Genomic DNA, 109,188 nt, shown 5'->3' with positions numbered 1-109,188 from the left:
TAGCTACGGAAAATTCACACCCTGAGTGCCGTGGTTAAGCTAACCTCACCCCGGGGTAGCCATGGCTAGGTTGACGGAGGAATGCTCCTGTTGACCCAGCTACTGTGGCTTGGGGAGGTGGCATTCCTACCGTGATGGGAAAACCCCTTCTGTTGCTGTAGGAGGCATCTACGCGGTGGGATTACAGCGGCAGATCTGCAGCAACACCGTTGTAAACCCCATAGGGCAGACAAGCCCTTAGGGCGTGCTCCTGTCCCCGCTGAAGTCTTGGAGTCTGTTAGAGCCAAATGATCATTTTTGGTTGAATTAGTCTTAATATCAGCCCTACAGACATTGTACTAATATCTAATTATCTGCAAGATGCACTTCCCAGGTTGTCTCTACCCTCCTCTGCCCTGCAGCTCTCTTTTTTTATATGGGTCTGCTTTGCCCTGATTGGCTGCTCCCTTCAGCCCTTCTCTGATTGGCGGCCTCTCTGCAGCCACCGTAGGGCTTTATTAACCCCTTAGAGCCCAGTGTGGGGCAGGCACCCCATCACAGAGCATTTTTAAACATGTTTGATTTTTTAAGAATAAAATTAAAGGAAATTTTGAAATTAAAAGTAATTTAAAAAAAATTGAAACATTTTGATTTTTTGGCCTTTTTTTTAAACCAAAAAGAATCAGTGAAACTGGCACAAATTCACAATGTATTTTGGTATTTTTTGCCAAAAAAAAAGTTTCACCTGAAAAATGTCTCCCAGCTCTGTGCTCAAAATAACAGTGTAAGGGAGGCTAGCTGGGTCCGGGCATTAATACGGGGATTTGTAGCCTTTTGCTTCTGGTTCACCCAATCAAACCCAGTGTGGGGCTGTCGAGACCCAAAGTTGTTGCCATCTGACGGGCTGTTTGGTGGCCTATGTGAAATGAGACCATAAGCTTCAAGGTGTAAGGAAGTCACATGGTCCATTCACGGACATTGCCATTGCTAGCCAAATGGCTCACGTGCAGCATGGGAGACAAAACTTAGGACCTTTGCTCCAAAAACACAGGGTGAAGCCATTTGACCAAAACCAAATCACAGTTAGCTGCCTAGGATTTTTAGCCTCAGCAGGCTGCGGCCTCTAGATGGCCAACACACACAATCTATTGAGCAGGTCAGACGTGCTGTCCTGCAAAGGGCCACACCGACATATACAATTGGCCAACACTTGAGGCTAGCATGGCCGCTGCCCATGCTGCTCTAATGACCCATCCACTCCCAGTCTTTATTCAGGCCTAATTTGATGGTGTCCCGTTTGCATATTAATTCCAGTTCTGCGGTTTCTTGTTGGAGTCTGTTTTTGAAGGTTTTTTGTTGACGAATTGCCACTTTTAAGTCTGTTGTTGAGAGTCCAGGGAGATTGAAGTGTTCTCCTACTGGTTTTTGAATGTTATAATTCCTGATGTCAGATTTGCAGGTAAACAAAGTGTTCCTGCAGGTGGGTAAGGAATGCAACTCCCTGCATGGTGGTAGCTGCTAAGAGAGATTATCATTGTTACAGGAGACATGAGGAGCCTCCATCTTGGCAGGCGAAAAGCCCTTTACCTTCCAAAAAGCCCTGCCCTCGATACTCCCCTAGTGTGGTGCTCAGGTCTAGTGGGTTGGCACTGATTGGATCCGCTGCCCATTCCCTGCCACTCCTCCAACCCACCAGCAGCTTTCTGTGTACACATGGCCATACGTAGACACATACCATGGATCAGTGCTCCACAGAGCAGGGGAGTACAGAGTCCTGACGTGACCTCTCTGCAATGCAGACCCCATGCATTGGGGAAAGGTATCATTTCCATTGCATTCAGGCCTCTCTTACCCAGAGCTTCCTAGGGTCAGTCAGCATTTGGCACTAGGGGCCTGCTCCAGTTGACCTCAATGGTAAAAAGCTCCCATTGACTTCAAGGGTTCAGAATCAGGGCTTGTGTGAACAAAGAGATTCTTGACTATTTGAGCAGGAGTCACAAACAGGCCAGCTCCTCAGTGGGTGTACATGGAAAAGCTCAATAATGGAGCTATGCCAGTCTAGGATCGGTGAAAATCTCACCTCTGCCTAAAGCCCCAGGGGAAAAAATCATCAAGAGGATGAAAAATGACCTTTTCTGGAGAGACCTGAAGGTGAGCGCTGTGGAGCTGGAAAGCTCATCTCTTTCACCAACAGAAGTAGGTCCAATAAAAGATATTACCTGGCCCACCTTGTCTTCTAGGGAGAGAGAGACAGAGTGTAGAGAAGTGTTACCAACTCTCACAATTTTAACATGAGTCTCGCAATCGTTGCTGCTTTTTCTTAAAGCTCCAGCTCCTGGAGTCATGGGAATATGTGAGAATCTTGGCTTTTTTTTTTTAGTAAGTGTCAGCCCTCATGGGTGCTGAGAAAAGCATGAAAATGTGAAGCCACTGCAACGTAAAGGCTCAGCAACCAGAAGGCAAATAAAAAGAGCCCCATTTTTTTAGATAATCTCATGATTATTAAACCAATCCCATCATTTTTTTGAGTATTTGGGGTTGGCAACACTGAGACTGACTTCTCTGCATGGGCCTGCTCTGTCTTTGTTTAACCCAGCCACTTGGCTGCTCCAGCCTTGTTTCCTCTGTTCATTCTTTACAACAACCATGTAAAATAGACCATCAGAAAACCAGGGGACATATCCATGATGGGTGCTGCTTCACTGTGCAACGCAAGGAGAGGGGTTGGGAGCAGGCTGCGGAGGTACATGGCTAGTGGATCCGCAGTGTCTCAGATCAATTGACCATTGGTTAGTCTCTAAGGTGCCACAAGTACTCCTTTTCTTTCTGCATAGAAGCTGTTAGTTCATGTTAAGGAACAGTGTCTTGATTTCCCTTGATTCTGTACAAAACTCTCTATTGTCCACGTGTTCGTACGTTTCATAAGATGCCCTGTGTTTGCATGTAAATCGCCAGCATGCCTGGAGATAATGTCCTTGGCACTTAGAGTTCAGCAGTTGTACGTGTAAAATATTGGCTGGCCAACCAGCTCTCTGACCCCTGACAGATGCAGCATCTCAGGGGCAGGAGAGCTGGCCAGCTTTGAAATCTAGTGCAAAGGTGACTGACTGTGGCTCTGAGTGTCTTTTCGGGGGGAAGGTGATCCGGGTGGGTAAAACAAATGACAAATTTAGAACATCTCTGCTTAAACTTTCATGAATTTGCAGCCACTCGAATCCAGGTCTGTCATTAATAGTTGATGCTGGCAGCAAGCTGCAGGATCGTTGGGGGAGTTGTGCATAGAAAAGGTGGAACAGGGAAGTGCAACAACCAGTGTGAGCATACACACCACCCCCCATACACACTTTACATTCATTCACACACCACACTCCCGCCTGTATCACCCTCCCACACACTATGCGTTCACACACCACACATACACTCCTTGTGTATAACCCACCCACATATCTACACCCTGTCTCTCTCTCCCGACAAGACAAGGTGAGCAGAGCGAGGTAATATCAAAAGCCAAGATTCTCCCTGTTGTCTCAATGGGGATCAATTCCCCGCAATGCAAAGGGGAAATAAGGCGAAGACTGGTGTCCTCCTAGCAGAGGGCGCCACATACAGGGCCCTGAGCGCTCCGGCACACCCACCAATTAATGCATCTCCGACAGGGAGAGGGCAAAGTGGAGGCAGACTCCAGTCACTGGGGATCTGGAACTGGAGGCCGCATGCTGCAAAGCAAACAAGTATCCTCGTAGTGATTTTGCCTGGCTGAAAAGCAAGCCCGGTTTCGGCTTGTCTGCCCAAGGAGGCTTGGTTGGGCCTCCCCTGCCACTGAATTCACAAGAGAGCAGCCCTCCTGATTTGCAATAAGAGCGACGCAGCGCGCACGAAGGCTGGGGAAGATTTGAGTGTCTGATTTCAAGTTAGTCGCGCTCCGATATGAAATGTGCTCCTTTGCTTTCCTTATGAAACCTGAGCCAGGGGCACGGGCGGCTGCGTCTTAGAAAGGGCCTTGGGGCCTGAAATTCCTGGGGAAGGGATAGAAAAACCACAGCAGTGCCCAGTCCTATTAAGCCGTTTGCTACTGGCCACAGAAAACATGCCGCTGGGCTTGCCGTGGAGTGATATTAATATCACGGGGAGCTGGCAGCGACTGAGGGTTCAGAAATCATCCGCAGCATTATACCATCCAGCAGAAAGCTGGCCAGGCTTTCGGGCTGCCCTTAGGGCCTGCCTTATGCCAGAGGAGATACCTGCGTCCTCCAGAACGCTGCATGTGCTGGTGGCTGGATCTCTGTATACTTTCCACCCTGCTTGGGAAGGAAATTTAAAACACATGGAGATTATCCCCATTGTCCTGCAGGGGGCGACGGGCAAACTGTGGGGTGGAAAACGTGGCTCGGCCGCAATTTTCCCCTTCCACAGTTGCCGACCCTGTGCACGCCCCGCCCGTGCAAACACACAAGTCGCGTGTGGGCACACCACACATACCCCTGCCCTTTCGTAGACAACCTTGTGCACACGACAAGCAAACGTGCACCTGCAGATTCCTGCATCTCCCTGCTAACCGCCTGCAAAAGCCACTGGCGAGTGTGTGTTCTGGGGCCCCCTTCATGCCTGATCCACAGAGGCTATGAGCTGTTACAGCCCTGCCCCTGCCAGACAGGTTTAGTGCAAGCACAACTGTAGCAGCTCATGCTTTTGGCCGGTGTGTAGGCTGCGGGCAGCTGTCACGTCAGTGCAGGCTGTCTGGGATGTGAACTGCTGTGGGGCTCAGGCTGTCGGCAGGAAGCTGTGTGTATGTGCATAGCGGCTTATGATCATTCCAATCCTCCCGTCCTTTTCTCCGTTGTTTATTGACTTTGGAGCGCACCTGAATTCCCCGGAGTGGTATTGCCTTAGGCCTGCTTGCTCCGATGTCCCCTGAGGCAGTTTGGGAAGGCTGGAGATCCAGTGTCACTAACGCTGTGGAATTCAGGCTCCCCGATGGAAGGTACTGCCCTCTATAAACCAGGATGTCCCGTCCTGCCCTTTTCATTGGCTCCCTTGAAAACCCACATGCTTATTAGTTACTCTTGAGGGTTAATTTCACCACTGCTGTCAGATTTGCCAGGTTAAAAAAAAATCGCAGGGTGACGGTCTCTCACCCAGGCAGCCCTACTGGAGTCAGCGAGTGCGTGGCTGTGAGAGCAGAATTTGGCTCTGAAGGGCTTGAGCTTTCTTAGCATGAGCGAGTCACTGACGTCTCATGGGAAAGGTCCTATTTGAAGACTGTGCCTTTGTGTTCTCCCCTTGTCAATGGCTAAGATGATGGATGAGAACAAGGTCTTCAGGCTAGATTTCACCCATCCCTGCTGCTTATTCCTGAACCGAGGTCGTGCTCTCAGCTACGTTGGAGCAACCCCAGCAACTGTCCTGAGTGTAGATGAAAGTTGAATCTGGCCCACCCTCTGTATCAGGATCATTGTCTCCTAATTTTGACCATGTAAATGTAGCCTCCTGGCCGGGGGAGAAAGAGGCAGTTAAGCTCCTGACATTATTCCCACTAGGAACACAAATGTGTCTGCCAGTGACTCCTGATTTACTCCTCATTTACGGCACTGTGAGCAAGAGGAGAATCAGAGCCCCTGTTTTAATGTGGATATCGCTGGTGGGGATCAATACTGGAGGAAGAAAACCAATAGAAGACCTATGCTGTTTGGGAGAAAATTCACCCTTAGGCAGAGAGACTACGCACCACTTTATCTGATTGAAGCTCTTTGGGTGACGTGAGGCATAGGCTGCTAGTGGTGAATGTGAATTTCACCCTCTAAGAAGGATGCTTTCCACTCTTTGCCTTCACCCAGATTTATCTTCCAATTGGTGTGGCCAGTGCGTTTGGAGCGCTGGCCAGAGGCCATTTCTGAGTTCTCTTCCTTTGCTTCTTCTGTCTCCTTTGGAAGAGTCTCTGAGTGGAAGCAGGGCAGCCCACTTGCATTATTCATACGGCCAGGAGCCAAGGAGATACAGTTACAGTCTAGCAGAACACTCGCAATAACTTGAGTTCTTAACTCCCCGCGCCTGGCAGAAAGGCGCATCGCAAGATGGGATAAGACATTTTGACTGAGGAGTCGTTATGGAGTGTTAAGAGCCAGGACCAGGGACTTCCCAGCGGAAGGATGAAGCAGGACCTCCCAGAGGATGCAGCTGCAGGTATCAGGGGATGTTCTCATCACAGGTGGGACTCTGCATTCACATTCTAAAGTGCAGTAGGGGGGACTAAGAAGGAGCAATTAAGCCTAGGCAGGGAAGGATGGAGAACTGCTCTGTCTCACTGAAACCCTGCAAAGGAAAATAAAACCAAGACCTGTATACGAGCACTAGCTCCTGGCACTGCATGCCGCTCTTTCGGAGCAATGCAGAAAAGCTTTCCTTCTGCTGCGGGGAAGACATTGCAACTGGCTCACGAATGTGCATGGGCAGCATGAAGGTTTGGCTTTGAAGACTTGCTTCTGCCTGGTTTTGGGGGATTGACTGGCCGGGGAACACTGTTATAACCCACACCTCTACGTAGGGTCGTGAGTGACGCATGGCAGTGCCACGCCTGGAGGCTAGAGTATGAGCCTGAAACACGAGCATGGGTGGCAAAAAAGGTGAGACCAAAAGGACCGCCGAGAAGGATGGCAGTGCCAAGAAGGGCAAGGACAAGGGCAAAGGGGGGAAGAGCAATGACAAAGGGCGGAAGGGGAAGGAAGTGGCAAAGGGGAAAGGGAAGGATGAGAAGAAGGGGAAGGATGCCAAGAAGGGGAAGAAGGAAGTCCTCAGGGAGTCAGAGGAGGCCTCGGACTCTGAGCTAACGAAGAGCAATGCCGAGGAAGACAGTGATGAGGAGAGTGAGATGGGGGAGGAGGAGGAGGAGGATGAAGATGAGGACAGTGAGGAAGACCCTAAGAAAAAGAAAGGGAAGGACAAAAAGGAGGCCTCCAAAGCCATGGCTGGTAAGAAGCAGGGGAAAGGGAAAAAGGTGCTTTCAGAAGAGGAGGAGGAAGAGGAGGAGGAGGAAGATTATTCTGCAAAGAAAAAGAAGAAGGACCTGCACCTCAAAGGTGCCTCCCACCTGGTGATGGGGCTGGCGGGCGATGATGCCAAGAAGAAGAAGGGGGCAAAGAAGGAGCACGCCAAGGCTCAGCTGAAAGGGGCTACCAAGGCTATGGCTGGTCTAGCTAGGAAGGAAGTGGCACCGCCCAAGTCCAAAACGAAGAAGAGCCTGAAGAGTGCATCCAAGCTCTTCATGGGCTTCAAGAGGCTAGGCCTGAAGCGCTCCAAGAAGGGCCAGTTCAAGAACACCTCCCGGTTTTTCTGGGGGCTGAATAAATACAGCTCAAAGAAGAAGATAAAGAAGAAGAACAAGGCAGTGCTGAAATCCACCTCCAACCTCATGATGCGCTTCAAGAGTATAGGGAAGAAGAAGAAAGAGGTCAGTGGCAACCCAAAAAAGCCCTCTTTCCTGCTGATACGGCTGGGACTGGGAGGCGAGAAACCTAAGGAGGAGGGTGGGTTCTTCAGCAGCCTCTTCCGCTGGAGGAGAACGAAAGAGAAATTCAAACCCCGGGCTCAGATCCTGAGCAAAGCTTCTGCTGCCACCAGCTGGCTGACAAGAAAGTTCCTGTCCAAACGGGCCAGGCTTACCTACAATGAGAGGTCCATGAATGAGGCCTGGCTGTCTAGGATTGGAGCTAAGAAACTCCCCTTCCCATCAGAGGACGAGATTCTGAGGCACCGAGCCAACATGAAAAGGTTCTCTGGAGCCAGGAGGCTCTATGGCCAAGGGGAAGAGGAATATGGCTACCAGCCAAATTTTGAACATGGTGGCCTTGTGAGGCAGCCCTCTGGGAGGTTCTCACAGCCTGGGCCAAGCGGGTATGAGGGCCCTGCAGTCCCACTGGACTATTACAACTGTTACCAGGATGACAGCAGCTTTTACGACCCGCAGGCCCCAGCTCAGTATGGCTACCCTGAGGAGGAAAGCTACCTCCAGGCACCGACTGACTATGCAGACGGACATGACTTTCATAACAGAAGGGTATCTGATTACGAGGACTACCCTGGATATGATATGGAAGAAGAATACGGGCTTTATGAAGAGCCCATGGACTACTACGATGATCCGCTGCAAAACCAGTCTGACTACTATGACTATAAAGACCAGGATTATGAGTTACCTTCTGGCTATTCACCATATGAATCCTATGACCAATATAGGAGCGATGTGGATTACTATGAAAAGCAAACAGGGCCATACGGCTCTTCTGAAGACAAATATGGTCCTTCTGGAGGGCCCTACAACCTGTGGGTAGATGAAATGGGCTATCTGTATGATTATTCCCCTCAGCATGAAATCAGTTACAGTGAATACGAATGGGGCCCTCCCGCTCAGTTTTCCTATAACCCTTATGCGTATCCCTTGGATGATATAACGGAGATGGATGAGCCAGAGGAGTTGGCAGATGAGAATGGAGATTACCCCTTTATGCTCCCTAATTCTTCCTTCTTTGAGCAGCAGGGGATCGAGGAAATGTTGCCTTCTAAACTGTCGTTAAACAGGAAGTTCAGGCTCTTCCCCAGGCCTCAGGTGAAGCTGTTTGGCAGAGACAAACTTGATGTTCCCCTCCCTCCTTCTCCGCATATTTCCCTTGCTGGCATGGATCAAGATGAGGATGACTACGATGAATACGAGCCGCTGGCGTCTCCCTTCGCCCAGTTCAGCAATGGGGATCCCCAACCTTCAGTGACATACTGCCGTGTTGGCCAGGCTCATGGGAGCTGGCTTCCAAAACCTCACTCTCCAAAGTCGATGGGAAACAGCTTTGACCCTGGTGACCAGCAAGGCAATGTCCAGGGGGCGCATTTGCAAAGCTTCTCTCCGCGAGGATGTGGGAGCCCCCTAGGACAATTCTTACAGAAATCCCTCATGCAACCAAAACCCATTTTAAAACACCGTGGAAGCGAGGTGAAGGGCAGGCCCCCCACACCCTCTCCAGTAAGGAGGGCAACATCTTTGTCATTTGGTGAGAGCGGGCCTCTGAGGTCACCTTCCCCTCAGCCATCAATTAGACACGGCGACATGCCAAGTTCCACCTCTTCCCCGAAACTTAGCAGGCAGCGTAGAAGTCCAGAGAGACAGAGCTTTCATCACCCTTCTCCACAGCCCTCTGTAAGATGTTTTGACATCCCCCAGGAGAAAGCACATGACCGGCATCCATTTATTGAGCCTTCCTATAAAAAGTTTGGCCACAAATTAGCAGGGTTGGAGACCTTAGACTGGGCACCTCTCTTGCCTATGAGGAAATTTGATTACACAGCCAGGAACAACAACAACTCCCAAAGGCCTCCTTCCCCTCAGCCTTCCCGGAGGAGCATCTCCTCCTCTCCACATCCTTTAAGGAGAGTAGGAAGCAGAAGCAGCCTGGAGCCCCTCAGGCCACCATCTCATTCTTCTGTGTGGCAGAGACCCCCTTCTCCAAAACCCAGTGTGAAAAGGCCCAACTTTAACCAGCCACAGCTGGATTTTCAAAAGCCAGAGACGAACATACCCTTTCTGCAGCGGTTCGGTAGCCACATGACTGGGAAGTCTCCACAGCTGCCCTCTTACCAGCCACCGATGAGATCCAGAAGTCCCCCTCCCTCACCACGATCCTCTCTGAGGATGAAGAGCCCACCTGCTGCTCCCCCTCCCTCTTTGAGGAGACCACAGTCTCCAGTGGCAAGAGAAAATGTCTCCTCTCCCCCTCTGTCATGGAGACAAATCTCCTCCACAGCTGGGAGCACAGCACCTATAGATTCCACCTTTCAGCCCATGTCATCTCCTAGGCCAACAGCTCATAACCCAGCCGTGAGTCAGAGGAGTTGGTCTCCACAGCCTGTGTTAAAGCATGTCAATAGCACAAGGGGTGAGCCACCTTCCAGCCTGTTGTCCCCACAGCCCACGCTCAAATCCAGCTCATCGAGGCTTCAGATGTTTGGCTCAAACCCCCAAGGCACCACCCCAGCTACGCTGCCTGGGAGCTTAGTCCCTCCAGGGCTCCATAATCCTGCCCCTGGGGAGCTGAAAGCACCCCCTTCACCTCACCCATCCCTGAGGCAGTTTGGGTCTCCTCCTGAGGCAAGGTCCCCACGCTTTTCAGCCAGGGGTGCTGGGAGCAGACGGCCATCTTCCCCTCAGCTATCAAGAAGACTGAGTTGCTCGCCCGTGGAAATGCACAGGTGGCTACCCCAGGCTTGGAACAGGCAGCCCGAGCCCCCAACTAAAGCAGTGAAGCCTTTAATGAGGAACTCATTTCTGAAGCAGTTGGGCCGTCCAGCGGGAGCTCAGTCTCCCATCCCACCATCCCCAGTGCCATCCATCAGAGGTGGGCCGCCTCCCCAGGGATTGGCGAGAACACCCTCCCCTCAGATGCTGACACACCAAGGAAGCCATCGTGTTACCATCAAAGACTCTCCTAACATTCTACCTGGCAGGTCCTCATTCCCTGTGGATGCTAATGGGCCGGGAGGGCAGCTGCCTGCACGGCTGCATTTGGACGGGGCTTCTGGGAACGAAATGCCAGGTCAGCGAACTCCGTCACCCAAGATGGCGGGAGGCGGAAGCGTGAGGAGCATTTCAAAGCTGCCTCCACCTCCCAGCCCTGCTCCTGGGATCCCTAAGGCGTTTATCAAACGCATCGGTCAGCCTCTGGCTGGGATGACCCAGACCCCTTCCGCCAGGAGGCCTTCTCCTGCAGAAACCAGCAGCATGCTTGCAGACAAAGCAGGAGGTGGGAATGCATTCCTGAAACGGTTTGGACAGCCGGTGGCAGGTCAGATATCAGGACCCACGGCTCTCAAATTCTCAGTGAGAGAGGGCAGACATGTAGCCCAGGGACAATGCCCACCATCACCGACAGATCCTAGACACCCCCTTGGTAGGAGCCCTTCTCAGAAGCTGGCCTCCCCCGCTCCATCCCTAAAACATGCTATGATGCCAATGGGAGAAGTAAATAGGTCACGGTCACCTACCCCAAACTGGGGGCATAAGGTTCCGGGTGGGAACTTGTCTTATCCTGCCACCTGCAGCCCCCACGCTGTGCTGAAAGGCAAAGCAAATCCGGGCCCTCAAGCACAAAGAACTGTGGCCTTCAAAGGCCCCCATTCTGTGACGGGAGCTGGCCCCTCCTTTGCCGGGTCCCCATCCTTGCAGGAAGCGTGTAGCAGACCAGCAAAACTCCCCGCTGAGCTCTTTGAGAACGAGGACATGTCAGGAGAGGACAGTGCAGGGAGGTACGCCGTCGTCATGCCGCAGGTCCAGAGGCTGGGCTCCTTCAGAAGCATGTCCAACATGCACAAGCAGCACTGGTCTAAGCAGCAGATAGTGAACGTCCGTGCGTCACCCAGCGGGTGGTCTTCTGAGAAACTGCTTCATAATCCTCCCACTGCGAGCCTGAACAGGTGCTCGGGCCGGCGAGGAGACAGCACTGCTGAGTACCTGACCCACAGATCCTCAGTGCAGAACCAGGGCGATGGGAGCCACTGGGAGCATGGGAACATGGGCAAGAAACTGCCCTGGCACCACCAGGTAATTCCAGGGATTTGGGCCATTTAGAGCAGACTCCAGACCTGGGGCCAGTTTACATTGTGGTAAACCCACAGGGGTTAATCTGAATGGAGGACCGGATCCAAAGGTCCGGATCCGAATGATGTCAGGGAGCGTTGCATCAGGCCCTTACCCTGAAGAGGGAGCAACATTTGGCCCCTGGGGTAAGCAGGTACAGCTCTCTTAAAACTCTGGGCCAAATCTGCAGTGAGATGGGGGGTGTTGGAGAAACAAATTGGCCTAGTGTTATGGAAAACACCCGGGTTTGAAGGGTTAAAACCAGACCTCGTCTATTAGTAGAGTTAATAGTGTAGCCCGTGGTTGTGCCCCTTCCCCACCCTCCTCACAGCACAGAATGAGCATCAGGTGCTTCCAGCCAGCCAGCCGGCAGAACCCAGGAGTCCTGACTGCCAGCCGCCTGCTTTAACCACTAGAGCTGGCTCCCTTCTCTTGCACAAGGACTGGCCTCAGATGTGAAAATAAAAAAATGTTTTCTCCTCCATGCCAGCCGGTCCTGGCTCTGATGCTCCTCTCACTTGCTCTGGGGTAAGGATGCCCAGTGGTGTCAGCAAGATGAGACTCACGCTGTTACATTCAGATCATATCAGTGGGAGCTTGGCTCTACCCACATGGCAGTTCTGAGCAGGAGAGAAGCTAAGGCGGCCAGCCTGTGTGCTCCCATGCAAACATCCCCTGCTTGGACTGACTTACCCACTGACAGCCAACACCCCCCCACACCTCAGGGGAGACCACAGCTGGTGCCCCGAAGTTGGCTTTGGCTGGTTAAAAAACCTGGCCTGTTTGAAAGAGGTTCCCAAACAGTGGGATGCAGGAACCAGGTTGTGCCAGCTTAGGGAACTGGCACGTATGCTGGAAAGGGGAAACCAGCCCAGGCCAGACTGAGGTTTAATAAAGGCACCGAGCTATCCCTGGGCCCTGTCATTGTAAAGCTATGAGCCCCCCTTCTCCCCCCCCCCCCCCCGGACTGGCACCGCAGCCAGGGTGACAGCTGTTACTTTTGGAGCTGTTTGACCTTTGTCATAGCAATGGAACAAAAGAGGTATATGTAAATGCAGAGACTTGATCTGTGGCAGGTAGCTGCATTGGAACAGAAGGAGCGTTTTAATTAGACAGGCCTCTCTTGGCACGCGCTGGCCGACAGAGCTCAACTGAGACCTACCCCAGTACATGACTGGCTTACCCTGGATGACGATTTGCTTACCTGCTTGCTGCCTACCCTGGCCTGAGCCCGCGAGGGGCTGGATGCTCTCCAGGTTAGGAGCTACAGTGATGATTGAAAAGCTCCAGGGTTTATTGTCTGCTCTTCCAAGCTGGTGACTCTTAGTTACCTGGGTTTTTTGTGAAGTAACAGACGCTCTGTGGCTCTTCTGTGCCTTCAGCTGACGCGGCGCGAGGCATTTAAAATCATGTTAGATGAAGCACAGGGAACGAGGTGATAGGGACCAATCCTGCCCTGGCTGGGGGGAGGCGAACCGGGGACGCAGTGGGTATCTCCCACCTCTGAATGTCGCCCAGGGATTGTAGCAGTCCCTCAGCTACCCTTTGCATTGTTCTTGAAAGCTAAATAGGTGCCAGTGTGACAATATAGGGGCTTGTGTATGTTGCCCAGCAGTTCAGAGTGTGCTCTGTAGTGGAATGTGGAGGGACAATACACTGGGGGAGCTGCTTTAGCACACTGAGGGACAGTGTGGTCTAGTGAGAAGGGCACTGCATGGATTCCCCATCCACATTGTCTGTTTAGATTGTGATCCTTTTATGTCAGAGACTGTTTCAAGCCCTGCTCTCGTCTCAGACCTATAGGTGCTACTGTAATGCAAATAATTAATGGTCATTTTCATTTTCTCTCTCTGTCTACATGGGAACACTCAGGAAAATAAATTCACACCTTGTGTTAATTCGGATTAAAAGTGGATTAGTCAAAGCACATTGAACCCATGCATGGAGACTCTCATTCAGAATTAAAGTGGCCTTAATTTGGTTTAGCTTAATTCACAAGAGTGTCCACAAAGGGACTAATTGTGGTTTAATGAATTTGCTTTAAAAATTAATTTGAATTAGCTTTCCTGAATGTCCCCATGTAGACAAGTCCTCAGTCTAATATTCTGTGTGTGCGTGCAAGGGGGTGAAGCTTGTAGAATAAATGAATCTTTGGGAGGGGGGTTGGTGGGCTGGTCCCACATAGGGCCCAGCATGAAAGCCTGGGTGAAGAGGGGAAAGACAAGGCTGGTATCATCAGTGGAACCAAAGGGAGGGGCAGGGAATGTGGTTAGAGATGCAGACCAGGGCAGAGCTGTGCAGCGTTTGGAAAGCAAGGCTGAGAGGTGTGAGCTGGACGTGGTAAGTGAGGGGGAGCCAGGGGAGTGATGCAGAGGGGAGCGGCATGGTCTGATCTCCAGACATCTCTCTGCTGAAGCCCCCGCCTCTAGACAGCCTCCTGCCCGAAGGGGTCGCTCCATAGCAGCTGTACCCCTGAACTGGGCCTGTTCTGTTCTCCTTTATTGGAAAGCCACGTCCATCGGGCAGCTGATTTTAGTCAGTGCCTCCATAGTTACACTGGAACCCCCTGGTTAGTGTGTGATGCATGCCCCAGTTTGCAGAGATATGGCCCCGTGGCAGGCCCTGGCTCCAAGGGCTGGCTCTTTAGCTCAAGCTGTAGCTGCTCATGCTTTTTAGCTCTGGAGGTGCCTGGTTCAATTCCAGTCATGCTGGCCAAAATGCCGGCCATCACACACCCACACCCCAAAAGGGGTGAGGCGATAGGAACTGCTCCAGGGCCTGGTGTCCCAACCCCCACACGGTCATGGCCTTATCGGTGGCTGTACCAGGTGATGCCACCTGGTGGCTGCTGCAATGAAGGGACTTGGCAGCAAAGGATCGGGGTCAAACCACCCCCTTTGCAAAGTCCCTTCTGTAACCACCGGCTCCACTTGCACAATCCTCGTTGCTCCCTAGGGTTTCCTCTTCCTGATGAGAGAGGGTTGAGCCAGCAGCAGTCACTATAGAGCAGTGGGGATCTTGTCCCCAGCACTGGCAGACGGACACGCCAGTTGAATCAGTTTGGGAGCCATAGCTTGGCTTGGGGTCCGACCCCGACTCTCTGTCTCAGGAGGCCCCTGAGCTGGCCGGAGTAGTTCTCTGAGTAACGCTGCCCAGCTGCACCCTGCAATAACTGCCTGATCTGCATGTCTTAATTCCTGAGTGTAGATGCACTCCATCCGCAACCTGCCGTGCAGGAGCCCCCGAGAAGAGCCGAAGGCAGATGGCATGGAGGACATGACCCAGCTGCAGTAAGTGACTGACTGGCATGCTCTGGTTGATGTAAAAGGAAAGCTAATCACCATGGGCTGGCTGGTGTCACTCAGCAGAGCACCATTGTGGGCTAGGGGTCTGGGAATCAGGAATCTGGGGTATAGGCCCAGTTCTGCCACCGACCTGCTGTGTGACCTTGGGTGAGTCCCGTCATCTCGGTGTCCCCTCCTACCCTCTGTCTTAGGTGTTTGGGGCAGGGGCCATGTCTCACCTTGGTTATGTAGAGCGACTAGCACAATGTGCTCCCCAGGCCCTAGCATGGACCATGCCCACTGCTGTGAACAGCTCCTGCAGGTGCCCTCCTCCGACCCACTTTAAGATCTCACCAGCCTCGGCAATGGATTCCCGTAGTCTGACTCCAGCCTCGCTTTTTGGAGCTTTGACTGCGTGTGCCTGGGAAGGGTGCCTTTGCTTTGCACGTTGGTGGCACTGAGCTGGCTGGGATTTCATTTGTGGAGATGACAGGAGTGGATCTGTCGGCCATCAGCCTCATCCTCTTTATGAAAGTGCTATGCCTTGATCCCTGTTCTGTGCTGTGTGTTCCAGGGACCTCCAGGAGGGGGCAGTGCTGCACAACATCAAGACGAGGTTTGACCGCGAGTTAATCTACGTAAGTTCCTGGCAGCTGAAGTTGCACTCAGAGCTCATGGCAGGCCTCAGGGTCTCCTCGGCATTACCAGTGGAGGGTCCGGCCTGACACCGATATGCAGAGTGTGCAGAGTGTGTGTCTGGTGGGTCACTCACGGCACAGCGTGTCAGGACGCCTGGGTTCTAGTCTGCTTCAACCGCATCTCGCTTTGTGATTTTTGAGCAAGTGATAAACCAATCTGTGCCACTGTTTCCCAGAGATGGACCTTCCCACACTTTTGTAAAGTGCTTTGAGATCCTTTGGTCAATGGCATTAGGAATTACTGTCACTCAGCTTAGATACCTGCTGCTCATCTTCTGCCGAGCAGCGTAAAAACATAAGCAGCTCTTCCTCTGTGTGTCTCTTGCTGTTGCAGACCTATATAGGCAGCATCTTAGTGTCCGTGAACCCCTACAAAATGTACAACATCTATGGGACGGAGCAGGTGCTGCAGTATGAAGGAAGGGCGCTGGGAGAAAATCCCCCGTAAGTACCTCCCCCGCACGGAGCGCAGTGTGCTGTCTGTCTCCTCCTGGCATGTTACAGTCCCCTTCCGGCTGGTGTCTTAGCTGCACAGCCCGGCTGCTCGGGGTCCTTGCGCTCTCCTTGAGCTCAGATTGTCGTGGCCGGGGACCCGAGCCTGCAGAGCTTACTCCAGGGAGTAATCCTCTCTCACCCCAGTAGCCCCACTGCAATCCACCACCACTTGGGGCAGGGCTGAGCAGCTTAGGGGAGGTGCTGCAGAGGGTGCTCAGGCCCAGACGGTCAGTCTGATGATAAAGCAGCTGTCTTCTCTCTCAAGTGGAGATCCCAGCGCAGGTAACAGATCTTCCCTGCCCATGGATAGCAAGCCTGAGGTTCGATCCTGCTGGGTGTCTTCAGACTTCCTTTGTGCCCGTGGGTGACCTAAGGCAAGGGAGCTGGCGCAGCTCAGAGCAAAAGAAGCCTCTCCCGGCTACCAGCCAGGGTATTCGGCTGGTGGGAACTCCTCCTCTGCAGGGACTGTTTTACCCTTAACGCTCTGTGCATCTGGCTCTTTTGCAGACACCTTTTTGCTATTGCAAACATCGCCTATACCAAAATGATGGATGCCAAACACAACCAGTGTATTATCATCAGGTGAGAGCTTGTGGCCTGGCTGCGGAAAGGGAGCTCCCCTTTTGTTCCAAGAGGTGGCCCCTCTAGCCCCGGGTTGAGCCCGCTCATGGCAGCTTGCCCAGTCACTGCCCATGCCACACCTGGCCTGCAGGTAGATCTGAGACGTCCTTCTGCAGGGCTGCGAAGCTGGCATCTTTATCGTCATCGTCCTGGCAAATTCCAAAGGGATGTACATTGAGCGCTTCCCGGATCGATCTCTAGCTGGCATCTTTAACCAGCACCACAGTAGTACAATCAATATAATGGTAAAACCGCCAAGCCTGGTCCAGCCCCTGCTGAAGCCAGTCGGAATTTGGCCGTTGATTTCAAAGGGAGCAGGGCCGAGCACAGCACCCACAGCACGTGTAGCTGCCACTCGGTTCGGTAACCTCTCGGCTGGCTTCGGGTGATTGCGCGCCCAGCGACCCGCCTTACGTTCGCGTCTTCTCTTTCTAGTGGCGAAAGTGGTTCAGGCAAAACGGAAGCCACCAAGCTGGTCCTGCGTTACCTGGCAGCGGTCAATCAGAAACGCAATGTGATGCAGCAGGTATGGTTGCCTTTCCAGGCGCCACGAGTTATGGTGCCGCTTGCTCCTGGAGGGCTGCAGCTGCCGTGTGTGCTGCCATGAGCCACCAATGTGCCCTGAGAGCCGGTAGAATGGCGGGAGGTACCGGAGGTGAGTGGCAGCCTGGCAGGTGCATTTGACCAGGATGTACTGGCCTGCTCCGCCGCACGGCAGGTGCGTCCTCTCAGATGTCTCAGCCTGGCTGGCAGCTTGGCATATGTGTCCCCATGGACAGAATCAGCACATTTTGCAACCCAGCAGGTGCAAGCATTCCCTCAGGAGGTACCTGGGGCATTCAGCATGAGTCAGTTAAAACTGAAGGCTGTTTGGAGCCTCTTCCCATGATGGCTTTCAGGGCCTTATTCCCTGGAGCCATTCGCAGGCACTCATTTTTCCTTGGGACCCACTTGGGGTCTCTCGGCTCCCTCCAAAACCCTCCCTGCCTTGCTCTCCATGGCTAAACTCAGGGATCTCTTGGGACACCAAGCTGTGCTCCTCCTGTCGGAGTAGGGGCCTTCCTCCCCAAATCGCAGCACAGAAGTTCATTCTGCCTGGCAAAGAGAGCATCAGACGGACCCTGTGTGAAAGCCAGAGAAGGGTCTGTCTTCTAGGAAGCCTCATACAGCCCCTCTGCAACAGCAGGAAGGGCAGATGTCGGTCCCATTCTAGGGAGGTAGGTCCCCTTCCCCAGAGGAATCCTGGGTAAACGTACAGTTCTTTGCAGTAGAGTGTGGCTTATTATCCCTCTTCTCACGGCCGTTGTGTTGGTGACCCTAACCTGTTGTTGTTCCTATGCGTCCCTGCTGCACTACCATAGATAGAGGTACAGGGTGTGTGTGTGGGATGCAAAATTTCCACTTACCTAACAGACTGATGCCAAAGTGGCCTGCTGTGTTATCTCTGCTGAGGCTAAATCCTGCGGCTCAGAACTCCCCTAGGAGTCACTGGGGGTTTTTTTGCCTGCAACCTTTAGCCCTGTGTGTGTGTGCGTGGTTTTGCAGTGACTATCTTTCCCTTCGCTCTCCTACTCCCCTTCTCCCCTCCTGTCCTCCTTCAGCCATCAGCAAGGGGGGAGTTACAGCTCCCCTGGCACTCAGCAGACAGGCTAGAAAACCTAAGAAAACCCTCTCGCATTAAAACCATCCCTTGCCCCCAGCCTCGTGTGGGAGCTGTTGCAGAGCAGACAATGACTGTTGCATTTGTGGGCAGGTCACTGTATTCCACTCCTTAAACAGAAAAGGAACTAAAGGAAGCCAAACCCTGGTCTCTCTTCATTGTTCAGCCAAATGTTTAATTTGGAAGCACTATTTTCCTAAGAACACTTCTGGAGGAGAACAGAGGTTTTGCTGTATTTGCCAGTTCTCAGGCCCTGAATGCCAGGGATGGCTCGTGTCAGTCACAACTACTGATGGTGAAAAACATTTCCGAGCAGTGCTGGGTCCACCAATGGGCCAGAGGTGCCAATGCCCAAGGCATCATTTTTCTTTTTTAAAAAATGTAATTATTAATTTAAAATTATTCCCATGGCATCTAAGAGCCCCATTGTGCCTGGTGCTGTAAACAACAAAAAGATTTGTTGGGGGAAAAGTCAACATGGTTTTTGTAAAGGGAAATCACGCCTCACCAATCTACTAGAATTCTTTGAGGGGGTCCAGTGGGTATAGTGTACTTAAGTTTTCAGAAAGCCTTTGACAAGGTCTCTCACCAAAGACTCTTAAGCAAAGTAAGCTGTCATGGGATGAGAATGAAGGTCTTCTCATAGATTGGTAACTGGTTAAAAGATAGGAAACAAAGGATAGGAATAAATGGTCAGTTTTCAGAATGGAGAGAGGTAAATAGTGGTGTCTCCCAAGGGTCTGTACTGGGACCAGTCCTATTCAACATATTCATAAATGATCTGGAAAAAGGGGTAAACAGTGAGGTGGCAAAATTTGCAGATGATACAAAACTACTCAAGATAGTTAAGTCCCAAGCAGACTGCAAAGAGGTACAAAAGGATCTCACAAAACTGGGTGACTGGGCAACAAAATGGCAGATGAAATTTAATGTTGATAAATGCAAAGTAATGCACATTGGAAAACACAATCCCAACTATCCATATAAAATGATGGGGTCTAAATTATCTGTTACCACTCAAGAAAGAGCTCTTGGAGTCATTGTGATAGTTCTCTGAAAACATCCACTCAATGTGCAGCGGTTCAAAAAAGTGAACAGAGTGTTAGGAACCATTAGGAAAGGGATAGATAATAAGACAGAAAATATCATATTGCCTCTATATAAACCCATGGTACGCCCACATCTTGAATACTGCGTGCAGATGTGATCTCCTCATCTCAAAAAAGATATATTGGAATTGGAAAAGGTTCAGGGAAGAGCAACAAAAATGATTAGGGGTATGGAACGGCTGCCATATGAGGAGAGATTAATAAGACTGGGACTTTTCAGCTTGGAAAAGAGACAACTAAGGGGGGTTATGAGAGAGGTCTATAAAATCATGACTGGTGTGGAGAAAGGGAAAAAGGAAGTGTTATTAACCCCTTCACATAAAACAAGAACCAGACGGTCACACAAGGAAATAATAGGCGTCCAGTTTAAAAAGACAAAAGGAAGTACTTCACACGATGCACATTTGTCAGCTGTGAAACTCATTGCCAGGGGATGCTGTGAAGGCCAAAAGTATAAATGGGTTCAAAAAAGAATTAGATAATCTCATGGAGGATGGTTCCATCAATGGCTATTAGCCAAGATGGTCAGAGACACAACCCCATGCTCTGGGTGTCCCTAAACTTCTGGGAGCTGGGACTGGCCAACAGGAGATGGATCACTCGACCGTTGCCCTGTTCTGTTCATTCCTTCTGGAGCACCTGGCACTGGCCACTGTCGGCAGACAGGATATTGGGCTAGCTGGACCACTGGTCTGACCCAGTGTGGCCCGTCTTATGTTCTTATACAAAGGATGGGGAAGGCTTTTATTTCCTGTCCCCAAGAGGAGCAGGCTGCAAGTGGAGGCACCATTTTTATCCTTGGCCCAGGGCAGCCAGGAGGGTTAATCCAACGTGTCTAGCAAGCCTTTCGTTTCTGCTCTATGCCCATCACTGCGGCATCGTGGCGCCCCTGGTTGGACTGTCTCACCCTGACAGGCTCTTGGTGTTTTTTTGTCTGGCTGGGGCAGATCCTCGAAGCGACCCCCCTGCTGGAATCGTTCGGAAATGCCAAAACAGTGAGGAACGACAACTCCAGCAGGTTTGGGAAATTTGTGGAAATCTTTCTGGAGGAGTAAGTAACGATGAGCGTCTGAGTGTCCCTCTAACACCCCACTCTGTGTGTCTGAAAGTGACCCCCAGCCCGAGGGAATTCCGCCCCATGGTCCTGCCTCTGGGCTGCTGACTTGAGAGGCCAATCCAACCCCTGGGAGGTGTTAGATCCTTGTGCTCCTCAACTGTGATTTAATGGTTCCATGCAAAGCACGGGAACCATTCAGCTCCTCGGGCTGGGCGGTTGGCCATTCCAGCCGCAGGCAACTCTTTGGGAAAGGAGAAAGGAGTCTCCCCTGACAGATTGTATTCTTGTCCCTCTTGCGTGTGGGGAGGGGTTGTTTGATTTTAAGGGTCTGCTTTTAAAAAAATCAGGTGTGTGCCATTGCACACCTAATTTGCACCGCCAGTTGTGTGACTGTGAGCACTGCCTAATAGATGTGTAACCGGCTGCACGCACATCCAATTGCTAGAGCTGCATATGCAGTTGCGGTAACTGTGTGCACAACTCAGGCCTCCGCTTCAAATATCAGGCCCTACAAATATTCCCCCTGTTGAGCTCCCCCAGTCCCAACTGACATGGCCTTGTAGCAGGGCTGCCATTCCTCCAGTCTCTGGATACATCTCAGTCTCTCATCCAGATATGTGAATCCGGGGGGGGGGGTGAAGGGCTTCCATGGGGGCTTGGATATAGGACATGGGAGCACCAGCTCCCCAGCAGAAGGCCGGGGCTTCCTCAGTTCATGGCACACACAGAGAAACTAGATAAAAATTTAACTGCTCTTGCTGGAAGGTTGCAACGCAACATGAGTTTATTTCTTAGAATTCAGAACGATAACACACTGTAACCAAAACCAGAGAGTGACAAAGCAGGCTGCTCCCTAAAACAAAGAAGCACAAGTCACCCCACCTTGCTCTTAGGCTGGGTGCTTGCAGATTGCCTGCTGCTCCCAGCCACTTCACAACACAGCCCTCCAGCATGCAAGCAGGACCAGGCACTGCTTTCCCCCTTCCACTCCCCTTCCCACTCTTAAAGTGATAGCTTGCAGTTCCAACCCTGGTCCTCAATACACCACACTCAGCAACTCAAATCCTCCACCCTTCTCGTTGGTCCTCTTGCTTAGCCTGGGAATTGGGCAGCTATCGTGGTTTTCTGACTGCCCATCCATCCACACGGACTTCAGTCATGTTGCTTAATGCACAGCTGGAAGGCACTCAGATACTGTGGTGATGAGGGCAGTGTAAAAACCTTTGCAGAATAGACTAGAGTCCATCTCTCCCCACTGGCAATAAGGAGGAGGTTCTCTTCTAGTTGTCTCTTCTGCATTGGCTTTTAGTGCAGGAGGTTTAATTGCCACCTGTCTGACTCAGTCTGCCAGGCTGCAACAGCCGATCTGTTGTCTCTGATGGCTGCACGTGGTTGGCCCTTTGTTTACCATAGGCGGCAGCAGGCAGGTGGCATTCTCGTGGCTTTCCCCTCGCTCAGCTGTGCTGGGGGTTGCATCATGAGCACCTGGGTAGCAGGATACCCACAGGGCTGAGCTCTGAGGCAGATTCAGCTCAGATTCAAGGAAAAACAAGGGGCAATGATGAGTCCTTGGACCCAGTGGTACTTCAGGGAAGAGATGGGATGAGATGCTGGGCTGGCAGCCCTCGGGGATGGAGTTGAACCGTATTGGAGTAGGCCGTTTCCCACTGAGCAGACAGGCTGGGACCTTGGGCGACATTCACGTTCCTCTGGAGTGCTGAGCAGGAGCCATTGGTTGGCATCGGTTGGGCACCTCCCACACAGCCAGTGTCCTGCGGGCGCAGAGGGCTGGGTGTGGATAGATCCTCGGTCCTTCCTTCGCTCTCTTATGTCTGACGAGATGCCATGCTAAGATTCGCAGCCCCCAGGCGCTAACCTTTGTCTCTCCCAGAGGCTTGATCTGTGGTGCCATAACCTCACAGTACCTTCTTGAGAAATCAAGGATCGTGTTTCAGGTGAGTCCCAGCATTTATTGTGCCACCCCCCGCTGCCATCACCATGTCATGATGTTTCCTTAGTCTCGTCCCTCTTGTTTCATAGGCCAACGACGAAAGGAACTATCACATATTCTATGAGATGCTGGCTGGCCTTCCCGCTCAGCAGAAGCAGCAATTCTGCCTTCAAGATGCAGAAACCTACTATTACCTGAACCAGGTATGGGGCCCACATCCGCCCATGAGCTCAGCAATCAGGCCCACTTAATTTATTATTTCTACTGGTGCAGCACCCAAAAGCCCCACTCAGGATCTGGGACCCATTGTCCAAGGCCCTGTACAAACAGGCAGACGCAGCCCCGCCTCAAACAGCTGACAACCTGCAATTCCAATTCTTTCTGCAGCTGTGACAGCGCCCAGGTCCTTGTGACATTCAGGTTGCTTCGCTCCCCAGATTGGTAAATCCCCACTCCCCGTAAATTTGCGTCCCCTGTCGTGGCTAATTCCTGGGCCTCAGATTGCATGTTCCACAGATATGCTCTGATTGGGACCTTTGCAGGGAGGTAACTGCGAGATTCCTGGCAAGAGTGATGCTGAGGATTTCCGGAGGTTGCTCAGCACCATGGAGATCCTGAACTTCAGCACCGAGGACCAGAACAGCATCTTCCGAATTCTGTCTTCCATCCTCCACCTGGGGAACGTCTACTTTGAAAAATACGAGGTAATCGGCTCCCAGGGGGGAGATGGGAAGGGGACCCAGGGCGCAAAGAGATACTGGTAGCAAGGACTTTAGACGCATGCTGCAAACTAGGGCTTTGATCCCATGTCTGTTGGAGCTAATGCAAAGACTCTGGTTTGGCTTCTATGGAATCTGGACCAGACCCTAAGCCCCTGTGCAGGGAGGAAGCTCTCAAAAGAAAATTGAACCCAAGATTTTAGCTTCTCTCCGTTTTGTGGAATCTGCATCCAGAAAAAATCCCTGGCCCACAGGGGATCCTGGCACCATGGGGCACCCGAACTACAATGCCCAGGAAGGCCTACAGCAGCTTTGGCAGTTCCACGTCGAACCAGCAGACACAAAACGTTTTGATGTTTCAAATCAACACTTCTCTGAACTTGCCATTCTTCAAAGCCAATTGAGATTTCAACATTTTGGATCCATCTGGGACAAAAACCAACGTCAGAATATCAGCCTTTCCCACAGGAGGGACATTCTGATTCTTCCTCCAGCGCTACACAATAATGTTGACAATGGGCCAGATCCTCCGCTAGAGTAAATCAGCGTAGCCCAAGTGAAGTCAGTGCTTCTATGAACACCAGGTCAATGGAACTACACTGATTTACTCCAGCTCAGTATCAGGGCCTATATTCATAATCAGAGATGGACAAGGCCTTCAGTATGAGGTCCCCTAGGTTGTCCCTGGGTACCAGCTGTGCTGGACGCTGGGAAGTTGCCTGCCAATGGGTTGTCTTTGCCTTTCGCAGACAGACTGCCAGGAGGTCGCGTCAGTGGTGAGCGCGAGAGAGATCCGTGCAGTAGCCGAGCTGCTCCAGATCTCGCCAGAGGGGCTGCAGAAGGCCATCACGTTCAAAGTGACGGTAAGGCCCGCGGATTCGAGACGGCTGGTTGGACGGGCAGGTGCTGTGGCTAGAGGGATGAATGGGGGAGGTAGACGGCAGTGAAGACAGTCTCTGCTCTGAGACCCTGCTCACTTCATTGCCCCGCAGGGGACCGGTGTATTTTCAGTATCTGATCTGCCAGCTGGGAACCGCTGCTTTGCTTTTCATGTTTGTGGAACATCCCTGTGGAGTCCTCTGCCCCCCTCATCTCTCTCTCCATTTATACAACATCTAGGTGTGTCTTGGCGTCTCCCACCAATGGACAGTGGCCAGACCTTTGTCCCATCCATTTCTGAAGGACTCAAGAGATGCTCCCTGTGGACAACTGTCCCGCCCTCTAATAGGCCTCACTGACTGTGAAGCTTTCTCTGAATTTTCCTTCGCCGGGTTTCATCTCATCCCTCTTCTCCTGCTCTCCATCTGCCCAGTTCAGAATGGAGCAGTGCATGCTGGGGCTTGTAGTCTCCCGTGGGCTGCACATCTGCATTAAGAGGGGATGGTGGCCCCGTGTTGGCCACACTGTCTTTAAAGGGGATTTCACCTGTTTGTTTGTTTGTTTTTGCCCTTCTCAACAGGAAACGCTGAGGGAGAAGATTTTCACCCCCCTCACTGTAGAAAGTGCCGTTGATGCCAGGTAAAGGGATTCTTTGTTAGGAGATGCCGGGATCTGTCTCTGGCTTGTTAGCATGCCACACATGGGGACTGAGGGATTCAAAATGAGGAAAGGCTGGCAGGCAGTGGCATCTTATCAAAACATGTAATAAACACAGCCAGATGCTGTGGACAGGGTGGCAGGCAAGTCCAGCTGTCCTGCTTTAGGTGGGATTCAGCAGACCAATCTACTTTGTCCCTTCCCTATCTACTTATACCCCCCTCCCCCGCCACAGTAGCTGAGCACTTAGCAATCTTTACCTGTCAGGTAGGGCATGGCTATAGTCCCCATTTAATAGATGGGACATGGAGCCACAGAGAGACTAAGTGACTTGCTCAAGGTTGTACAGGGCACCCGTGGCAGAGCAGGGAATTGAACCCAGGTGTCCCAAGTTCAGGCTAGCGCCCTTACCACTAGGTTTTCCTTCCTCTCTATCCGTTGTTATCCTTCCTTTCCCTTCCCTGTTGTAAGACATGTCAAAAGTCCTACTTCTTCCCATGCCATCCGACCCCGTGGCTAACCGGTGCAAAGGCAGGAAACCTTCCCCCTTGTGACTGACAAAAACCCGGAGAATGCTGAGATCGTGTTTTCAACGTGTGTCTCAGAACTGAGGGCATTTTGAGGCTCTTTGTTCTGCCCAGGACCCACTCTTCTGTTAGAAACTCCCCAGAGCACAACCTGGTTTTACCTGTGCTATATTTTTTCAGCCTTGCAAAATTGCCCTGGAGATTTACCAGCCCAGGCAGACAATTGACGTGCCCTCTTTTTTCTAGGACGATGGGAAAAATGGATCGTGTGTTACCCACTCATCAGGGAGGGCCAGATCCTCAGCTTGTGTAAATCAGGGTCGCTCTCTTGGCTTCAGTGAAGCTGTGGCCATTCACACCCACTGAGGATCTGGCCTGAAGAATTTTACAGTGCCTCCAGGTGGAAATAGACATCCTATGGTTTTGGGTCTGGCCATCTGGTCACTTTCCACTATGCACTGACTATTTTGATCATTTTATTGATGCACGTAACTCAAAATGCTACTGAGAGGCTGGCAGATTTTAGTTGGGTCATGCCCAGGGCAGACTGGGACAGAGGGACTGGGGTGGTGGTGGGAGGGAGCGCTACCAGTCTCCCAAAGCAACTGGGTCTCTGTCTGGCAGCCCTTTCCACATGTTCCTCTGTATCCCAACAGCTGTGCTTGTCTCATCCTTTTCTCAGAGATGCTATTGCCAAGATCCTGTACTCCCTGCTCTTCAGCTGGCTCACGGACAGGGTTAACAAGCTGGTCTACCCTAAAAAGGAGGCTCTTTCCATAGCTATTCTGGATATCTATGGGTTCGAGGTGAGCAAGGCAGAGGCTGCATGTGAGATGTTGGCCCATCCCTGATGTCCCTATAGCATATCAGGAGAATAATAACGTGGGACTAAGTGTAGCCTTAGTGTGTGTATGGGCATCTCCCGCTGAAGGCAACGCGGGTCTCAGGCCAGGCCTGAATCCAGCTCCTCGTGAGCTCAGCAGATGACACCGAAAGCCCTGGTGGGACAAATGTGTTACCATCTCATACTGGCACCAGTGTGACCTACTAGGAAACACAGCGTGACTTACTGGGACCGTGGGACAGAAACAAAAGACATTGTGATTGGAAATGATCACACCATACATTAAATTCTCCTGCCTCCAACTCCCCGCGAGGATTCACAGGAATCCCATCCGGGACCTGAGATTCACCCTCCTGCTTTCTGATGCTGCTGCAAACCCTCCCACTTTCAGTCCCCATGGGCTAGCGACCAGGGCGTTTCACTCACCAATTTTCTAATAACATCTGTGGAGAGAGTTATCAATGGCCTGGGCTCCCCCTTCCCCCTCTATGGAGCCTGGCCAGCATTTCCCTGCATGCTTTGCACTTTGCAGCCGTGCACTCAAAATAGTCCCAACTCAGGGCCAGATCCGCAACTGGTGTAAATCATTGCTGCTCTGTTGGGTCAACAGAGCGACGCTAACATACACCAGCCAAGGATCTGGCCTGTCAGTCATCTTACTGTGAAACGGTGGATGTGTTTAACATGCGTCTGGTTCCGTCCTCATGGGTTGTAATCCAGTACGGGCCTGGGTGACATATGCCTCGTTGTCCTGTAAACATGCCAGCGGCAGAGAATCCGGGAATGGTTTGGAGACTTGGATGGTTTTGCCACCTGGGGCAGGATGTTCACTAAGGTCCAGGGCCAAAGTGCCACTTTCAGTTTTTTCCCTTCCTCAGCAGAGCAAATCCCCCTGAACGGTTTGTCAGGCCCCAGGCACTGGTGTCTCCAGAATCGGGGGTGTTTGTGTGTGTTCCAGTCTTGACCTCACCGCCCAAGCTCTGCTGATCCTCACCCACCACCCCAGCCCACCCTGATCTCTAGATCTGTCTGTTCCTGAGCCCCTGTTCCCGTCCCCCAACAACTCCTCCTCCACCCCCCGCCCCGAACTTCCTATGCATAAGAACACAGGAGGTGCCAGGCGGGATCAGACTATCTAGGTCCGTATCCCCTACCTGTGCAATCCAATTCTTTCCTATGCCAGCCGTGGGCCATCTCACAGCTCTGCCAATGTGGCTTAGTCTCGCTGTGTATCATTATCTGCTGTTCCAGTCCGGCTGTACCAGTGCATCTCAGTCCTGATCCCCCTCTCTCCCCCTCATGGGGCCTCCACCGCTGCTCGTCCCACAGCCCCTCAAACCCTGACCTGCAGCACCCCTTGCTATTCCAGTCCTGAGCCTCTCCTCGAGAGATGCAGCCAGTTGTGACCAATGTTGCCATTTTACATGGTCCTTCTGTGATGAGCACCGATGGGAGCGAGGCTGCGGCCCAGCAAATGCATTTGCAGTTTGGAGAAAAGCCAGGATTAAACTTCTAAGTACAGGGGTAAAAGTCTGCTGTGCTCACTCACTATCCCTTAGCCCTGCTGCGCCTGCTTCCAGGCATGCTTTACATGGGTGTGTATTTTCCACAGGACCTCAGCTTTAACAGCTTCGAGCAGCTATGTATCAATTATGCAAACGAATATCTGCAATTCTTCTTCAACAAGATCGTCTTTAAGGAGGAGCAGGTGAGCTGGGGAAGCTGGGTGGAATCGAGGCAGCGCCTGGCCTGTTCCTGCTACCTGCCAAACCTGCAAGTGAGAGAACAGTCCGGCCCCCCTTTATAACACCTCGGGGAAAGCTACACTGGGTGCTACCATTCCTAGTCCCCAGAGCTTACTTCAAAGCCTGCAGGGCAGGCTCCAGGATTATTTGAAACCCCTCATTCTTTGAAGGCCTTTGGTTGATCCCCGTGCCCCCTGGATAATGGGTGTTCTTCTGGAAAAGGTCGGCCTAGTAAGAACTATGTCAAGGCCAAATAATCGTAATAAAGACCTATAAGCCGGCTGACTAAGCCTGAATCACTGCGGCCTTTTGCTACCCCGTGACCTACTTGCATGCGCTTCCTGCAGGAGGAGTACGTCCGGGAACAGATAGAGTGGAAAGAAATCACCTTCAGCGACAATCAGCCCTGCATCGATCTCATTGCTCAAAAGCCACACGGGATTCTGAGGATCCTGGATGACCAGAGCTCCTTCCCACAGGTAGTGGCGCTGCAGAGGGCTTAGCACTGCCCGCGGCTTATTGGAAAAATGCGGTTCATTTTTAAAAGTGATCACGGCGAGCTAACCAGAGAGGCGAGTGCCATTAGCTCCTGCAGATGCCGTGGTAATGGGGCTGATCCGCCAGTCCCTGGGTTCATTCCCATGCCTTGATCTCTGTAAAGGCAGACAGCCTTATTTATATACTCTGATCCTTGTGTACGTAAGCTTTAGATAGGGATCCTGGAGGCATCCTATGGTCACGCTAAAGACATTGGTTCAAATTCAGAGCTGCTGCTTGCAAAGGTGCAATCCCACTGTCCCCCCACCAGGGATGGAGGTGGCCAACCAGGGCAAATAAACTGGAGCAAGGGCAGGATTGGAGCAAAACTGCCATGAAACAGGAATTCTTTCCTCACCGTGGGTGGATGTGGGCACACCAGGGCCCCCTACTGGATGGAATCAGAGTTGCACAACTGTGTGTCACAGGCCCTATGCTGCTGGATGAGATTCTCCTTTAGCTCGCGTGTTAGGAGGGCCTGGCTTTCAGGCTGTGTCCATACTGAAGCTGGAGATGTAATCTCCCACTCCGGCAGCCATACCTGCGCTAGCTCTGACAGAGCTGGCATGCTAAAAATAGCTGCGGCCACATGGGGGGTGGGACAGGTTAACCTTCCCGAGTACACTCCTGTCTGAAATGCTAGGAATGTACCCGGAGCAGCTAGTCTCTCCCATCGCCCATCCAGCTGTGGCTACACTGTGAATGGTATATCTACTCAAGAAATCACACTCTAGCTCCAATGTGGACATACCCTTTGAGCAGGAAGGTCCACAGTTCAGCGGCTGTGTTGCTGTGGAGTTGTGAGTGGTCGTGGGGACACCTGTGCAGCATGGAGAGGTTCAGGAAGTTCCAGGTGGCCGTAGATTGTCTACAGTGGCTTCTAGCCAGGGATCTCAAAGAGCATTTACAGATGTTAATAAACGACGCCTCCCAAGCCCCCTAAGAAGGAGGGGACACTGAGACGTGTAGCAGTGAGGTGACTTGCCTGAGGTTACACAGTGAGTCAGTGGCAGACCTGGGAACAGATCCCCCAAACACGACTGTCTGACTCAGAGTTCTGTGCTCTAGCCATTCGTCAGTGCTCCTTCCAGCTTGTTGCCCCAAATCCAGGTGAGTTTTACCTGCTTTCAGGTTTCATTCCAAATGTTTGGCCAGCTCTGCCAAGTGCTCCCTGTGATGTAATACTCCCCACATATAGGCCAATGCTGAACATGGTGATGGTGAGGGGAGATATCAGAAGTTCCTTTCTGACCCTTCAGGTTATCAGTTTACATGCCCTGAAGCATGAAAATTTTTTCCACTCCTAAGTTCATATGAATGGCTCCCAGTGTTACCAATGCTCATGTAATCACCCAGCCCTCGATCTGGCTGACTGCTGATGCAGAGCAGTCCACAGGGGCTGGTTAAATAGTGATAAAGGCTGGCTAGAACAGTGAGGCTGCATGCTTGTGGCTGTAGCCTGCAGGCAGTCAGGTTGCCTACTTAACCCCATGCACCCCTATTCCTACTTCCAGGCCACAGACCATACTTTCCTCCAGAAGTGTCATTACCACCATGGCTCCAACGCATTATACTCCAAACCAAAGATGCCTCTCCCAGAGTTCACCATCAAACACTATGCTGGCAAAGTAACCTACCAGGTGAGTGGCTGGAGAATTGGGATTCAGAGTAGGAGCAGTGCTCTGTAGCTGCCAGTCTGGCTCTCTTTCCCACAGCTGTGCCGCGAGTGCTAGATCCTCAGCTGGTGTAAATCACAACTCCAGAGGTGCTCTGCTGGCATACCCCAGCAGAGAATCTGGCCCTTAATTTCTAGATCTTCCATGTCATACCCAATGGGTTTGAGTAACTGGGGAGGGATCTGTTTATTTTTCCAGGTGCACAAGTTCCTGGATAAAAACTATGATCAAGTTCGCCAGGACGTGCTGGACCTTTTTGTCAACAGCAAAACCAAAGTAAGGGCTCACGCTGGCCTCTGACTCTTTGCTGCCATTGCTGGCGGCGCTGGCAGGGAGAGTGGCAGGGAGGGCGCTGGTGATGGATCTGGGGGTTGCCTGATGGTATGGTACAGCAGGATTGCATTTTCTATAAGAGGCAGTGTTGCCTATTAGACAGAGCGGTGGACTGGAGTCAGGAGACCAGGATTCTAGTCCCAGCTCTATCTCTGGCTTATTGGGAATAGACTTCTCTCTGGACCTCAGCGTCCCCAGATGATACTGACCTCCTCTGTAAAGTGCGTCGAGGTCTACAGATGATCAGAGCTAGGTGTGATTGTTACATGTGCTGCCACTCGTGAGACTCCCTTTCCCACTCAGAGCAGTGGCCACAGTGAACATAATTAGCTCCTCCAGTGTTCACAGGGCTGCCATGTGATTTCCCCCCTTGGAACGCTGTCATGCCTCTGGGCAGTATCTGTTATTTGCCTCTAAAGAGCAGCCCGTCTGCTTGCTCTCTGCCGAACAATGTGAATCCTGGCTACCGTGGCAGAATCATGGAAATCGGAACTAGAGAAGGCCTCTGATGTCACCTCCTTCTTCCCCGGGGCTTGGGGCAGGATCGGTCCCTCTCATAGGTTTCCCAGGGATTTGTCCAGCCGCTGAAGTCCATTCAAGAAGCTTCTTGGATGTGAGTGGAATTGGAACTAGAGAGGTCTGTGGGTAACCCAGAACACGGAGACACCTGCCAACCTTACGGGCTCTTGTTAATCCACCTGGCAAGTTGGCCAGCGTGGTTTGTAAATGTACCGCCTTCCCCCAAGAAGGCGCTCCTGGGCGGGGTGTAACAGACAAGGCCACTCCAGGATTTTGGAGAATACTCACATGCAGATGCTAGAGGCAAGCACTTTGACAGCCACTGAACTCCACTCATTCCCGATTTACTTGCCCTGTCTCACTCCAGCTAACTCGGCCGATAGCACTTTGCTCTTCCCTAGCGCCTTTGGTCTGAGTATCTCAGACAGATCGCGTGACAAAAACCAGATAAGCTTCCCAGCATTCCATGAGGACACAGTACGGGTGATCCCATTTTGTAGGTGGGGAAATGGAGGCACAGAGCAGGGAGGTGACTTTCCCAGGATCACACAGTAAGTCAGTGACAGGGCTGGGAAAAGAACCCAAGAGTCCTGACTCCCATTCCTGTGCTTTAAGTTTTGAACCCTCTGAGGATACACTGTGCACATAACGAACAATAATAATCCCTAACTCTTATCATCGGTAAATCTCAAAGAGCTTCACAGAGGAGGTCAGTATCATTACGCCCATTGTACAGATGAGGAAACTGAGGCCCAGAATGGGGCAGTGACTTGCCTGGGGTCACCCAGCAGGCATTGGCAGAGCTGGGAATAGAACCAGGTCTCCTGAATCCCAATCTAGTGCTTTATCCACTAGGCAACACTACAGAAGACATCTCAACAGAGCCTTATTCCTTCCTGCTTTTTAACTGTGCCCCTCCCTTCCAAGGTGGTGGCCAACCTCTTCTTCGGCCATGCCCAGTTGGTGGCCCAGCAGAGGACCATGATGGGGAAGAACAGCACCGTCACCCGGCGGTATAAAGCACCTACGGTGGCAGCTAAGTTCCAGCAGTCACTCCTGGACCTGGTGGAGAAGATGGAGAGGTGAGTGAGCAGAGAGCTTAAAGAAACAGGGATTCAGAAAAGTGCCTATTCAGAGTGGGGAGGAAATGGGCTGGTGGGAAAGATCTGGCAGCTCCTCATCATTCCACATTCCGGAGTGGGGTATAGACCGGCCCAGAGAGTCGTCCCGCAGAGTCCTGGTCTGGAACATGGAGGGAAGGGATCTTTCCAGGACATTGTAACAACATAGTTGCAATACACTGGTCTCCAGAGCCAGAAGCTAGGACTCTCATGGGGCCCAGGGGAGTTAGGTGCCTTGGAAAGTCCCTGCCGGCGTGGCTGACGTGCCTGGAATGCTCTGTGGTGAAGACAGCTGGTCAGTACTCGGCTTGGTTTCACGGTCACCGTGTGCAGCAGAGACCTCCCAGCACTCCCTGGGAAGCCCTGTGGCCTACAAGCTTGTGGGTTCCTTGGTCTCGGCTCCCCCAGCGGATAATCCTGTCTCTCTCTCCGATTCAGGTGCAACCCGTTCTTCGTCCGCTGCCTCAAACCCAACAACAAGAAGGTAAGAACACGCCATGCGGCTGGTGGGGTGGTGGTGGGGAGGCCGGATGCAGGGTTAGCAGTGCCAAGGGTATGTCTCATTGACATAACCCCGGAGGGGAGTTCCCCCTTCTCTCCCTGTTTCTATTAGTCCTGGGCACAATGGAAATGGTGGGCTGGGGAATGGGCTGTATGGAGAGGGGCTAGGTGTCCCAAGAGGTCTTGTACCTGTGCTGAGCAATGGCTGTGCCCCTGACGTCAGCTGGAGCTGTGGGTGCCCAGCAGCACCTCTGAACATCACGTCTTACCAAGGCACCCACAAAGGGAGCCCACTTTTAAAAACGGGGGCCAAAGTGACATGCCCAAGGCCACCCTGTGAGCCGGTGGCGGGGCCAGGAATGGAAGCTGCAGTTCCTGATTCTCAACCCTGGGCATTACTCACTAGATCTGGCTTCTTCTTAGCATAGGGAGTAAGGCATGGGTGTCCTATATGGGCACTGTGATAAGTGTGCCCAACCCTGGCTGGGGTCACAGTGGGTGCTGTAAAGGGAGGGGGCTGCTGGTAGCCCAGTGCCTTTCAGTTCTGTGCCACGCGGCCTGCAGTGCACCGGGCAAGTCTCCAGTTATGGCTTCACACTGTTCCCCAGCCTGGATCCTATCGCTCTAAAGGCTGTTTGGTGAGATGTCTGGCCTGCAGCTGCCTCATTGAACAAAGGGAGACAATGCACCGAGACTGGACCTCACCCATTGTCTCGGCTTGTTTGCTCTCGAGCAAACACACCTCCTGCTTTTTACCCACTCCCTTTCCTGGTTACCCTCCCAGCTTCCTTTGAGAGAAGAACCAGCTGCTGGGCCAGAGAGACAATAACGCACTGCACTGATGTCTGTCTCTGGCCTCACGCAATATGTGTCCCAACTATCCTCGGCTGGGTGGAATCTCAGGCCTGCTTAAGTGTGTGTGATCACATCGCCCTCTAGAGGCTGAAACTGTGAGAGACTATAAGCCAGGGGTTCTCAAACTGGGGGTCGGGACCCCTCAGGGGGTCGTGAGGTTATTACATGGGGGGTTGTGAGCTGTTAGCCTCCACCTCAAACCCCGCTTTACCTCCAGCATTTATAATGGTGTTAAGTATATAAAAAAACTGTTTTTAATTTATAAGGGGGGGTCGCACTCAGAGGCTTGCTATGTGAAAGGGGTCACCAGTACAAAAGTTTGAGAATCACTGCTATAAGCCTTACTATCACCACACAGACTGCGCATTCGGCCACTTAAGACACATCCGGCCTGGGAGACAGCAACCACTTTATTCCTGGAATAGCATTTGTCACAACCGAGCAGATATAAGCTCTTTGCAAACATGCTGCTTGACACTTTATCACAAAGAGTGGGGTGAAAAAGCTCTGTCCAGAGAGGAGAATCCCCTTGGAGATCAGGCTTTAGTTGCCGGTAGCAGGAGGTTTGCAAGCAGATGAACTGCACAAAAGCATTTCAGTAACATCAGGAAATGCGATGCTTTAGCCATGCTGTCTCATATGCAAGAGATTCCTCCTCCTCATTGCCGCCTTCTCCATTTCTTCCTCTCTCTTCTCCCCCAGAGCTCTCCCGAACCAGTGACACTCCCCGCACCTAGACCCCGATTCAGCAAAGCTCTTAAGTAAATGTGGAGCTTTAGGTCCCACTGAAGTCAGTGGCCTGAACTTGAGCATGTGTCTGAGTGCTTGGCTGAATCGAAGCTCCAAGGCCGAGGATGCTGCATTGCCCCTACACAGCCACCAGCCCTGTCTTCCTCACTCTTGCTTCACTTGGCTCGAACGGGCAATTAAAGCCAGGCTGTAACGACCCCCCTCCCACCTTTCCTTTTGCTCAGGAGCCAGCTGTCTTCGAGGCAGACATTGTCAGCAGCCAGCTCCGGTACTCTGGAATCCTAGAGACCATCCGTATCCGCAAAGAGGGCTTCCCGGTTCGCATCCCCTTCCAGATCTTCATCGACAGGTGCTGCTGCCTGGAGTTGCGGATTCCAGACTGAGAAGCTTTGGGATGGGAGTGGGAAGGGGCATTTCCCAAGAGGGAGCTCGAGCAGACAGTGGGAGTGGTAGGGAGGGAGGGCAAGGTAGATTCCTCATCACTCGAATCAGTTGTAAAGGGGCTGGTCCCCCACACAGGGGGAACACACTGTAGGGAGCAATCCAGTACCGCCCCCCACAGGCGGCTCCTATCAGGTCTCTTCCCTCTCTAATTTAAATGAGTACTGGGGATCGTGTCTCCCGAATTTCTGTTCTGGGCCCCGTTCTTGGCTCTGATGTGGGTGGAATTACTCAAGAGGGTTTGACTTGACTTGAGTCTGGATCTCATGCCTTAACTGTGCTCCCGGGGCCCTACAGGTACAGGTGCCTCTTAGATATCCGGCCTGGCATCACCCCAGATGGCGTGAGCTGTGTAGAGGTGCTGAAGAAGCTGTGTGCTGTGAGTCCCACCATGTACTGCATTGGAGTCAGCAAGGTACGGTTGTTGCCTTCCCCTTTGACCATGGCCAAGAATCTCTGCGTAGCCTGGACAGGGGAAGGGAAATCAAGGGCAAGATGCTGTATGGATTCTGCCTATGGTGAGGGCTTATGGCTGGCTGGATGATGTCTCAGCCTGGGGAAACCCTGCACCATTTGTATCCTGTGGGCCACAGGATTTGTTTGCAGGGACTGGCAGGGGAAGCTACCTCTGGAGGTTCCCCTGCATGAACCAGCCGCTCCAGGGAGGGCAGAGAAGGGCCTGGGCGGCCGGGCAACATTTGTCAAGGTTTGTGGACTGTTAGGGAGACTGGATCAACGTCTGCAAACAGAGCGGAATCCCAAACCATAACGATGGGCCTGAGGTCACATTTTCAGTTGTGCCCACGCAGCGTGCACGTGCAGCCATGCCCACGGAACGGCGTGCCCAGCTTGCACGTGGAACTGCACTTGTGAATCAAGTAACGGCACTCACGAGTGGCCCCTGGTGTGCAGAGTGGGTTCTCTGCATGAACGCTTACCTGCTCGCATGTGCAATCGTGGCGACTCCGTGCACACCATTGCACACGCACTTTTCACACGTGCACGATATAGGAAAATTAAATCCTAACCCTACCATTATTTCCTGGGGCTGCCCTGTCTGTCTGTCTGTGTCCATCTGTTGTCTTGAGTCTTTGGCTTAGATTGAAAGCTCTTTGGGGCAGGGGCTGTGTATGGTTCTGTGTTGGTACAGTGGGGTCTTGGTCTCTGACTGGAGCTCCTGCATGCTACCACCATACAAATAATAATAATGCTAATTATAATAATAATCAAGCCCAGATTGTGCAACACTTGTTTGTATGAATCCCATCAGTTCATGCCTGCCAAAGGCCTCCTGGAAGAAGGGTGCTGAACCACTCCAGAAGTCAGTATCGCCAACCCCAGAAGTTCAAAAATCATGAATCAGACCCCCAACTATCATGTGATTGGCCCCAGTATTATGAGATTTTAAAAATATATTATGTTTTTGATTTGGCTTTGATTTTTGAATTCCCCATGTGTGTAGGGCAGTTATAGTGTGTAATCGCCCCCTGTCCTGCCAAGGTGCGTGTGGGGCAGTTACTGTGTGATCTCCTGCTGCCCCCCACACTCTCCCCACAGGGGTGTGTGGGACAATTAGTGTAGCCAATAAGATGGTTCTGGCCTTGCTGCAGAAGCTCTTGCTGTTGCTTGATGGTGCAGAGCTTTCAGCTTCTCTCCACCCCCCAAATTCTAATTAATGAATTATCTGTCCCTCCCCCAGCCCCACATCAGCTTTACCCCCACAACCCACAGCCTCATTTGCAGTTGCAGGGACTCCTTACTGCCCTGCTTACCAGCCTTGGTGTAGCAAGGATTGAGAGGGACAGGGGGGAAGAGCAGGGAGCAAACTGAGCCCGTGCTCACAGGAGGGAGGGGCAGGAGGAAGTGAAAAGAACCCAGCAGCTCATCCCTACCCAAAAACTCCTCTTGGCTCATGGGCCAGAGCAAAGGGGGAGTTCTGCCTGCATCTGTGGGGGCTGTGATTGGCTGCCCATCCCCAGGAGGCAGGGCAGTGGGGAAGGCAGCCAATCAGGGGATGTCCCCCCACCCCAGGCAGGGCTGAAATTGGCAAGAGAGTGGGAGCATCTCATGTCATCGCCAGACATGCTCCAGTCCTGGCCGAAATCCTTGTGTGGAAACGGCGTGAGCTGGAGGCACCGCGAGTGAGCGGTCATTGCAGGCGTTCATTATTCCTTGTCTTTTGGAAGCAGCCAGAGGGCTCAGTGGGCCTCAGGGCCCCATTGTGCTGTGAGCTGAACAAAGCAGCGGGCTCCCCGCTCCCCAGATCATTCAGACATTACACAGACCAAATCTTCTGCCGTCTCCAGCGCTGGGCCGGGGTGAGGTGGGGGAGTTATGGTCTCTGCTGCCCCCACGGTGGTCAGGGAATCCCCAGACATTCCCCTGTTTCAGGTGGGTTTCCTGTGGGAGCCATTTGCTATGGCTGAGCCGATGTCAAAGCCCAGAGACTGCAGGGGTCTGTTGTGTGCAGTGCTTTTTTTTAGAGTGTCTGCATGTCTCTGGGGATTTAGTCCCTGGATCTTTGTCCCCATGTCATAGAGCACTGCCCAAAGCATGATCTAGTCCCCTAGAAACACTCTGCCTGCTGGGCCTGGTGGTTTATCCCCGACTGGTGCTAGGGCCCGTAACATTGGCATGTGATGCTCTGTCGGCTCTGATCACGATGGGAAAATTCAGACGTGCCCTTCACCGTAGTGCCCACGGCCTCTTTGATAGCCAGACCTGTTGGGAGTTGGAAACAGACGTTGTCATAGCGAGAGTGATTACAGCTGGCATTAAAGGGACACTGGCTGGAAGTGGGCATGGCTGCCGTCCTGCATGGTGACGGTACTCTTGGCCTGATACAGCCCTGAAAATCCTGCTGCCAAACTGGCCCCCTGGAGCCCTGATTACATGAGGTGGGGGTCAGAGCTTGGGCCCCCAAGCTGCTGCAGGGGATGCTCGTGGCTGGGGTTGCACCCTCTCTCCCATGCCTGGGCCACGTCAATGACCAGCTCTCCTCGCTCGCAGGGAGGGTCACTGGTGGGCAAAGCTTTCGGAGGCGAGGGGAGTCCTTGATGCACCAAGGAGAACCCTAGCTGGGTGACCTCAGCTAAGCACAGCCAGGGAGCTGGGCTTGCTGGGATCATGGGTGGGGGGGTCCATTAGGTCACACTCTCCTCCCCCACCAGCCCCGCTCACGAGCTGCCACGGGATGGAAACTGACGAGCACCCCCCCTGGCCCAAACACCTGCGTCTTTGGATGCCCTGGGCCACGACTGTGGTGCCCTGCCTTACAGCCATCAACCCCTTGGCGTCCGGACTCGGGTTGCCCTGCTGTGCAGCCCTCAGCAGAGTGGGATAATGAGATGTCCTGTGGCCATCTGCATGCAGCTCACGCGGGGCAGAGGCTTAAGCCAAACCCTTCCCAACCCTACTTTGCTACTTCTCATAGAGCCTGCCCCAGACCCCACTGAAATCAAGAAGAGTCTTTCCATTCCCTCCCACAAGCGCTGGGCCAGGCCCCTGGCACTGGGAGCAGAGGTCCCATGGAGGTCAGTGGGAGCGGCTGGAGCCTGGGGCAGAAGCAGGAGCAGGCCCCAGCCTGGCTGGCGTCTGTTGGGTGAGCAGGTCAGAAGCTGCCCCCCCGCAGGGGTGGGTGCTGATGCCTTTTCTCTCTCTCCCTGCTGCCAGCTGTTCATGAAGGAACACCTGTACCAGCTGCTGGAGAGCAAGCGGGACCGTGCCCTGCACCTGGCAGCGCTCACCCTGCAGCGTTGTGCCCGCACCTTCTTCATCAAGAGACGCTTCCGCTCACTGCGCCGCAAGATCATCCTCCTCCAAAGCCAGTCCCGGGGCTACCTGGCCAGGTGCTGGGGGGTGGGGCACCGCCGGGGTGCCGCTCTGCCCTGCCGCGGAGGGGCCCAGCCAGCCTCTCACTCTCCTGCTTGGGAAGGGCCGCGGGGACGAGCTACTGGGGGACCAAAGCCCACACCAAGGCCCCAAGCCCTTCGGGGCGCCCCTGGGCTGAGTTTCGAGTGGCCCTGCGCTGAGCTTTGGGATCAGGCGGGATCCAGGCAAAACCAAACCGTTTCAATGGGCGGAGCATAGACTATTAGAGACATGTTCGAAACACGGGGGGGGGGGAGAGGGGGGGAGAATCTGCCCCCACTGCACTGGTGTCAAGGCCTATGGAGCAGGCACGACCTTTCACCCCACGGCAACCCCCGCCCCCCAAAGGACCTGATCCAAAGGCCATTGGCAAGACTCCCATCAACATCAGTGGGGTTTGGCTCGGGCCCCCAGCTTCCGTGTTACATGTATGTAGAATCCTTGGGTAGAGTCCAAACCAGCGGGGCACCTGCAAGCGAGCCGTGCTGCCGACTGTCATTGGAGGATGGGCTGAAAATCTCTGTTCTCTCCCTCACCATTCCAGCTAGAAGTTGCGGAGGGGAGGACGGGGAGCTGGACTGGGAGCATCCGGCAGCAAACGGGGGACAGGCTGATTCGGTGCCATAGGAGCACTCTGGTGTCACGCACCTATGGCCAGTGCTGGTCAGGCAGAGCCCAGAGTCCCTTCCCTGTGCATGACTTCCCACCTTCCCGAAGCTGAGCTATTTGTTCCTGTTATTTGGGCAGTGCCAGGGGCCTTCCCCCTGGGCTGGGATCTGGGTACGGGGCCCGGCGTAGAGACTTCCACCTCCTCCACTAACCACGGGGTTGCTGTCCCCTGCAGGCAGAGGTACAAGAGGCTGAGGAAGAGTCTGATCAAGTTCAGGTCCCTGGTGCACATGTACGTGAATCGCAGGAGGTACCTCAAGGTGAGAGCAAGCGGCTGGCGCGGCGGAATGGCCCGGGGGGGCGATGGGAGGGAAGGGGGTCATGCGATGTGCCACGGGCCTGTATCTCAGGGAGCTCCGTCGGTCAGGACTAAGGGGCAACAGCAGAACTGTGGGGGGCTCAGGGGTGGAATAGCAGGTCGGGATGGAGGGGCACTGGCAGAAGCTTGCACTGTCTGTCCTTGTCTCTAGCTTTTGCTGTAGCACCAAATTCACCCAGAAAATCCAGAGTGTATTTAGGGGTAGGGGTGTCATTACCAGTCGCTCAGGCAGAAGTGAGGACGTAAGAACAGCCAGGCTGGGTCAGACCAATGGTCCGTCTGGGCCCGGATCCTGTCTTCTCATGGTGGCTGGCGCCAGATGCCCCCGGGGGAGTGAAGAGAACAGGGCAATTTATCAAATGATCCATCCCCTGTCCTGGCTCCTGCGCTGTGGGGGTGGTGCAGTCAAACCATCTGGCTGCTATGGGCCTGTGCCACACGGGGCTGGTGTTAGTGACAGCCGCTTTGCACAGGGCCAGCGACAGGGGTGTGACTCTGACCAGACGTGTAGGAGACACCGACATTGACGGAATTCATCGAAACCTGACTGGAGTCTTTGAAAGTGTGTCTGCTCCCTGCCCCACCAGCACAGGGGCGTTGACTGGCTGTCACATGGGAGTGAGATCCCAATGCTGGCACGTGCCCAGAAGCCCCTGGAGAGATGTGTGATTGCAGAGGGAATGGCATTCAGGTTTTGGACTCCAGCCAGTGCCGTGGGCCAGGGCAGGATCCTCTGGGCCAGAGCCAGCTGCTGAGCTGCTGGAAGTGAGAGCATCTTGTATGCTCCTGGTCCGCTGTCAGTGGCATCTGATCTTACCCGTGATGCTGGCTGGGGGGGAGGGTGTTCCCCTGCTGGCTGGGGACTCGGGAAGCTATGGATAGCCTGCAGTGGGGGTGCAGATCCAGCCGTGCGTGACCCCCCTGCCTAAGGGAAAGATGGAGGGCGGGGAGCTGCAGAGCGTATGAGACGCTCCCCCAGGGTGAGGAGCCCCCAGTGGCCACTTGCCTTGCCTGTGCTAATGCCCAGCCCTGCCCATGGCTCGCTCCTCACCATCTGGCCCCCAGTGCTCCCAGTTCAGAGCAGAGACTCTCTGGCTGCTGTGCTGGGGGTGGGAGATCTGGGCCAGGCACCCGCGTGCCGGCACAGGAGGAAGGGTTAAGCCTTGACTTCGCCAGCTCTGTAGGCAAACAAACAGAGCAGCCTCAAAGCAGCGAGTCCCGCCCCGGCCAGCTGTGCAGGGACGAGCACGTCCCCTGCCCCAGGCACGGCAGCTGTGCCCCCAGGAGCCAGTCGGGGCCCATGAAGAGTGTCCGGTTCCAGCTGGGTGGCAAGGACACGGTGAGTAACCAGCCAGAGCGTCCGGCCCAGCCTAGCCGGGTGACAGGGACGAGCGCAGGGGAGCCAGGCGCAGCCTCTCTGCATGTGCAGGAGGGATCCTGGTGCCCACTCCCAGTGCCTGCCTGGGCGTGGGCACTGGGCTGTCTTCTGATACTGATGGGCCCCGGGGCTGGTCTCCTGCTGCCTTTCTTCCAGCGCTCAGGACAGGGAGAGGATAGAGCCAGGCATGGTGCAGGCAAGGGCTGGGCACCCTTCCCGTTCCCAGCTCTGCTGATACCCCCCAATACAACCTGCAGCCCCCTGCTATCCCAGCGCTGGGCTCCCCCCACAGCTGTGCTGAGGGGGGTGCTGGCAACAGGGGAGCCCCTCCAGGTCTTGCGTGTCCATGCGCTGTCCAGCCACCAGCCCAGCCTGCTGTACCTCGCCGTACAGAACTCTGATCCTGCTGGTTTGGCTTCATTCCCGCATCACCCTCCCGCGCCCCTCCCATCCCGGCCAGATTCCTAGCGGGCAAGTGACCCGGCCCAGGCACCCGGAGCCATTCGCACAGCAGCCGGCCAGGTGTGTGTCGCGGCTGCTCTCCACGTGCCAATGTGCTCTGCTTTCAGAGGAAGGAGGAGGCTCGCAGGCGGGCGGAGGAGGAGCAGAAGGCGGCTGAGCAGGTACCGCCCGGTGGCCTCACGTGCAAGCATGCTGGTGCGTGTACGTGTGTCGCGTGTGTGTAGCACGGGCAGGGACAGGTGTGCGAGTGCACGGGTGCGTGGGCGGGAAGGATGTTTGCGCCTGCATGCTGATGCGGGTAGAGGGCACACCTTGGACGTCGGCGGGGTGGGGAGTGCATGCCACTGCCCCTCAGAGTGTGCGTGTGTCCCCCCCCCGGGCTCTGCGGTGGGTGAGGTGTGCCTGGGCTGGGGGTGGGCTTACGGTAGCTGCCCACTGGAGCAGTTCTGGGTCACGTTCTGCTGTTGCCCGTGTCAGCTGGACTCGGCCTCCTCCCGATACCTGGCGGGGATGGTCGAAGGGCTCAGGGCCCTGCGGAGCGAAGCAGGTGGCCGTCTCTCCGTCTGTGGGTCCTGCTGCGGCCGGGTTCTGGGAGCCCAGCCTGGGCTCCCCCCGCACAGGGGATTGGACCCAGAGAGGTGATGGGAGCGGGGGGAGCCTGTTAGATCATCCAGCTCAGCACCGGAGGAGAGCGTGGACGGTGACGGGTGTCTCTGTGCTCTGCTCTCAGGAGCTGACCAAGAGGGAGGTGGTGGATGTAACGCACCTGGAAGTCCCCGCTGAGCTGGCAGGGCTGCTGGAGCTGGCAGCAGGTAAGCGCTCATTTCCCACAGAGGGCTGGGTCGGAGCAGCTGGGAATGGTCCAGTGGCGATCCAGGCCACTAGCAAAGTCAGCTTCACCAGCACCGTCCTACTGTCCCTGTGGACGATCCCATGGGGTGTTCACCCAAGACTGCCCTGCTAAACATCTGCCTGCTTATGTGCAGCTCAGATGCCAGACTTCACCCCAGAGGTGGTTGCCCTGCAGTGATAGGTGAGGAACTCCCTAAATGTAGGGGGGTCAAATTCTAGCCAACTACTGCACCCCTAGTACACCATGGGAGTCACGAGGGTGCAGTGAAGAAAAAGGACCTGTCCCCCAGCCTGTTAAATGCCTTGGGACCCTCAGGGAGAAAGGCCGGCTAGAGATGGAAACTGTTATCACAACCAAGTCAGCAACATTGCACCAAGCTTCCGTCTAAACAGAGACTAGAGCGACCCCTTCCTAGAGAGGAGGCAGCAGGGGTCCAAACAGACTCGATTCTAGGCAGAGCTGTCTAGTGGTTAGAGCAAGGGACAGGGTTCAGGATGCCTGGGTTATATTCCCAGTTCTGTCATTGGCCTCTGGGCCTCAGTTTCCCCTGGAATACTGTTCGGTTTAGCTGGGCCACGTTGGTCTAGGAGTCTCCAGAGAGAGTCAGTGAGCGCTGTCTCTGCCCCGCCCCAAGAAGGAGCTCAACCCAGCCTCCTGGCTGCACCAACACGGGTTTGATTCTGACCTGCCCTGGAGCCGAAGGATCCCGGGCTGACACCCCCCAGGGAGCTTCTGTTTGTTGCCCACCTTTATTCCATAAGCCAGTGGCAGGGGCTGGAGCCCCTCCACCTCCCCACCCCACTGACTCCTGGTGCCTCTGTTCTGCCCCAGCTCACAAGCCGATGAATGCTCAGTGCGTCGTTCCGGTCCCTTCGCCCAAACTGCAAACGAACTCCCAGCTCACCCTGCCGCTCGACATCAACAACTACCCAATGGCCAAGTACGTGTGGGTCCACTTCCAGGTAAGGGAGACACTGAGCAGCCCCCTGAGCCACTCCGTGCCCTCTAAAGAACAGGCAGTATAAGGAGGGAGTGATGCTCAATAGTTAGCTGGGACCGGAAGCCAGGACCCCTGGGTTCTATTCCTGTCTCTGGGAGTTAGAGAGCGTGCTGGGAGTTAAAACTTCAGGGCTCTCCTCCAGCTCTGGGAGGTAGTGTTAAGTGATTACAGCAGGGGCCTGGGAGTCAGGACTGCTGGAGTCTCTTCCCGCCTCTGCCACTGACTCGCCGAATGACCTTGGGCAAGTTACTTACCCACACTTTCCCCATCTGCAAAACGGGGCCAATGGTGCTTACTGACTTCCCAGGGAAGTTAGGAGGGGCCTGATCCTGTGACATGCTGAGCACCAGGTAAATGAGCACGGAGGATGCTGAGGCTTGGATGCAAGGGGTGCTTCCAGGCAGATTGTAGCATCTATGAATGGGCCTGAGTTTAAAGGGACTCTTTTGAGAGAAAATGAGACGATTGGAGAAAGGAAGTACGCTTCTCTGGGATCCTGGCTCCCCTTTGATCACTGAATCAACGTCCCTGACCTGTGTGTGCCATGTGCCTTCTGGGTTTCACTCAGCCCAGACCGGGATCCTAGCCAGCTTTATTCTAGTCCGTCACGTCATTCGGGTCTCATGCATGCAGCAGGATGCCACAATCCACAGGCAGATGTTCGCATTTTTGTCCAGAAGATCTTGTCGTCATCTCATTCAAATCCTCACTCACGCGTTTCTCTTCCCAGGAGATTGTGCACAGTGTCTGCTGGTGACAGGGGCCGGGTCCTGCTCTCCACTCTGCTCCTGGAGTGATGGAATCACTCCGTGTGTGAGAGCAGAATACGGCCCCTGGCTCGGCATTTGGCCTGTGCCTGTCTCGTGGAAGTGGTGTGCACACGTGCGATGCCACTGTCTGACAGACCGTTCTGTATTTCTCGAGCTGGATGCTGGCCTACCTCCCTCACTTCCCAGCTGAACACGCCGGGATTGGAAGCTCGGTGCTGGGGGATTTTGTAATGTTCCTTGAGTCACCAATGATCGTTCCAGCCAGGACCTTTCAACGGGCCTGGCCTGTCGTTGGCCTTCATGGCTGCCCATAGTCTGAGCTTTGCCACATCCCTGCAGCCGAGTTCAATGCTCCTGTCCTCTATTGCCCCGCAGGAGCCATTGTTTGGGATGCTCTCCGTGCCACTGGCATCCCCTCTGACCCAGCTGGAGGAGGAGCTCGTGCAAGAAGCGCTCAGTCTGTTCAAGCTGGTAGGTCGGCGTTCACAGCATCTCCTGGCCTCGTCCCCAAGGCCTCTGGTTTGTCCAGAGCGTCTGCTTGCAGTCTGGGAATTGCAGAGGAAAGGGAGCAAGGCTCCGTCCATCCAAGGAGTAGGAGGATTCATGGCCAATGGGCATAAATCCATAAATCAGTTTGAGCTGGAGGCCTGGGATGCCCCCTCATGTCCTGCCTCCAGCCCCTGATCCCTGGCCTGACTCTGCTGACCTGGCCATAGGCACATGCTCAGAGGGGCCTTTCAGCAGGGATGGAGGGAACAAAACCACCAGGAGTTCACAGCATTGCCATGGGACCTCGTGGCTTCCCCAGTGCCAGCCCAGCACCCACGACGGGTGATGCTAAAGATCTTCACCCCCCATCTCTAAAGGGGCTCCCTGTCCCAGCCCACTCAGAGCCCAGGGTGGTGGGGCTGGGACAGGGAGCTCTTCAGCAGGAGAGGGTCTTGTCTTCTTCCTTCCTGCTGCAACAACAGTTACGGCACTTGCACGTCATTCTGCCTGGGATACCGTGCTGGGGAGGAGACCCTGAGGAAGGGGAGGAGCGGGAGCAGATGCGGCCTACCTTTGGCAGGGGCGAGGAGCAGCAGCATGGCCACCACACTGCCCACTCGGGTTTGGCCTTGCAGCGCCCCGTCACGATGGAGGGGTCTGGGGCCAAACCTGAGTGGGGCACCCTGGGCAGTGGGGCAGCCAGCGCTGCTCTTCCGCCCCCCTGGCCAGTGGGGCCAGCTCCTGGACCAGTGCTCTGCCCAGGGGCCTGCCAGCCCTGTCCCCTCTCAGGGACGGGGGGTGACACTGCACCAGGTGGGCACAAAGGCAAGGGCTGGGTGTGTCACTGGGACCAGCAGCTGCAGCGTGGATGGCTCCGTGGAGATTGATGATGCCTCCGAGGAGAAAGATTTCTGGGGGCACCCCTGGAAAGAGAGGGGAGGCCTGTCTGTGTTGCGGGAAGGGAAGGAGAGATTTCTGACCATTGCTCGGTATCCCATATCTCCTGGACTCTCTCTCGGCGGTAGATTCTGCGCTTCATGGGCGACCCACACCTTGGTGGCACCCAGGAGAACCTGTTTGGGAACTACATCGTTCAGAAGGGGCTTTCGGCACCGGGCCTGCGGGACGAGATCCTGGCTCAGATCGCCAACCAGGTGTGGCGGAACACCAACATCAACAACGAGGAGCGGGGCTGGCTCCTCCTGGCTGCCTGCCTCAGTGGCTTTGCCCCCTCCACCAGCCTGGAAAAACACCTGCTCAAGTGAGCACTGGGGCTGGGGCAAGGCTGTGAGGGAGCCCAGGGGACAGGGCTAAACCCTCTAGCTCCCATGGGCTTCAGCTAGAGGTAGGGGTTCCCAGCACTTCTTAAATCAGGCCAATCACATCCCTCTGATGGTCCCAATCCTGGGCTCCTTCAAGCCCCCTTAGCTGCCAGCGAACCCTATGGGAATCAAGGGCATCCTCACATACAGCTCCTCCGCAGGGCTCAAACCTGCAACCTTCTGCCCCAAAAACCTCTGGCTTGTACCCCTTGAGCTAAAGCAGGAACTCCTTTTGCTGTACGGCAGCAGTAGGCTATTGTAATCCCTGAGCTGACCTCTAGGGGGAGACATCAGCACGCACACGAAGCACAGGGTATTGCATCAGCACCTGGAAAGGTTGGGGCTGTTGGGTGCACAACCGGAGACATGCCCCTGCCTCGCGGCTCCATCCTGGCTTCCAGGTGGCCCGTGGCATTGCCTGGAGAGCGCGAGTCAGTGAAAGTCAAAGGAGGTCGTGTCCTGCTCCGTTGTGCAGATGCATGTCCTGCTGGCCCAGCCTCCTCCCAGCCCCCATTACTCTGCTGGCCCAGCCCCCTCCCATGGCGTCCGTCCTTCCTGTGTAGGTTTGTTTCCGACTACGCCTTTGATGGCTACAAGCCGGTGTGCCAGCACAAGCTGATGCAGGCCATGCTGCGGTCCCAGCTTGGCCCCGAGATGGCCCGGGCCTACCCGCCATCGCTGCTCGAGTGGACGGCCAACAGGCAGAGAGCAAGCATGGCCTTGGACGTCTACTGCTTCAACGGTGAGGGGCCTGTGGGACGAACCCAGGGGCCTTGGTCAAGACTCAGCACATGGGGTGAGGGAGATTGAGGGCGGCTACAGGGAGAGGTGATGCCACTGCCCTGGTGGGCCAGACGCTGGTGAGCCTGACTGGCACCCTGCGCACACCCCCATGACTCAGTGGGGACTCACGGGGATTAGTGAAGGCAGAACGTGGCCCAGAGTCTAGGCTCTTGGGGGCGGATAATGCCAGGATCTTGGGGAACCGGCCCCAGGGTGAGAGGAGGCGTGGGGGAAGCAGGGAGGTTTGGGCTGGGCCGTTGCACTTGCAGGGTCGATCAGGACTGAGAGGCAGACCGCAGCCTGGGAAGCGATGTGCAAGGGAAAATGGGATGGGAGGTGAGGGAGTGGGGGTGCAGTAATTTGCGGGAGCCCAACATTTGGGTGCACTGCAGCCCTCATTTAGCCTTAACAATCCTCTGTTTCCATCCCTTCCCTGGGCCCTTCTTTCTCTCCCCAGCCCTGGGGGCAGTTTTGCCAGTGCGTGCTCACTGCCCCACATACCCAAACGGACTCCAGGTGCTGGGGGTGCGGGGGTTGGGGCTGGGGTTCGGCTGCTCAGTAATGCAGCAATTTGACCATCTGCTCTTAACTTCTCAGGTGGCCACTTCTCCTGCCCCATCCGTTCCTGGAGCACAGGGGAGGAGCTGGCAGGGGACGTGCTGAAGCACAGGTAGGGAGGTTTTGGCCCTGCGGGGGACGGCACCTGCCCCATGGATGTGTCTGCTCCATGTCCCACAGGGACTGTGGAAGCCCTTGGCCCACACTGCACTAGGCAAAGCCGGCTAGGCTGGGGCTCTCTAGTCATGTAGGAAGCAGTGACTAGCTAATGCTACACAATTTGGATCCAGATTCCCAATGGGCAGGGTGCATTTGGATCTGGGGAGCGAGGGAGCTGGTTCAGGCCCCATCTCTAGCCATACGCAGCCCCTCTGGAGTAAAGCAGTGAGCCCTTCCCAAGCAGGGCCGTGGGCTATCGCAGCAACTGCTGGCTGTGGAGCTGGTGGGCCCTACTTCTATTTCGGCAGCTGTGGGTGCGTCTTGGGGGGCGAATATCACAGCAGCTGCTGCTGGGTCTCGATGCATGGAGGGCCAGGGCCTGGCCTAGTGGCGGGGTTGAGCAGGCAGGGCTCACCCCACAAAGGCCTTCCCTGGGCCTGCTCTGCCTCCGCGCTGTGTCCCCCCACAGGGGTGCGCTCTCCTGGCTCAGAGGCTGTGCTTTGCCTGCAGGGGGCTGACGGAGGGCTGGAGGGGCTGGTCCGTCTCCATGAAGGATGGCGCCCAGTGGGCCGAGCTGGCTGGCCACGATTACATCCTGGACCTCATTTCCGACCTGGAGCTGCCCAGGGGCTTCCCCAAGCAGAAATCCCATTTCATCGTCGCTTCAGAGGGGGTGGACAAGGGCAGCGGCACTGCCAGTGGGTAGGTATCCCGGGGATGCGGCGTAGCCTGACGGGGAGAGCCCGGCTGGGCCCGGAGTCCCATGAGCTCACAGCGGCTGCAGGGGTAAGGGGGGTCAGAACCCCAGATCCCCGACGTGCAGACCTTTTCCAGAGCCGCTTGGAGCATCTGGACGCCCTTCCCAGCAGTCCTGCTTTTCAAGGGCCAGCTACCAGAGCGCTGGGCCCCTTTGAAGCTCCCGATCATTCAGCTGCATCGAGTGCAGCATACATGCCACTGCAGGCACTGCAAACGCTTTCTGAGAGGCGTGAGGTGTGGCCATCGGAAGGAGGCGTGGCCAGAAGTGGGGGTGTGGCCTCTGGAGGGAGGTGTGGCCTCTGGAGGGAGCGGAGTATAGGACTGGGAGCCAGGAAACAGCTGGGCTCTAATCCCACCAGGGCCACTGGCTCGCTTTGACCTTACGTGTCCAGAAGGGCAGAAATCCTGTGAGATCAGCTGCTGGCAGGAGCGTTTGGGCAGGATGGGATGGGAGCCCATTGCCAGGCCCTCAGCCGAGCCCTGCCTCAGAGCCGGCTGCATGCAGGGTCTCCACCTCAGCGCGTCTCCCGCAGTGACGATGCCAGCAGCAGCCTGGAGTCTCCAGCGGATAAAGAGAAAGCAATGAGGGGTGGAGATTAAACAGCTGTTTCCTCTTTATGCCTCTCCCCCCTTTTCTCTGTAGAGTTTTCGGACAGGGCTTAGATTCGGATGAGGAAGTCCCTCCTCCCCCACTGACGAAGGCCCCCACTGTGCCACCTCCAAACACCCCTGACTCAGATGGATATTACAGTCGCGGTAAGAGTCAAACTGTCCTTCCTGCAGCCTTCTCCCCCAAGACTGGGCCCGTCTTTCCACGGACAAAGCAGCATAACTCCCATTCACTTCAGGATCCAGCTCAAAATCATCTTGGCCTGGGGCTTTAGAAAAAAGGCAACCCTTCCCATAATGCACCTGACCACTCCTGGTCTCTGTGGGGGAGGGGGGTTTGAGGGCCCTCCTGACCCGATGCCCTGAAGCATGAGATTTGGTCACCCCTGCTTTAGCCTGCAGAGATGTTAATGTCACCGTGGCCATGGAATTACCTGGCTATAGACTCCGGAGTGCAGGGAGTTTCACGGTTATGGGCCGTTAACTCCGGAGGCCCGTGAGCCTGGGAGGCATTTGGAAGCAGTAGGCACTAGTCAGCCAACACCTTCCTCTTCGGCTCACTCTTCCTCTGCCTGTTGTGACCCCGCCAGCAGATTCCGACACCGTCAGCGAACCTCGAACACACAAGGGGTTGGATCGTTACCTGGACAGTCTGTTTGACCCGGTCCTGTCCTATGGGAATGGGGTAAGGACAGTTCCCTGTTGGGAATGAGAGGAAGGATGGCTGGGGCTTGGGAGCCCTGCCCTACTTCACGGGGGTGTCATTAAGGACTGTGAGGGGCTCAGCTGTTAGGGAAATGGGGAAAGGTCCATGCCCATAGACAGATCAAGGGAGTCCCTGTCTTAACTGCAGGAGTTTCCGCCCGGGACCCTTAGGAGCTTGGGTCTAAGAAGGGAACGAACCACAGCAGAAAACTCTTTGGGGCTAGATTCTGTGTTTGCTAGCCAGGCCCCCTGCCCCAGTGTCAGCAAGGCCGTCGGGCTTAATCTGCTGTCACTGCTGAATGGCGTAAGCACCAGGTTGGAAGCACTTCGGCTTTAAGTCTCTGGGACCTAAGCACCTGTGTGGGCCCCTACAATCCCACGGCATTTTGGTGAGACTCAGAGCTGGGTGGCCTCTGTTCTCCCATTTCCCTTCCCACCCCAGAGGTGGCTGCCTTTCTATAGCAGGGGTGGCCCTTTGGGAGTGGCGTGAAAGGTGCTGTATAAACGTCACCCGCTATTGTGTTACTGGAGTTTATTCTTGTCTCTTGTACTGTGCCAGGTGGCAGGCCCCGGGAAGGGGATCAGTTACATTGAGGTTGGGAGGGCTGGCTGGGGCCAACACCCCCATCTAGGCAGAAGCATTAGGTGGGCTCCCCGAATGGGGGCGTGGGGACGAGTTACCCTGGGAGAAACTAGGAGGCATGAAACCTCCGTTGTTACAACGACCCCAAAGCCGTGGACGCTTTCGGTTCCCTACCTGTCCATTGCGAGTGAAGCGTTAGCGGGGAAGGAGCTGTCACTCAATCTCCCTGGCCTGGATGTTCCCTGGCGCTCGTCTGACGTGGCTAGGATCACTTTCCAGCCTGCCACCGAGGCTCCCGCCCCTGCCACACTCGAACCTTTGTTTGCTTCATTCCCGCCCCTCTCCCGTGCCAGGACTTGGAGAAGCCAGCTGCTGTCTCCCGGAAGATGAAAGGAGGAGGCCGGGTAGGAGGTGGGAGCAGCAGTGTGGACCAAGGCGGTGCCAGAGCACCCATGGAGATGACCCAGCAAACCGGTGAGTGTGGGCAGAGCCTCCTAGCCTTGCATAGGGCAATGCCTGCCAGAGCAGGACTCTGCAGGGGGCAGGGCTCCTGGGCTCTATTCCCAGCTCTGCCACTGGCCTGCTGGGTGACCTTAGGCAAGTCACTGTCCTGCTTTGGGCCTCAGTTTCCCCATCTGCACAATGGTGATGATGATCATAATAATCATAATACCTAGCTAATGCCTAGCGCTTTTCCTCCAACAATCTCAAGTTGCTTTACACAGGAGGGCAGGATCACTGTCCCCATTATACAGATGGGGAAACTGAGGCATGGGAGGGGAAGTGACTCACCCAAGGTCACTCAGCAAAGCAGTAGCAGAGCAGAGCCAGGACTTGAACCCAGGTCTAAGTCTCAGTCTGGTGTCCTGTCCACTAGGCCACACAGACTCCTTCCTCAGCTGGGAAGGGGGAGGTCAGGTGTGTGGCTGGGTGAGATCTGTGGCCAGAAGGAGCTGCACGGTGACTGCTTGCCCTGTGCCTGTGAGCAGAGGGGTGGGTGTCTCAGGGGACTCTGAACACATCCCAGGGGAGGCTACAGCCCCGACAGAAGCTATAGGGGTGCGCTAGGGCCAGATTTCCTCAGGAAAGTTGAAATCACTAGGACCTGGGATGGTCTAGCCCCTTCCGTCCCACCTGATTTCAGTGGGGCTGGCTGGCTCAGTGACCATGGGGCCTTCCCCTCCTGAGGCTTGAAATGAGTCTTCACCACCCACCTCCCCACTCCACCCCCAGCTTTGAGGTGATTGGCTGAAGGCTGGGACTGGAGTAATGTGGGGGCTTCAGCAGGGCAGGTGGAGATCTCAGCCCGCCAGCCAAGGGCATTCCCGTATCTCTCCCACGAAGCAGGGTGGTGCCCGGAACGCAGGTGCCTCGGGGAGCAACATGCCCATATTGCTGCACCCAGGATGGTCGGTTGGATGGGCCGTTAGCGAGCCGTACACGGTACAGACAGGATCCAGCCCGGGCTGGTAGGGGGTAGCAGCGCTGCGAACCAGCATGGGGCCTTCAGCCAAGGAAGGGTGGAGAGGGCTCCCTTTGAAGCCACGGTCTGGAGGGGTCAGCAATGCATGGCACTCCCCTGTCCCTGGGCTGTGCACCTTGCCCCTGCTTTCCCAGCCACTCTGTCCTCTCCAGGTCCATGCCCTACGCCCATCACTGTGGTATCTGAGCCCCAACCAGGCTGTGCGCGCACTGCCAGGCTCCTCTGTTTGCTGGACTGCCCCCTTCTTGGCGCACGCCCAGCCAGCAGCTCTCCCCGCCAGCCTTCCTGCTCTGGTTTCATCCCAGCTCCCTCCTCTTTGCATTTGCAGGTTTGCAGGAGCCCAGCTTGGTGCTGCAGCATGACCACATCAAGCAGCAGGCCCTGCTCCGGGTCAGTGGGGCCAGGGGACTTGGGGGGCACGGTAGGGGGCGGCACTGAGGTTGAAGCACACGCATGTCAGTACTGCAGGAGCTATGTGGCTTTTTCCTTGCCGATTCCAGGGCCTTAGTTCAAAATGTGCAAAATCCCTGCCCGGGACAGTGGCTGGGGCAGGCAGAGGCCCCAGGCACCAAGGGGCGATGGAGCTGACAGGCCACGAGGATGTCAGGGTTTTGACACTCCCCGCCCACCCCAAGTGGGATGTGGCTGGCGATTTGGAGCAGCCTTGGAGGAAGGTGGCCTGCTTCACATCTCTGTCCTGCCCTGTGGGGAGCACCTGGGATGAGCGAGGGGGTGTCTGAGGAGGCGGCGGAGTCCGGCCTGGGCTCACACCCGCTCCCTCGTTTCGGCGGCGCAGGCTCGTCAGGTCACCGGGTGGGGGGTAGCTCCTCCGCAGCAGCGGGGGGATGGCACAGCCTCCCCCAGCGCCTCCCAGGCCACCAGCCCCAGCCCTGCCGAGGGCGCCCGGCGCCGCACTGTCGCTGCAGGTGGGTCCGTCTGCTGTGCCGCCTGCTGAGGGGGATGGGAACGCCCCCAGCCCGCGTTCAGAGCAAGAAGGGAACCGCCTGGCCCTAAAATCCCTGTTCTCCGCTGTTGGTGTCAAGATGAGCAGGCAAGGGATTGACTTTCTAGGATGTTACATCTGGGTGCTGGCCCCTTTTATAGCCTTTCCCTGAGGTCTAATGAGCCCAAACCAGCCCCGGTGAGGAGTAGAACAGGGCTGGACGGGACCCTGCATCTTCTGGCAGATCACGTGTCCCCCCTGGGGGGCGGCTCAGCCCCGAGAAGGTGTGAGGCTGCCCTCCAGGACAGCTGAGTGCTGCCAGACAATGGCTGGCAGGCTCCCAGGCAGGGTCATTGTTTCTCCCATCTCATTCTTCTCTCACAGGCTGGCATGGCCCTAGTCCTCTTTTATGGACCCTCCCTGGAGCGGTGTGTCCTGGGGGTGAAGAGAGAAATAGAAACCCCAGGGCGTGGGGGAGGCGGACTCCCCGCACCGAGTCAGTGCTGGCCCCCGTGCGGTGCTAGGAGAAGGCGGTTACGGCCCGTGTTCGAAAAAATGTACCACTGGAGCATGTTGGGATTTAAAATGAATCTTACTGCTAATTTCTCACAATACCGTCCCTTGGTGCCTCTCCTCCCGTAAACGTATGGGTCAGTCTCTGGTCACTGACTTATGGCAGCGTTTCTTAACTCTAAGGCCTAGTATGGCTAAGCTACAATCTTACAGGCCTCAGCCTGTAGGCCTTGCGTTTCAGCCCTGCTTACTCAGCTACCTAATGCCTACTTATCCCTTCCGACTACTGCTCAGCTTTATAATCTATAGCCCTAACCTCACACAACACCCAATCCATGACTAATAAACTAAAGTAATTGGCTGCGTAGGGAACCCTGTGCCGCAGGGAGCGGGGTAGGTGACTCGGGGAGTTGGCGCGGGCCCCAGTGCGGTGCTAGGGGACCCTGTGCCGCAGGGAGCGGGGTAGGTGATGGGGACGTGGTGTGGTACTCGGGGACCCTGTGCTGCAGGGAGCGGGGTAGGTGATGGGGACGTGGTGTGGTACTCGGGGACCCTGTGCCGCAGGGAGCGGGGTAGGTGATGGGGACGTGGTGTGGTACTCGGGGACCCTGTGCTGCAGGGAGCGGGGTAGGTGATGGGGACGTGGTGTGGTACTCGGGGACCCGGTGCTGCAGGGAGCGGGGTAGGTGATGGGGACGTGGTGTGGTACTCGGGGACCCTGTGCCGCAGGGAGCGGGGTAGGTGATGGGGACGTGGTGTGGTACTCGGGGACCCGGTGCTGCAGGGAGCGGGGTAGGTGATGGGGACGTGGTGTGGTACTCGGGGACCCGGTGCTGCAGGGAGCGGGGTAGGTGATGGGGACGTGGTGTGGTACTCGGGGACCCGGTGCTGCAGGGAGCGGGGTAGGTGATGGGGACGTGGTGTGGTACTCGGGGACCCGGTGCCGCAGGGAGCGGGGTAGGTGATGGGGCTGTGGTGTGGTACTCGGGGACCCTGTGCTGCAGGGAGCGGGGTAGGTGATGGGGATGTGGTGTGGTACTCGGGGACCCTGTGCTGCAGGGAGCGGGGTAGGTGATGGGGACGTGGTGTGGTACTCGGGGACCCTGTGCCGCAGGGAGCGGGGTAGGTGATGGGGACGTGGTGTGGTACTCGGGGACCCGGTGCTGCAGGGAGTGGGGTAGGTGATGGGGACGTGGTGTGGTACTCGGGGACCCTGTGCTGCAGGGAGCGGGGTAGGTGATGGGGATGTGGTGTGGTACTCGGGGACCCTGTGCTGCAGGGAGCGGGGTAGGTGATGGGGACGTGGTGTGGTACTCGGGGACCCGGTGCCGCAGGGAGTGGGGTAGGTGATGGGGACGTGGTGTGGTACTCGGGGACCCGGTGCTGCAGGGAGCGGGGTAGGTGATGGGGACGTGGTGTGGTACTCGGGGACCCTGTGCTGCAGGGAGCGGGGTAGGTGATGGGGACGTGGTGTGGTACTCGGGGACCCTGTGCTGCAGGGAGCGGGGTAGGTGATGGGGACGTGGTGTGGTACTCGGGGACCCGGTGCCGCAGGGAGCGGGGTAGGTGATGGGGACGTGGTGTGGTACTCGGGGACCCTGTGCCGCAGGGAGCGGGGTAGGTGATGGGGACGTGGTGTGGTACTCGGGGACCCTGTGCCGCAGGGAGTGGGGTAGGAGATGGGGCTGTGGTGTGGTACTCGGGGACCCTGTGCCGCAGGGAGCGGGGTAGGTGATGGGGACGTGGTGTGGTACTCGGGGACCCGGTGCTGCAGGGAGCGGGGTAGGTGATGGGGACGTGGTGTGGTACTCGGGGACCCGGTGCTGCAGGGAGCGGGGTAGGTGATGGGGACGTGATGTGGTACTCGGGGACCCTGTGCTGCAGGGAGCGGGGTAGGTGATGGGGACGTGGTGTGGTACTCGGGGACCCGGTGCTGCAGGGAGCGGGGTAGGTGATGGGGACGTGGTGTGGTACTCGGGGACCCTGTGCTGCAGGGAGCGGGGTAGGTGATGGGGACGTGGTGTGGTACTCGGGGACCCGGTGCCGCAGGGAGCGGGGTAGGTGATGGGGACGTGGTGTGGTACTCGGGGACCCGGTGCCGCAGGGAGCGGGGTAGGTGATGGGGACGTGGTGTGGTACTCGGGGACCCGGTGCTGCAGGGAGCGGGGTAGGTGATGGGGACGTGGTGTGGTACTCGGGGACCCGGTGCCGCAGGGAGCGGGGTAGGTGATGGGGACGTGGTGTGGTACTCGGGGACCCGGTGCTGCAGGGAGCGGGGTAGGTGATGGGGACGTGGTGTGGTACTCGGGGACCCGGTGCCGCAGGGAGCGGGGTAGGTGATGGGGACGTGGTGTGGTACTCGGGGACCCTGTGCCGCAGGGAGCGGGGTAGGTGATGGGGCTGTGGTGTGGTACTCGGGGACCCTGTGCTGCAGGGAGCGGGGTAGGTGATGGGTATGTGGTGTGGTACTCGGGGACCCTGTGCTGCAGGGAGCGGGGTAGGTGATGGGGCTGTGGTGTGGTACTCGGGGACCCTGTGCTGCAGGGAGCGGGGTAGGTGATGGGGACGTGGTGTGGTACTCGGGGACCCTGTGCTGCAGGGAGCGGGGTAGGTGATGGGGACGTGGTGTGGTACTCGGGGACCCGGTGCTGCAGGGAGCGGGGTAGGTGATGGGGACGTGGTGTGGTACTCGGGGACCCTGTGCCGCAGGGAGCGGGGTAGGTGATGGGGACGTGGTGTGGTACTCGGGGACCCTGTGCCGCAGGGAGCGGGGTAGGTGATGGGGACGTGGTGTGGTACTCGGGGACCCTGTGCTGCAGGGAGCGGGGTAGGTGATGGGGACGTGGTGTGGTACTCGGGGACCCTGTGCCGCAGGGAGCGGGGTAGGTGATGGGGACGTGGTGTGGTACTCGGGGACCCTGTGCCGCAGGGAGCGGGGTAGGTGATGGGGACGTGATGTGGTACTCGGGGACCCTGTGCCGCAGGGAGCGGGGTAGGTGATGGGGACGTGGTGTGGTACTCGGGGACCCTGTGCTGCAGGGAGCGGGGTAGGTGATGGGGACGTGGTGTGGTACTCGGGGACCCTGTGCCGCAGGGAGCGGGGTAGGTGATGGGGACGTGGTGTGGTACTCGGGGACCCGGTGCTGCAGGGAGCGGGGTAGGTGATGGGGACGTGGTGTGGTACTCGGGGACCCTGTGCCGCAGGGAGCGGGGTAGGTGATGGGGACGTGGTGTGGTACTCGGGGACCCTGTGCCGCAGGGAGCGGGGTAGGTGATGGGGACGTGGTGTGGTACTCGGGGACCCGGTGCTGCAGGGAGCGGGGTAGGTGATGGGGACGTGGTGTGGTACTCGGGGACCCTGTGCCGCAGGGAGCGGGGTAGGTGATGGGGACGTGGTGTGGTACTCGGGGACCCTGTGCCGCAGGGAGCGGGGTAGGTGATGGGGACGTGGTGTGGTACTCGGGGACCCGGTGCTGCAGGGAGCGGGGTAGGTGATGGGGACGTGGTGTGGTACTCGGGGACCCTGTGCTGCAGGGAGCGGGGTAGGTGATGGGGACGTGGTGTGGTACTCGGGGACCCTGTGCTGCAGGGAGCGGGGTAGGTGATGGGGACGTGGTGTGGTACTCGGGGACCCTGTGCTGCAGGGAGCGGGGTAGGTGATGGGGACGTGGTGTGGTACTCGGGGACCCTGTGCTGCAGGGAGCGGGGTAGGTGATGGGGACGTGGTGTGGTACTCGGGGACCCTGTGCTGCAGGGAGCGGGGTAGGTGATGGGGACGTGGTGTGGTACTCGGGGACCCTGTGCCGCAGGGAGCGGGGTAGGTGATGGGGACGTGGTGTGGTACTCGGGGACCCTGTGCCGCAGGGAGCGGGGTAGGTGATGGGGACGTGGTGTGGTACTCGGGGACCCTGTGCTGCAGGGAGCGGGGTAGGTGATGGGGACGTGGTGTGGTACTCGGGGACCCTGTGCCGCAGGGAGCGGGGTAGGTGATGGGGATGTGGTGTGGTACTCGGGGACCCTGTGCCGCAGGGAGCGGGGTAGGTGATGGGGACGTGGTGTGGTACTCGGGGACCCTGTGCCGCAGGGAGCGGGGTAGGTGATGGGGACGTGGTGTGGTACTCGGGGACCCTGTGCTGCAGGGAGCGGGGTAGGTGATGGGGACGTGGTGTGGTACTCGGGGACCCTGTGCTGCAGGGAGCGGGGTAGGTGATGGGGACGTGGTGTGGTACTCGGGGACCCTGTGCTGCAGGGAGCGGGGTAGGTGATGGGGACGTGGTGTGGTACTCGGGGACCCGGTGCCGCAGGGAGCGGGGTAGGTGATGGGGACGTGGTGTGGTACTCGGGGACCCGGTGCCGCAGGGAGCGGGGTAGGTGATGGGGACGTGGTGTGGTACTCGGGGACCCGGTGCTGCAGGGAGCGGGGTAGGTGATGGGGACGTGGTGTGGTACTCGGGGACCCTGTGCTGCAGGGAGCGGGGTAGGTGATGGGGACGTGGTGTGGTACTCGGGGACCCTGTGCCGCAGGGAGCGGGGTAGGTGATGGGGACGTGGTGTGGTACTCGGGGACCCTGTGCCACAGGGAGCGGGGTAGGTGATGGGGCTGTGGTGTGGTACTCGGGGACCCTGTGCCACAGGGAGCGGGGTAGGTGATGGGGACGTGGTGTGGTACTCGGGGACCCTGTGCCACAGGGAGCGGGGTAGGTGATGGGGCTGTGGTGTGGTACTCGGGGACCCTGTGCCGCAGGGAGCGGGGTAGGTGATGGGGCTGTGGTGTGGTACTCGGGGACCCGGTGCTGCAGGGAGCGGGGTAGGTGATGGGGACGTGATGTGGTACTCGGGGACCCGGTGCCGCAGGGAGCGGGGTAGGTGATGGGGACGTGGTGTGGTACTCGGGGACCCGGTGCTGCAGGGAGCGGGGTAGGTGATGGGGACGTGGTGTGGTACTCGGGGACCCGGTGCTGCAGGGAGCGGGGTAGGTGATGGGGACGTGGTGTGGTACTCGGGGACCCTGTGCTGCAGGGAGTGGGGTAGGTGATGGGGACGTGGTGTGGTACTCGGGGACCCGGTGCCGCAGGGAGCGGGGTAGGTGATGGGGACGTGGTGTGGTACTCGGGGACCCTGTGCCGCAGGGAGCGGGGTAGGTGATGGGGACGTGGTGTGGTACTCGGGGACCCGGTGCCGCAGGGAGCGGGGTAGGTGATGGGGACGTGGTGTGGTACTCGGGGACCCGGTGCCGCAGGGAGCGGGGTAGGTGATGGGGACGTGGTGTGGTACTCGGGGACCCGGTGCTGCAGGGAGCGGGGTAGGTGATGGGGACGTGGTGTGGTACTCGGGGACCCTGTGCCGCAGGGAGCGGGGTAGGTGATGGGGACGTGGTGTGGTACTCGGGGACCCTGTGCCGCAGGGAGCGGGGTAGGTGATGGGGACGTGGTGTGGTACTCGGGGACCCTGTGCCGCAGGGAGCGGGGTAGGTGATGGGGACGTGGTGTGGTACTCGGGGACCCTGTGCCGCAGGGAGCGGGGTAGGTGATGGGGACGTGGTGTGGTACTCGGGGACCCTGTGCCGCAGGGAGCGGGGTAGGTGATGGGGACGTGGTGTGGTACTCGGGGACCCTGTGCCGCAGGGAGCGGGGTAGGTGATGGGGACGTGGTGTGGTACTCGGGGACCCTGTGCTGCAGGGAGCGGGGTAGGTGATGGGGACGTGGTGTGGTACTCGGGGACCCGGTGCTGCAGGGAGCGGGGTAGGTGATGGGGACGTGGTGTGGTACTCGGGGACCCGGTGCTGCAGGGAGCGGGGTAGGTGATGGGGACGTGGTGTGGTACTCGGGGACCCTGTGCTGCAGGGAGCGGGGTAGGTGATGGGGACGTGGTGTGGTACTCGGGGACCCTGTGCCACAGGGAGCGGGGTAGGTGATGGGGACGTGGTGTGGTACTCGGGGACCCTGTGCTGCAGGGAGCGGGGTAGGTGATGGGGACGTGGTGTGGTACTCGGGGACCCTGTACCGCAGGGAGCGGGAGTCGGCGCTGGCCCCAGTGACCCAGCGTGGCCATGGGGGTCACTCTCCCTTTGGAATCAACGCTGACCCCACGGCCCCAGCTTAGCGCTAGCAGTGTTCTTAGAGGACAGAGAAAAGCGAGGTCCTGACCTGTGGTGACAATTCAAGCCCCTTGCGGGGTCCACAGCCCCCAGTCCTGGCCAGATTCCAACAGATGATCCCTGCCGGCTCCCTGAGCTCCCCCTGCGCTCTCCGCTGAAGGCGCCCCCTTTCGTTTCCTGCCCCCAGCTGTTGGGTGGTGGGGCTGCGCGCTGGGAAAGGCTCCAGTGTGCTCTGCCTCCCAGAGGTCTTGGATCCTGGTGGGTGCCCAGATTCCACCTGGCCACGCTAGTAATAATGACTCCGCTCCAGGCAGCTTTTTATGGTGGAAATGTTATGATGGAGCCTTAACCGCCCCCTTCCCCTGCCCCTCATTGCTCGGGGAGGACGTTAGAGACCGCAGGGCAGACAAGGAAAGACGTGGCATTTACCATCTAACCTGGGCCAGAATTGCCTTTCTGCCTCCACGCCTGTTCTACAGCGCACTGGGCTGCTTGGCACCCTCCCACCCCAGAGGCAGCTGCATTTCAGGAGCGGGGGCGGGGGAGGGGTGAAGTGATCCCTGTCCAGTCTAAAGGGCTCTGGAATCCTTTAGGGTGAAAGGACCCTATTGAAACAGAAGCCATTGTAGCAGCTGGACAGCCGTGCCACATCATGGCCGCCCCTCGCCAAGGCAGTTTTCATGGATGCTAAAGCCAGAAGAAATCACATGGCCTGGCCTCCTGCCTAGCACAGCGCTTCCCCCAAATAATTCCTAGAGCGGAGCTTCAGAAACCCATCCCATTAAAGCCTGCTGATGTAACGCACTCCTTCTCCTTCCCCCGGCCAGAGGACAGCTGTGAGCCAGACACCTGCCAGGACGGCAGCCTCCGTGCAGAAAGCCGGTAAGGGATCAGCCACAAATACAGCCTCCCCTGGAGACACCTGTCTTGAGTTGGGATCTCACCCCTCCACCCCCGCAGGGACACTGAGAGCACAGCCCTGAGCTTGCAGCTGTCAGGGGACGCTGACGCCAAGCCAAGGTGCATAGTGGTGCCATGGGCCAACCTGGCAGCGCTTGCCTTTGGAGACCTGGGTTCAAATCCTGCCTTAGCATTGAAGCGAGCCTGGCTTTAGGACTAGTTCCCATGGGTGTGGTTTGCTGCTATTATTTGAAAATGACCCGCCATCGGAGAGGAGGGCTGTGGGTGGGGAGTGAGGGGCGTCAGCAGGGCGGGTAGGGGGAGCCCAGGATGGGTACAGGTGCTCCCGCTCAGGTTTAGGGGCGGAGAAGGAAGGAAGTTGTGACTAGCTGGGGGTGGGGGCAGCAAGTCAGACCCGGGAAGCACTGACAGGGCTGCAGGCCAGGGGCGGGGGAAAGCGTGAGGTGTGAGAGGAGCTTGCAGAGCTTCTGGCTGAAGCCCCAGGCAAACACTTCAAGGGAGCAAAGAGCTGTGCAGACACCTGTGATTGCTCTGCAGGGCGCCCCAGAGCCAAGGCCAAGGCCTGCGAAGGGGGAGATAGAAGCCCAGCAGGGAGAGGCGGCCCAGGGGGCACTGGGCTCATGCATGGTGCTGGGCAGAAGTCACAATCGTAGCCTGAGCCTTGCAAACCAGAGCAGGAGCCTTTCCCCACCTTCTGGGGGGTGGGACAGGGCAGGATTTCAGTGCTGGAGCCTACCCCCCCTCCCTGAGATTCTCAACCCAGCCTCCCGCTTGCTTCCTCCCTCCACGACAGCTCCTGCCTCCAGGCTGCGGGCCGGCGAGCTGGTGCGGCCGGCCAAGCTGAGCTCGCAGCACTTCCCCGAGCCCACGCAGCACATTAAGAACATCATTAAGCAGTGCCAGCGGCCTGCCAGGCTCCCCGAGCCCATCAGGTGAGACCCTGGGCCGCCGGGCCAGAACTCAGATCTCCTGCCCGAGCCCCTGCAGACATCAGCATCTGATGCTGGGCTGGAGCTCGCAACCGTAAAGCTGCAGGGACAGCAGCTGGGTTGGCATTTCCCAGCCATGCTTTAGCAGCAGGTGGGCTGGCTGGGCTCCCAGCAACTATAACAGACTGTTACTGGCTCATGGGGTGACCCCTTTAGCTCAGGGGATGAGGCCTGGTATATATCTCAACCCGCTGGGCCAGAGGCTGCTCACTGACCTGGCTCTGGCTCCTGGCTGTTTGTCCCTGCAGGAAGGAAGGTGGGAAGGTCTTTGTGAAGAAGAAGGATCCCCATGAGGAGGCCATGATGATCTTAAAGGGGCAGATGTCAGTGGCACCAGGCCCCGCAACAGCCGCTCGGGTATGAAAGCGCTGGTCTGAAGGCACAGGTGGCCGTTCTCCCTGTCCCTAGCCTGGGGTGCTGCAGGGTGTGGACGGGGAGGGTCCAGCTGCTTGCCTGGAGAATGCAGGGGCGAGGGGTGCTGCTCTGCAGCTGAGCATTCGGAGTCCCCACCAGCTGGGGATCAGAGTCAGGGCTCTGAAGGAGAGCATGATCCCCAGGCTGGCCACTACCTGGGCTGAACCCCAGTGCTAGCTGGCAGGGCACAGCACGGGCCAGTGAGTGTCCCCTGCTCCTACCTGTGATGAAGGAGAGCCCCCCAGCCCGGGGAAATGGCCCGATCCCTCACAGGAAGTTGGTCTCCACCTCTGTGTTGCAGGTGGCCAAGGAAGCAATAGCCACGGTGAAGCCTGTTACCAGCACCAAGAGGCCTTGGCCACCATCACCAGCCGCCGTTCCCACACCGGCTGCCACAGCCAGGTCTTCTCCAATGTCGCCTCCAGGTAACAGCATGAGAGGCCGAGCAGCTTCGTCTCCTCTGGGGTTCAGGGCTGGATGCCGGAGCCTCACGCTGCCCTGCCAGGTGCTGAAGGAGAGGGCTGAGCATGTGGCTTCCCCCAGCCGGCAGCGCATTGCCCTGCAGCCAGGACCCAGCTGGAAAGTGATGGGAAAGCCCTTTGTTACTGGAGGGCTGGGGAAGCTTAGCCCTGGCCTGTCCAAAGGCTGAGATGCGGCTGATTCAGCAGGGACCATCCAAAAGAGAAGCCCTTATCCAGCGCCCTAGCAGCACTGCTGGAAAGGCCATACCCCAGGGTACAGAGGTAACCCAGTAGAGACCTTAGCCCTACAGAGGTCTCACACCGCTGCCACCTGGCTTTCAGAATGGCTCCAAATCTGACCTGTTTGGACCCTCCCACCCCACTCAGTGCTGCTCCCTGCCCCAAATGTTGATCTTTCTTGCATTGATTTGTTCATGCAATTTTGTGTTTTGCAAGTTAGGAAAAGTATCTGGGAATCCTGAGCCCCTGGGTAGGCTTGTGGGTCCCTGGACTATTAAAGAACTCACCATAAAATGCGACCTGTTAGGCAAACGAGGTGGTAGCTGTACCAACACAAGGCAACCAGACCCCACGGTGATGGGTGTGGGGTGAGAAGCTGATGGAGCAGAGAGCAGCAAGTACAAAGGGGCGTCCCAGAGAGCCTAGAGGAACGGTTAACTTGCACCCCATGAAATCTCCTTTGGGCTGCTGGGGATGTAGGTTACACCTGGGCAGACGTCCTTAGTAAGAGAGTTTGGCTGAGAGTCAGGGAGTCTAGTGTTACATGGCCTCGCACGTCATCCGATCCATAGACTTTTGCAGACCCAAGACAGGGAACCTGCAGGAGTTAGCGAATGCAAATCTGCAGGGCCAGGAGGCCCAAGACATGAATCTGGCTGGGCAGCGAGCAGTTGCCATTCTGTCCCAAAGCGCCTCTGCTCAGCAGCGAGGCGAGGGGCTCAGGATATTTTCAGAAGATTAGGTTTTCCTAGCAGTGAGGGCCGTGACGCTAGGCAGGATGAAGTGACTAGAGCTCTTGATCCTCATGATTCAGGGCATATGATCAATCTCCCGATGGGATCAGGAAACAAAGCTCCTGCCATGAGAGAGTATCACACCGTTTCTGAAGAGGGGTTAAGCCAAGCTCCTGATGGTTTATGGCCATTAAAGATCCCCTGGTATCTTCTGCAAGAGCTGAGCCTGGGATCAAAGGGCAAAATCCTGATGCCCAGACTAAATTCCTCCTTGAGTAATGACATCCTGCTTCACTAAACTTCCGCTGCAATTTCAGCTGGACACGGCCTTCCCCATCACTTCATGTATTAAACAGTTGTGCAGTGTTGCTGTTACACACCTGCTGCCTTCCACCCCAGAGGTAGCTGCATTTCAGTGGTGGGTGAATTCTGAGGTTGTGTTTCTATGTGCTCTTACACAGCTGCCACCTTCCACCCCAGAGGTGGCTGCATTTTAGGTGAACCAATCCTTGCGTATCCTCTTAACTCTGTAAGGTGCGTTGAGATCCTTCAGGATAAAAGATGCACTATAAACACAAGAGAGCGTGAGTCAGGGCACAATGTGGAGCAGGGGAGAAGGAGCAGGCTGGGCGGTATCCCCGCACCAATACATACCAGACCCCATGGGGGAAGAAACTTGTAGGCTTTGCCACACATGTAGCTGCACTGATACCAGCCCCTAGTGGAAGGCTGGTGCAGTGGTTAGTGCACTGGCCAAGAACTCAGGAAACCCTGGTTCAGTTTCCTACTCTGCTACAGACTTCCTGTGTGTGACCTTGGATAAGTCACTTAGTCTTTCTTTGCTTTCATTCCCCCTGTGGTGACCATTGCACTGCCCTGCCCCCCAGGAGGTTGTGAGGAGAAATACACTGAAAGCTGCGAGTTGCCCAGACACTATGGGGAAGGGGGCAGGTTAAGTAGCTTGGATAGATAGCATAGGCCTGATTTCCCTGGTGAGTAGGAAATGGCTGTGGCCCAGCTAATGGGCTGTCCCCTGCATCCACAGTAACCAGCTGCCAGTGAGCACTCTGCCCTCAATCTCTTTTAGGGAGAGTGGTCACTTTGGATGAGCTATTACCAGCAGGAGAGTGAGTTTGTGTGTGTATGGGGGTGGGGGGGGGTGAGAAAACCTGTATTTGTGCTGGAAATGGCCCACCTTGATTTTCATGCACATTGTAGGGAGAGTGGTCGCTTTGGATGAGCTATTACCAGCAGGAGAGTGAGTTTGTGTGTGTGGTTTTTGGAGGGGGGTGGGGGGCTGAGAAAAAACCTGGATTTGTGCTGGAAATGGCCCAACTTGATTATCATACACATTTTAAAGAGAGTGGTCACTTTGGATGGGCTATTACCAGCAGGAGACTGAGTTTGGGGGGGGGGGGAACGGAGGGTGAGAAAACCTGGATTTGTGCTGGAAATGGCCCAACTTGATGATCACTTTAGATAAGCTATTACCAGCAGGAGAGTGGGGCGGGAGGAGGTATTGTTTCATGGTCTCTGTGTATATAATGTCTTCTGCAGTTTCCACAGTATGCATCCGATGAAGTGAGCTGTAGCTCACGAAAGCTCATGCTCAAATAAATTGGTTAGTCTCTAAGGTGCCACAAGGACTCCTTTTCTTTTTTCAGTCACGGTCTCCCGGGAGCTCCCAGCGGAGCAGGAGCAGGTCCAGACGCAGCTGCACCGGTGCTGCAGCGAGGAGTTCTACGCCTACCGCAACGTGTCCTGGAAAATATACATCAGGAAAGAGGTACATAGCTCCACCCAGCACCCTCCTCCCTCTCCCATCAGACCCACAGGGCCAGTGGCCAGACCCTGAGCCCCGAAAGAGCTGGCCTGAAAAACTCCTGCTTATCAGGAGTCAGCCTCACCTCACCTCAGTCCCTGGAAAAATCATGGAGCAGGTCCTCAAAGAATCAATCCTGAAGCACTTGCATGAGAGGAAAGTGATCAGGAACAGCCAGCATGGATTCACCAAGGGAAGGTCATGCCTGACTAATCTAATCGCCTTTTATGATGAGATTACTGGTTCTGTGGATGAAGGGAAAGCAGTGGATGTATTGTTTCTTGACTTTAGCAAAGCTTTTGACACGGTCTCCCATAGTATTCTTGTCAGCAAGTTAAGGAAGTATGGGCTGGATGAATGCACTATAAGGTGGGTAGAAAGCTGGCTAAATTGTCGGGCTCAACGGGTAGTGATCAATGGCTCCATGTCTAGTTGGCAGCCGGTATCAAGTGGAGTGCCCCAAGGGTCGGTCCTGGGGCCGGTTTTATTCAATATCTTCATAAATGATCTGGAGGATGGTGTGGATTGCACTCTCAGCAAATTTGCGGATGATACTAAACTGGGAGGAGTGGTAGATACGCTGGAGGGGAGGGATAGGATACAGAAGGACCTAGACCAATTGGAAGATTGGGCCAAAAGGAATCTGATGAGGTTCAATAAGGATAAGTGCAGGGTCCTGCACTTAGGACGGAAGAACCCAATGCACAGCTACAGACTAGGGACCGAATGGCTAGGCAGCAGTTCTGCGGAAAAGGACCTAGGGGTGACAGTGGACGAGAAGCTGGATATGAGTCAGCAGTGTGCCCTTGTTGCCAAGAAGGCCAATGGCATTTTGGGATGTATAAGTAGGGGCATAGCGAGCAGATCGAGGGACGTGATCGTTCCCCTCTATTCGACATTGGTGAGGCCTCATCTGGAGTACTGTGTCCAGTTTTGGGCCCCACACTTCAAGAAGGATGTGGATAAATTGGAGAGAGTCCAGCGAAGGGCAACAAAAATGATTAGGGGACTGGAACACATGAGTTATGAGGAGAGGCTGAGGGAGCTGGGATTGTTTAGCCTGCAGAAGAGAAGAATGAGGGGGGATTTGATAGCTGCTTTCAACTACCTGAAAGGGGGTTCCAAAGAGGATGGCTCTAGACTGTTCTCAATGGTAGCAGATGACAGAACGAGGAGTAATGGTCTCAAGTTGCAGTGGGGGAGGTTTAGATTGGATATTAGGAAAAACTTTTTCACTAAGAGGGTGGTGAAACACTGGAATGCGTTACCTAGGGAGGTGGTAGAATCTCCTTCCTTAGAGGTTTTTAAGGTCAGGCTTGACAAAGCCCTGGCTGGGATGATTTAACTGGGAATTGGTCCTGCTTTGAGCAGGGGGTGGGACTAGATGACCTTCTGGGGTCCCTTCCAACCCTGATATTCTATGATTCTATGATTCTATGATCTGTTCCTGTGAAGGAACAGTGCCATCTAGTGGTTGTTAAGGCTACTGAGGTGAACGTGCTCCCTAGGAGGAGAAAGTGCATTTCAGGGTCTGTTTTCTCCCAAGGAACTTATGTTCCAAACAGATCCGGCCCCCTTGGGCTTCTTTAGAAGGGGAGGGGAGCTTGCAAGGCTGCGATACTGAGTGAAAGAGAGTATAGAGGTGTTACTGTAGATATGGCAGGAGAGCCCAGAGGAGAAGGGCTCACTGCCTGTTGTGGGAGGGGGTGGTGTTAACATGAGTGGTATTACTATGATTTATGAATGATTTGTTATTGTGGTAGTTCCCAGAGGTTCCAGTCAGGGATCAGGTCCCCACTGTACTAGAGGCCATCTGTATCACCTCCCAGGCAGGCCCATTACTGCCTCTCAGATGTTCTGAATAAGTGAAACTTTCCCTCAAAGGGACATGGTCAGGGAGTTTAGGCCTAAAATTTAAGTTCTTTATTAAAATAAAAAAGATCCACAGTCCTGCCCCCCCCCCGTGTTATTAACAGAAAAAGTTCTGTGCATCTTCCTGTCTTTAACTGCAGTGTTCACTGATGCATGCCCTGGTAAGTGAATAGAAGTGAAATTGACTTGTCTTGAGGTCACCTTTTCAAAAGTGCCTCAAAGACTTGAGAGCCTAAGTCCCGTTTTCCAAAGTGGCTCAGGCACTTCAGACTTGATGGGACTTAGGCGCTAAGTTACACAGGCGCTTTGAAAAGCTCACCCAAAGTTCCTGTCCTCCACTGAGTGTAATGGAGGAATGAAATAAAGGGCCGAAGCAATGAAAAGTCCACTTGATTTTAAAAATCCTTTCGGGTTCACTGATCTCAGCAGCTAGTAACACAGACTGAGGGAATTGTTCACTAATAGATCCTTCCACACCTGACCAGGTCCCTCTGATCTCTTTCCTCGCAGGTGTTCTATCCAAAGGATAACTTCAACAACCCCTTGCTGCTGGATCTCATTTTCAGACAGGTGTGGTTTCCAGGCTCCAGATACAGAGCTTTTCCTGCTGTAGAGTTGTCTGTATTAGAAGAGTGGAAGGATAGTTTCCGGCTTAAAGTCAAGGGCTGGGAGTCAGGACACCTGGGTTCTGTTCCTGGCTAGGTCACAAACTCGCCGTGTGAACCTGAGCGAACCAGCTCCTCTCCTTGCCTCCCTCTCCCCATATGTACAGAAAGGATAGTTCCCCACAGCGGGGTTGCGAGGGCTAAGAAAGTTTGGAAAATGCCTTGAGATCCTCAGCAGGGAGCCCTTGAGAAAGTCAGAGGATTATCAGCTCAGTCTGCTTGCATTCCCTCAGAGTCTGGGCAGGCTATAGGCATGCTGGGGAGTGATGGGTTCAGCCAGACCCTGGGGTAGGAGGAACCCAGAACCATAGATGTGCAAGGTGACTTTGGTTTCCCAGTCTGTCCCCCTGCAGGAAATCCTCCCCTTACTCAGCAACGCCCCTGGGAGCCAGCAGCTTTCCCGCCTTGTTTCAAGCACAGGCCACGCAAGCTGTAGTGGCTCAGAACTACTTATTCCCTTGCCTAGGGCTGGGCCTTATTCACAAAAGGAATGTACAATCCAGCCCATGCCTTGTCCCCAGGCTGGGTTGCTCCCGAGGTTCCTCCTTGAGGACTGCTCAGCCCACACCCTAAGTCCTCTGTAAAGAGCCACTCCCACCTCCATTATTCAGGACCCACTGAACCTTTTCCCAGCAGGATTGACACTGGCTGGGCAGGAGCATGATGGGAGTGGTGTGTTTCAGGCAAACTGTCCTTTGCAGCCAATTCAGCAGCAGCATTGAGAGGCTTCAGGGCGGCTGGGCCAGTGTTCCTGACCCCTGCACTGTGGCAGGCAATGGGTGTGGGATGGGGCATACAGGGAGGAGTCAGTGAGGCTGCATCAGGGACACCAAGGCCTCGGCCCTGAAGCTCCTAACCTCAGCATGGTGGGTTCCCCCCTCAGATCTTCCACGACACACTCTCCGACGCCTGCCTCAGGATCACCCCGGAGGAACGGCTGCGCATGAAATCTCTCTTCGGTAACACCCAGCCCTGCCCACTGAGTCCTGCTTCACGCCAAGGGGCTGGCCTCCCCGCCGCTGTGGGGGCTGGCCTCCTCTCTCCAGTCCGATCTCCCTGCGCTTCCTTGGGGCAGGAGATGTCTAGTGCGTAGGGCAAAGCTGCCCTCCTGGAAGGTGATGGGAGGTTTGCCATCGGGTGCAGTGAGGCCCGGCAGCCTGTCACCTCTTGGGCCAGGGTTTAGTCTGAGCTGGGATTCGAATGTCACAAGTTCTGCTTGTGCTTGGCCTGCCCCGGGCATTAGGGGGTCCCCCAGCCCCCGTGGGAAGGTTGGGTCCCCGGCAGCGATAGGGAGCTGTCTTGCGCGCTGGTGAGACACGCCTGCTTTGTCCCATGCCGTGGGGCTGTATGCAGCAGGGGGCAGAGCTCACCCCCCCTGTGGGGAAGTCCTTGTTCTCCAGCTGGACCCCCATGCCCAGATTCCCTTGCCCCAGCAGCAGATCCGCTTTGGCTGAGGAGGGGGAGCCAGCACCTGACATCTCTTTCTGGGGCCGGGGGGTGTGTGTGTGTGTTTCTCACCACAGCGAAAAACAAGCTGGATTCGTTCAGCCCAGCGGCCGACGACAGCATTAAGAAGGAGATTGTGATCGCGGCCCGGGACAGCTGGGAGGTTTACTTCTCACGCCTCTTCCCCGCCACGGTAAGGGCCTACCCCACACCCACAGAAGGAAGCATGGAGATAGTCCAGGGGCTGGGACAGGTCTCAGCAGCAGACCCTGATGTACTAAGGTCTGATGCCCCTGCTGCCTGTAGCCGCTGCTCTGTGCTGCCAGGGGTTGCAAACCTCGTACTGGGGACTGTCAGATCGTCCACAGGCCTGAGACCATTGTGGATTTAGAGACAGGCCCCAGGAAGAATCCAAGGGCCAGAATTGTCAGTGCTCCTGGGCTCCTTGGGGTGAATCGGGCTGGTTCTGAGTCCCTGAATTTCCACAGCGGAAGGTCTCTGCCCAGCACTGCGGGGACTCATTGCTGCAAGGGGTGGGTGCTGACGTTCATTGCTTTGTCTTGTACCCTCTTTCCTGTTATCCCCAGGGCAGCGTTGGCACAGGTGTGCAGATCCTGGCAGTGTCCCACACAGGGATTAAACTGCTGCGGCTGGTGAAGGGCACCAACGTACCTGGGGAGCAGCTGCGCGTGCTGCGGGGCTACAGGTAAGGCCAGGGCCAGCCGGCCCCGCTAGGGCTGGGACTCCTGCGGCTCTCAGGGAGGGGACGCGTGCAGAGGAGCCAGCCCTGTGTGCACCTGTGGAGAAGGACTGGCATGTGGCTGCCAGCACCCCAGGGTGCTGGAGGGTCAGGCTGGGCACATGCTGCCCGGCCTTGGCATTGGTACTGTCACACCATGCCTGTGACTCAGGCAATGCCAGCCTCCAGCCCAGGGCCTGGCAGGTCCTTGCCAATGAACAGCGGATGCAGGGTTGAAGTAATTGCTTTAATGGATTCAGTTAGACAGAGGGCCACTTTCCTGTGCAGATCCGGCCTGCGAGCTCCCTTTGCAAAGTGCTGTGAGCAGTAACACACACACACACAACCATATACACACACACACCTGTATACACAGACACAACCATATACGCACACACGGATGCACACAGAGACACAAATGCATATAGACACAGACACGCACCTCTGTACACACCTATATACACACGAGCCCACAGACACCTGCCTGTGTACACACCAACGCACGCCTACCGACCCAGTGGGTCAATGCCTATGGTGCTTTGGGTTCCCCAGGAGGAGAGGCTTCAAGAGGCCAAAGTATGATTTATCCTTTCCTGTATACAGTCCCGGTGGGCATCCACTGCTCACTTCCAGTGATGGAGTAAAGCACGGCCCCTTGGCCTCCCAGCTCTGCCCCTCACTCCCCATGGAGCTCAGCCCTACGAGCCAGGACTCCTGACTCCTTGTCCCCACTTAGCTCCATCCAAGTCCATGGCAAACAGCCAGAGCCCAGTGGCTGGAGAGCATGGTGCATGGGAGACGTGTGCGGTGTCTTAGTTCTGCCCTTGGTCTGGCGGGAAGACCAGTCCCCCCCTCACCGCTCTGCCCAGCCCTCTGGCTTTCTCAGCTGTGCTCTCCTATCCTGTTCTTTAACCCTGTCCTTCCCCCCACTCCCAGCTACACCGATATCCTGTTCGTGACCATCCCCTCCAACCACATGCTGGAGTTCAACCTGACCAACGAGAAGCTGATCCTCTTCTCCCCCAAAGCCCCGCAAGTGAAGGCCATGATCGACTATTTCATCACAGAGCTCAAGAAGGTCAGAGGCCGACCATGGGAATGGAGCCAATATGGCCTCTCTTGGCATCTCCTGCACCTGGTCCATGGGGCGGGGTCCCCAGCATACACACGCTATGGGATACTGCCCTATCCCTCTCCCTGCTCACCTTTGCCTTAGAAAAGCTCAAGCTTTTATACTCCTGCCTTGGTGCCAATGAGAGCCCCCTGGTTTGGCTGCCAGCGTGAATCAGCCGGGGAGCTCTACACCTCCATACGGAGCCCCAGAACCAATCACCTGGCCAGAGTTGTATACAAGTGTGTTCAGCTAGGGGTAGTGTGTATGTGTGGCGGGGTGGGGTATACTCTGAGCAGGCTTTGTGTGTGTTTGATTGTGCAGTTATACTCTGAGCGCAGGATGTGTCGTGTGGTTGTGTTCTGAGTGTGAGCGGCGTGTTGGACATATGAGTGTATTCCATGTGTGTGCACGCACGGCCCCCTGCAGCAGCACCAAACCCGGCCCCTCTCCCATGCTCCAGGACTCGCAGTATGTGGTTGCCGTGAAGAGCTACGTTACAGGTGACAGGAGCCTGTTGAGCTTCCACAAGGGGGACATCATCCACCTGCAGCCGCTGGAGCAGCCTGAGAGAGGTGAGCAGCCCGGGACGTTCATGGTGCTGCTGGCACTCTCTGCTGGCAGCCACCTCGGGGGCGTCACAGGGCAGTTTGCGAAGGAGAGGACAGGGGCATCTTAGCCGGGGCCCCATTCCCCTGCATGGGCGCAATGAGCTGAATGGGACCACCCAGCCCTGTCCTTCTGGGCTTATACCCTCCTGGGCCACCCACCCCCTATAGCATGTATCTGTCTGTGAGTGACATCTGCTCCCCCTGCGATGCCACTCCGCAGCCCCTCCACTGGGGGCGCACAAGGGGAACGCTGCCAGCCGCCTGCCCCAGGGAGCAGAGTGCTGCCCGGATCCCTCCCTAGCCCTGATCTCCGTTGGGCAGTGTGGGGGGATGGAGCTGGGTGGGTGGGTGAACTTAGCCCTGCCGCCGTGCCCTGAGGCTGTCCCCTCCCCACAGACCACTGGCACGGATGTGTGGTCCGCAAGAAGGTGACGTACCTGGAAGAGCTGAAGAGGGGCACCCAGGACTTTGGTGGGTGGCTCTGGAGTGTCGTGTTGTGCTGTCCCTGCATGAGCCCTGTCCCCCTGCACACATTCTCCTGCGGGGCTCTCTCCTCTGGAGCCAGCTCGCCCCTCCCGTCTGACGAAGCATGTACTCTCCAGCTCACCCAAGGCGATGAATCCCAGGGACCCCACTGCGGCCCACATGGCCAGACCTCATTCCACTGCCCGGGGCTGGATCAAAGCACCAGGTCAGGGCGTGTAGCCCTATAAAATATCCTCCAGGCACTTCCTGGCCTGCCCCTTTCTGTCACTGTAACACACTGACGTAACGTGTTGTGCCCCCCTCTAGGGGCCAGTCCATATACAGGACAAGTGCCTACTGTCGCTACCAGCGAACGGAGTTCTTGCTTTAGCCTGAGCTGTAGAAGCCTGTGCTTGTGGCACTGATGGTCCATTTCCCATGCACAGGCCTAAGTGCACTGTCAGATTTCCAGCCGCTCCTCTAGTTGTCTCTGTGCCAGGGCTCTGGCAAGAGACTGGGGAAGCTGGACCCCTGGTGTATCCACCAAAGAGAAACGGAGCTCCCCAGGAGAGCTCTGTCCGCCTGACGTGCACATTCCAGGCCCTGAGAGACCCATTTGCACCAGCTCTCCGTGGGCATTAGCCTGAGCAGAGCGCACTCGCCCAGATGCTCATGGGGAGTGGATGGGAAGGGGCGCGAGTGCATCCGGAGAGGAGGTCGTTATGCCATCCCAGGGGCGGTTTTGTGTGGGGCACGTGGCTCCAGCGGTTGGCACTCTAGGGGGCAGGCTGAATGCCGGGCATGGGGGTTATTTGTCCAACAGCCTCCAGACCCTGTGTGCGGAGAAGCCGTTGTAGAACTGGCTCGAGTCCTAACAGCCCCATTGGCCATGCTGTCAATAACAGCCCATAACTATAACCCCACTGCTTCCCCTACTGGCCTCCTCCATGCATGGCCCGCTCCTGTATCTGGTTTGTGCATGTAATCCTGGTCCCTAGCCTCTTCAGTCTCTGGGGGGAAGCTCTAGCTAACCCCATGAGAGCAGTAGGCTGCTGCATGCAGGATGGGATGGTATATGCAGTGTGCATGGTCCCCAGACCCCTTGTTTAAGAGTGCTGTGGAAGAGCAAACCTGTGGGTCTAAATACCAGCCATTCCCAGTCAAACGCTGCGGCTGGATTTTCCAAGGGGGCTGGCAGTGATTCTGCCTGCTGAGGTACGGAGAATCAAATCTCGTGCTTCAGGACAGGTCTCTGCAGAGGTCAGGAAGGAACCTTCCTTCCCCTCCCTGAACGCAATCACAGCTCTGGCTATGTGATGTGTCTTTATGAGGAATGTGCACCTCCCTAGCAAGCCCCAGGCATTGGCCACTGCTGCAGGCAGATTCTGGATTTAAGAGATGACATGTCTGCTCTAGGGCAGTAGGGCGTGGGGTGCTGGTTTGAATGAACAGGTCTAAAATGGTAGAGGAGGGAGGCAGGACCGATAGCCGGGCCTGATGCGGCAGAGAGGGGCATATGGGGCTGGATGGACCGATAACCGGGCCCGGCACAGCAGGGAGGAGCATATGGGGCTGGCTGAAGCGTGTGTCTCAGCCCTAGGCTGTTAATGACATGTCCTGGTGCAGGGTGGAAATTCGGTGCCATCCACGGGAGGTCGGGGCGCTTCCCCGCCGAGTACGTCCAGCCCGTGGCAGCCCCAGATTTTATCCACCTGCCAGCGGACAGGAAAGAGGAGCCCAAGAACAAGCAGGGCAAGGTGGCGGCCTTGGCAGCCGTGGCAGTGGCCGTGGCCTCCACGGCTGTGGCTCAGGAACTGGACAGGAAGATCGAGGTGAGGGATTATCCCCAAGGGTCCCTTTGTAACCTTTGCAGTGCTGGAAACTGGGAGCTCTCAGAGGGCTGGGGTGGGCGGGGGGTTTGGTTGGGGTGGGTGGTGGGGAGGGCCTGGCTGGCTAAGCAGCTGGGTAGGAGGCTAACTGGGGAGGGAGACATTGCAGCTGGCATAGGGTGGGGCACTGATCAGCGGGCACCAGGAGGGTGCAGCTGCAGGGTCTGTCTGTAGCTCATCTGAGATTAATGGCTCTAGGACCCATGGAGTCGTAAGCTGGTGGCACAGGTGCGCTTTGCATCCCATGGTCCCCCTCTCCCCAGGTGTCCCCCGCAGGCAGTGACTATGCAGAGAGCATGGAGGAGTGTGGTGGTGAGCTTCCTGGAGACAGTGCCCTGCAGGGCAGGCAGTTCCCCATGCTGGAGTTTGCCAAGAAGCATTTCCGGGAGGCGCAGAGGATGAAGACGTGAGTGCTGGCCGAGGGGAGGGGAGTGACCTTTAACCTTCCAGCCTCCAGTGACCCTATGTGCAATGAGTTTGGTGGGGCTCAGCACAGTTCCCAGTGGGACAGTAGCCACGTTGCAGAAAGCACCATCCCACGTGGCACTAAGTGACCCCTGGTTGGCATCCTGGGGCTGAATGCCCCGCTGCGGAGCTAAGGTCAGTGCCCAGCCCAAGGGTTGCCCACAGAGGCAGCATACAGAGAAGGAAAGCTCAGTGGTTTGAGCATTGGCCTGCTAAACCCAGGGTTGTGAGTTCAATCCTTGAGGGGGCCATTTAGGGATCTGGGGCAAAAATTGGGGATTGGTCCTGCTTTGAGCAGGGGGTTGGACTAGATGACCTCCTGAGGTCCCTTCCAACTCTGATATTCTGTGTGAGTCTGTGTGAAAGGCCTGGTAGTACTCGAGAGCGACCTCTCTGGCTGATTACGGAACTGCACTGATGGGCTTTCCGGTCAGTCCAGCTGCACACCTGGCTCTGTTCCTCGCACAGCCTCCTGTCTGCGCTTGCGTTGTCATTGGCTGGTGTGGGAGCTGCAGCCGTCAGTCTTAGCATTTGCATGTCCGCTGGGGTAGTTCTGCTGACCAGACCCTCATTTGGGAGCCCGCAGTTTGTGGCGGGTGCCAGAATGCCAGGCACGGATTTTGCAATTGCAGCAGCAAAGGGGAGGCTGTTCTTGGGCCCACAGCTCCTATCTGTGGGGGAGGCGGATGTGCTGACCCCCGGGGGATCCCAGCTCATGCCCAGAGAGGGACCTGTCATTCTCTTTCTGCGATTTGTTCCAGGGATTCCTGCAAGCACAAATCCCGGAAAGGGAAGGACTCGCCAGACGTAGCGGAGATGCTGAAATTCACCAAGGTAATGGGGATCGCCTAGCTTGCTGCGCGTGCTCTTTGCTGGCCAGGCTGTGCCTGCTGGCAGCCTCACCACCTGCCGATTTCAGGCTGTTGCCCCCGCCCTTTGCGTTAGGGCAGCCCCTGCTGGAAAGGGCATGTGGCCTGCTGGCCCTCTTACTGCCGTCCACATGGAGCCGACCCAGAGAGGGGTCCGGGCTGGCTCAGGGGCTTGCTAAAGTGTTAGAGCAGGGGTGGGCAAATTTTTTGGCCCGAGGGCCACGTCGGGGTTGCAAAACTGTATGGAGGGTCGGGTAGGGAAGGCTGTGCCTCCCCAGACAGCCTGGCCCCCATCCCCTATATGCCCCCTCCCACTTCCCACCCCCTGACTGCCCCCCTCAGAACCTCCGACCCAAGCCAGAAGGTCAGGCTGAACCGGATCTGGGCTCAATGGAGGAGTCTGGCCTCCAGCAGTGTCCGATATGGTCAGGATCGATTTCCCCAGGCAGGTGCAGTGAGGGAGACGTACCATACCTCCCTGTGCCTCTCGGGCTAGGCTCTTCGCTCCGTGCCCTTCTGGCAGGGCCACTGCCTGACGTGGAACTGAGCACCTTCAGCCTGCCCCTCCCCCCATGCCAGGGGCTCTGTGCACCCTCATTCTTCCTGTCCCCCCATTTTCCCTTCCCCCTCCATCCTAGGGCCCCCCAGTCTCCTCCCTGCCAGGGGCTGTGTGTGTCCCCCCTTTCTCCCCACCCTTCTTTCCACCTGGGAGGCCAGTCATTGGGGTGTCACCCTGCGGCGCTCTCGGGAGGATGGGCAGAGAGGAACGGGGCGTTGCTAGATGCGGATAGGTGCCATCAGCCGGTTGGTTGATCTCCAGTGGCAGTGAGGGGCTGGAGGCTGTGGCTCTGCTAAACCGATGGCAGGGGCTCGGCGCCCGCGGGCTCACTGAGCGTAGGGCCTGGCAAGCTCAGCCGCTAAGCCCACCGGCGTTCCACGCGGGTAACTGACGCGCGCTCTGCTTCTGCTCTCCCCGGCCAGTGCCCGCTCCAGGAGTCACTGATCGAATTCACTGACAGCTGCCTGAACAGAGCCGCAGCCGAGGCCTTCCAAGGTGCGTGGGAGGCACTGCATCTCCCCGGGGTGCTTGGGGGAAAGGGCACTGGGCTGCCTCCAGGCCACGGTGGGAGGGGCCCTGGTACTGGGCCGGTTCATTTCCCCTGGCCTGTCATAGAATCTCAGGGTTGGATGGGACCTCAGGAGGTCATCTAGTCCCACCCCCTGCTCAAGGCAGGACCAATCCCCAATTTTTACCCCAGATCCCTAAATGGCCCCCTCAAGGATTGAACTCACAACCCTGGGTTTAGCAGGCCAATGCTCAAACCACTGAGCTATCCCTCCCTCCCCTTGTGGTGTTTAACCCCACAGAGGCAGGGTTCATTCCTGCCCTGGATCTCCGCGTGTTGGCCACTCAGGGGCATCTGAGACCAACGTGCCCAGCAGGGGGCAGCCTTCTTGTGCCGTTGCCTGTTTCATGGGACACCCTAAAGCCTTGGGTTTGTTAGTGAGAGTCCAGCTGAAAACTCAGCCACTTTTGAACCACCCCAACCCCCTGTGAGTCTGCCCGCCCCTGCCCCCCACATGGGGTACCGTGGCCTGCCCACCGCCATCCTCTGCCCCACATGGGGCAGGGGCAGTGAACCTCAAAGACCTCACCCCAAGGTGGGGCATTGGAATCTCTGCTGCCCCTACTCAGGAGTGGGCTGAAGCTGGCCCTTGGGCCCAGATCTAGCAGTTTCTGTGGGGCTGGCAACCAGTGAGTCAACGAGAAACCAAGAGTTCAAGAGCCAGCACTCCAGGAGGCCCCTGGGACTGGGGCTGGGGAGGGAGAGCCTGCTGGAAGGGAGACAGGAGGTTTGGTGGCTCTGAGTCTCATTTGGCCATCCTCCTCCCCCTCCAATGTGGGGGCACAGTGAACCCCTCAGCCCCTCCTCCCATCTGGGGCACTGTGACCTGCTCTCCTCCGGGTCCCATGACCCACCCGGTGGGTCTGGAACTGGGAGAGCCACCCCCCTGCTCAGGGCGAGGGGAGGCAGAGCCTGTCACCATGCGTTGGTTTGTCATCCCCAGCCGTGATGAAGTTCATGGGCGACTGGCCTCTCAAGGGGCAGACAGAGCTGGAAGTCGTCTACGCTGTGCTCAAGGTACCTCCTTCCCTGGGGAGCAGAGCAGGATCCCCAGGGGGCACTCTGGGTCAGTGGGGTGGGCCCTGCCCCGCAGCCCTGGGGCCAATGGTGGGTAGCGAGGGCAGCGCTCGGCTCGTGAACCTGCCTGCAGCTCCCAGCCCCGGAGCCCCTACCCCACAGTCTCCAGCCCAGCGGGGAGGAGGCTGAAGGTGGAAGCAGACGGCTGCATTTTGGCCAGCATGGGAACAAGCCACGTGGCCCTGGAGAGGCCCCAGGAGCAGGCTGCTCTGACATACCAGCGGGGGGCAGGGATGGTGGCCGGCACGGCGGGCAAGTGGGTACAGCTGGAGGGGCAGGGGGCTCCCCAGCGCCAGGGTAGTGATGACCACTGGTGCCTTTCTGTCTCCAGCTGTGCGCTGACCACGAGGTCATGAGGGATGAAGTGTATTGCCAAATCGTAAAGCAGACCACGGACAACACGAGCCCCAAGATGTGAGTGAGTCCCTCCCCTTCCCGTGGCGTGGGGCCCCGGGCTGGCCTCCCAGTGCGGCGGCCCCTTCCTGCTCTTCCCCTGCCTGGCCAGCTGGCCTGGGCTGTGTGGCCTCCCCAGTGGGGAGTCTGTGGGGAGAATCCCAGTCGTCGGGAGCCTCCCACGTCCCCAGTCTGGTTGGGACTGGCTGATCCTGTCACTGCGTCACGATGGGCCTAGATGGGCCAATCTGGCCCCTGCCATCCTAGCCACCCTGGCAGCTGGGAGAGCCTTCCTTGGCCATTGGAGTTCCCACCATGCCACCCCCTTCCATGTTACAGCACCACTCCGGGTCCCTGCTCTCTCCCCTTCCCCTCGGCTCTCCTCCTCCTTCACGTCTCCTTTTTATTCCTCCAGTTCCTCTTCCTCACCTTCTCCTTCTCTCCCCACATACCAAAGCTGATTGGGCAGGGTCCCACCCGCCTGACCGGCGGCCTGGCGTGGAAGGGGCTAAGGGGCACAGGTTCCAGGCCTGTCCCATAGACTTTCTGGGGCCTAAGCTTTGCAGAGCAGGCTGGGCCTCTCCCACTCTGAGACCTCTTTCCCCGCCCCGTGGCTTGGACAGGGACAGCTGTCAGAAGGGATGGAGGCTGCTCTACATCCTGACCGCCTACTACAAGTGCTCCGAGGTCCTGAAGCCCTGTCTGCTATGGCACCTCCAGGAGACCTGCAGGAGCCCTGGGGCGCAGTTCCAAGGTAGGATGCTTGTTCTGCAAAGCTGGGAACCCCAACCTGGACTGGCATGGGGGCCTCTTTCTCATCAGCTCTTACCTGTATTTGATCCTCTTCCATCCTCTCCTCCTTATTAGGACATTTATAGATCCTCTCCTAAGGGATGTCCGAACCACGTGCTCCTGTCGACTTTCCCCCAGCCCTTAGTTTAAAAACTGCTCTATGATCTTTTTAATGTTAAGCACCAACAATCTGGTTCCATTTTGGCTTAGGTGGAGACCAGCCTTCCTGTATAGGCTCCCCATTTCCTAAAAGTGTCCCCAGTTCCTAATAAATCTAAACCCCTCCTCCCTTCACCATCGTCTCATCCACACGTTGAGACCCTGCCGTTCTGGCTCTCTAACTGGCCCTGCGCATGGAACTGGGAGCATTTCAGAGAATGCTACCATGGAGGTCCTGGACTTCAATCTCTTACCTAGCAACCAAAATTTGGCCTCCAGGACCTCTCTCCTATCCTTCCCTATGTCATTGGTACCTACATCAAGGTACCTCCCTCCCTGGGGAGCAGAGCAGGACCCCCGGCGCGGTGCTCTGGGTCAGCAGGGTGGGCCCTGCCCCGTAGCCCCAGGGCGGGTGGTGGATAGTGAGGGCAATGCTCGGCCTGCATCTCCCAGCCCCTGAGCTCTGACCCTGCAGTCTCCAGCTAAGCTGGGAGAAGGCTGAAGGTGAAGGTCAGGTATCATCACTCCCCTTTATGGACAGGGAAGGTGAGCTACAGACCAGGGGAGCAATTCGCCCATGGGCACACCGGGATTTCTAGGCTCCGTTAGATCACCCTGCCCCCATGCCCTGGGCCCCACCCACTCCCTGGTTGTGCCAACATGTGTGTTTGACCCCGGGCCTGCTCCTGGAAACCATCAGGCCAGCTCTTGTGCGCCAAGGCTCGGTGTAAACCCTGCGCCGTGCTGTTGCCCAGCCCCTCTGTCTGCGGGACGTCATGAGCTCAGCTGCTGTCCCAGCCAGGGTGACATTGCATGGAATATGCTCCGTCACCACATCAGTTTCCATAGCAGCCAACATGCTTCAAAGGAGCAGGGCAGGCACTTAATGCACACTGGAGCCAGGCGCCTGCAAAACGGAGAGAGAAGTGGAAGCAGGACAAAGCCAACAGAATCACAGGGACGGACGGGGCGTGGCAGGGATGTTCACTGAGCCCCTTTCCGCTGAACAGCAGAGACGAGGGGCGGGGGCGGAGATCACTTAGCGCCAGAGGGTTAGAGGGACCCTGCAGGCTCAGCCATGTACAAGCCCAAACCTGAGGCCTCGGGACTCTGGAATTCCAGACCCAGCTCTGACTCCAAACTCCCCGTCGACCTTGGGCAAGTCACATCCCCTCCCCGTGCCTCAGTTTCCACCTTGGCGAGAGGGAGATCTCAGGCTGGCTTCTCTTATTCAATCACTTGGATCACGGTGGCCCGCACAGTGCAGCAGATGCCGCCCTCCCCCCCCCAGTCCTATTGCTGCCTCGGGAACGAGTCTTAACGCTAGTTTGCGTAGTGCTGTAAGTGCCAGACCAAAAGCTGCACCTGCCGTTGCCTGGGTGTGACCAAGGAGCCTTGCTGAAGAGCAGGTTCAGGCTGATCCCTGGGACGGGCAGGGGCGAGGGATCACGGCGTTTGTCCAGCCCAGAGGAGCGGGGCTGCGAGAATGGGGAGTTAGCAGCATTTACACCCAGCCTCAGAAATCCTGGCAGCTCCCTGTGTGGAAACAGCGCCAGGAGGGCTTGCCCACGCCTGTCCTAGAGCCGTTAATAAATGGCAGTGCTGCCCATCTGTGAAGCCTTTATCAGCCAGCCCGTGATTCCCAGCCCTGCCACCACTTATTTCCTCTGTAAATGCTCCAGACTTACAGCTGTTTAAATGGCTCTCGGGGTGGAGAACTGTCTGCAGTGATCGATTACCCCAGCCTGGCCCCCCGCCAGACCCACTTCAGCTGTCGTTAATGGGACCTCCTCCCACAGGCTCTGCATCCAGGAGTGGCTGGGAGGGCAGGGCCCACTGGCACCAGGGCGAGGATGGAGACAGATCACGCCCTGATCCAAACCCATTCTATGGAGCAGTGCAGGCAGCGCTGCTGGACTAGCTGGCTGCGTGGCCCATAGGGCAGGGGCTGTCTGTCATTATATGCGTGTGTACAGCTCCTAGCACAATGGGGCCCGACCACTAGAGTGCAATCCTAGTCTGAGCACCAGAGCCTCTGCCATGCCGGAGGCAACATGCCAGGAAATAGGGGCGGGGAAGCGGGAAAAAGTGGGGATGGGAAATGAAATAAAGAGGGCTGTCAAGTAATTAATCGCGTGATTAATCGCACTGCTAAACATTAATAGAATACCATTTATTTAACGTTTTTGGGATGTTTTCTACATTTTCAAATATATTGATTTCAGTTACAAGGCAGAATACAAAGTGTACCATGCTCACTATGTTTATTTTTGCTTATACGTCTTTGCACCAACAGAATACAACACAGAATACAATATATATGAAAATGTAGAAAAACTGCAATTAATTGCGATTAATTTTTTTGAGTTAATCACGTGAGTGAACCGCGGTTAATCAACAGCCCTAGAAATAAACGTAACCTTCAATTACAGATAGGTGCTGTGATACCCCTGCCCCCCTCCCCCAACACCTCATGATTTGGGGTTTGTTTCCCCTCTGAACCAGACCTGAATTTCATTGTTAGCCACTGTCTTTGTAGTGAGCCAAAGCCACGCTCTGGCTGTGGCCTGCTTCCCGTGGTTTGGGGAGGTGGAGGCCTGGAACCTCACGCTGTGCCTCGGGCCCGTCTCTGCTTTGACGGGGCGCTGGTGTCCATATCTTTAAGGGATCGCAAAGGCCTGCGAGCAGAACCTCAGGAAGACCTTCCAGTTTGGCGGCCGGTGCGAATTTCCCAGCAGCATGGAGCTCAAAGCCATGGTGGTGAGTCCAAGCTCACACAGGGCCCTGCAATGGTGGCACCAGGTGGGCATGTGGGGAGAATGCTCTCTGAGAGGCTAGACTGGGTTACAAACAGCTCACCTAGGGGATGGCATGGGACTGTATCCCTTGAGCTCTCTGGGCCTACAAAGCCGAGTTCCTCCGGGCACTCCACTTTCCGGGCCCCCCCACGGTTTATCTGTGCCTTGTTTCCAGCTGGGAGGGCTAGAATGGGGCTGGGCAGGCGGCTACAACTGTGAGTGGCTGCAGCCAGCGTGTGTAACCCCTGCGAAGCCTACGGTAAGGTTGTGGGGAGGAGAACAGAGCCCTTTCCGTGGTGGCAAGGGCTGAAATGGACAGGAACTTGCAAGGATGGGGATGTTATAGGCCTGATTTCCCTCCCCCATTGGTTGCAGCCAGAGCTGGAGGAGCTCAGCACTTCTGCAGATCAGGCCACAGTTTTACCAAGGGGCTGGTGACTCAAGAGGCCTGGGGGGAGCCTGTTTATCAGGAAGCGCTGGGCACCTGCCCTCTGGAAATGGGGCCCGGGAACAGAGGGGCCCAGGCTCATGTGTCACTTTTGCAAATGGTGGGCTTGCGAGTGCATTCTGAAGACGGCTTCCCGCCTCCTTGAGATGCTGCTGGTGTCTAACCGAGTGGTGTGAGCCCCACCTTGCGGCACAGGGCAGGAAAAAAGGGGGTGCTGAAAACGCCTGGAGATTCCGCTAGGCAGAATGGGATGCCCCACAGGAAATCGCCCTGTGCCGACGTGGGAGAATCTAGCCTGGGGTCTTTAGTCTGGCTCCTGGAGCCAATGGATGCTTTAGGGTTTGGAAACCTTCCTACTTCTCTGTGCTTTGCCCCCCCCCAACCAAGGCCGGCCGGAGCGCCAAACGCCAGCTGTTTCTCCTGCCAGGAGGGATTGAGAGGCACCTGAAGATCAAAACATGCTCGGTACGTCAGCACAAGGGCCCGGCGCTGCCCAGCTCCCCCGGCTCCCACTCGGGATGCTCCCTCAGAGCAGTGATGGAGACGGGTCTGCCCGACTCCCGGCGATAGCACCGAGTGCGGGAGCAGAGACAGCACCGAACAGGAGCTGAGCTCAGCCCCTGCCCAACAGCGGCATTAGGGAGAGCTCCCCAAAGTCGCTGATTTCCCTTGGGGGGCCTAGGGGGGAAGGAAACGCTTCCAGGCAGCATCCCTCCCTGACGCAGTGCACGGTGGAATCCTGCCAGGTGGCTGCAGCACTGGCCAGCTGGTCTTCCAACTCAGCAGCACTTGGGGGCGGGCGGGGGTGGGGGGCAGGCTAGGACACTCAGGGCTACTGGTTTCATCTCCAGCCGGGCTCCAAAGGTCAGCGCCGGGGTTCGCAGGGTCTGTAGGCTCAGGGGGCAGGAGGGGACAATGGCAGGGGAGTGGGGCTGATGTTTAAGTTTTGCCCAGAGTGGGGTGTTTTCTCGGAGCCCCAATTAACCCGAGGCGGCTGGCACCTGATTGCCCCTCAAAGGCGTGTTCAGGTTCTTGTTTACCTGAGGCTGAGCCTGCTGCTCTCTCACCTGGGAGGGGGGAGAGATCCCATGGGGTTGCCGGCCCGGCCCTAGTTTGGAGCTGCAAAGCACCCAAACTTCTGGCCATATCTCTGAACCCATCGGAGATTCCCCTGCTGCTGCTCCTCATGGCCTGCACCTTGCGGGATCAGGCCATCCAGGGGTTTGCTAGGCAGCCAGGAAGGGGTGTCACTCCAGGAAGTCCCACCAGCAGTGCCGGGCAGAGACCACGGTGGCGGTGGGCACAATGCCAGCGCTAGAGCCTCCTTCCCAGCCTTTCAGGGGCTCAGCCGGGTGGTTTGCCCCCCCTCTAGGTTGCGCTGGACGTGATCGAGGAGATGTGCTATGAAATGGGGCTGCATCGGCCTGAGGCCTTTGACGAATATGTCATCTTCGCCGTTACCAACAGAGGTGAGCCGTGGGGGCAGGCAGGGGTCGCTCTCCCCATGTTCTCCTCTGAAGTGGTCCCATCCCACCCCCCCAATCCTGCCCAGCGGCCTGCCTCTGCCACTGGCCATTCCCATATTGCATGCCCACCGACAGGCGGCCTGAGCTGACCAACGTCTGGCTTCCCCAGGCCTGCGGGTGCCATCAGAGCAGGTGATGCCACTCAGGTCCCAAATGCATTGAGGGGGGACTTCCTGGCTGACCCCATTTCCGTGGCCCGCCTCCAGAGACGAGCCGGGGGCAGCAGCCTCCTGAGCCCTGGTGCTCCCCCTCCTTCGGGGAGTCATGGCACAGGCCATTGTTCAGATCAAGACGCTGCCCTGTTAAGAGAAATGAAACCCCGTAAGGAATGAAAACACAGGAGAGAGATTCACCGCCTCGCCCTGTTTAGTATTATTGCCTAGAAATCCCAGTTGAGCCATTGTACTAGGCGCTGGGCAAACACCTAGGCACAGACAGGCTCTGCCCAGCAGAGGTTACAGTGTAAACGGGCAGAGGGTGGGAGGGGAAACCGAGGCACAAAGCGAACAAGTGACTTGACCACTGTCCCGCAGCAGGTCAGCTGGGAATATCATCCTGGCCTCCTGATTCCCAGAGCAGCGCTCTGCCCACTAGCCCACGTTGCCTCCCGTTACGCTTATGTGAAAAGAGAAGCATAGGAGGCTTTCGCACCTGGCTAAACACCACCCAGCTCCTTGGCATTGGCTGAACAGTGCTGTCTCTTGCCTAATGAACCGGCCGTCCCTGCCGTTCACCACCGCAAAGTTAAGCTGCTGCCCCAGGAGACTACTCAGGAGGCACTGACTGGATTGCTTGTGAGGGATGTTTTTATCTTGACACTGTCCCGTTAAGCCCTTTGTGTGTCCAGAGGCTTAGCCCTGTGTGATGTGCATTCCCTGCGGGGGTGAAATACTGCACTGAGGCCCCACCGCCTCCCTGAAGAACGGGCAAACCGACCCGAACAGCCATCTCTGTACCAGGAGCTTGTGCCAGGGGCAACCTCTGGCAGTGCCAGGCCTCTCCTGACGGCGTCGGTGCTGAGCTGCCGGGCTTGGAAGCACAGAGAGGATGGAAAAGCCTCAGGCCATGACGGGAGGAAGAAGGCACCTGAGAGCTGCGGGCTGCCAAGCTCTGGCCTTTCTCAGCGGAGCTCAGGGCGGGTGAATGGTGCCAGGGTCGCAGCCCTGGCGTTTCTACGCACAGGACGGGTGCAGCGCAGCCAGCAGCTCTGCAGGTTTCCACCTCACCTGCCCCAGTGGAGTATCCTGTCCCCTGGGGCTGGCTGTGGGCTTGTGCTGCCTTTGAGGGGTGCCCTGCTTGGTATTTTTGCAGCACCTTGGCAGCTTCCCCATTGCCAGCTTTCAGGGCAGTGCCCGGAAGGGGGGGCTGTGGATTATTGGCCTCAGCTTTCTTCTGAAATGCTGAAAAGGCAGGAAATGGTTCACGGTATCCCAGCGCTTCCTGGGGCCGAGCCCCCACTTTCCTGTCTGTGCCTCTCCACAGCTCCCGGCAGCCCTGTTGGCTTGGCTAGCCAGTGGCCTAGTTAAAGTGTGGGTGGGGAGGGCTGTAAAGTGACCATTGGAAGGGCTGTGTGGACGGGCCCAGAAGCTCCAGGAAATAGCATCTCTGAGTCATATCCTGCTTTCTGGGAAAGCGCTGCATCACCCTAGGAATGTCACGAGCCTTCTTAGCCTCACCAACCCGCTCACTCCCTCTCTGCTGCTTTTTATGGGTCTAGTTGGAAGCCTCTTCTTGGAAACGGAGCTCCGGGGCTCTGAATGTGGATTCTCCACAGTTGATCTGACCCCTGGCTGGGGGCTGTGCCATGAGAGGGGGTGGCACGGTCCAGTGACACAGGCTTGTGGGATCTAATCCTTGCCCTTCCTCCAACTTATTCTGTGAACTGGGGCAAATCAATTCAGCTCCTCCTGCCTCAGTTTCCCCATCTATAAAATGGGGCTTATGACACCCGCATTCATCCGTTTGCGTAAGGGCTCTCCTGAACTTTGGAATTATAATGTGCTCTCAGGAGTTACATGGATGATTCCAAGTGCCCCAAATCCTGAAGCTTTTAGAGCCGACCTGCAGAAGGAAACGCGGACTCAGCTTGTGTCCTTTTGGGATGATGTGTAAAGAAGGCCTGGACTTTTGTTTTAAAGGTGTTTCATGGGGTTTTTTCTGCCTGTTCTTTATCTTAGAACTATCAGGAGTGGTCAGTCTTGTCTTCCCTGTTTCTGACAGATGACTGAGGCTTGGTCTACACGTAAAACTTATCCCGGTGTAGCTATGTCACTCAGGGTAACGATGTCCCCTTGCCGCAGAGTAGACTCAGCTAACGTATGGGGAGCTGGTGTCTGCCAGCAGGGTTAGGACAATCTCCTTCTGTCGGTGCACGCTGTGCCTTCACGACGCCAGCGAAGATGTGCCGACGGCTACGCCGGCATAGGCTCTGTCATGTAGACACAGCCTCAGAGATGGGGACTGGCAGCTTTCTCGGCTTTCAATGGAACGGGCTGGGTGGTTGAATCCTAAACAAAGAGAGCTGTTCTCCCAAGGGTTAAGTAGGCGTGGACACAAACCAAAGCATCAAAGAGTAGCACTGAATCTGATTTCCTACCTTCAGTATCTCTGCTCTGCATACACCATTCAGTTCTCCAGCCACCTTTACCCTTTTACATTGTAAAGGAGCAAAACCAGAGCAGCCCAGCTGGCTTTTCCTTGCCAGGCGACCTTTAAAATCAGAGCCACCCAGCTGACTCTTCCCCTGTGCTCCCCATAGGTCAGAATGTCCGCCCCTTGAGTCGACGGGAGTATATCCTTGACGTGGCCACGGAGATGGAGCAAGTGGACAGCAGCTACATGTTCTGGTACCGGCGTGTCATCTGGACCCAGCCACTGAAATTTGACAATGAGCTGTATGTCACCATGCACTATAACCAGGTAGCAGCTCAGAACCAGCCAGGGGCAGAGGATCAGTTGCCTTAGTTTAAGGAGGGCCTCTTCCTCCTCCCTTCCCTGGAGTATGGGCTCATGGGTGTCTGAGGAGCAATCTGTCATAAACCCAAGCTCCTGACCTCTCGCGGTTATTAAAGATCCCCTGGCTCCTTTCTGGCAGAGCAGAGGGGTTAGCCCTGGTGTCCCAGCCAGATTCCATTGCCAGGTAATTAGCTTCTGTTTGCCTAAACACCCCCCGTCTGGAAAAAGGACGTTAAGAGAACATTAAACAGGTTGCAAAGCCAAGCACCCAAAAGTTAGGAAGTGCCAGCACTGGGGGGCGGCGAGTTATATCGCCACCTGGTGCCTTGGCACCAGCAACATTCAGAGCCCAGGGGCCCAGTTCCACCAATATTTGGGGCCGGGTGTCCCCCCCCGCCCCACCTGCTGCCTCCCCTGAGTGTCCCCCGGCTCCCTCTTGCCTCCTGGGGCCTGGAGCAGAACATCCCTGCCCCTGCCTCTGCCCTGCAGCTCCATGCTGCCTCCCTGCAGCAACTGCTGCTGCCGGGTCCTAGGGTCCCCATCTCCACTGCTAGGGCAGACTGACTGAGCCGGCCCTTCCCCCTCAGACCCTTCCCTTTTTCGACAGGACCCTCCACCAGCACAGGGGGCCCCATCGCGTGCTGTCACCACTCCTGCCCCATGCTGGGCAAGGGGCAGCTCCATCCCTCGCCCCCAGTGAGGCTACAGTCAGGGGCAACAGCAGGGGAGGAGGCGCACACAGCTCCCCCCGGCACCCACCACGCGGGAGGCGAGGGAGATTCCTGGACCTGAGAGGGGCCCTAGGAGCACATGCAGTGACAGTGGGGGGGGTGCTGCTGGGAGGGGGCAGGAAAGGGGGGCTCCTCCCCCAGAGCTCGCTGCTGCCAGCAGGGAAAGGGTTGGGGGGAGTCCTCCTCTCTGGCCCCTGTCCCGGAGCAGCCTGCCTGCACCCCAGACTCATCCCCAGCCCTGCCCTACCCCAGAGCCCACACCCCCAGCCAGAGCTTTCACCCCCCCACCGCACCCTCAACCCTCTGCCCCAGCCCTGAGTCCCTCCAACACCCCAAACACCTTATCCCCAGCCCCAGACAGAGCGCTCATCCCCCCGCACCCTAACCCTCTGCCTGAGTTCTGAGCCCCCTCCAACACCACAAACCCCTCATCTCCAACCCCAGCCAGAGCTCTCACCCCCCTGCACCCCAACCCTGAGCCCCCTCCAACACCACAAACCCCTCATCTCCAGCCCCAGACAGAGTCCTCATCCCCCTGCACAACCCTCTGCCCCAGCCCTGAGCCTCTCTAATCCCCAAACCCCCCAGCCCCAGACAGAGCCCTCATCCGCCACACTCCTACTCTCACCCTGAGCCCCTCCCAAACCCCTCATTCCCAGCCCCAGACAGAGCCCTCACCCCTACACTCCTACTGTTGCCCTGAGCCCCTCCCATCCCCCAAACCCCTCATCCGCAGCCGCACCCCCTCCCATCCCCAAGCTCCCTCCTAGAACCTGCACCCCCTCCCTCCGCACCCCCTCCTATCCCCAAAATCCCTCCTAGAGCCTGCATCCCAATCATAGAATCATAGAATCATAGAATATCAGGGTTGGAAGGGACCCCAGAAGGTCATCTAGTCCAACCCCCTGCTCAAAGCAGGACCAATTCCCAGTTAAATCATCCCAGCCAGGGCTTTGTCAAGCCTGACCTTAAAAACCTCTAAGGAAGGAGATTCTATCACCTCCCTAGGTAACTCATTCCAGTGTTTCACCACCCTCTTAGTGAAAAAGTTTTTCCTAATATCCAATCTAAACCTCCCCCACTGCAACTTGAGACCATTACTCCTCGTTCTGTCATCTGCTACCATTGAGAACAGTCTAGAGCCATCCTCTTTGGAACCCCCTTTCAGGTAGTTGAAAGCAGCTATCAAATCCCCCCTCATTCTTCTCTTCTGCAGGCTAAACAATCCCAGCTCCCTCAGCCTCTCCTCATAAGTCATGTGTTCCAGTCCCCTAATCATTTTTGTTGCCCTTCGCTGGACTCTCTCCAATTTATCCACATCCTTCTTGAAGTGTGGGGCCCAAAACTGGACACAGTACTCCAGATGAGGCCTCACCAATGTCGAATAGAGGGGAACGATCACGTCCCTCGATCTGCTCGCTATGCCCCTACTTATACATCCCAAAATGCCATTGGCCTTCTTGGCAACAAGGGCACACTGCTGACTCATATCCAGCTTCTCGTCCACTGTCACCCCTAGGTCCTTTTCCGCAGAACTGCTGCCTAGCCATTCGGTCCCTAGTCTGTAGCTGTGCAATCCCCTGCCCCAGCCTAGGGCCTGCACCCCAGACCTCCTCCCGCACCCAAACTCCCTCCCAGAGCCTTGGGCAGGTGGGGGGCAGAATTTGGGCAGAGGTGGGTTCTGGGCACCACCAAAATTTTTACAAACCTGCCCCCCCCTGAACTGATGCTGCCTGTGTGCAGTCATCCTTCAGCCAGCTTGTGCCCATGCATTATGGTGCAGTCTTTCCTAACCTGATCAGGTACTGTTTTTCCCACAGGACACGGCCTCATTCAGTGCACAGGGTGGAAGGTTTTCACTTACCGAGCAGCTATTCAATGTTTCGGTTTCTCCGTGTTGTTCAGAGTCTGGCCCCAGGCCTTAGCTGCTGCATGCTGTCCAAATCCAGCTCTGAAGACAGAATTATTCATTTCCTCATGGGCTTTTTTCTCTGGCACTCATTACTGTAGTATCTGATCGCTTTGCAGACATTAGTGGATTTATCTTTATCCCTGTGACCCCATTTTACAGCTGGGGATTTGAGGCACAGAGAGATTAAGGTAAACAATTTCCACTAACTTTGGGTGCCCAATTTGAGACACTTCAGCCCTGGTTTTCCAGAGTCCTTAGCTCTGTGTGTTCAAAGCGCAGCTCCCAGTGACTTCAGTCGCAGTTGTTATCACACAGTACATCTGCAAATCAGACCCCAGGGTATCAAGTTGGGCACCCAGAAAATGAAGCACACACAACCAGTAACCACCTCTGAAAAGTTTGGTTTAAGGGACTTGCCCAGAATCACAAAGAAATTCTGTGGCAGAGGCAGGGATAGAATCCAGTTCTCCAAGGCAGCTTTCAACCGCCTTAACCGGGAGATTCTCCTTTCTCTTCCTGCAGTCCCCTGCCTGGGTCTTTTATAGACCTTTTCACTTCGGCAGCAAATAAATCAGGATTCAAGGGACAACAGCCTCCTTCATTACACAGCCCTGACTCATCCCCGGGGCAGATCCGTCCTGGGCATTGAATGAGGCAGGAGGCCTGTGGAAAAGATAAGATGTGTTCATGTAATTAACGACTGTATCATACTGTGCATGCACAAGGGGGCCACATTAAGGCTGCAAAGGCCCCCTTAATTCTGGCATTTTCTTTTTTTTAAGAGATTATTATTAGTATTTTATTATTTAAACTGTACTTTGTATTTATTTGTTGATTCTGGCATTTTCTAACTTGTATGCTTGACTTGGCAACCTTAACAATGTTCTTTGAATGTCATTTGGTGGGTGCAATTTACTCGGTTTATTGACCAGCAAACTGAAAAAAACCCAGCAATTCCCTCATGTGGCATGATATTGCCACCTGTGTGGGTCATCAACAGGGTCAGAACCTTTAGATCCATCGCCCAGACCTCTGCCACGTGCGCTAATGGAGTTACTGGAGTACGGCAGTAGTAGGTTGTCATCTTCTGTGTGGACCAGCACTAGAGGGTGTTGGGACTCTTAGCCAGAGGGTTTCATGGATATTTGCTGACAGTGGAGGAATAGTGAGACTCAGGAATCTCGGGTTCCATTCCAGCCTCTGGAGGGGAGTGTGCTCTAGTGGGTGCAGCCTCTCTGTCTATTTCCCTCAAGCTAGACTCCTGCTGCCCCTTTCCCTCCAACATACCCACGTTCTTCTCCTTGCCCCACTCTGTCCCACTCCCAGTCTCCTTGCCCAGCCAGTCCAAAATTCCCCTAGTTCCTCCGCAGATCTCAGGTGCCCCCCCTCTGCCCTGGGCATCCCTCCCTGACTCTTCAAAGTTTCCCCCCCAAAGAGTGGGTACGCGCATGTACAGTCTAAGACCACGATTCAGGAAAGCATCTCTGTTCAGGAAGGTACTCAAGCCCGCACGCTTCTCTTTGAAGTCCGTGTGAAGTTACGTGCTTTGCCTCAATCTGCATCGTGTGTTGTTATGCCATGGCCCTCTACACAGTATCTGACTGCCTGTATGTGTGTGAACGCAGTCGCACGCAGTACGTGCATTTCCTGAGCACATCCCATGCAGCCCAGCAGCTCCCAGATCAGCTCCCGTTTACTCCTGATGAGAAAGTGTGACAAAGCCACGCCTGGCATGCTCTGTATCTTCTTTCAGGTCCTGCCCGATTATCTCAAGGGGCTCTTCAACATCCTACCTCCCCTGCAACCCAGCGAACAGCAGTGCCAGCAGATCTCCAAACTGGCAGCCCTCCAGCACCGGGCCAAGGACAGAATGTACCTGCCCACCGTGTAGGTACCCTGAGCCTGGTGGCGCTTGGGTGCTACCCTGCTTACCACGGCTTATGTCCCATCATGTTGTGTTTGTGCCTTAGTGAGAAGGGAGCCCCGGCTAGTTGCCGGAGCAGAGCAGCCAGAACTCCTGGGTTCTGTTCCACACTTCGCTGCTTACTTGTTGTGTGACCTTGGGCGAGTCACTTAGCTTCTCTCTGCCTAATGTTCCTTAGCTCTAAAACATATGTGTGATACGTACTGCCACCTCCCAGAGCTGCTTGGCTCCATTGTTTGCAGAGTGCCCCCAGGTCCTCGGAGGGCACGTGGCGAGCTATAGACAGACGAGGTGTCATCGGCATCAGTATGACCTGACAGGCCACCCCAGAGTCTGTCTTCACTGCAGTCGGCCCAGTGTCTTCCCTGGGTTTTGCTCCTAACCCGTCTCCCATCCATACACACACAACCTCTCGGCCGAGTCTAGTGGCGCTTTCAACCCAGGCTAGCCAGCCTCACTGGGGCTCTGGGTTAGAGTCCAGGTTCCGCTTCCACGCAGGCTGCTAACGCACCCACTCTGCAGCGAGGACACTGGCTGAACAGAGTGCGGATAGTCCTCCAGGACTTTCCCACAATTCCCCCGCATGCCCAGAAGGACAGACAAGTTCTCCCATAATTCACTGGGAAAGAATTATAGAGTGGCTCGGCTGACTGCAGCGCCAAGAACAATGGGGCATCCCCCCAGCAGAACCGGGGAGACACATGGGGGGAGCACAGCACCAGCATGGAACACAGGAACTCGGGTTGGACTTTGCAGTGGGGCTGCTCGTACCAGGGCAGCGCTAAATCCGGGTGCTCCGACCCTGGTGCCGATCACCTGGGTTGACTGCGCAAGACATCCCCCCCAGAGCTATGCTTGCACAGAGAAATGATTGCATGGAATGAGAAGATTCAAAATTCCAGTCTCGAATCAGAGCACTAACTATTCCTGTCGTGGTGAATTAAATCCCGCATGTACTTCTGGGGCTGGGGAATTCCTGGAATTTGAGTCACTACAAAAAATCTCCTGGAAGGTGACGCTTTTAGAGAAGTGCAGAGAGCCTGCAGAATTGCTGCCCTGGGGCGGGGGCGGCCCAAGGGGAGAGGAGAGGTGGGAGACTTTCTACCACTTACATAAGACTTAAATGAGAAGAAAGATGAACTCACGTAGGAATTTCAGTTCCAGACCAAATGCCAAGGACTGAGGGGCTCTTGGCCTACGGCTGCTTTATGAACTTGGGTTTCCTGGTAGCAGTGACCTTGTGGCTCAACTCCAAAGTCCTCCAGTCTTATTAAACTGAGCGAATAGCTGACTGTGGCCCTTCCCCTGAAATCTGATCCATGTGGGTATGCCCTTGCAGAGCCGCACTGACATCAGTGAGATTCCCAACAGGTGCCAGGTTCAGCTTGCAGGATCCGGGCCTAGGTTTGCAATGTATTCAGACTGAACTCTGTCTATATGTGCTTGTCTCTGGGTGTCAAGCGTAGGACCCTGCATGGAGGTGCAGAGATGTTCTGCTGACTCTCCCTGGTAACCAGACCAGGTGAGTCTCATTAGTGCCACTAAGGAGCAGAGCTGCTGTGCTGCAAGAGACAGCTAGTGGGAAGGGCAGGAGTCCTGCAGGGGGAAACACTCATCAGCCTGCTCAAGAAGGAGGCCCCAGTCCCTGAAAAACTTTTGCATGTGATTTAACTGGGTTCAAAAAACTAAGCGTGTGCCTGAGTCTTTGCAGAATGGGGACCTATGCTTGTAAGCACACTGCTGCTGTACGGTTTTGTTATTAATGGAGGCAGAGCCCCAGGACGGGCGGGGTGGGACCGAGGCTGGACAATACCCATGGTGAGTGTGCTGCATTAGGAGTGGGGTGGGGAGTCCCCGCACTGTCACTGCATGAGAACGATTCAGGGATGAGGGACTCCCCACCTCAGCAAGACACCATGGGACCTGCAGGTCAGGAGCCCCCCCCTCAGGGCTGAGCCCTGGCTGCTATTACCCAAGGAGGGGTCTTTGTTCTTCTCTGGTTCTCTGCTGCCCTGGAGCTGGGTGATGGGTGGGCAGCGCTCTCCCGCAGCGGGTTTTCTGTCCTCCGACATGGACAGGCCCTGAGTGTTTACCTGGGGCTGGCTGTGACCTTTCCCTGGGTCTCTCCCCACGCAGCCGGGAGGTGCAGGCTTACGTCCCACCCCAGTTCTGCCGAGCGCTAAAGGCTCAGTCGTGGCTCAACGTGGTGCTGCAGCATCTGCCGCAGGTCCAGGCCCTGAGCGCCCACCAGGCCAGAGCTCAGTTCCTAGGTAAGCCCCCCCTTCCCCTCTCCCCGCCCCAGCAGGGACCGGAGGCAGGCAACGTGGCCAGGCGCGCGAGTGAGCCGCTGCTGGGAGTCGGCCGAGCCTGGGATTTGGGGAGCTTTTTTGGATCAGAGGGGAACATGGTCAAAGGTGGGGCAGGAGCAGAAGCAGCTGAGTCCTGCCCTGGGGTTGAGGGGCACAGCAGCAGAGATGAGCCCCTCTCCCCCCCCAGCCCATGCCATGGCTGGGCCTTTGCAGCAACAGCTGTGGGGGGGTCTCAGCGGTGCCCCCCAGGCACTTGCCATGCCCTCGGTGCTGCCTCGGGCATCCCGGCTTCTGTTCATTCATCAGCGATGCACAATGTTGCTGCCCAAACCGATTCCCGAGCCTGTGGCAGAGGGTGGGGAGGAAGCAGGAGAGGCTCTTGCTCTGGAAGAGACCGTGTGTGGGTGCTGGGTACCTGGTATGTTGAGGGAGGGGCGAGTTAGAGCCGCCCTGCCGTGCCCCCCCACATGCCCTCAGCCAGATCTCCAGCGGGCTCAAAGAGCTCAGTTAACCCCGCTCCCACCCTCCACGGTTAGGCCCTGGCCTCTACCGGCGTAAACCTTCACGAAGAGCCTCGTGTGGGACAACCTGCCCCTCCACTGGGGGCACGTGGGAGCCCAGAGAGGGCGGGGCTGTTTAGAAGGGGGTGTGGCCAAATGCAATGATCGATCGTCTCGCTCCCTTAGCAGCTTCCACCAGCAGGGCTGCAGGACCGAATGCTGCCTCTCCCTGCAGGGCATGGGCAGTACTACTGCCTGCCCCGAGGGGGAGGATCTCCCTGCCCTGGAGGGGACCCCCTTGTGGCTATGTCCCAGCTGATCATCATGGTTCAGCCCCAGGGTCGGGTTCCTGGCTGCGCCCTGGGCAGGTCCCTGGCTTTGCTGACTGCATGTCATCTCCGCAGGACTGCTGAGCGCCTTCCCCATGTTTGGCTCTTCCTTCTTCTACATCCAGAGCTGCAGTAACAACGCCATCGTCTCGCCGTGCATCCTGGCCGTCAACCAGAACGGCCTCAACTTCCTCAACAAGGACACCCACGTAGGTGTAGGGGGCAGCAGGCCAGCCCCTCGTCCGGCCCCTCCAGGAGGTGCTTGCTTCTCACGTGCAGGGTGCAGTTGCAGCATGTCGGCAAGGCTCGTTGGCTGCCGGGGGACGTCTGCCCTGGGAGGGCTGGATCCGAGAGTGGAACTCATTGGGACTGGCATCATGTGGGTTGGGAGTGGGGCCGTGTGCTCTAATACATCACAGAGAGTCCCCCCTACACCCGACTCAGCTTTGTGCCTCCTAATACGGCAGTGGCCCGTGTGTTAGACACCAGAGCCTTCACGCTGTCGTGCACTGGATTCAGGTGATAGCTTAATTCTGCTGTTGCTGTGACCCTGGCTGTTGGACCGAGGTAGAGGGCTAACCCCAGCGGCCCGGAGGGGGAGGATGGCCTGTACATAGAGTGCCCACCCCATTCTCGATCTGCCTCTCAGTGCAAAGCTGTTGCCTCATGATCCACGGCAATTTTTCCAAAGACTAATGGTGATGAATTATTCAGGGGGCCCAAGGCAGGGATACCTATTATTGCCTCATTGTTTCCTTGTGCTCCCCCGTCCCCCTGTCTGTATCCATCTGTTGTTTCCTGTCATGTGCTTAGATTGGGAGCTCTTTGGGGCAGGGCTGTCCTGTTTTTCTGGGTTTGTACAGTGCCTAGCACAGAGGAGTCCTGATCCGTGACTCAGGCTCCTACGCACGATTGCAGTGCGAATGATAAAGGACAGTAGCCGGGAAGGAAGGGATGAACTGGTAGGAAGGAGCTCATAGTCTGTACACTGTGGCTGGGTCCCTGGTGGGGCGTGCATATGAAGGAGCTGTGCATCCATCCCCAGGAGCTGATTGTGAAGTTCTCGCTGAAGGAGATTCAGTCCACGAGGACCCAGCGGCCCACAGCCGGCTCCAGCTACCCCTATGTGGAGATCATGCTGGGAGACTTGATGTCACAGAGGATGACGCAGCTGCAGCTGGAGCAGGTATGGAGTGCAGCTAAGCAGCTTGCCTTTCCCCCTCTTTAAACTTCTCGGCCCTGTCTTGATTCAAGGCCCGGGGCAGGGTAATGCCAGGATGTGCTTAGGGGATGGAAGGGCCACAGCAAAGGTTCCTATGGTGTTATCGCCTCACCTGAATTCACATGGCCATTTAGGCTCTTAAACTTAGACTGTAATGTGACTCCTGATGGTTGGCTCCCCAGGGATTTGTGGGTTGAATGGCATTGACCTTCATTGCCGAGGCCCCGCTCCCCAGCCATGGGGCTGGCGGGATGCAGCCCAGCCTTCCTGGTTCCCCTCTGCAGGGGGCAGGATGCCAGGAGCCCATCCCACCCCACCCCACCGCACAAAGCACCGGTGAAGGGTTTCTGTGGGCTCTGGGAGCAGGGAGTGAAGGGTGTGGAGCTAGCTTGCCCCCTCCCCACAAATGAGATGAACTCCAGAGAGCAACATGAGCCCTCTATATTGCACTTGTGAGACACCGAGCCCCTGTATTACAACACAGTAAAGACAGCAGTGTCCCTGGCCAGCGGGTTGGGGGAGCACAGAACCCCACCACGGTGAGGTTCAGGGAGGGGAACGCAGCCAGGGCACCTGTGTCTCATCAGGACAATCCCCCCGCAGAGGACACGCCACTTGACTCATCCTCTCTCCAGCCCCTTAATTCTCTCCTTGTCGCTTCTCTTCCTACTGTCTCCTTCTGGCTTTCCTCCTGGCTTCTTCACCCGGATCTCTGAAGCTAACCCTTCAGATGGTAGGTAGCTGCTGCTCCCAGAAAGAATGCTCGTGGGTTGTATTTGGAGAGGGTACAGAAATACAGCAAAGCCAGCACCATCCCCAGCCTGTCTCTTCCGGGATCAATGCACAAAAGTGCTCCTGTGCCGCATACTCCACATCAGCAAACTAAGAGACACACCTTCAGATAAGTTAGGTGTGCAGCAGCACACCCAGTGAGTGTGCGTTTGTGCTAAGCAGGCTGGTCTCTGCGCTTGCGGTTACCCACTTTTCACATGCAGTCCTGGTAACTCCGCACACAAACTAAGCACATCATTGCAAGCAGATTTCCTCATGACAGGGTTTGCTTTCTCCCTGCCTAACTTGGTTGAACAACCAGCGCATGGAGGCAGCTGCTTAAATACAAGGGAATCCTAGTGAGTAAAATCTCGGGGTGCATCTCTGCTGCAGTCAGAGGTGTGACTGCGGCCTGCGTGTTAACTTCCATCAAAGCCAGCTTGAGTAACAACAGCAGTGAAGCTGTGACGACACATACTTCAGCATGAGCTACTTGCTTAAGGCTCGACCCATAGCCTTGGGCAGGGTTGTGCCCCCCTGGCTGCAGTCCAGGCTGCCACGGCTTCGCTGCTGGTGTTACTCAAGCTGGCTAGATTAAAGCTATCCCAGGTACGTCTACCCGTGCTGCAGTCAGACCCCTTGACTGCAATCTAGATGCATCCTCAGAGTCTAAAACCCAATGAAATCCTGGCTCTGCCAGATGTCCAGCTGGCCCAGCAGTGTCCAAAGTCTAATGCACCATTGCATTTGCCTTTTAACTAAAACATGAGGACCGAGTAGATCATAGATCAGTTTTTATTGCTGATGGACTCCTGCAAGGAGCAATTTCTATGCATCTCTCCAGGATGCGGAGGGGAAGGTGGCCTCATGGTTTAAAGCCCAGGACTGGGAGGCAAGAGAACAGGGGCTCGTTACTACACCTTTCTGACGGTCTCGCTACCAGTGTTTGGAGCTGCTCGATGTCCCTTCTTGGACCAGGGGCGTGTTACACTAACCGCGTGTAGTTCTGTAGCTCAGGGGCACTGCCAGATATGGGGGACGTGGGAGAAGCAGGGGATGCTCTGGTACTGCCTATTGTGCTGGGTAAAAGGCACCTCCAGTGCTGCCCCTTGTACAAGGCCAGCGGTGTGAGGGCATTTCACAGAGAGTCCAGGCAAGTGCCAATGGGAGGCCACAGTGGAACAGTAACTAGAGGGAAGGACCAGCAGGAGCCCTGTGAGTACAATGGGCTCACACAGCGTTGTGCCCCTGCAGGCAGGCACCATTTTCATTCCAATGCAACAAAACAGTGGGTCCAAGGCAGCAGAGCCCCCTTGCTTTCCTTGGCCCAGGCGCAGGTACTCAGGAGGTGTCTGCCAAGGGATTGGCATTCGGCTTTCACCATTGCAAGACCGGACGCTACACAACAAAATGGCCCCAGCAAATTTCAGCACAGGGGTGCAATTCATTCTAAGTCGGGCTAGGGGGCGCTAATGCTGGGGGGGGCGGTAACCAGAGTTAAAATGCTGTAACGCTCCCTTGTGCTTCCTTCCCTCTTTAGGGCCTAGAGTTGTGTCGCGTGATCGCCACCCACATGGAAAGTCTGTTGAACGCTCGCGAGAAGAGACTCACCCTCCCTCCCAGTGAGATTACACTGCTCTGATCAGGCATGTTACACACACACACGCTCGCACGCTCCCTCCCTAACCGCCACTTGCATGAAAGCCAGCATGGAGATAAACAAATATCTCCGTGTCCTGGGAGACGCAACGTAGACTAAATATAGAGACTAAATATAGAGACTGATGGGACAGATTCCCAGTTGGTTCAAGTCAGCATAGCCCCAGTGGCCTGGGGCTGATGTACATCTGCTGAGGTGCTGGGACGGGGGACTTACAGACCGTATGTGAGGTCTGAGGAGTTAAGAGCGTGGGGAATGCAGTCTGGCCAGTTAACAGGTGAACACAGATGCCTTAATTTCTATTTAATTACTGCCCTCCTGGACATAGGTCATGACCTTTTTCCAGAATCAGGTGTATTTAATCCATTCCTTTAGTAGCAACATATTAACTGATTGTCCTTGAGCAGGACACGTCCAGTTTTGCACATCTGCCTGTACCGAGGACCTGGCAATCTAACAGTTTGCATGCTGCATACGCCGGATGGTTTTTATTTGTGTTCGCTCCCGGTGTTTTGGTCTTGTTTGTCCTGTGATTTAATTCTCATTTTTTATAAGCGTCACTGGCGCCTGCATTTGTACACTGGTCCGTAGCGCTAGCCCTGTAAATGGCTTCCCGTTTTTGTAACGTTTTGCACTCAGCATTGCTTTGAGATTTTATTTTTGTTTCTCATTTGTGCAAAATTAAAAATTCCTTTTAAGTCCAAAGCCGCCTGTTGTTTGGGTGTGCTGGTTTGTGCTGGGGAACAAAGTTGTTTCTCTTTCCTCAACCCAGGATTTGTGTAGAGCAGGGGTTCTCAAACTTCATTGCACCGCGACCCCCTTCTGACAACAAGAATTACTACAGGATCCCAGGAGGGGGGACCGAAGCCTGACTAGACTAATATTTACAATTGTGTTCATAAATTGGCTGTCAGTTAACGCAAGCTAAAAGAGGCCCCAAACTCTAGTCTAGATGGATCCCCCCAGAACAGTAGAGCACTCGATGGTCATATTTGCTCTCAGGTTCTGGTGAAATTCGAGGATCACTACAGCTTCTCTGCTGCTAGCAACAGAGGCGATGCTAGCCTAGACCAGCCACAAGTGCTTTACCACCATGGCAACTCGGCCTTGAGAAACTGCAGTTTGTACACTGCAATTCGCTGAATCCAGTCAGGCCTTTCATCTGAATCACCGCAGTTCTTTACACGACAGCTGGTCATGTGGTTAAGGCACAGGACCAGGAATCCGGGTTATGTTCGTGGCCCTGCCAGACTTTCCACATGACTTCGGACATGTCCCTTAAGGATTACTCTGGCATTTAAAGCCGCATCCAAGCTGCAGCGATATAGCGAGCGTTTGCTAGCTGAGCCCCTGCCCTAATGTAAACACAGAACTGAGACGAGCCTGGGTTGGTGACGCGGCAGATTGTCTGGAAGGGACTCAAAAGTCAAAGGCTGCCACAAACTCGTCGGAACCAGCATTAGCCAAAACGTTAACAGCAACTCCCAAGAACCGAATCAGATAGCTTTGCATAGCATGACCTCTATGTTCACCACAGACAGGCCTAACTGTATTACTTGAGCAGCCAGGTGCCCAGGGAGTTCTGAAATTCCCACTAGGAGCCTAGCTGCCTCTTTAGGCACCTAAAACCTGGCCCCAGGAGCTCATAAACCAGTGAGTTCCTTTGAGGCCAATGCAGAGGCTCTGGTTTCACATGATACTGTTGGCATGGAGTAGGCTGGGGCAGGTTTGCTTTGCAACGTTATACAGCTAGAGGCTGGGTGTGACAAGTGGAGTGGAATTCCCCCAATGATGAGAGAGATGGAGAGTCTGAGCTGGGCCACTGGCTCAGACCCAGCTTGAAAGCAAACCTGTATAGCACAGTCTTTGCAGCCTGGAAGGCAGGATGGTCTAGTGGGACAGGTGCTGGCATGTGACTCAGAAAAGCAAGGTTCAGTTCCTCATTTACCAAACTTCCTGTGTGATCTTGGGCAAGTCACTTAATCGGTCAGAGGGATAAAGCACTTCTGTGCCTGACAACGGTGTTGTGAGGAATTAGTGACCGGGAGGTGCTCAGGCACTACCGAGACAAGGGCCATCCAAGTACTCAGGTAGAGAGATTAGCTCTCTTCTCCATCGCCCTTAAAGGACCTGCCCAGCCTTGCTCCCACTGAAGTCCAGGACAAAGCTCTTATCGGTCTCAGCTGCAGGATTGGTCCCAAAATGTACTTTATGTCTGGTATAAAATTTGGGACCAAAATTGGAAGGGATGGGGAGTTACCAGAACTCAGGACACCAGCAAGTCACTGCGGGCGCCTCTCCCAGGCTGGCTGGACTGTGCGGCCTCTTTAAAGGAGAGAAGGATTGTTGCGGTGCTGATTCGCCCTGCCGCTGATAATCTCAACAAGTGGGTCTGTTTGTTGGCAGCTGCAGAGTGGAGCTAGTTTTGGACTCAACTTCTGTTGTGACTCATTGGCAGGAGAGGGGTTGGATCCCCCACAGTCTCTTCTCCTGCCTTTAATCAGTTAACCACTGAAACGAAATATTTTTAATCGTTTAAATGTTTAACTTTTTAAACGGTATTTACATCCCTATTGCTTATGGTGAATCCTAGGCTCACAAAACACGCCTCAGGACAAGTTCTGAAGCCATCTGCCTGGTACGGGTCTTCCAATCTCTTCCTAGGTCTCTGAAGTTACTTCTTAGCCTGCTCAACCCCTTACCATTGTCACTTTCATTCCCATTAGATATGGACAGTGAGGAGAGGATCTTAACCAGCCTTCTTCAGGGTAGACGGAGAAGCAAAATACTAGAGAAAGGTCCAATAAAGTCACCCAAGACAGGTTCTATCAGATGCTCAGCTGATGCTATACTTCACCCTTACAGGCTGAGGAGAAGCAATCCATGACTTCTTGTAGCCCCTAAGAGCCAGTGCGCACTCCATCCTATTTCTCCTGTCCGCGTTCTAGTCCATCATCTCTGCAGTAGTCACCGAGGCTGATTAATTGCTGCCTTCTCCTAAACATCACCACTTATCCTTCTCATTAATCATTTACTATTCAAGTAACAGCCTTGCGTACTGTGTGCCCAATCCGAAAGGAGAGGAACCAAACTGCGACATCATCCACCTCTAGTGTAACTTTACGTGGTTGTGTGGGAAGCTAGGACAAGAATGTGATCAAGTTCCTAGCCCTAATTCAGCCATTGCTCGTTTCCTATATATGATCTGTGCCTCAGGATGGGTTCATTTAGAAGCAGGAAATGAATCTATTGACAGGTAATATTGTTCTGTCTTGTTTCCCAACTCGATTCCAGAGCATGGCTGTGCACAATGAACAAAAGCGTATCATCTGGGTCTGGAGTCTATAGCTTTTATGGGAAGCCCAACCTTCTATAAAATGTTCTATTTTAAGTGGGTTTTATCTCAGTAGGTTTCAAAGTAGCTTTTCTCCATCAAGAAAAAGATCCCAAAGGTTTGACTTACAGCACAGTTCCAAAATAGAACTGTTACTATAAGTTGTCTTGTTTGCGAGAATCAGGGCATCAATTGTAAGTTTATCCAGTTTATTTTTAATTTTGTTGACGGCAGCATGTTGAGTGACTGGTTGTTGGGAACCCCTACCCCCTCTCCCCCGAGACATCGGCTGTTTTTATAGAATTTTGGTGTCCAACTTTCTGGTCCCATCATGTCATCTCAAGGCCATCTCAAAGCAGGTCTTGTGTGTGCCGAACTTTGGTTTTTTGGAGAGGAGTCACAGACACCAGTCCCTGCAGTATGCAAAACTCCAAATATTTTTGTAATTGCCGGCCTTAAGTGGGCCTCTCCCCAAAACTGACGCTCACTTTGGCCTTGCACCTGATTTGTGCAAAGGTCTTGGAGGGAAGCGTTGCAAGGCAGAGTAAGCGAAGTTCGCAAACCATAAGGCTAAGATGCCTCGCCTTTCAGGTCAACAAGCCATCAGAGGGAAGAGTGACCTTCCAAAATCTCCAAGAGCAGCCACCTTTGGGAGAGGAAGTAAGGACATCAAGGTCTAGCCCACTCCTTTGACCAGTCTGCCCCTGCATCTGAAGGCCTGTTGGCAACAAGTGATGTGCCAGCAGCATATCACTGTCTGGTTCCTTCACTGCAGCCCCAGCTCCTACCCTAAGCATTCAAGAGACTGCAAGAGCTCCTAAAGCCCTGATACCTCAAGTATCTAGTTTCTCTTTTTTCTGGTTTTGTCTGTTGTTTTTAATTAGCTGGCTGACGTCCTAGCTATTCAGCCTTTTTATTGTTAGGGTGTGCAAGTGAACGCATGGTTGTGTGTGTGTGTGAACCCCCAGAAAGTCCACATGGGACAGGTATCTGAAAGAAAAGTTCTCCAGGGTTAAACAGCTCTAAATATTGTCTCATAAAATTACTCACTGAAGTGTGATTGTCACCTGTAATTTCTAGAAAATAATGGTTGTCAAACTGTGGTATCTCAAGAGTGTTTTGTTAAAGTCTGTGTTATAGGAGGGCAGAAGGAAAGGGTTAGTCACCAGGCAAGAATGGAAATATAAGAGGAAGTTTTATAATTGGCCCTGAGGCCTGTGGCTCAGCCTTTAGATAATAATTTGGTTTCCACATTTAAGATATTTAACCAGCTCCAGGTTACAGACTGGATGACTTTTGTAAAATCCTTTAATTGTATAACCAAACAGGCAGCTACCTTCTTAGAATCCTCTTTACAATTTGAAGGTTGATTTTTTTTTAATTAATTTGACCATTTAACTAATTTGATGATTTAACTTCAATCCAACATTGAGACTAATCTGTCAACTTGACCTTGATTTGATATCGATTTGATAGCTGTCCCTATCCCTGTCCCTTTGCTTGAGTCCATAGTTTAATATTATTAACACAAGCTTAGCTTTGCGGCTATGTTTTCTTGATTTAATTTTTAAGTTTTGGAGTAAACATTTGTAAAAAGATGAGTCACATTTCTTTCAATGAGCAGCGTGGATCCAGAACTTCTAAAGACCTGGGAAGAGACCAGCTGGTCAACCAGAAAGTCACAGAGACCTAAAAGCCTGACCTCCTCCCCCTAATTGGTTCTCTCAGTCTGGGGCAAGTCTTCAGATCAGCTCTGGAGCCTGACAGGCGCAGCCAGGGCAGGAGAGTTCTTCCCTGCCAAGAGGTAGGTGTGTGAATCATTTTCAGTCTAATCTTTATGGAGATGACAGCTCCGAGATGCTAATCCCTCCCCTCAACCCTTGCAGGGCAGCAGCAGCAGCAGCTTGTTCTTCCTCAGCAGAGACATGTTCCTTTCTTTTCCACTTATTTTCCTCCATTCTGCCCCATCTGACTCATGTGGTGGGTGGTTCAACTTGTTTTCCACTGGCCACTCCCACATCAACCCAAAGACCAAAGCAGTGCGTTCTCGATGCTGCAACCAAACCGAGCGTAATTCCTGTCCCAAGCCAGGATTGGCTGGCAACGCACGGACTTTGGCTAGCCACCGTCATGGTATGCAGGGCTATTTTCATCAACTTGGGTTGTTTTCTGAAGCCACATGACATGAGGGTCTCTGCCTGTATAGCAAGACTCAACGCTCTTGCCTGGCCTGCCAAATCACTGCTGTTACACGGCACATACAAAGGATAAGCTTCATCGTTCTGGGCTATTACCAAAAGGGAAACGAGGAACCAACCGGGAAGAGCGGGTATCTGGCAGTCTGCAGCGCTCCTCTGGCAGGAGATGGGAGTATTTGTTCCCTCGCCCTTGTCTGCAGCAGAGTTGATTTCTGCTGTTAGTACTGACCAGCGCTCGTTTGCATGGGCTGCCTCCGGCAGGAGAGTCTATTCCACTGAGCAGGCTGTGGGATGGCTCTGCAGTGGGGAAAGGCTATCAGCTAGCACCGCAAAACGGTACAACGACCCTCATTGCCACCACAGCCAGCTCTGCCTTTCCCACTTACAGCTTGGTGCGCAGCTCGTTCTCCAGCCGGCACTTCCAGACGCGAGGCCCACGGGGGCCAGCGTAAAGAAGGCCGGTGTTGCACAGCCTCTTGTGACAAAGGTGGGCTTCTGCCACTGGAGAGGTAAAATAGTCCCTCCACATATCATGCTTTTGCCATGGGAGGCGTAGAGCTATCTCGGTATTACTTGTTAAACTCGGACAGTTTGCCTGGGCTTGTGTGAGGCCATGCCTGGAAAGCGAACGGTCTGAAAGACAACCAGGAGTAGGCAGGGGCACTGGGCAGTGCAGTGGGAGGGGTAACCAGCATGTCTTGCTGTAGGGACTGAAATAGCAGCATTTGGACAGAAGGGGGAACTGTAGTGAGATGGCCCAGTTTGTCATTCACAGCAGCCAAGTGCTGGGCAGCCGTTCTCACGTGCACACAAACTCGCCGGCAGGTGGGCATTAATTATAGGTGCCGACTCCGTGGGTGCTCCAGGAAACAAATTAGTGGATGCTTGGCAGTCAGCTCCCCCTCTAGCACCTCCCATCTGCCGGCAGCCCCACCAATCAACTCCTGCCCCTCCCTCCCAGCACCTCCTGCCCGCCACAATCAGCTGTTCCACGGCGTGCAGGAGGTGCTAGGGGGGAGGGGAGCAGCAGGGACGGGAAGTGCTCAGGGGAGGGGGCGGAACTGGGTGGGAAAAGGTGGGGCAGGAAGAGGCAGGGTGGGAGTGGGGGAAGAGGGCGGGGGGGAGGGCCTGGGATTGTGTGGAGGGGTTGAGCACCCCTGGGGCCCGGAGGAAGCTGGTGCCTGTCGTATTAATGTCCCCATTTCACAGAGTGAAACACAGGATGGTCCACACGCAGCAGAGCTGGGATTAAAACCCAGGCAGCTACACGGTGGAGACAGGGCAAAGCAAAATAAGAAGAAAGCCAAGAACGCCCATGGAAGATGAGATCAGAGGACTGGAAAAGGGCAAATATAGTGCCAATCTATAAAAAGGGGAATAAAGAAAACCTGGGGAACTACAGACCAGTCAGTTTAACTTCCGTACCCAGAAAGATAATGGAGCAAATAATTAAGCAATCAGTTTGCAAACACCTAGAAGATTATAGGGTGATAAGTAACAGCCAGCATGCACCATTCTGGCACATGCCATCCTTTGTGCCTTTGCCAGCTTGAGTGCAATGGTACCCACTCCAGAAGAACAGGATGTGTGTATGGGGGGATGTCAACCTCCAGGGACGATGCGGTGGACTATGGTCTGTGCCAGGCTCCTGGGGACAGGCACAGAAAGTGAGCTGGGCACTGACTAGCAAAAGAGATGCAATTGGGTGAAACCAAAAGGAACCCCTGCTGGAGATAACCCTTCCCACTGCTCCTCTTTGTACATGGTGGAGATGCAGCAGGACCATCTTACATCCACGCTGAATATGGGCCTGCCTTTGAAAAGCACTTTGAAGACAGGAAATGCACTTGGCGCTGATGGTCGCTTCCCATAAAGGGTCTTTGAACCCCAACACTGAGCAGGAAGCTCCACAGCACAACAAACTACCTGCCGTGTTGGACTGCCAGCTGATCTGCCCCTCCCAACCGCGCATGCCTCAGTATCCAAATGCTACAGCCTGATTTACACAGGCCGTTTACCTACACCGCCCACCGTGTACTGAACGAGCCGCTGGAGGGGTAACCCAGGCCGACGTTCATCTCTCACCACCACGCTGGTGGAAGGCCTAACTCGACCGAGTCGGGGGGACGTCTCTCCACAATGCGGGCCTCAATGGCACGACAGCAGCACAAACCTGCCAGAGCATATTAAGGAGCCAGTTACACTGTGTTAATTGAACTGGCAGGCAAGCGAGAAAGAAAGAAGTTTTACAAGGGTCACAGCAGGCCTGCTGCAAAACCTGCAATCAGGGGGTTAGCAGGTCACTTATTTCTGGTGCTCCAAGCTTTAAAGATAATGATTCCCAAAGGGCGGTAAGAGACTAGGGCAGAGGCTAAATTAAATTCTGGGCTTTCCATCTGACCTGTTTTTCCTCTCACGTTCTCGCTCTTTTATATATATTACAAATACTGTTTGTATGTGAAGATTTCCAATGTGTGTGAAGAATCCCACTGCACACCGCACGCTCAGCGCTTTGAGAGATATAAAGCGTGCTAAGTGGCTAGAACCTGGCACCGGGAGCCCTGAGACTTGTATACTGGTCCCAGTTTGGCCATGCAACGGCCGTGTCCCCAGGGGTGATTCCCTATCCCGCTCTGTGCTTCAGTTTCCCCACTGTCCAGTCAGGATAACAATACCCACTTCGCAAACTGCTTTGAGATCTTTGGATGACAAGTGCTATAGAAGTGTAAAGTATTATTAAATATTGGTGCCAGGATATTCGAGGAAGAGGCAGAGGAGAAATTATAGTCTGAGAAATGAAATAACTCTACGTACATCTGGTTCAGAGCATTACTTAGCCTAAAGGAGAAGGAGATATCATGAGGTGATACAGTTAGTGAACCTTATTCCCCATGCTCTTCCTAGCTCACAAAAACCTCTTCCTCTATTTCCCTTTCGTCTCTCCCCTTCTGGTTTACAGTGATAGTGATGTTATGATTGTGCCCGGTAATAATAACCTACTTTGCTATCTCTCCATGCACTGCAGTATTAGGAAGCCATTTAATTGTCCAGTGCCCTACTAATCCCCACCCACCAGCCCCTCAAACCTGCAGACTTCTAAGAAACACGATTGCTGCAATGCGAGGTTGTCCAGAAGCTTAACAATTCTGAATGCTTCCAAGTAGGCCACAGACAGAATTAGCTGTCCAGTGTTGCTGGGGTTTGCACACACACAGCCTCTGACTGTAGCCAGATTAACACCATGAGTCCCAGAAGAGACAATGTGACAAGCTCAGTATGTCATCTAGGACAGCGATCCCCCCTTTGGTACGAGTCAGTCTGAAATGGAGCAACAGTCAGAGGTCAGAAATCTTGCTGAAAAAAATTCCCATGAAAGCCAGTCCCTCTGAGAAAAGGAAAACCAAGAAACATCAGTTCTCTTTGCCCAGCATTTCCTTGGAGGGTGAGTTAAAAGAGTTAGAGCCTCTTGAAAGGAAATGTGGCTGCAACGAGTCCTTGGAATGAAACAAAGTGGAGCACAGGTGACATGGGTCTCCTCAAATGCAGACAGATCTCTTAGGGATCTAAAGATTTGCACACTTGGGCTTAAGACACCTAGAAGATCATCTAAAGCTCTGGGATGAGAGCCACGATTGACAACGCTACTTCTCCTGCACACTGAACTTTCTACTGTACGGATATAGCTCATCTGTGGCAAGAGACCGAGCTCTCTTCGGGGCTGGCCCAAAACGGTGGAATGAACTCCCTCAGGAACCAAGAACCGTCCCACACCTCCGCACCTTCTGCTCCAAGTGCAAGGGGCACTTCCTTGGCCTGCCTTCACACGAAGCTGTATGTACAGTTAAAAACCAAACGCAACCCTACCACATCAAAATACTCCACTGCACACACAACTCTCCCCCAGGGCGACGATGGAAGAAGTCACAGGCGACAGATGTCAGTCATGTCACTTAATGCTCTACTGGAAGGCACTCAGATGCCACAGTGATGAAGACGGGATAAGAACCTGCACAGAATAGGGAAATGCCACAACCATTGCCCCGCTGGTGCCAGTCACTTGAAAGAGGTCCATATGCTGCCCACTGGCTCCCTTGGGCAAGTTAGTGCAGCACAGGCCCCAGGCTGAACTATGAGACCCACCAATATGTAAGTTATCATCACAGGTTAAACTGGGGGGGAGGAGCAGTGATACTTTACCAAACTCCACTGAGTTGAGACCCCATTCACAGCAGATTGTGCTTGTTTTCATAATATGATCACCCCCGTCCTTTCTTTGATCAGCAGAGAGATAATTAACACCATTGACATTAAATGATCAGCATTGGATAGTCCATTTAAAACACTCCATTGGGCTGAATGGGACAGTTCACAGCTCTCAGAGCCATTGTTTCTGCAAACTGAGGCATGCATCAGCGCATCGGTTATGGTTGGTTCACATTTTGAACTAAAGGTTTTCTTCTAAATCCTAAGGGCTGGAAATATGCTTCTTTTAAAATGAAAGCTGAGTTTCTGGAGCACAAGATGGTAACGTGACTGCAGTGGTGGTACACTGTTTCCTCACATATCACCCTATGTGGGCCCTGATTATGATTAATTTCTGAGCACTGTAGAAACTAGACACAGGCCAGGAAAGTGCTGTTCTGATCCAGGTTAGGTTAAGGCAAAGGTTTGGGGTTTGCGTTCAAGGCTGAATCAAGAGGATGGGTCTGATTTGCTAACAAAATCCCACAAGCTGCGTTGCTCTCCGTATCCTCCAGCTGTCCTGGAAATAACCCTCTCTCTTGCTCTGATTTCTGAAATCAGAGGATGTCATCATGACAAATCCTCAAGGGAAGATGAGCTTCTTGAGGTTTAATCCAGGTAAAACTGATGTGATGATGGGGGGCTTGCAAGGATGATAATTTGCACCCTTGGTTGCATGTGTGTCTGCCATCTTGGGCTGCAATCTCATTGTATTAGCCACAGAGCTGCTCTAGGAATATCAAATATCAGGAGTAGCCAAAAGACATTCCAAACCCACAGATGAAAGGTTTATTCATCATCATGGGACATCTGTCCATAACTACAACCTATCTATCTGAGCTACTTATATGGCCCTCATCACAGTATTATCTGAGCACCTCCTAATCTTTAGTGTATTTATCCTCATAGTCTCTCTGTGAGGTAGGGCAGTGCTGTAATCCCCATTTTACAGACAGGGAACTGAAGCTCAGAGAGACTAAGTCACTTGCCAAAATCAGCCTGGAAATCAGTGGTGAAACAGGGCATTGAAACCAGGTGCCCCAAGTTAGCCTGCTAACCACTAGACCATCCTTCCTCTCTGAACCTTGCTTTCCAAACCATTATTTTACCTCTGAACCTCAACAGCTTGCGGAAAAATGGCCAATACATGTTCTCACAACAGTTTCTTCTTCAGTGGCCTGGTCACGGTCAGCCTCTAAGGTGAATTTGCCACCTAGAGCCTGTTTTTGTGACTTGTGGCGTTTTTCATTGTCAGTGATTTAGTGAGAGAGTTACTGTTCTTGGCATATGAATACAGTCAGTGGCATTCTGGATGTCTTCAAGAAACTGAGAGCTCCTGTCCTCTTCGCTTCTGTTCAGCTGATTTCCTTTCCTCCACTAGCACACTAGCGATAACAGATGTTCTGATGCAGATTATATAACTGTAACCCTTGCATGTCACCAAAAGCCACTTTCTGTTTGGAATCTAACATTCTAACCCACTTGCAATGTGGGGGAACTATTTAGAATTCTTATCAGCCTTCTTCTGTTCTAGTTCCCTAGACTAGTACAGGGGTTTGTAACTACTTCAGAGTTCGCACCCCTGGGCTCACGAAAACTGTTACCGCAAGATGTTGGCACAAAGGTTTACGTCCTTCAGCCCCTAAGTCTCTAAACGGATGATCCCGCTAAAGCACGGTGAGAGGGGCTGCAATATTATAACAGTGCTCTGAGCGGATCTCTTGAATCTACCAGGGCTTTTTAAAAAGCAAGTTCTTTGCTACTCCAAAGGGCTTGACGCTTCTGAGCTATGTAACACAGGGGTGTTGCACAGCAGTGCTGAGAGGAGAATGGACATGTGCAGAGACTCCCCTGACCGAGGCCAGTATTGTAAAGGTCATTACCTCGATCCCAAGTCCGTGCTCTCTCTCCAAGGCACGGGTGGGGGGCGCTACCCATACCTCAGTGGTGGGCACCAATCCCCTCGAGTGCATGCCTATTCCTTGTGCCCTGGGGGTGGTGGCGTGGGTGCCTATCCCCGGGGCGGGGGCGGGGGGCATGGGGTGCCTATCCCCGGGGCGGGGGCGGGGGGCATGGCCTGCCCCCTCATTTCCCCCCTTGCTCCTGGCAGAGTTGCCAGTGCCATGTGGCAGCCGTACAGTGCGCAGCTCATGCTCCAGGGCTCGGGTGTC

General features: G+C 55.4%; 1 protein-coding gene across 1 annotated transcript; it reads left to right on the top strand.

Moving 5' to 3' along the window:
* The first annotated feature begins 6,583 nt into the window (after positions 1-6,583).
* Positions 6,584-97,882, top strand: MYO15A (myosin XVA). Its single transcript, XM_073361518.1, has 68 exons — positions 6,584-6,944; positions 7,053-8,834; positions 9,602-9,709; positions 10,465-10,594; positions 11,059-11,557; positions 14,801-14,883; positions 15,452-15,515; positions 15,910-16,019; positions 16,578-16,652; positions 17,127-17,217; positions 18,053-18,058; positions 20,408-20,511; positions 22,409-22,472; positions 22,558-22,671; positions 23,011-23,172; positions 23,937-24,050; positions 24,647-24,705; positions 25,933-26,056; positions 27,707-27,802; positions 28,187-28,318; positions 29,891-30,016; positions 30,251-30,328; positions 31,832-31,986; positions 32,464-32,509; positions 34,356-34,480; positions 34,870-34,987; positions 38,245-38,420; positions 39,287-39,377; positions 41,384-41,431; positions 42,001-42,082; positions 42,955-43,085; positions 44,269-44,364; positions 45,408-45,643; positions 46,268-46,446; positions 47,085-47,157; positions 47,715-47,906; positions 48,607-48,719; positions 49,166-49,257; positions 50,214-50,334; positions 51,672-51,733; positions 59,725-59,779; positions 60,612-60,750; positions 61,056-61,164; positions 61,523-61,646; positions 64,321-64,442; positions 66,861-66,920; positions 67,899-67,974; positions 68,539-68,654; positions 69,049-69,167; positions 70,137-70,278; positions 70,775-70,886; positions 71,319-71,393; positions 73,014-73,219; positions 73,540-73,682; positions 74,293-74,575; positions 75,592-75,664; positions 76,681-76,754; positions 77,146-77,228; positions 77,831-77,961; positions 80,824-80,918; positions 81,792-81,869; positions 82,777-82,873; positions 85,689-85,849; positions 90,282-90,415; positions 92,589-92,722; positions 93,666-93,799; positions 94,636-94,776; positions 97,124-97,882. Exons 1-68 carry the CDS (start codon positions 6,584-6,586, stop codon positions 97,223-97,225), a joined length of 9,936 nt encoding a protein of 3,311 aa, XP_073217619.1. The 3' UTR covers positions 97,226-97,882.
* The last annotated feature ends 11,306 nt before the right edge of the window (positions 97,883-109,188 follow it).

Source organism: Lepidochelys kempii, chromosome 10 (genome assembly GCF_965140265.1).
Source record: "Lepidochelys kempii isolate rLepKem1 chromosome 10, rLepKem1.hap2, whole genome shotgun sequence".
Lineage (NCBI taxonomy): Eukaryota > Metazoa > Chordata > Testudines > Cheloniidae > Lepidochelys > Lepidochelys kempii.
Note: the sequence above shows the minus strand (reverse complement) of the source record. Positions and strands in the feature narration are given on the sequence as shown.

Coding starts and splice junctions, on each gene's coding strand:
- MYO15A (XM_073361518.1), top strand. CDS start 6,584: ATGGGTGGCAAAAAAGGTGAGACCAAAAGGACCGCCGAGAAGGATGGC. Junction 66,921..67,898: donor TGGATCTCATTTTCAGACAG/GTGTGGTTTCCA, acceptor TTCCCCCCTCAG/ATCTTCCACGACACACTCTC. Junction 80,919..81,791: donor TGGAGCTCAAAGCCATGGTG/GTGAGTCCAAGC, acceptor CCCCCAACCAAG/GCCGGCCGGAGCGCCAAACG.